General features: G+C 37.9%; 3 protein-coding genes and 1 pseudogene across 8 annotated transcripts; 2 read left to right on the forward strand and 2 right to left on the reverse strand.

Moving 5' to 3' along the window:
- Positions 1-463: 463 nt before the first annotated feature.
- AP3S1 (adaptor related protein complex 3 subunit sigma 1) lies at positions 464-51,516 on the reverse strand. 4 transcript variants are annotated; one of them, XM_081133623.1, is made up of 7 exons: positions 51,307-51,493; positions 31,957-32,048; positions 29,167-29,278; positions 15,938-16,009; positions 10,124-10,231; positions 7,131-7,171; positions 464-1,172 (listed from the first exon to the last, which is right to left on the reverse strand). In XM_081133623.1, exons 1-6 carry the CDS (start codon positions 51,373-51,375, stop codon positions 7,136-7,138), a joined length of 489 nt encoding a protein of 162 aa, XP_080989749.1. In that variant the 5' UTR covers positions 51,376-51,493; the 3' UTR covers positions 464-1,172; positions 7,131-7,135. The 4 variants fall into 4 exon arrangements, with proteins under 4 accessions (XP_080989749.1, XP_080989748.1, XP_080989750.1 ...); XM_081133625.1 differs by lacking the exon at positions 7,131-7,171 and adding an exon at positions 2,586-2,633 and having other exon boundaries at positions 467-1,172; XM_081133622.1 differs by lacking the exon at positions 7,131-7,171 and having other exon boundaries at positions 51,307-51,516.
- A 35-nt stretch (positions 51,517-51,551) lies between these two features.
- ATG12 (autophagy related 12) lies at positions 51,552-63,374 on the forward strand. 2 transcript variants are annotated; one of them, XM_081133626.1, is made up of 4 exons: positions 51,552-52,037; positions 55,160-55,296; positions 61,003-61,065; positions 61,744-63,374. In XM_081133626.1, exons 1-4 carry the CDS (start codon positions 51,875-51,877, stop codon positions 61,801-61,803), a joined length of 423 nt encoding a protein of 140 aa, XP_080989752.1. In that variant the 5' UTR covers positions 51,552-51,874; the 3' UTR covers positions 61,804-63,374. The 2 variants fall into 2 exon arrangements, with proteins under 2 accessions (XP_080989752.1, XP_080989753.1); XM_081133627.1 differs by lacking the exon at positions 61,003-61,065 and having other exon boundaries at positions 51,556-52,037.
- A 2,941-nt stretch (positions 63,375-66,315) lies between these two features.
- On the forward strand, positions 66,316-80,217 carry CDO1 (cysteine dioxygenase type 1). The gene is made up of 5 exons (XM_081133621.1): positions 66,316-67,629; positions 70,575-70,652; positions 72,127-72,281; positions 78,354-78,523; positions 79,482-80,217. The coding sequence occupies exons 1-5, from the start codon at positions 67,460-67,462 to the stop codon at positions 79,509-79,511; spliced, it is 603 nt and encodes a 200-aa protein (XP_080989747.1). The 5' UTR covers positions 66,316-67,459; the 3' UTR covers positions 79,512-80,217.
- Positions 80,218-116,183: 35,966 nt separating this feature from the next.
- LOC308554891 (ras-related protein Rab-9A pseudogene) lies at positions 116,184-116,769 on the reverse strand (annotated as a pseudogene). Its single transcript has one exon. The product of its transcript is annotated as a ras-related protein Rab-9A pseudogene (transcript).
- Between the last annotated feature and the right edge of the window lie 27,410 nt (positions 116,770-144,179).

Raw genomic sequence — 144,179 nt, forward strand, 5'->3', positions numbered from 1 at the left:
GTATTTCACCATGCCATACTCGGTAGCCATATCAGACACGTGAATACCTATGTCATACTTTGCAATTATTTCTTTTTAAGCTCTATTTGTTGTTCTCACAACTTGCCTTTTCACTTTGCTGCTATCACTAACCTTCTTAGGACCCATGGTGACTTACTGTTGTATTTAACAAAAGCAAGAAAACACAAAAATATCCACAGCACCATTTCCTGAGATGTTAACAACTCGAGGTTTAGTGGTAAACTGACTAATACTCTTGAATTCTCTCTTTTGTTTGTCTCCTAAGAGACTCGTGACAGGGTTGTTGAATCAAGAACTGAAGTTTTTGTTCGACAGCCGAGACATCTTTTTATGAACAACTTGGTCAAGAACAGAATTGTTCGAGATCGGAGATGTTCAAGAACCGAGATTTGACTGTATTAAAAACAGAAGTATAAACTAAATAAATCATCATTAACAGCTGTTTAACAGTGATAAAATATACTTTTATTTACTTTGCTGAGTAAGAGGTCGTAAAAATAAAATTATTGCTAAAATAGATATCAGGCAAACAGAAAGGTGCTGTAGAAGTCCAGTTACCTTGGAGTTTATTTAAACTAAGAGGAAAAGGTCATTATGTTTTCATGCAATACATACTTGATTCTTTAAATAACAATTGTGACAAATGACAGAAAGAATTAAGGAATGCTGTACTTGTGATCCATACAAAACACCAATATTTTGGGTTGTACATAATTTAAAGAAATGTTTCAAACACTTTCAAAATACTGTTGTAGCCAATACATAGAGGCATGCCTTAGGTGGGCATAGGAATGCAGTTTAGAAAAGAAAGAAAAATATCACACTGGAACTACTCAATTTCTTCAAAATCACTGAACAAGAAGAACCGCCATACTGATTTTATACAACTTCTATACAGTACCTTGACTTAAATCCAAGAGCAAAAGTTAAGACTCTCCTCTATTTTTGGTAAACAACTGCATGGTAAACTTAGATGACTTTTCCCCCTGGATTTTACCTGGGAGTGGCCTTTTAAATTTTTTTTATTTAAAAGAGGGCAGATTTGGCACTTTTATACTGATGTCACCAATGTTTATATTTCTTGGGATCTCAGGAAGATTCATATTCTTTACAGCTGATACAGCACGGGCTGGAGCTCCCGCTAAGCCAGCCTGTATACAGAAGCAAATAAAAGAAAAAGAAGATGTACAACTCAGGTGTAGCTCATCAAAAAACACTAAAAATGGAGGATAATAGTAAAAGATTTTCATATAACAAGCTTAGAGATCAGATGGTAAGTCTGAATTGATATGGGATGGTTATTTAGAAATACTAATCTATAAAGAGAAAACAATTGACACATTAAAAAATACAGTGAATACATGCAATGATAACAATGTAAAGATTTAAATACAAATTAAACTGTGCTACCTGGATATTACACACAATATTCAAATGAAAAAAGCTAAATCTTCACCTATATTTTGCTGTAACTGACATAAGATATAAGCATGAAGCATAATTTATATTTGTTTTTTTATTAAACATCTCTTACAACAATCATGATATATTTTGGATTTTTTCTTTTAAAATGACATTTATAATCAATATATGCTGTGAAATAAAAACTAAAATTAATAGATCATGCTTGTTTAGTTTCTTTACTTAGGGCTAATGCCTTAAAACATTTTAAAACAAAAAATTTAAAATTATGGTTTTAAATTTTGGAGGGTATTCTAAACTTTTAAAAGGAAGTTCTAGAACATTTTTTTAAAAAGCAGGCTTTTAAAGTAAAGCCTCAATCCAAAGAGAACAGGTCTGCCTAAAAATGAAACTGCAACAAGAGGATCTTTCCAACCTTAGATGCATTAGTAAAGATATAGCAATTAAAAATATTCTGTCATATCAAGTAGATTCAACAATATACGTTTAGTTTACAAAATACAAATTTAAATAGCATAAATGCAAAATATAGTATATATACATATACATATATAATTTAAAATTTATAACTAAAATTTAAAACTACCAGTACCATTAGTGTACAATATTTGGCTTTCATCTTAGTAGGAAAATTTATAATTCTGCAGTAATTTTGAAAGAAAATATGGTTAAAAATAAAAGAAAAATTAATATATATCATTTTTTTCAAGTAGCTACATCAAGTCTTCATATTTTTAAGGTTTATTTTATGTACCAATTAGATTTCATCAGTTTTTATTCAGCCTATATAATAAAGCCAACAAACATATCTCAATTCAGTGGCATACATTGTCTTGCATAAAAGAAGACAAATAACAAAAACAAATCTTCCACTTTGACTAGATTACATATATACAAGGGTTGGCAAAAGTAGGTTTACAGTTGTTCATACGGAAAATAATACAATTAATAAATAATAATACAAGAATAAACTTTCGCTAACTCACAACTGTAAACCTACTTTAGCCCACTCTTGTATAAGAAACAATATTCATGTAATTAAAGACACTAGTTTTAAAGTCCCATTTTGTAATTTTAGGTTTTTTTCTCTCATATAATCCTACCTCTTTTGTTAATTAGAAAAATAATAATAAAGCTGTTACCTGAGAAAAATCTTGACTGATACAAAATAGGCCAGTGTAAACTATTTGCTGAATAAAGGATACAAACATTGTTAAGCAATGAAATAAAAGCCATGGATTATCAAGTCAGAATTGGAAATAATAGAAAAATCAGTAAAATAGGATTAATAATAGATGTAGTCCACACAGGCAATGATAAGGGTGATATGGATGAAATACTCCATACCCAATTAAAGACTTAATAGGGCTCGGACTTCAATTTTTGTAATTTAATAGGGGTTAGCTATTTTTGATGTATAACTAAAAATTTGACCTCTACATTTATACCTACCTGAAGTAATGTGGTTTTTATTGTACCCCACTTCTCTCCAACTTCCCCCCAAAACAAAGATATATATGAGTATTACTTAGGATAGCATAAATCATATTGAAAAGGGTCTTTAAGCTGATCATTTCAAGTTCAATGTCTAGCTACCAAAATTCAGAATGGTTAAGGATCAAAGAATAATTCAGTTCAAATAGCTTCACCATCTTATAGGCTCTCTTCTTTTTACTAGAAGTATGTTGTCTGCCAAGGGAACAAAAATTATTAAAGATATCCTGGAACTAGTATCATTTTTCCAGGTAGAAGAATTTTATAATTTTTTAAATAACAAACCAATTTGCCACTATTTTTACTTTGAAATTTCTATACAGAGTACAAATGATAAGTAGGCTATAGAAAAATATTGATAAGATATTCACATATAAATATTTTAAAAGGCATAAATTATTAAGAGGATTTTGTGAAAAAGAGTAAAGGTAGATATGTGTGTTTTACTAGAAATTATGATTTATATTTATAAACAGTTAAAGTAATTGTTTTCAGTATTAAACTAAATACAATTGTCCAGTAGCCTTCTTTTCCATATACCCTATATCATGAACAGCTACACTGAATTTAAGCAAAGAAAATGAGAATAAAAATGCAGCTTGTTAAATTTCATTAGATTAAATCATTTCTTTGTGACCAAAGATGGCTATTAATGAGAATATATAAAGTGAATAGAGCAACTGATTTAAATAGTATATGTGTGCCAAGTTCTTATTACATAAAACCAAAAGAAGTTTCTAAGTACAACAAATTACAATTCTTCTAAACATAAGCAGCAAGCCATAGACATGCAAAGGATGGTAACTATTCAGAACACGCAAATGAATAAAGAGAATCAAATTATTTCTCAAGCATGTTCAATACTTTTGTGTAGAATGTCATGAATTTAAATGGTACAAAATTTTAAAATTATAATGTGCATGTCAATTAAGTTTTAATTAAAGAAATATTTTAATAAATCGGATTCTACAGAATATAAAATATAAGAAAAAATAAAAGAAGGGCTGTTGATTACTAAGTAGATGCTTAAATGAGCTATCAATGTTTATATATAAAAACTTAGGGGTTAAAAAAAAAAACTTCATGTTACCAGGTAGTCAACACCCAAATTGCTATAAAATTAATTTCATTTTCAGAATTCCATGAAAGTGAAGTCTGAAACATTTTATAAAAGAATAAAATGTAAAAGAAGTAATTTGCCATTAGAAAATCAATTTGCCAACACAGCGGTGTAAAATAATTTTTATCTTAGTTAAGCTTTTTTTCAGTAAGATATATTCAAGGCAACAAGATAACTTTTGCTAACACTCAAATTTATAGAAATTAAGTTTACCCGACTTGTTAGTAGTTTATACACTTTAAAATATAAAAATAAGATATTTCTGACAGTACAACATAGTTCTTAAAGATTTAAGATTACACAGTTGACACAAGCAGAAATAAAAAGAATGAAACCCTACTGGAGAAATAACTTGTTTCCATCTATGCTATTTTACTCGAGCACCACCATGGCAAGGTAAACTGCAGCAACTCCACTAACAAAAACAAATATATGGATCTAAAGCTGTTAAGAGTATGAATTAGATGAAAGAATGAAGTACAGTATATAAAAGAATGGTCATGTTTTCTCTCCCATGAGATTAAATAAATTAATAGAATTAAGAGAAAGAAAACAAAATGAAGTCTGCAAGTATACCAAAATGAGGCCAAACAGATAGAAGACTTATACAGACATACTCTTGGAAATTTCAAGCACTGGAATCACAAAGATAGTAATGGATGGATATGATTTTTTTTATTTTGTTTTTAAATTGCCAGACCCAAAAATAAACAAAATATGTGCAAGCAAAACCAAAAAAGCAGCATTACTAAAATATATTTCAAAAAATCTGAAAGCTCCCTTTTCCTCATGCAGTAGCAATTAACTTTCTTGAAGGGAAAAGGAAAGAATCTAAATATTTATTTCATCTAAGACATAAAATACCAACCTACCATCTTAAAATATTTTTTCAAGCTTGAACTATAGCATTAAAAGATGGTAGTTGGAATAATTTGTATATACTAAAACCTTTACCCACCCTTCCTGCTGGAAGTTGGTATATGCGCTTTCAAAATTTTGACCTAACAGCAAAGTGAAAGAACATCAACATTAATAAACACAGTAGTCAATGGTTTCAGACTCAGAATCATTAATGAAATAATGGCAGATTTTGAAACATGTTTTGAATGAAATAGAAAATGTCAATATTTTCATTTCTGAATGTGAGGTAGAATAACTTTTAATCTTGGAACTTATAATAGGCTTGCTCTTTGCTTTAAAGGCAGTGCTTTAATACTGCAATTATAACAAAGAGATTAGAAATACTGATGATAATCCTCTAGTGAGCAAGAACATAGCATTTTATAAAATTTTTTATCAACATTAGAATATTTACTAATTTTAAAACCTTCCAAACTACTAATCATTTTCTATAATCTTCACTTATGGCTTTAATTTCTAGCACAGGATTTGCCTGTGTGAAATAAATATAGCAGACTAATGCCATTCATGGATTTAATATAACTAGTCTTGACCATTACAAGTGGCCTCAGGGGTCCTCACCATAATTTTGTAGAAGAACAGAATAACTGTGCATGTCAACATGGAGAGGCAGAACCAACTCACAGGCTGACTTTCCACATCTGTTACTTAGGCCCACTTTTCTTATTCTATACTCTTTAAAAATAGATACTTGATTTTAAAAAATAAAAAAAGAAAGCTAATTACTAGTTCTAGGTATAGAAGTTAAGAGACCCAAGTGGTTGATGGTTCTTTGTTAGAAAATAGCAATTTAACATAAATTAAAGACTGAAACATAGAAATTGGCAGTGATTTGGATCAATGGAATGAATGAGACCATTATTTATTTTCTACTGCAGGGATAAAGTTATATGGATCTAGGGACCAAATGTGGTACCCCCAGCTTCATGATAAAGCCCAGGATCTGGGATAAGAAATTATAAAGCCACTTGTCTGTTGCTGTTTCTCAAACACATCCAGAAAGTAATAATTTAGTGGTTAAAACGCTATGCTGAATTCTCAGTGATATTTTCCTAATTAGTAAGGTAGGTAATCTAACTTTTTAAGGTTATAATTTTTTTTCCTCCACAGGGCTCAATAAAGTATTTTCATTTTGAAAATTTTAAATGGGGTCCTATAACCATATTCATTTTTCCTGAAAGAGCTTTGTACAAAAAAGCTGTTGATCATCTCTACATGGAAATGTTTAAAAAGTAATTCACACAGTTAATTTGTGGTGTGAAAAAATGTACAGAAAATGCCAGAGAAAATTTAGTTTTGTAAAGCTAGGAGTTCATTAAAAACATTTCTAATATCTGCCAATATGCTTTGCAAAAATATTCAAGGTTTATAATATTTTACGGAGTCTTATAATGACATGTTTGGATATCAGAAAGTTGCTACAGTGGAAATCCATTTTATTTTTTAAATACATTTAATTCCTTTTTTTAGAGCATTTCATTCAATTTTAATAATTTCTGATTTTGTTTTTTACTGGCTACTTTTAATATGCACCTGTTAGTTAAAACTAGTAAAAGCAATTCTGTTAAGACTTTAAAACTGAAAACCATTCTCGGGGGAAAAAGTACTATTTAACAGTCACTATTCTAAGCCTTCATTGCTTCCCACTTTGTATGCAAAATTGTGAAAGTTCAGCTTTTGGTTTTCAAATTCACAGCTTCCAAAACCTAGCAGGCAATTTTATGTTAGCATCCTAATTTAGACAGATGGGGGGAAAATCTGTGAGAGTTAAAGTAAGATTGGTTCTGCCATATGATGCTCAAAATAAACTCTAAATTTAACATACAAAGTAAATTGTCATTTCTACAAAATGTAATTTGTCAGTTAAATGACAATGTTTAAAAATAAGAACAAAAAACTTAAACTTCCCTTTCACAATGCAGGCAGACAAAACAGAACAAACATGACATCAATGATACACTAGAAAAATACACTAAGTCCAATAAAAGATGAAGAAACTACAAGGAGAAACTAGAATGAAAAATAGGCTACAGGGACTATATGGGTTCATTAACACAAAGAATTTTTGAGTCTGGCCTAAATAATTAATTGCCTTTGACATCATTTTGCTTTCCCTTTTGTTAAAGTACATTTTTCTCAAAGTCAGCAATACCTTGTCTACCTGTCCTGTCTGGGAGATTGAAAGATAAAGGTCTGTAAGAGAGAAGAATGGAAAGAGCTAGAAAGATCAGGATGTTCGGAAAAAAAGAGGACTAACTTTTAAAAAGTAGTGACTAAATTCAGAGCCATTTATTCATCTTAAAAATAACATGAAATACATAAAAACTAACAAGTCTCCCCAACCCCACCCATCCACCTACACCCACGGGAGTCCTTTCATTCCTAGCAGATTTCTGGGTACCTCTTAGACTTTCCCCAAATCCCACCAACTTCCCAGCTTAACCCCTCCTTCCCCAAGATCCCACTGTTACAGCAAACCATTTTTCTATCAAAGCAGGAGAGATGAAAATACATTCAGAGCATATCTTTGCTGCATCTCTTTAAAGATCTGGGTGATCTTTGCTCCTACCTGTCTAGGTATTGGGAATTAAACTGGTTCGCTTTTGACTGTCACTGAAAATACACTACCCATTAACCCAAAATAACAAAATCTTCGATATCTGACAAAGTAAAGTCACCTAGATAGATCCATGTTATATTTTAAAAGCTGTACCTTAATTAAACCCAGGCTGATTTTTAAAAGATAAATGCTATTCTAAATATCACTTAAATTAATTTTAAAAATATGATAACCAGGTCTTGTTATCAATCATGACACTCTGGATTTTAATTAAGCCTTTCTTGGTAAGTTTTTGCTTACATAATAAATTTTAACTAAAATTTAGTAAGATTCAGATTAATAAAAGCATATAGCTTGCTTTCAAGTAATTTTTGGTTATTCTGCAGTCATGTTTGGTAGATATGACCAATTTAAGTAACATGGAAATTGAACCCATGTGAAACATTTTGACATTTCAGTGTGTCTGAAATAAAGCTGGTAGACTTCCAAACATACTTAAAATATATGAAAATTACTGAAAAATTACAAAAAGTCAACATTTTTCAACACAATTTCTTAAAATATGATCAGGACTAAATGGCATCACTTTGACTCTAAATCCTTCTTTATAACTAATTAGCAGACATCACATATACAGAAACACTTGCTAAACATATGTTGTGGTTTACACCCAATCAGATTTAAAATATACTTTCTTGTAAAGGAGAAAAAGAAAAACTAATCTGGTAGCAGATTAACAACTGACTATATGTTAAAAGATGATCAGTGGATGAAAAATGGGAGTATTCACTAATATTCAGAACCATTTCAAATAGCATGTTACAGTATTCTTATAACTTTCTATCAAAAATGTAAATTCTGCATTTTACTGCTCTTTATAGATTAAAAAACTGCTCATTAACAAAATATCACCGAATAATCTAAAAGCAAATATCCATTATGCAATTATTATAGGTCCTTTATGATGTTTGTCAATATTATATACATCACACTGAGGAGAAAAAGAAAAAAAAAGGACACCACCAATGGAAAGGAGTTAAATATCTTTCCAGAGAAAATTCCAGACAAGAAGTCTAAATTTATATCCATTGTTTTGTAACACAAAGTTTAACAGATTATGTAAATTTCAAATGATCATTTTAATACTTTAAAAACTACAGCTTAGAGTTTATAGTAAATCATTTACTATTATAATATATTGCAAACCAACCACACTAAATAATATTCTGAGTTGTTTTCCTTGTCCTAGTTAAATCTAGTTTATATTTTACCCTTTCAAAAACCAATATTTTAAAAATTGGCTATAGAACACACAAAATACAGTTACTTAAAAGAGTCATAATTTTAAACTCTTCACTATTATAAGTCTCTCCATTGGAAAACCAATAGGGATGGAAGATTGAGATAAGAAGAGATTTTTAATAAAACATTGGAAAATGTTTTTATACAAAGCTTCAACTGTTTCTAACCCTCATATTTCAGATATATCCATCATCCTGTGTTTTATTCAATTCTAATGAGCATAGTATTGTATTAAACTGATCCTTTAAAGTGCCAAAAAGATAATAATTCTTCAGAACTCACCTGTTGTAAATTAGTGCTAGCATATTATAATATCTTGCTGCTTTTATAGTAATATTTACTTTATATGAAATGCCTGAACTTGTACTAATAATTATAAAATATATCTTCCTAATCTGAGTTATGACTATAAATACCAAAGGTAAGAGTATCCTCAAACAAGCATGGCACTGAATGAGATATCGAGACTATTATCTATCTAAGCTTTTGCTACAGTAATAAAACAAAATATTGTGAACTTGAGTGGCTCTGCTGTAGTACCTGTTACTAATATTCAGCCTAGTACATGAGGGAAGAGTCATTAAAATTCTCAAGTAGGGTTTTGTATAATGCTAAAATGCTCGTTGGTCCTCATTCACCCAATCTCACCGCACAAAGTTAGCAGTGCAAAACTAACCAAATCTTTCTCTTATAGAATGCAATAAAAGCCATGAATATATGTATCAATGAATAAAACTTATGACTTAGCAAACTGGTCAGTGACCTTTGGGAAGGATCCAGAATTAAAAGATTAAGGCGTTGAATTTCCTTTTTCAATATGTACTCAGACTTACTAAGCACCTATTACACTTAATACTTCCTCATGAGAATTCCATTGCCTTTTCTTTCCTCTTCCAGAAATAGTTTTGTAATGGTGAAACCTATATATCTTTAAACTATAAGTTCTAAAATTTCCTTGATAATTACTGACTGTTTATATAGCAAATATTTATTCCATTTTCAAATAAATAATTCCTTTTTTAAGCAATAAGAATTTGGAATTGTGTTAATTACCCAAGATAGGTATGACCGTGGCTAAAAGAAGGATATACAACTATTTGGTGGACAGTAGTCACAGAACATTTGGCATACTAAAATTTGTATATTCCATTTTTAAAACTGAATAAGCATATCAGCTGTACCTAAAGGGTGATGCTAAAGGACAAACAGTGAAAGATACAAATCATGCATAATTTATGACCATTTTTACTACTTTCATTAACTAGAGCACTTTCCATTCTTACCTCAGATTTCTCCAGTTTATTTTGTGCATCAATTTGTGTAACAATCTCATTCATGTTGGTCTCCAATACCATTCCTCCCATCACCATTTCTGCAAGAATATTGTGAACCTAAAGGACAAAAATAATACACACACATAAAGAAAACTCACTACAAAAACATTTCATAATTCCAGTGGGTTTTCGGTTAAATACTGCTGAGTCTGCTTTATGAGTTGTAAAATAAAATAATTTGAAATGAAGGCTTATTACTCACTTTCATCACTACTGTGAAAGTCTTAGGTAGTTATATGTAACCTCTTTAAGGCTTAGTATAATGGGCTGTAAAACAGAGATAATAATAGTGCCTCCATTATAGATTGCTGGAAAGATTAAATGAGGTCATTCACGGAAGTACCCAAAACAAAATAAATGATCAATAAACATTAGCTACCTTTTATTTTTTTAAATCTTCACCCAAGGATGTTTTTACTGATTTTTTTAGAGAGAGGAAAGGAGAGGGAGAGACAAAGAAACACCAGTCAGTTGCCTCCTGTATATGTCCTTACAGCGGAGCAAACTGGCAGCCTGGGTATGTGCCCTGACCAGGAATCAAACCCGAAACCCTTCGGTGCATGAACAACGCTCCAACCAATTGAACATCACTGGCCAGGGCTAGCTACCATTTTTATCGTATCAAGTTTAATGCTAAAAATATTACCTACAAGAATCTACAAGATTCTTAGCCAATAATTAAGTTGTTTTATGCTCAAGGTACTTAATGAAGCTATGTGGCACTACTATAAGCTCTAGATTGGAAAAAAAAAAATTTTTATTTTTATTGTAGGCACTTTTTAATAATGCTTTTACACCAAAAGTCCTCTCTCTATATATGAAACACTGAAATTTTTTATCAAACACATCTTATGACTAAAAATAGTATCTTCCATTAGGTAGAAAAAATTTAACACAGATGTTTTTCCATAAGGTATTGGGTCAAAAAAACACCAATTCAAAGCTGAATTAAGTTCTACTGAATAGTATACTCTGCTATAATTAAAAAAAAATAATGTGGCATTAAGAACGGAGACCCTGAATTTAGATAGGGTCTAATACTGACTCTACCACTTATTAGTTATATGCCTTTCAGCAGTTACATGACCTCTCTGTTACCTTACCTGTAAATTAGAGATAGAAATAGGATAGGCATCTCATAGGATTATCATAAGAATAATTCATGTAAAGTACTTAGCAGAGTATGTTTAGTTATTATAGGGTAATTTCATTTTTTTAAACAAAAGCCTTTTATGGTTAAATATAAAATTATATTATCTGATTTTCATTCTATTATAAGAGTTCATGCAAATGTATTCATGGTTTTTAAAATATCCCGTCATTATTGACTAATTTTACAAAACAAATTTTGCTTGGGGCGATGGGTGTATGATAGTGTGCAGATGATGTTTGAGTTGTACACTTGAAACATATGGTTTTGCAAATCAATGTCACCCCAATAAATTCAATTAAAAAAAATTTGATTTGTTGTTTTCCTAGCAAACAACACAAAATGAGAAGTGACAATATGCTTGTAATACAACTCATTTACTTTCATATATTCACCTAAAATAAGTTTTTGGCATTGAGAGGATCGATGGGGAGAAAAAAGGGGACATCTGTAATACTTTCAACAATAAAGATAAATTTAAAAAGAGTTCAATGAGATTTTGCCATTTTTTGAATTTTTATAGGGTGCTCAGTTGGTTAGAGCATTGTCCTGTACACCAAAAGGGGGCACGTACAGAAGGCAACCAATCAATGCTTCTCTCTCACACATTGATGGTTCTCTCTCTCTCTCCCCCCTCTTTCCTCTCTCTGAAAAAAATCAATTTTAAAAAAAGTACTTTTTAACAATGTACTTTTGCATTTAAAAAAATCACATAGCTGCCCGGCCGGGCATGGCTCAGCAGTTGAGGGTCGGCCTAGGATCCAGGCGATCAGGGTTCGATTCCCGGTCAGGGCACATGCCCGGGTTGTGGGCTCAATCAATGACTCTCTCATCATTGATGTTTCTATCTCTCTCCCTCTCCTTTCCTCTCTCTGAAATCAATAAAGATATATTAAAAAAAAAAATCACATAGCTTCTTCTGGACATTTCTAAATTTCATTTTTTAAAATCACAATATAGGCAAATGAGTAAAAGTTCAAGCCATACAGATACTTGTTTACAAACAATAAGTGTCCACCACCCTCTGCTTCTGTTATTAGGTCCCTCTATTCAAAGATAATCATAGTTAACTGTATCTTATATAGCCTTCCAGAAAACTTCTTATGCACATACTTATTATATGTGTGTATATGTATATCTAATTTAGACAAATAAGATCACATTATATACATTATATTTCACAATTCTGCAAGAAAATAAAGTGTATTAAAAGTTAGAGGCAGGAGAGAATGAGGATGTGAATTTAAAATAAAAAATACTGGTGATAGATATATGTACAAGAATAATCAATGACAGTTAAAAGCAAAGATCAAAATACAAAACTTATAAAATGGTGAATCTACACTATTAATTATCACACACTTCTTTGGAAATATAGACAGGTTAATTTCCAGTCAAGATGACATAGTAGGTGAACAGGGTACTCGAATCCTCCCACAACCACATAAAAAATACAACTAAACTATAGAATCACCATCATTCAGAATTGCCTGAAATTGAGCTGAATGGAAGTCCTATAACTAGGGAATTAAAGAAGCCACATTGAGACTGGCAGGAGGGGCAAAGACAAGGTACAGGCTGGTCCCACACCCATGTGTGGCAGTTTAAAATTGGGAGGGATATCTTGGCTGCTGAGGTCTCCCTGGTGGAGCAAGGGGTCCCAGTCCCACACCAGACCTCCTAGCCCAGGGCTCCAGTGCCAAGAAGAAAAATCCCCATAACTTCTGGCTGTAGAAAAAAGCAGAAATTGTGACTGAATGAGATGGAGGGCTGCTGGAGTCCCAGCAGTTCCTCTTAAAGGGTCTGAGTATGGACTTAATTTGGACTCACTCTCTCTGACTTCTAGTACTGGGGCAGCTTGACAGGAACCAGGGATATATGGGGAGGAACTGAATTATCTGGAATCAGGGTGTGAGCTGGGGAGGGGCAGCTTTCTGCCAGACAAAAGTGCTGGCAGAGGCCATTGTTCCTTAGATGAGCTGGCAGGTGGGCACCATATCTGAGTCTCCCTCAACCTGACTCATAGTCTGCCCTGCCCTAGTCATTCCCTGAGACCTGGCCTCACCCAACTTTTGGGCCCACCCAAGCTCTTTCTGGTGGCTTTTCCATACAACTGGCATCTCCTGCCTCATGATTCAGACTTTACAAAAATCTCTCAAGCAAGCAGCATCTGGCCTCCATGTACCCACTACCTCTTGCTAAGTGGCCCCAGGCTCAGTACTAGTGGCACCCTGCCTTGGTTCACAGCTAGGCGTCTCCTGGGCATCTCCAAGCCCAACAAAAGTAGCAGCCATCTGCAGATAGCTCTGTAGCTCATGCCAGGTGGTCCCAGGCAGGGCACAGATGGTAGCTGACTTTGTACCTCCCTGGAGACCCCAGAGGCAGTGCACCTGGTGAACAGCTTTAGACCACACCAGATTATACCCTACCACCTTCATTCTAGGGGCAGACTCAGTGAGCATCAAAGTCCCATGGAAACAAGTCCTGTTCCATAGGGTCAACTTCTGCACAGCAGCTTCTCTGCTGTAGCTGCAGCGAGTCCTTGCAGCCGGCTGGCTGGGGGTCAATCCCTCCCAGTAATGTCAACAGTGATCAAGGAACTGTCCAAGAGGACAGTGCACACAGCCCACACAGGGGGGCACCTGGAGCACACATCTGGGGTGACTGGGGAGGCTGTGTCCCTGGGCCCTAGAGGACACTTACTACATAAGGCCACTCTACCAAGTCCAGGAGATGTAGCAGCTCTACCTAATAAACACAAAGATAGGGAAGCAGAAAAATGCAAAGACAAAGAAACAGGTCCCAAAGGAAAGAACAGAAGAAATCTCCAGAAAAAGAACTAAATGAAATGGAAGCAAGCAAACTACCACATACAGAATTCAAAACAATGGTTATAAAGATACTCAAAGAACACAGTGAGAAGTTCAACAGCACGAAAAAGGAACATAGAAACCATAAAAAAACCATAAAAAAGAACCATTCAGAAATGAAAGATACACTAACTAAAATGAAGAATAATTTACAGAGAATCAAAAGTAGAGTAGATGATGCCAAGAATAAAATCTGCAATTTGGAATATAAGAAAGCAAAAAACACCCTATCAGAACAGCAAAATGAGGAAAACTTTTACCCCCTAGTGCAAATGTGAGAACTTTACTCACTGCAACATTTAAAAATAGAACCATCAATTTTTTTTTAAAAATTGCTCTCTCTCTAAATATATATATATATAAAATATAAGCTAATCACCTTTGAGCAGTCATTTTAAAAATAGAGCTTTTTAAAGCATTTTAATCATGTACCAAAAAATAATTTTGACTACTATGAACACTAATGCCTAAAAATAACAGAAGTCCTTGTAAGTATGAAAAAGCATAAGATATAGTAGAGAAAAGCAGCAGAAAGCTAAAAATAGACTCTTAAAAATATCAAGTTTAAGTTCTCTGTCCAAAATGAGTTAATATATGAAAGCAAATCACTTAATAGATGAGAAATATGATCTAGAAAACTGGCTAGTGATAAATGTATCCTTTTGATGTTCATAAATAATAAAATGCATTCCTTGTACTACAGCTTGACTGTGGTAGTGATTACATAACTATACATTTGCCAAAACTTAATTAACTTTATGTATGCAAATTATACCTCAATGAAGCTGATTTTTAAAAACCACATTTTTTGCTAAAATTTTCAGACTATTTTATTCAATGGCTTAATCATTCAAAACAATCTGTTATATTACATAAACTTAATATGGAAAAAAATCTGTATATAGTAAAAGTGGAATCTCTTCCTTCTAAATCCCGTATCACCAATACTCAATAACACTGGTTAGAAAACTCAGTCATTCTCTCTCTCACCTTTAGCTTTCAATAGGCTATCGGAGTTGTGTCAATTCTACTCTTTCTCATCCCTACTCTACTGCCAAAGTTAATTTCTTTCTGGACTACTGCAACAGATTCCTAAATTGATTTCTCTGTCTTTAATCTCCCACTTACCAATCAAACTTCTATAAAGTAAAAAAAACAAAACCTTGACCCAAAAATGTACAAAACAACAATAATGCCAACAAAAACTTATTTAAAAAGATTAAATTGCTTCAGAATGAAATGTAAAATCCATGGCACTAAAGGCACTTCAAAATTAGACCTCTTGATTAATAATAATCCCCCCTCACAAGAAGCCTGTATTTTATATCTGCCTGTAGCGCCATCTCTGCTTTTCTGTCTGTGAAAAAGGATCTACCAATCTTTAAAAATCCAGTTTAAATGTAATTTCCTCCATTCACATAATCCTAGGCAAAGGTAGGTGGTTCGGCTGTGTTCCCATTAACACTGAACATACTGTTACTTGTTAATGCCACTGTCTCTTCCTCTAGATATGAATTCCTCTAAGACAGGGTCTGAACCTTCTTCACTAAGAACAGTGCTTGGCTCATAGCAAAAATAATTTAAAATTGAGTAAGAAAGAAAGGAAGAAAGGGGGAGAGGGAGGGAGGGAAGAAAAGAAAGAAAAATAGTATTATTCACTAAATCTATTTTTACTTTGGCAAATAAAAATTAACACTTTTCTTAGATAAAAACTTAGAAGATTTGACAGTATATAAGTAGTACCTTGTCTACATGGAAAATTAAATCCAGTTCACAGACATTTTCAAAACACTTGTCTAATGTTTCCACAAATACCTAAAGAAAAAGAAAAGAGAAAAAGTTAAAAGCTTTTGAGAACTGTGTAGGTTCATTCAAATCTATTATCTACAAGGCAGACAATCTTAATTGTGAACTAAAACTTTTGTAAATCTATTATATCTTTTTTAAATTAAAAAACAGTATTAAGTGCAAAAGCAATAGTTATAAACTATTCTTCATGTAAACTACTTTTCAATACATTAATATATAAAACAAACTTTGCTGAAAATAAGAACTAGAAATTCTTAGCACCATTAGTTACAAAAGCAATGAAAAATCCTCAAATCAAGCTCCCTATCCTCATGTGAGGAAAAAAGAAAGCTTATTATAATTATTTTATCAGGCCCTGGGTGGTGTGGGTCAGTTGGCTGAGCATTGCTCAGTGCACCAAAAGGTCACTGGTTCAACTCCCAGTCAGGGCACATGCCCAGGTTTTGGGTTCAATCCCCGGTCAGGGGTATGTGTGGGAAGCAACCAATTGATGGTTCTCTCTCCTCCACCCCCCTTCTTTTCGCTCTCAAGTCAATAAAAACGTACATTTTTTTAAAAAAGTATTTTATCAGGATGGATGAGCATAGTCCAAATCTCTATCACATCTAATGTAGCCAGTAATTTCTAATTAGCAAATCAGTATGAAAGATCACTAAAAATTACTTATAGAAAAATAACACACACTTTGGAATCAGACTTATTGGGTTCAAACTCTGGCTTGAATATCTTGTATGACCTTATATGAAAAAGAATTAACTCAGCAGACCTGGGCTGCTCAAGCCCTACACATTCTCCAAAATAGCCTGTTATCAGACTAGCCCTTGGCTAGCTCCTGGGACCTGAGCCCTTAGGAAGTTCTGTCTGACAAGAGTGTTTAATATGCCTGAGGCCTTAGGCCAAGCTGTATCAGTATGAGCAGACAGTTTATGCTACCAATGTGATTTATAGCAAACATCTTTTTCTCTGAGGTTCTGGAACTTAAGTAATCATACCTATGTGACTGACCCCCAATAAAAATCCTGGACACCCAGGCTAGGATGAGCTTCCCTGGTTGGGAACACTTTATACATATCATTATATATCACTTCTGGGAGAATTAAGCACATCTTGTGTAACTCCAGGGGGAAGGGACACTTGGAAGCTTGTACCTGGTTTCCATCCTACTTCTCCTCATGTGTTTTTGATTATTTTACTCTATCCTTTCACAATAAACCCTCACCATGAGCATAGCAACTTCTGAGTCCTATGAATCCTAGCAAATCATTCAGATGGTCTTGGGGACCTCTGATACAAACTAACAAAAAATAATCTCTAAAATTCCACCTATTTGTATTTCTATTTCCACTATCCTTCTCAATAGTAGCTTTCACAGAGTAACCATTCAATTTATCATCCAAAATGGGGGTGGGGTGGTGGCATATTAAGAGTAAAAAAGAGCAGCTATTAATTATTATTATATTATTATTATAGATACAATGTTATCATAATATAATAACAGCTTGGAACCACAGATGTAAACCAGGACTGTTCCAAGTGAAGTGAAATGTATGATCGCCCTATTCATAGGTGATCCAATGGGACAAAGAGCAAATTCTAAAAAGCAAGTTTCTTGCTATAACTGCTCTGTAGTAAAATGTCATAAGTACATGTTCTTAATTTAGGAAAAGAATTCCTAAGATTTAATGCACTCAAATATTAAGTTTGGTTTTAAAAAAATCAAAGAACCTCTTCAAAAAACTTTCCATTACTTTTCTTTAGATTTAGCAAAATTACTTAATATAATTAGAAATCTAGTCCCCCCAAATAGATACACACTGCCAATCTGTTACATGGACAAGGCCAATACAAAACTAATAATCTACAAACTGAAGTAAAAAAAATTAAGAAAATAAATTAATGGGCCTTGGGGTTCTAGCCAGAACAACAACAACAAAATAATAAAGCTGCTATTGCACTATATTTCACAAAGAGAAAGATTTTTTTTTTAAAGCAAAAAAATAGTAGTAAATGGTAAATAGCACCCTCTTGTGTTTCATTTTAAAAATAATATAAAGTTTAAAGTTCAGTTTCAATATAACAGTTATCTACTAAATAGCTACTCATTAATATCTGGCCTCAAAGAATTCAAAGGCTGGTGGAACAAAAATTATTTTTAATTTACTAAAAGAATTGTATTTTAAATTTTCCTGCATTTTAATAATAACTGGTTTTCCAAAAATAAATAGCTATTTAAGTCTCTGTTTCTTCATTGGGGCATAATCATGGTACCTATACCATACAGTATACCATACAGATTTTAGTGATTAAATGAATAAATATAAAAGGCTTAGAAGAGTGTTTCACACACACAAAAAAAGTACTCCATATATGTTAGCTAGTACTATAATACTATACACAATAGTTTCTTCCTGAGTTTGGGGACTTCTATTAAATTTCAGGAGGAACTGATCCTACTGTTTCTAAGCTATATTAAATGAAGTGCATAAATGTTAAACTCACATGTTGTAAGACAGAAAAAGTCTTAAGCCCAAGAATAGTAGGAATAAATTTAAGAATCCTAATAGTATGCTAAGTGATATAAAAAATTATTTTCTTAGCAGCAAGATGTTCTAGAGAGATAATTGGTTTTGCTTAAACCAAGAATCAAAAAATACCACTAAAAATGTACTAATAAAGCTAGGGAAGAGACTGAACTTAAAACCAGATCAATTACCTTTAAAGAAAAATTATGAATGTAGCCTAGGCACACTGTCCAATATATACCATTGAAAAATACTCAGAATCTTTAGGATATGACTGGATTCTGGACTGGATTTGCATTAAACCTGACCTGGATACCAATGTGCCAATGATGACAATCTTAGTAAAAATAGAGACATTTATTGTGCATTTACTACAAACACTTTAAGATATTAAACTTTCAATCTCCTTTTTTAAATCCTCACCCAAAGACATGCTTATTGATTTTAGAGAGAGGGCAAGGAGGGGGGGAGAGAAAGACAGAGAAATATTGATCGGTTGCCTTCTCGTACATGCCCCGACCGGTGATCGAACCTGCAACCTAGGTATGTGACCTGACTGGGAATGGAACAAACCCACAATCTTTCAGTGTACAGGATGATGCTCCAACCAACTTAGCCACACTGGCCAGAGCTAAATTTTCAATTTCAACATGAAGAATAAAGAGTTGATATTACTGATAGTAAACTGATGTTTGCTTTCTGTAGGGAGTATAAAAAAATTTTTTATATAAAAAAAAGTTGATGAAAGGACTACCTGTCTTCTATATTCATGTCATAATGATTCTGAAAGCGATCACATCAATGATTCTTTTTGTGTGATTTACTTCTCTTAGAAAAGATTAGTAATGGTAATAACTAGCACTTATTGAGCATATACTATTATGGCATTGTTATTATTCCAAGTGCTTTAAATAGATTATTTTATTCAACCCTTCACAGTAACCCCATAAGGCAGGTAATTTTATTAACAAATATTTGTAGAAGAGTAATCTAAAGCAAAAAGTTAACTATTAACACAGTCTTTATTAAATTCCAGAAAATCTCATTGAAAAACCCACATTCTTATTTATTAGGAATAATCCTTCCAACAACAGTAAAAAATAGTACTTTATTTTTCATGTAGTAAAAAGTGATTATTTAGAATATTTGGAAAACACAGAAAAGTATAAAGCAAATTTTTAACTTTCCATACTTTTTCCACCCACATTAACATAGTATTGTGCAAACCAAAGACTACTTATACTATAAGAAATTTAATTACATTGTTGCCCCTCCATTAAAGTGATTTAATATGATTTGTGCACTGGATTTAGAAGTCTCAGGAAGAACTAGGGTTTTGAGCTTATAAGGCTAATATATCAAATATTAATTTTATAAATGAAAGTAGCCTCTGATTATTTCTTTTTCTGCACAGAAGCTAACCATAACATTTTAAAAAACATACTGACATAAATTGTTAGAACTATAAGCTTCCAAGCAAAAACTTATTTTAAAAATGATATTTGGCCTTGAAAGATAGTCTACCTATAATTAAACATGGTACACTTGATGTTTTGAGTACTGCTTTAAAAAATATATAATGGCCCTCACTGGTTTGGCTCAGTGATTAGAGTGTCGGCCTGCAGACTGAAGGGTCCCAGGTTTGATTCTAGCCAAGGGCATGTACCTTGATTGCAAGCTCAATTCCCTGTCTGGGTCCGGGCACGTGTGGGAGGAAACCAATCTCTCTCTCTCTCTCTCTTTTTCTCATTGATGTTTCTCTCTCTCTCTAAAAAAGCAATGGAAAATATCCTTGGGTGAGGAAAAATAAAATAAAATAATAAAAAATTAAAATGAATAAAAATCTTACACAGTTTTCCCTTCCAGAATTTCGACTAATAAATACAGAAGACATGATGGAAAAAGTCACCATTTGGCAAATACCACAATAATAATTCTTTCAGGCAAGAATTATCAATAGATTTAAAAATTAGTGACCAAAAACATGATTAGGAGAAGGATTTTTATATTCTCTAAATTATTCCCTATAAAATACTTTTAAGCACAAAGGGAAAATGGAATCTTATAGTAAACCTGACAGGCACCACCTTAAACAAGAAATCAGAATAAATATCACAAGTAATGGAACAAAAATGACATTATGTACCTCCTGATATGATGCATTAAAAAGGAAGTAACATCGCTTCTGTGGTATTCTTGCCCAAAATACATAACCTGATTTAATTATTAAGAAATATCAAACAAATCCAAACTGAGGGATATTCTACCAAATATCTGGCCAGTATTCTTCAAAGAATCAAGGTATGAAAGACATGAATAAAAGATAAAATGAAGAACTACTGTATAGCAAAGGAGACTCGGGAGACATGAAAACTAAATGCAATATGTGACCTGAACTGAACTCTGAATGAAGAAAAGTTATATTAACGGGACAACTGGCAAATTTTGTATAAGGTCTTCAGGTTAGACAATAGTATTGTATCAATGTTAATTTCCTGATTTTAATCATTGTGCTGTGGTAATATGGAAGATGTTAAATTTGAGGAATCTGGGTGAAGATAGGATAGGGAAGAATTATTTGTATTATATTTGCCATTCTTTTTGTAAGTCTGAATTAATTTTTAAAAAAAATTTTAAAAGAACCAAAAAAACTTGAATAACCAAGCTCAAAGGGCACTCTCCTCCTCTAGATCCAATTCCTTCCTGAAAACCTACCACTCTACACTGGGAAATATAAGCTGAATTGTTTCCTCTCTCTCAAACCTACTTTGAAGGGGGAAAATGAATTTTTAAGTTGCTTCCAGCTCCAAAATTCTGACTTGAAGTATCCAAGTTCCAAAATACTTCCTCTACCACTATAAAGTAAATAACAACAATGTCTACTACATTCTAGGCTCTATGCTGACTGCTTCACATACATTAGCTCTAATTCTTACAACAATGCTGGCAAGGTCAGTATGAATATTAGCACCTACATACAAGAAAATTGAGGATGGATAAGGCTAAGTAATTTGCTCAAAATGAAATAACTGTTAGATGACAGAGCCAACAGTCAAACCCATACCATCTGACTCCAAATACCAATTTGACACTATGATGCCTCCCAAGAGGACTGTTGAGATGTCAATAAAACATGTAAATTAGAATAGTAAGTATCACTAAATTTGACATCAGGATTTAACATAAAGAAATAGCAATATAAATAACTGAACAGTAAATTTTATATTTCTAATGACTGAAAATTAGACTTCTCAACAAGAAAATAAGAAAAAAAATCTGAGAAATGCTGAATCAGTCTAGCAGTGTCTAACTCAATTGTTTACAGAAATATTTGTTAGTTTCCCACATATATATAAGAAACAAGTCTTATTGAAAGAGAAAAGTTTTAATAATCTGGTAACATAGTATACAGTGTAGCAAGCAGAATTTTCCTAATATGATTCTTGGCACTCACTCTGGATTACCTGGAAAATAAGCCACCTGGGCCAGGGCTCCCTTTCTCCAGCAGAAGGAACTGCACCAGAACTCATCTTCCCATGGGATCAGGGGTATATCCACACATCCCCTCCCAATAAGGGAGCTACAACCTCCTAAGTGCTAGTCAGCTGAGTTTCCAGATTATTCTTAAAAATAGTTGGTATCTAAACCTATATAGCCTAAATTTTAGGTAGTGAATATGTCACTCCATTCACAAGGGTGCTTTCAAGACTACAGAACAACGATGTGGAGTGGGATGGGGCAAGGCCTCCATTGGCACACATTCTATGTTAGGTAGCACCTACCTCAACACAATTTCCTATGTGATACTAGGAAGATTAGGGGATCTTTCTTCGCCTAAGATTTCTTGACTTACAAGTATCTCTAATTAAGACTACTTCTTATCACAAAACTCAATCACTATGTAGAATTCATCCTAAACCATCACATACATATAGAATAACAAAATTCACAAATTCTTATAAAAGTAAAAAAGATAAAAGGACTTCTTATCCAATTCAATTTGTATACTAATAAAATACTACTTTATATACCTTCCTTAAAAATATGTGCTTTAATGATAATGTTAGCTAAAAACTACTGACTACTGTATGTCAGTCATTTAGCCACGAGCTTCATGTACAGTATCTTTTTTTTTTTAATCCTCACCTGAGGACATATTCATTGATTTTTAGAGAAAAGGGAAGGAGGGAGGGACAGAGAGAGAAACACTGATGTGAGAGAGAAACACCAATAGCTTGCCTCCTACACACGTCCTATCCAGGGTCAGGGAACTAACCCACAACCTAGTTATGTGACCCTGAACGGGAACTGAACCCGCAGCTCGATATATGGGACAACACTACCAACTGAGCCACATCAACCAGGGATACAATATCTCTTTAAATAGCTGCACCTATTGTATGAGTTGGTATTATTATTACTCCCATCTTGCAGATTAAAAAAATTAGGCTCAAAGAGGTTAAACAACTTGTCCAAAGTTATACAGCCAGTACAAAGTACTCATTTTAACCACTACTTGCTTGCTTTTATCCACTGATCTTTCAAACAACCTCATGAGGTCTGCAGGCAGCATATTGAAGAAGGCATACTTTAAGGTAAAATATTCAAGGCCTATAAGGATTAAGTGATACGCTCAATCTCACTCAATTAGCATTAGAAGCCATAAATAAAATAATTTCAAAAAATAAAAACTAATTTAACACTCAGTAATGACAAACTCTATACATGGAGCTTTAGTTTATATGCATATTCTAACAACATGGCCAAAACTTATTTTTCTATATCAAAAGAAAAGTTTAGTTGTTAGTTATCAATTATTTCTTTAAAAAAAATTTTTTTTTTAATATATATATCTTTATTGATTTCAGAGAGAGGAAAGGAGAAAGAGAGAGAGAGATAGAAACATCAATGATGAGAGTCACTGACCGAGCCCACAACCCGGGCATGTGCCCTGACCGGGAATTGAACCCTGATCGCCTGGATCCTAGGTCGTTGCTCAACTGCTGAGCCATGCCTGGCTGGGCTCAATTATTTCTAAACTACAGCTGAACAAGACTGAAGGTGATGCAATTGCTACATGTGGTATAGAAAACAATGATAGAATTTGGAATTATCTACTGAACTTTTATGCTTCCATTATCAGCTTGGCATAATAAATTAATTGAGGACAACATGACTGCTTATAAATAAGTCAAACAACCAACATTAATATTTAATGAACTTCTATTCTCTCTCTGTAAATATTTTAACATTCCCGATGAAGATATGCTACAACAGAAAGGACTCTAAAAAAAAGCTAGCTATCAACTCTGAAATTTGCTTCTAGGGCAGTCAATATCACACTAAAATAGTTCACATCAGAAACAAAAAAAGATCACCTTTTTCCCCCCAACTTATAAATAATTTAAAAAAGGAACAAAAGAAAATAGAAGCTGATAATTCAATTTGGTGAGATAAGGAATTTACTAACAACACCTTATCTCAGATTTTATATAAGATATAAAGTCAAATCTGGGACAATATACATGTTTTAGAAGCATGAAATCTTTGCATAAAAATAGGCTTCTATGATCATTTGAATGGTCATTTTTAATATTCAAAATGCCAGAATAAAGCATATATTTAGTAGTTATATGTTGATGTTTATTAAGTTTTCCCAATCCTTTCTCTAAAGAATATGTAAAACCAAGAGGTTTTTGACCTAAACTCTTTTGGTTTATAATTTTCCACATTTACTTTTTTACATTTCACTTGCTTTTCTTAAAACCAGAGACTGCACAAAGTAAGAAAACCAGTTCTAAATAAGCTCTGAATAGTTGTTGCATGAAAGAAGCAGAAACAATAAGCTACTTCTTCCCATCTTTGTTCACTCAATGTTTTTAAAGTGACTGACTCATGCATAAGCATTCCCTCATGATAATCTTAACTCAATACAATTATTTGTAACAACTGCATTTTTTTACTGTCTTAGAGTTAATTTTTAATGGTATATCATAAACAGAAAGTACAAAAATATTAAGTGTATAGAGAGCTTAACAATTTTCACAAATTAAAAAAAATTAAAAGATTTTTAAAAATTGCTATTACATAGCAAGCACTATATTTTACCTTTCTAGCTAACTCTTTCTAATTAACCTTTGGGTTTTGCTGTCATTTATTTCACAAAGAATGCTAAATATTAGGCATTAAATACATGGACTCATTCAAAATTATCTGCTGAGGACCTACTATGTGCCTGGACCTTTGTACACACTAGGGATAAATAAGTGAACAAAATAAAAAAAAGTCCTGACTCTCATAGAGCTTATATTCTTGTAAGGCTAAATGACAATAAACAAGATAAAGTCAGTCAAATATATGGTATACTCAATGGTACATTAGGTACTAAGGAAAAGAATAATAAAGCAGAAAAGGGGTTAGAAAATATGAAAGAAAAAGGCTAGGGATACGTACTGAGAAGGTAACACCTGGGTCAAGACCTGAAAGAATAATGGAGCTAACTATGGAAATATCAAATGGAAGAACAATCTAGGTAGAAAGATCAACAAGTACAAAGGCTCTGAGGTAGAAGCGTGGCTAGTATGTCTGAGGAACAGCAAAGGAAAGGAATAAAAGACGAAGATAAATAATAGGGTATAGGGAGGGGAGTCAAATTATGTGGGGCTTCATGGGTCATTTCTAAGGAACTTAGCCTTTACTCCAAGTTAGAAGAAAAGCCATTGAGGAATTCAAAATGGAAGAGTGTAAGATGTGACATATTTCAATAATATCACTTTGGCTGTTTTACTGAGATAAGACCAAGAGGAAAAGACAGTGGAAGCACAAAGAGCAGTCAGAAACTACTGTAATAATCTAGGCAAGAGCTGGTGGTGTCTTGGGTCACTGTAGTGGCAATGCAGAGAGTAATAAGTGGTCATATTCTGTATATCTAACAGGATTTGCCAAAGAAGAGGAGATAAGAGAGATAAAAAAACTGAAATAAAGCAACAACAGAAGTAGTATGAAAACCAGGCAAGTAAGATGTCCTAGAAGCCAAGTGGAGAAAATATTTCATGAAGAAGAGAGTGATAAACAATCTTAATCAAATAAAGGAGGACTGATGAGACCCTTTAGATTAGCAACTATAGAGCTGAAAACCTGACTGGAGTGTGCTCAAGACAAAATGGGAAAAGAAAAAACTGAGACATTGTATATAGGCATCTTAAAAGTGTTTTTGCTATAAAAGGAGGGAAAGAAATGAGGCAGTGGCTGGAGAAGGAAGTAGAGACAGGACTTTTTTTTAAGATGGGAGAAAATATAGGCTAGTGGGAATGATCTAAAGGAGGAAAAATGTGAGCAAGTTCAGTTGCACCAACACCAGTACCTAGGCACAGACCGGGGGTGTCCTTGGACTTAGCAGAACATCTGGCCTGTGAGTAGAAACCTCTGTGTCACATATGACATAAGAGCAATTTAAAAATGAGTGATGTTGAGAAAAGCAAGATGATTTTTGTTCAAAAGTGTGTCTGGTGCCATACTGTGGGAAAAGGGAGGCAAGCACAAAACTGGGCCAAATCTCCATGGTCTATTTGGGTGAAAGACAGGTCAGGTCCCTGATTGTCTCTCAACAAGAACAAAGGTTATCACCTGGGGGGAAACTACACTGCTGGGAGTATTTGGAGAATACCAAGTATATCCCTGAAACAAAAAATGACTTTACTGGCGTTAAGAGGAGTGCAGAAAGGGCAGACTTGATAGTTTATCTCAAAATAAGCTACTAATGAGTAATAGTTGGCACTGGCTTATTTATTATGTCTTATGGCTTTTTTAATGTGTACCATATTTAAATTACTCTCATACACCAGAATTCAGATCATGAATGGATGATAAAACATTTCTTTTGGGCAATCCGTATTTAAATAAGATTGGCTTGTGGTTAAATTAATATGATCAGCTTTTTGAACTTCGATGGTAATTTCAGTTCAGCAAGTGCTATCCTTGTTTTCCCCTTCTAAAAATATGATTGGACTTGATTTGTAATGCTCAACTTTTCACAGAGATGGTGAATGCTATCCCAAAACCTGTAGGAGACTGGTTTTATATTTAGATTTATATAACTGGTTGTATTAATATATTTAAATAGTGAGGAAATCCCTTCACTGTTTCTTAGACCAGCAAGACTCACCTGTGTTTCAAGTTGTGCTCATTAGCCTGTTAAAAGGCAAGGGCTGAAGACAGGCTGGCAGTGTCCATTTTATCTTTTTGGTCCTACCTATGCCAATTTAATTAAAATTCTTTGTATCTAAACTGTTGTCCTTTACTTAATAAAAGGAATTTTAGTGTGGTTTATGTATAATATCAAATAAAGAATATTTAACACTTCACATTTTATAGATGATCTATAGGGTCTAATGTATTATAAAATTCATCGTAACAAGATAGAGTAGCAAACTTTGCTTGTGAATTCTTTAAGTCAGACTAAATTCTAATTCAGGATTGTCTTGAACAGCTATTCAAAAACAACTGTAGAATTACTGTATATATGTGTGTTTGGTAATGGTGCTTTTGCCAACTCAATAGAAGGATCAAAGTAGAGGAGAACAGATCATCAACACAAAATTGTAAATTACGTGATCATAAGGCTTAAGATAATTAAAAACAAAATCACAGATCAAAAAATAAATAAAAGAAAGGAAAAATAACCCAAAAGAGGGAGAACTGCTACAGCAATGAGGAGAAAATTAGTATGTAAGTGGGTGAATTGGCCTTAGCTAGCTAGTAGTATAGTGAGTTCATCTCTCACAGAACAGAGAGTAGAGTAAATCGACACAGATGTAGAGTCTGAAGAAGCTCTCCTCTGATTGCTTGAATTTTTTCAGTGAACTAGGAAGCAAGATACTAGAAGTGCTAGAGATTTAAGGAGAGAAGAGAATGTATTAGTAGTTGCCTAGAGTATGGAACAGTGAACAGGCCAGGGAACTACAATCTGATTACTGGGTAGCATTAAGGACTCACAGAGGTTAGGGATCATGGATTTAAAGTGAAGCCAGTAAGTATGGTTATGGGTTTTTTTCTCCTTTAAGTATGTTCAGATGCATAGGTATATGGAAGGAATTGAGTACTATATACAAGGCTATGATTATCATGACTAACCATAGAATTTAAGCTGGGTAAGGAAAGTAAGACACCAGGAAGATCAAGGACAGTGAAGAAAAAAAAAAGATTTAAAAGACTTAAGATCCCAATAGGTTCAAAGAATTATTGGAGTAATAGAAACTGTGATATGAAAGATAAGAGGTAGCAGAGGGTGTAAACTGTGAAACTGAAATGGTGGAGGAACTGAAGTTTGGATAAAGATAATATCAAGAAATGAGTAGTGAGGTAGGGCAGAGGGCAAAATTCATTGGAGAAGAGGAATTCCACACTTGAAGACACCAGTGTACTGAAAGAATTATCCACGTGAACACTGAAATCATAAGCAGTACTGAAATGAAGGCAGTGAATAATTCTTCATGAGTCTTCCATTTCTGTACATAATGTGAGCACATTTATTGACTGCCTTTATTGTGGACTATCTTTTCAAGCAAGCTTGTCTAGCAAACAGCCTTGGAAAACAGAGAGTGTCTCCCTCCAAAACAAAGGGTAGGTTTACCCTGAGAAAACATTCTCTAAACATTCTCTTTCTCTACTTCAAGGGCAGATATGCTTAGCATCCATTATAAAAGATTCCAGTTCCCTAAGACTGGGGTTCCTCTGCTATAACTGAACCTACTGTGTATGCAGGTATCACATGGCCCTTTTCAAGTCACACTTTGGAAACTGGGACTTGAGGACCCAATGTAAGCAAATGCTATTACTTTGGCTACTGCTTTTGCTGTTAGTAATAAAGTCCTTTGTTTCTGGCCCTGAAATATCTCATCTTCTGCACCCACGAAAGTGTGGTAGTTAACTTGTTACCGTGCAAGTAGGGTAAATCTCAGACCCTTGAAAGTTTTTCATAGAATCTCCAATGAATGGAAGGTGGCAATGAAAGATTACTGCAACAGGGTGGGTAGAAGGTGGTATAGTTTGATAACATGAGATAAAGTCTGGAGGTATTTTAGAAGAGATATTTATATCTGGAAAAAGCAATGAGAAGCAAGGAGAACACCTCTAAGGCTCAACAGTAAAAAGAAAGCATGAGAGAATACTGCTACCATTGGAGAGGGTTGCAGGTAATGTCATCAAGGAAACCAGATTTAACTTAGAGCAAAAAGGTGAAAGTAATATTGCAGAAGAGGTTGAAGATAAAGAGGAATTTGCTGATGACTGACCTTGAGCTCCAGGGACATTATGAAAGATTCTCAGGAGACAGAGAGGAGTGGGTTTTGGGGTCAAATCTGGATACACATGGTAAAAGACCCATGAGTCTTGGGCTTCTTGTGGTGACTTACATGAACAAGAAAAAGGACCGTGATGAAATTAGTTGTGATTAGTCTTAATCAGATTAAGTTTGTCTACAGTTTTTACATCCCTCCTCCCTCTTTTACCCACCCAATCTCTACTATGAAACACTTCATTTCTTACCAAACAAAATATCATTTTAGAAAATTTATAACATATAACTTTTAAAAATGTAAATGCCAAAATTGTTATTTAAGATAGAGGCAGATGTTAACTTACTTGAATTAGATCTAAAATGCCAAGTTCACTTTCTGAAGAATCCACACAAAAGACAAAATATAACGTTGCATAATGTCTATAAATCAGTTTGTTGTCAGATCCTCCAATTAATCTAAATGACAAAACAAAACAATTGGAACATTATAAGAACAAAATGAAAAACATTTTCATTAGCTCAAGCAAACTGACAATTTGCTTAAAAACGTTTTATAAAATGAAATGTAACATTTAATGGTATAGCAGTCAAGTGAACTTGTATCAGAGACTAAATAAAGATGGTTTTCTTCAAAAATGTCAACTAAAAGTTGTTTGTGCTTCAATGTAATTCATTCATTCATTAAGCTATCTACTGAGTACCTACTATATGTGTCAGGCACTGATAACGGGTAAGAAGCAATAAACAAACAAAATAAATAATAAAAAATTATCAGAGTGGAAAGCACTACATAGAGAATCAAAATAGGATGATACCATATTGATGGATTTGTTACTTCAGATTAGATATTAAGAGTGACATTTAGGCTGAGATCTAATGATAATGAGCCAGCCATGACAAAATTTAGAGAAGAGCATTTCAGGCAGAGGTAACAACTAATAAAAAGGCCATTTCATCAAGAACAAAGTATGGATGTTCAGGGGAGAGAAAGATGGCCTATAGACAAAGAAAGGTTAGTAAGCAGTGAGGTCAGAAAGGGGTCAGAAATCAGATCATAGGACATTTGTATGTGCTTACTAAATTTAACTCCATAGGTCACAGTAAGTCGCACAGCTTAAGATATTAGAAAATGAGTAAAAAAAAAAAAATACATTTCTTCTTAAGTTTGGACAGATTCCCCAACAAGATCTCCAAAAACACATTTTGTTTTGGAATATAAATGCTAAAAAAACAAACAAACAACTGAGCTAAGAGGTACTCAATTCTTTCATCAACTTTTTATTTATATTGATTAAAATTACAGCATTTTAAAAATAATCTTTCTAAACATCTTATATTTTTCTAAATACAGTTTAGCTATCATATTTAAGCTTACAACAATTAGTTTGTTCACCTTCTCAAGACCCTCTAACACTAACATAAAATCAAGACTAAATGTAATTCAGGCTAACTGAACACTCAAACAAGGGGAAATGGCACATATTACTCAATAACAATAACACTGAATTTATAAGCTCTGTAGAAATATTTCTCTAATTTTTTTTTTTTACTATGCTAGATATGTTTCTAAAGAGATTCAATTTAAAAATTTGTATATGCACTTTAAAGACTCTGACATTATTTTTATAGGTTATGATTGCAATTGTTCCTTGAAAAAGACAAAAAGAGCACAAGCAGCAGGCTTCGCTTCATCAGAAAGCAACAATTTAGCAGTTATCCTAAACTTTTGTTTGGCTGTGTTTTAAAAGAAGAAGACCAAACTTTTGAGTTTCAAAATGGCTATTAATGTTATTTAAAAAAATCAAAGATGTTATATTAATATGGGAAGTATCTATTTGCCCTTAAAAATATAATTTCATCTTTAAACTACAGTACAATACTGATAAATACTGATACAAATTCTAGTATGGAAGGCAATACACCATATAAAACCACAGAATTTTAGAAATCCTCTTAGTTCAAATACCTCATTTTACAAAGGTAAAAACTGAGGTACAAGATTTTAAGTTGTCTGACCAAGAAAACCAGCATGTTAGTGACAAAACCAGATGTGTAGCTTCATCTCTGACGCAATATTTGCTTTTTACTTTTTATAAGGTTGGAAAAGAATAATCACAAGTCAAGCCATAATTTCTACTTGATGCATATTCTTTATAATATGCATCATATATCTTAAAATACAAAAGTGTAGGTTTTTCTAACCTGTGATTATTCATAATCGGGCGCAGTTAAAGTTCAGTTTTTTGAATTGTCAATGAGGAAATATCTTATTAAGAAATTAATTATATAAACATGAGGGAGTATTTATAAAACTATTTGAGAGCAAATTATTTTCATGAAACTCATTAATATAAAAGTATTTATAGCCCAGCAGTTGAGTATCAATCTATGATCCAAGAGACTGAAGTTGGATTCCCGGTCAGGGCACATGCCTGGGTTGCAGGCTCGATCCCCAGGGCAGGACATGCAGGAGGCAGCTGATCAATGACTCATCATTGAGGTTTCTATCTCTCTCTCCCTCTCCCTTCCTCTACCTGTGAAATCAATAAAGATATTTTAAAAATAAATAAATAAAAGTATTTATAATAGTTGGCAAGTTAATTATAAGTAATTTTGCTTATAATTTTGCTTGTAATGACTACAGGAATAACCTGCAGTCATTACAAAGAATGAGGTTGGTCTAGATGTGTTTATATGCAAAGATTTTCAAAATACTAAGTGAAAACAAGCAACATGCAAACTAGCATACACACTTTGATCCCATAGGTAAAATATCTTAGGATCATGCTTTTATATGCTAGTCAACACAAAATTAATTTTCTAGAAGGATACACAAGAAACTGGGAAAAAGGACTAAAACTGGGAGAGAGACTCTTGATTTACATTTTATACGTCCGTGTAATGTTTGAATTTTCGCTATATGAATATATTGCCTTTATATAAAATACTTTTATAAAATTCTTAAAAAGGAAAAACAAGATTGCATATCTGTAAAAAATTCTTTAAGTTAGAATTATGGCTAACACAGGTGGCAATTAATTCATCTGATTCAATTTTACCATAAGCAGATTAAACAGTATATATTTTAATCATATAGTCAAAGATGAGTATTGTCTATGAAATGCTTTACTTACAATCCTCCTTCTAAGAAATTACAAACATTTTCATCTCTCTTAGATACCAAATGGAATGTCTCCCTGATGATTTGCTGTTGGGTATCTTCACTCTGAGAAAGAATAATTCATATATGTTAGGATTGAATTTACAGGTTTAACAGCATTTTAAAATTTTAAAAATAGGCTTCTGGTCAAGATGGTGGAATAGGTAAATACTGAGCTCACCTCCTCCCATGACTACATCAAAATTACAACTAAACTGCAGGACAACTATCATTGAGAACCTCCTGAAGACTAGCTGAACAGAAGAAGTCCTATAACTAAGGATATACCAAAGAAGCCATGTAGAGACATGTAGGAGGCGTGGAGATACTAAACAGGCTGGTCCCACACCCACATGTGGTGGATAAAAATCAAGAGGGGTATCTTGGCTGCTTAGGTGCCCCTGAGGAATGAGGGGTCCTAGCCCCACATCAGGCTCCCCAGACCAGGATTCCAGGGCTGGGAAGAGAAGTCCCCATAACTTCTGGCTGTGAAAACCAGAGGGGATTGTGACTGAATGAGATGGAGGGTTGCTAGAGTCCCAGACTTACTTGCTGACAAATTCACTTACTCTGGGGAGGCAGCTTGGAAGGTTCCAGGGACATATGGGGAGGAACTGAATTGTCTGGCTTCAGGATGAGGGCTGGAGGGGCAGCTTTAGCCCAGAGGCCATTGCTCTTTTGTTGATCTCCACACCCCACCACCAACCCAGCCTACACTCACAGGTGGGTGCTGTATCTGAGCTTCCATCCACCTAGTTAACACAATTTGCCCAACCCTGGTGATTCTCTGAGACCCTACCTCACCCAACTTGCAGGCCCACCCAATGGCTTTTACATACAAACAGCCTATCTTGGTTCATGCTTCCGGTTTTCCCCAAATCTTTTAAATGTTCACAAACCCCAAACAAGCAGCATCTCGCCTTGTTTTGCCCCATTCCTCTTGCTAAGCAGCCCCAAGTTTTGCACTAGTGGTAGCCAGCCTCAGTTACCTTAGCCTCTCCCAGGCACCTCCAAGCCCGATACAAGTGGCAACCATCTGTAGATTACTTTGTAGCTCATACCAAGTAACCCAGAGAGGGCAAAGGCAGCAGTTGACCTTGGCCAGCACTAGAATTCCTCCCAACCACCTCCACAAATGACACACTGAAAGTGCAGACTTGGCAGGCACCAGAACCCACTAAAGCAAATCCTGCTCTGTAGGGTAAACCCCTGCACAACAGCTCCTCCACTGTAGTCACAGATGGTCCTCACAACCAATCAGCCTGAGGGTCAATCTCTCCCACTGAAGTGCCAACAGCATCAAGGCTCAACTACAATAGGACGGCATGCACAACCCACACAAGGGTCGAACCTGGAGCACCTGGCTCAGGTGACCAGGGAGACTGCACCACTGCCCCCCCCAAGACATTTAGTCCCTAAGGCCACTCTACCAAGACCAGGAGACACAGCAACTCTACCTAATACATAGAAGCAAACACAAGGAGACAAAGAAACACATCCCAAATGAAAGAACAGAATAAAACTCCAGAAAAAGAACTAAACAAAATGGAGACAAGCAATCTACACGATGCAGAGTTCAAAACACTGGTTATTAAGTATATTCAATGATCTCAGTGAGAACTGTAGCAAAGATACAGGAAACATAAAAATGTAGAAACATAAAAAACAACCAGTCAGAAATGAACAATACAATAACCAAAATGAAGAATACATTAGAGGAAATCAACAGTAGATTAGATGAAACAAAGGATTGAATCAGCGATTTGGGAGATAAGAAAGCAGAAAATACCTAATCAGAACAGAAAAAGAAAAAAAAAAGAATCCAAAAAAAGAGTATAGTTTCTGGGGCCTCTGGGACAACCTCAGGCGTACTACCATTCACATCCTGGTAGGAGTACCAGGAGGAGAGAGAGAGCAAGGGATTGAAAGCCTATCTGAAGAAACAATGATTGAAAACTTCCCCAACCCGGTGAAGGAAATAAGACATATAAGCCCAGGAAGCAGAGTCCTAAACAAGGTGAACCCAAAGAGGCCCAAACCAAGACATATCATAATTAAAATGCCAAAGGTTAAAGACAAAGAGAGACTCTAAACAGCAGCCACAGAAAGACAGTTACCTACAAGGACCTCCCATAAGACTGTCAGTTGATTTCTCAACAGAAACATTTCAGACCAGAAGGGATAGGTATGATGTATTCAAAGTGATGAAAAGCAAGGGCTTACAACCAATATTACTCTACCCAGAAAAGCTATTATTTAGTATCAGAGGACAGATAGAAAGCTTCCCAAAGAAAAAGTTGATGGAATTCATTGCCATCAAACTAGAATTACTAGAAATGTTAAAGGGACTTCTTTAAAAAGAAAAAAAAAAGATCAAAATCCTGAATAATAAAAATGTCAACAACTACAGATCCACCAACAATTACTTTAAATGTAAATGGATTAAATGCTCCAATTAAAAGACATAGGGTGGCTGAATGGATAAGTAACCAAGGCCCTTACATATGCTGCCTACAAGAGACTCGCTTCAGAAGGGAAGATAGACAGAGACTGTAAATAGAGATGAAAAAATAAATTTCCTGAAAATGGAAATAAAAAACAAAACAGCTGGGGTAGCAATACTCCAGACAAAATAGACTTTAAAACAAAGGCTATAACAAGAGATAAAGACCCAGCAATTTCACTTCTGGGTATTTATCCAAAGAAACCCAAAACACTAATTCAAAAGGACAGAAGAATCCATATGTTCACTGCAGCATTATTTACAATAGCCAAGATATGGAAGCAGCTTCAGTGTCTATTAATAGATGAATGGATAAAAAAGAAGTGGCATATATATATGATGAAATATTAATCAGCCATAAAAAAGAATGAAACCTTGCCATCTGAAACAACATGGGTGGACCTAGAGAATATTATGCTAAGTAAAATAAGTGATATTTGTCACAGAAAGACAAATATCATATGATTTCACTTATGTCTGAAGTTTAAAAAACAAAATAAATGAACAAACAAAACATAAACAAATTCATAGATACAGAGAACATTTTGATGATTTCCAGATGGGAGGGTGTTATGGGAATGGGTAAAAAAGGGGAAGGGATTCTGAACTACAAATTGGTAGTTACAAAACAGTCAGTAAAAAACACATCCAAGGGTGAGGATTAAAAAAATAATAATAATAAATAATATTGTAATAACTATGTATGATGTCAGATGTGTACTAGATTTATTGGGATGATCACTTTGTAAATTATAGAAATGTGTAATTACTATGTTGTACACCTGAAACTAATACAATAGTGTATGTCAATTGTAATCGAAAAATAAATTATTAATAAAAAAAGAATTTTAAAAATAAAAGATAGTGATATCTGTTGGGAAATTCATCTGAGAGTTCCCTGGAGAACATATCATATCTTACAGATATAAAACCCAACATTTTCTTATGAAAAAAACAAAAACCAATGCTTTACAGTTTACCGCTACAATATAACTAGCTTATTTCTAAGTTTCAAGACCAATAAGAAAAATATTAGACAAAGTAATTAGACATTAGTAAAAGGGACACTAGATATTAACCAGTCCAAGTCCATTGTTTTACAAATGAGTAAACTGAAACAGAGAAGTAGTTATAAATAATTCAAATAGCTAATCTATATTTTAATGGAACAAAATCTGGAGCTTCTAATTAAGCTTAACTAAATGCAAATTGAGGTAAGAGATCATCCATCTTACTCATCTTTATATGTTATCAGAAAATGGATTCTTGTATGTGCCCTGACCGGGGATCGAACCTGAAACCTTGGCATACTGGGGTGATGTTCTGATCAACTGAGCTACCCAGCCAGGGTGCAATATACAGATCATGTATCATAGAAATATACACTTGAAACCTATATGATCCTATTAACCAATGTTGCCTCCTCAAAAATGTAATTTAACGAAAAAGAAAATGGAAACCAGAATGATGAATAAACTATGAAAGATGTTCATGTTCTCACAGGAACAAAAGGAAAAGGGGGAAAAATTCCTTGCTAATTATTTTTTTAAATATGTTTTTACTGATTTCTGAGAGGAAGGGAAAGGGAGAGATAGAAACATCAATGATGAGAGCCATTCATCGGCTGCCTCCTGCACACCCCCTACTGGGAATCGAGCCCACAACTGGGGCTTGTGCCCTGAACAGGAATCTGACAGGGAATCAAACCATGACCTCCTGGTTCATAGGTCGATGCTTAACCACTGAGTCATGCTAGCCAGGCTCCCCTGCTAATTAAAACTACAATCACAACATTAAGTACCCATACTATCAATGAAGACATATAAATATGTCTAATAATATCAAGTGTTGTCAAGAATGTGTAACAACAAATAACTTATACAATACTAGAAGAACTGTAAATTGGTGCAACCATTTCTGAAAACAGACCAGCATTACCAGTAAAGCTGGACATGCGAGCACCCTAGGACAATGCTGTTCAACTCCTAGTTATGCCCTAGAGAAATTATAAAAGATATAAGACTGCTTGTGGCAGCACTGTTTGTAACAGCAAGAAAACTACAATGTAAATGTTCAACAATTCTAGAATGCATAAGTAAACTGTGCATTCTATTCTGTGGTTTATTCGTGTGTGGAATATTACACAGCAATGAAAATTAATGTCTACAACAGATATAGTGCCAATGATGATCTTAGAAATGTTGGGTTTTTTTAAATTAAGTCACAGAAGACTATAAACACTATGATTCTATTTTTAAGTTCAGAAACATGCAAGACTAAACAATAAATTGTTTAAGGACAAAAAATGTGACAAAACAAAAATAAAATATGATTTTAAAAATTCAAAATGGTGGTTATAGAGAGGAAAAGGATGAAATACAAGAGAGATACAAAAAGACTTCAAAGGTATTGGTAATTTTACTTAAAAAGGGGTGGTGAACACAAAGTAGTTGGGGCATTATTTATCATATCTTACAGATATTTAATATATAATATTCTTTTGTACCTATTCAATATTTCATTTAAAAACTGAAAAAAAAGAGGGAGGGAGGGGGAAAGGCACTGTATAAGACAGTTGCCCTTTTCCGTCCTAATGTCTACTTTACTGTCACCTCCTTCTAGTCTTCATCCAGAGCTAAATAGCGTCCCCTGGATGACCTTACCTACTCTTGTGGCTTCAACCATGTTAGTATCTCCTTAATCTAATTCTCCCATATCTCTAGTGCCTAAAAGAAGACTACCTTTTTTCCTGAGTTGGGATAGGTATTTCTAGCTTTCAAATATACATCTCCACTTGTAGCCCATAAAGTTTTATTAAAATCCACATGTTGAAAACTAAAAACAACACATTTTTTCTAAAACCTGTTTTTCTTACTATATTCTAATCTCAGTTAATAACATCACCATTCACCAGCCTCTTAGGCCAAAAATCTTGATGGTTCCTTTTCTTTCACTTCCCATGTCCATTCAGTCATCAAGTCCTGTTAATTCTATTTCAGAAACAGTAAAGCTGGATTCAAAGACATTATCTCAGATTCTTATTCTTATTCAGAATACTGTAACAACCACTCAAATGTTTACTCTGTCACTTGTCTAACTCCATCCCACATGTCACCAGAATTACTTCCTAAAAAACAGTATTTGTTACCTTTCTTGAAGTCCTTCACACCCTCCAAAATCTAAACCAGACCTACATCTCAAATTTCACATCTATTTCTTCTCCCCTATGCAATCTGCTTCAACCATACTGAACTCATTTACTCCCTTCATATTTTCCTACTTCCTCACTCCATTCTATAAAAACATCCCTTTAAGACTTAGCTCAAATATGATAAGTGAAAGTGTTCTTTCACTTTCTCCCCCAAAATTAGTTCCTTCTCCTTCATTGCTTCCTTGACACTGTTTCTATTCCTGTTATACACTTATAAAAAACTACGCAAATTTCCTTTGTAGATATCTGAATTCTACCAGACTCTGAGCTCCTCCAGATATTCTTTGAATCTAAAATTCTCGACAAGTGACTGGCCTATAAAAGTGTACTGAATTAATGAATTTGTAATCTAAAAGATGGGATCAATATGCCTTTATCTTATCAAATATCTAGGTTATCTTCCACACACACAAAGAAGCAATGAGGGAAAAACAATCTGATGTAGTAATTAAAAGTGTGAGCTCTATTCTAGTTAAGATGGTAGATTAAACATATCTCTACTTTTGTTGCCTTCTCATCCAGCTAAAACAACAACAAAGGGTTGGTTTTCTTCTTCTTTTTTTAGGTCATAAACCCACAAGAATGAGAGGAAAGTAGAAAAGGAAGACAGGAGTAACAAAATTTGGAAAGTGGTTGAATAAGTGGTAAAGTATTAAGTTAACCTCAGAAAATGCAATCCTAAATCGATGACCAGGAAACCCAAGAACTAACCCAATTTGTATTATAAAATACCCAAAGGCTTGGGTGCTTTTACTGGAAGTAAAAATGAAGAAAGGAGTGTAAAATAAGGAGGGTTGTTTAAGAAGCAGAAAGACCACTAAATTCCCTCCACCTCACCAAGAAAAGTCTGTAAACTTATTCCCAGGAGTAGAAAAAAAACAGAGGGTCTTTGGAGAACAAGGGGTAGTATGGTAGGCAAAATAATGGCAAACCAAAGATGATAATATCCTAATCCCTAGAACCTGTGAATATATATCTCTGTAGATGTAATTAAATTAATGACCGTGAGATGGGAAGATTACCCCGTATTATCTAAGTGGGCCTAATCTAATCATACGGCTCCTTAAAATCAAGGAATCCTTCCTGTGCTGTGGTCAGAAGGAGATGTGACTACGGAACAAGTAAGAGAAATGCTATGCAACTGGCTATGAGGTGGAGAAAGGTGGCCATAAATCAAGGAATGTGGGCAGCCTCTAGGAGCTGGAAAAGGCAAGGAACTGGATTCTCTCCTAGAGTCTCCAGAAAAAGATGCTGCTCCTTTAATACCTTGATTTTAGTCGGGTAAAATCCATGTCACACTTCTAACTCACGAAGCTGTGATTAATAAGTTTGTGTTGTTTTAAGCTACTAAGTTTATGGTCTTTTGTTAGAGCAGTAGTAAAAACCAAATACAGGGACCACACTGAAAACGTGAGGGGGGTGCGGGGAGTAAAAAAAATGTGCACATATCAGATACTGAGATCCCTGACCCTTCTCTTCAGTTTCCAGAATTCCCTATAGCCAAGCCTTCCTTCACCCTTCAGGCAGGAACCTAAAACAAACTTCTCCTGGGAATTCTACTTAGATCTAGAGATAATGACATTAAATTTTCCAACTCTGGCAGAAACTATTTGTTATTTGTTCACCAAAATCGAACTGCTTTACTTATCAGATACACAATTCATCAATATTTTCCATTCTCCCTTGAATTTACGGGAGGCTATACAAACTCATTTCTGGCCAATGGCATGTGGTCCGTGGCTGCAGTGGTATGCCAGAGCTGGCACAACTGAAAGCCAATTGTGCATTCAGTGCCATCACTTTGGTAGTCTGAAATTGGCTATGATGGGAATACTTACAACATGTAGCAAACACTACAAATTAGAGCTTTGACTCCCAGGAGAGCCAGTTGTTAAAAATATATGTACCATCTAAGCCTCACCCATAAAAATTCCTGCACAATCTTTCATGTTAGCTAGATGCAGAAGTTTCTTTGATCCCTTCTCAAGAATGACAAACAAATGCCTACATAGAAGGTTCTAGTTGATCAGGACCACCAATACTGGATTTTATGTGAGTGAGAAACTTTTATTGTGTTAAACCACTATGATTTGAGGGATTGTTGTTACATCAATCACGATGCTTACACTAGCTAAATTGCCTGATCATCTCACGTAAAGTTTATATAGACAACATCTAATCATGAATTCAAAGCTTCCAATTAGCTTTTAGTATCCTAGCCTTATACAGGAGCAGTCGACCAAGGATACTGGACATCTAACATAAAAGCTAAAGACAAAATAAAGCAACTCAGAAGAAACAAACCAAGTAGGGAGAAGAAAACTTTAAAATATATACCATTAATATCAGAGAAGAAAGATAATGCAACTATGAAAAAGAAAGGCATACTAGAAAACAGTAACATTCAGAAACTAAAAAGGAGCTCACGAAAATTAAAAATATAAGGAGAAATTTTAACACTCATAGGAAAGACTGAAAATTCTGAGGAAAAATCCAGAAAATAGAGTCGAAGGGCAAAAAGATAGAAAACAGAAGAGAAAGGATAAGAAAAGTAGAACAGTCCAGAGGAATGATGAATAAAAGATTCAAAAGGGAACACAGAAAACTAAGAAATTTTTCAAGCAAGGCGGACAAGAGTATTCATAATAAAAGGGCCCATCAAGTACCCAGCACAATTAATGAAAACTGACTCATAGCAAGGGTCTGTGAAACTTTAGAAATTGCAAACTCAAGTCTACATACTTTCTGGACAGTAAAAACAGATCAGATGGAAAGAATAAGTAATCAGAATTGTTACAGGCTTTTTCACAGCAATACTGGAAACTAAACGGTATGGAGCAATGCCATAAAACTGAGGATCAAAATGCAGGCTGATCAGATTTCCTAAAACTATATAGTTTCATAACTGAAGTCAAAAGAGATACATTTCAGTTAGTCACAATTCCTAGGTTACATCAGTCTAAAGACAACTAGAGCTATAAAAGGCATTATATTTTTTAATGCATTAATGAAAAATAAATTTTAAAAATTCAGTAACCCATTAATAAAACTTTCTCTTTTCCTATATTCCTTTCCTGTCCTTATCATGTCGTAAAAGGCAACTTCAAAACCAAAACTTCCCTCTTAATCTAACAGTAAATATGTCATTATCCCCATCCCTCCCTCCCACGTACACTCAGAGGAGAATTTTTTGTTAAAATGCAGTCATTAACTCAGCTAGATGTTAGAATATCAAGGATTACCAAGATAAAAAGAAACAGATCCTTTCTCAAAGCTTAACACAAGAAATAAAATATGAATATAACTAAACTTTTATTTAATGTTCTATATATGTTGCCTTTTTTATATTCCAAAATAGAAATAGATGTCTTAATAATCAAAATTAGAGGGCAATCCCTGACATATGCATAGTACAAATAATATATAATAAAAAGTAAAGGGGAACAATGACTTTTAGCAGCCAAGATTATCATCTTCAATGAAAAGTGACATTTAGGAAAGTCCACAAACAATAGGTAAAATTCAGAAATGGAATAGACAGTGTAAAGTTGCATAACATTTGAGGCAGAAAGAAAATTTTGAGCAAAAGAATGAAATCAGGAAAACAAGGATCATATGGGAAATAATTAGTTCTTTGTGCATTAAAAGGAAGAGAAGTCTGATGACTAAGCTTCAAAGCACTCCAAAATTAGGAATCAGGAAATATCCACGAGTGTGATTTTTTTGCCAGGCCTCTTCCAAGTAGAAAGTCTGGCTAGAGACTTCATATATTTGGGGAAGCCTTACTTCAGCTTGAGTGCATAAGGAACAAGCAATCAGAATGGGGCTACCCTTATTAGCATTTGCCCAGATAGTTCATTAAATTTTTTTAAATAACCCTCTGCTATTTCCCCTCACAGTGTATAAAAATGTATTTAAAATGCTTACGATAACAAAGAAGGCTCTCAATAAATGGCAGCTATTAACATTCTAAAACTACCATCTACCATACTAAGGTGTTTCCCAGTTTCAGAGCAAAGACCCGATTATTTTATTTAAATAAAAATAGTGAGAAAGTGATAGACTGACTTTGAAATACTTAAAGAGAGACTCTGAACCATGGTAGCAAATGAAAAGTTCTGAAAACTCAAAAACAAGGTAAAATTTAGGTAAAAAAGTTGAAGTAAGGTTCCAAGACAATTAAATGGGAGAAAGAATAGTCTTTTCAACAAATGGTGCTGGGAAAACTGGATATCCACGTGCAGAAGAATGAAGTTAGATCCCTACCTCGTACTATACATAAATTAACTCAAAATAGATCATAGACTTAAATGTAGAACTAAAACTAATAGTTATTAATATTTAAGACCTTGGATTAGACAAAGCTTTCTTAGATATAACACCAAAAGCACAAGCAAAGAAAAAATAGATAAACTGGGTGATATCAAAATTTAAAACCTTTGTGCTTCAAATGATAGTGACTCAAACAGGAAAGTGAAAACAACCCACAAAATGGGGGAAAATATTTGCAAATCATGCATCTCATAAGGGATTTACATCCAGAATATATAAAGAGCTCTTACAACTCAATAATAAAAAAATAAAAAAACACAACTTAAAAATGGGCAGAGGATTTGAATACATTTTTCTGCGAAGATGATATGCAAATAGCCAATAAGCACTTGAAAAGATGCTTATGATCATCTGTAATTAAGAAAATGCAAATCAGCCTAGCCAGCCTGATTCAGTGGTTGAGCATGGACCCATGAAGCAGGAAATCATGATTTGATTTCCGATGTGATTCCCAGTCAGGGCACATGCCCAGGTTTCGGTCTGGAACCGCAGTAGGGGGAGTGCAGGATGCAGAGTCAATGACTCTCATCATAGATGTTTCTCTCTCCCTCTTCCTTCCTCTCTCTGAAATAAATAAAAACATTTTTTAAAAATGCAAATCAAATTCACAATGACATTTTACTTGACATTCACTAGGATAGAAAGGATACAAAAGACAGACAATAACAAGTTAATGAGAATACGGCTCTCAAACATTGCAGAAAGGAATGTAAAATAGTAGTCGCTTTGGAAAATAGTCTGGCAGTTCTTCAAACAATTAAACATAGTGTTACCATATCACCTAGCAATTGCCCTCCTAGAAATACACCCAAGAGAAATAAAAACAAATGTTCACACAAAAATTTCATATGAGTTCACATGAATGTCATAGCAAAATTATTCATAATAGCCAAAAAGTAGAAACAAACCAGATATCCACCAACTGATAGAGGGATACACAGAATGTGGTTTATCTATAAAATTAAGTATTGGTGCATGCTACAACATAGGCGAATCCTGAAAGTATCATGCTGCATGAAAGAAGCCAGTCACAAAAGACTACATATTTCACGATTACATTTATATGAAATGTCCAGAATAGGCAAATCTATAGACATAAAAATTAGATTAGTGGTTGCCAGCAGCTGGGGGTAGGGGATCAATTATTAATGAGTACTAGGTTTCATTTGGTTTGAGGCAAATGTCCTAAACTTATATTATGGTAGTGGTTGCACAACGGTGAATACAATAAAAACCACTGAATTATATACTTTCAGTAGCTAAATTTTATAGTATGTTAACTATATCTTAATAAAGGTTTTTTATAGTTAGGTAATTCTTTATAAAACAAAACAAAACTGGGGCACATTTTATAGCTACTCTCTTTCCTAAAATAGTCTCCTTATAGATATATCCTCAGAAAGAATATTGGAGGATATTGTATTTTGTAGTAAGAAGGAAGTTCATTCCCAAACAACACTCACATAATTTAAACATTGGAGTCACTGAGAATAAAAATTTAAAAGGGAATTCAGTCTGGGAAAAGAGTAGCTGAGAATAATCCCTGGAATGTTCTATGGTTCCCTTAGCTACATACTCTTCCAAATTTTCAACTGGAGAAGATGAAAAGTTCTGGAGATGGATGATGGTGATGTTTCACACAATGTGAATTCACTTATTGCCACAGAACTGTACACTTAAAATGGTAAATTTTGTTACATTTATTTTACTACTATAAAAATTATTTTAAACAATCACACTAAGATATATTAGTGATAGGAAATGGCAAGATATATGTGTGGTGGGATGACTAGCAATCTTTCCCACTCAGATAGCACACAGGAATAAAAATAATCAATGAGTCTGGCACACTGACAAAGAGCCCTTTCCTCCTGGGCAACAAAGAGAACAATGACTGGCAGCTAGTGATTCTTGTAATTACATCAGATTTCAACCAAGGCAGGAAAGATGTAAATACTTCTCATTAATAGAGGTGGTCTAGCGGGCTTCACATAAACTTTGCATCCCTCTTATGAAGGCTGTGAGATGTCTGAGAGAAAGAAATGCTTTTCTCCTCCAGTTGTATTACTTCACAGGTATTTTAAGAAATGGAACCAATTTGATCATTGGTCTCATTAGTATAGAGGCTGCAGAGAATTGGAGCACTCAGTTTTACCTTTATTCATACTTTTCCAGAGCCTACGATAACTGGGTGGTAAAGAAAATAATTAAGAAGACAGTATCAGTACCTTTCCTGCAGAGACCAGAAGCATTATTTAATTGTGCAAAACACAAGCAGGATTCAAGGAGAACCATTTCTTCTTGTAGAGAGAATGCTGGGGACAATGTCATGAGACTGAAAGGTTTGAAGGGGCTGCAAAATTTGGCACATAGGCCGGATCTGTCCCTGTCTTTCTCTGACCATGTCATCTCTTGCCACTCTTCCCTGTAATCACTCAGCTTGCCTTCTTGCTATTCCTCAACATATCAAGTTTTGTCTCATTTGAGGGATCATGCACCTCTTTATATACATTCTTTCCTCAGGTGTTTTCATACATTCCCTTACCTCATTGAGTTCCCTTTTCAAATGTCAGGTCCACAAAGAAGCTCTCCCTGATGACCTTATCTAATATATAATATAGCCTCTCCCTCATCACGCTTTATCTTGTTACACTGTTTCATTTTTCTTCATAGACTAATCACAATCTTACATAATTTGTTTATTGTCTATCTTCTATCACTAGAATGTAAACTCACAAGACAATATTTTACTCAGCACAGTATTACCAGTGCTTAAAACAGGGCCATACAAACACAAATAAATATTTGTTGAAAAAATATGGGCAGAGAAAAGAGAGTGTAATGCTCAAGTCAGGTAATATGCAAAAAGGCTCTTCTCTTTTCAAGGAACTATCTATAAGTGCCTCCCCTGGGAGTCTTAAGAACTTAACACCTGTTAGCTAGAATGATGGCCTTTGTTCTTCCTATACTACAATATCCTTTCTGAGAGTTGCCAGATCCTTCAGTAAAGAAAGTTGTTCATCTATACTACAGTTCAAAGGACTTGATAAGGGGAAGGCTGAAAGGGCAGAACAGGCGAGAAACGTGAGAGTTTTATATAACGATATGCTTGAAGGAGACTGGCTCCTCTAGCTAGTCTACAACTGAGAATCACCTTGGATTACTGGCAGCAGTTACGAGATCCATAACCCACAAATACAAAGATTACTCCAAGTGCTAAAGACAAGAATAAATTGACTTTCCAACAAAAATTAGCACACATTTCCCTTCAGGATCAGAAAAGGAAACGGTTCTGATACACTCAGTTTACTTATATGAGTTCAATTTTGTAAAAAAGAAAGATATACACAGAGAAAAAGCATAAGCAAATTATTAAAGTGCTATTAATATATATTAATGTATTTTTAAACATTCTAACAATAGAGTAGCCAGACATTAACAAATTTGGTTATCGTAAAGCCACAAATGTTCAATAAATCCACCAACAGCTTTGATGAATTCCTTTTGTGTTACTAATGTCTAAAAAGTGTATACTCTTCATTAGGACATTCTGAAAGGAAATATAAGGACTGAAGGAAATATAACTAAATGTTGTTAACTATCTGTGGAAATGAAATCAAGAATAACCTTAGTGATCTTAATACTTAAATCTTTTCCACACACACACACACAAAACATCTGAAATGTATATCTGAAACCTACATAATTATATTAACGAATAAATTCAAAAAAATTAAAATAATAATTTAACAATCAACAACTTTGCTAAAGAAACAAATATAACCACCCTAAACAAGGCCTTCCTCTGATTGGAAAGTAAGTGACCTATAACTCTGCCCAATTTATAACCCTTCCCCTAAAGCTAAGAATCATGGTAATTTTGAATATTTTATTTTCTCCTTTAATTTTCAACAAGTTTAATCTTAATCTTTTTAAAAGCAAGTCTTCAAGTATACTACCTACAAAAGCTGTGATTATGTTAAAATGGATATTTTCAATGATCCTTTGATATAAGAATACCTCAAACTAAGATCTTTTGTGTGACATATTCAGAACCACATATTTCAAGAACCATTCCTGACATTAACAATCTCATAAGCAATCTAAAATTACAGAGAAGAAAAAATTAATATCTATTCAAAAGAAATAACGAGCTAATACAAAGGGAATAGTGGGTAACGGTGGATGTGTGTTTGCCTGTCTAGCATCCACTCCTCTCTTCCACCTTCTCTACAGAATACTAGTTTCATTCATGTCTCCATCCTCACCCTCGGCTCCAAGGGTAGGTCCTGATTGGTGTAAGCTATTGTGGGTAGGACCAGCCAGACTGAAGGGAAAGATACATTCTAGGGCTGCAGGAACAGATCACTCCTTATGGATTGAATTCATTACCCCTGATTTCAAGGAGGAAGTCAGCTTTGGATATCAACTTTGTGAAGAGCAAGGCAGAGTAAGAAATTGGATCAGTGATGAAGTCAGTGATTTGCTGAATCAAATAATTTTGGAACCTGTCTACTACTTTGTGCCTCCTATTATGTATACTAACAGTTCTTTTTAAACAAAATTTGAGTCAGGGGACATAAAACCCAGATTATGTATCCAAAAGTATCCTAACTGATGTGAAAAGAGACCAAATCACTTGGAATTTTCTTTTTTTTTTAATGTATCTTTATTGATTTCAGAGAGAGGAAAGGAGAGGGAGAGAGAGATAGAAACATCAATGATGAGAGAGTCATTGATCAGCTGCCTCCTGCACACCCCCGACTGGGGACCGAGCCCAAAACCTGGGCGTGTGCCCTGACCAGGAATCGAACCCCGATTGCCTGGATCCTAGGTTGATGCTCAACTGCTGAGCCAAGCCCAGCCAGGCTGAAATTATCTTCTTAATAAAACAGTTCAAATACTATGTGTTAATATGTGTTAACACCTTAATTAATACTTAGAACTGCTGACAATTCTATCTTGATCATAAAAATAAGCTTAACTATCCCATCTGCCACATTGTCTTAACAGTCACTAAGAAAAACATCAGTAAACATGGATGCATCTTTCTTAAGGACTTTTTAAAAGGAAAAAAAAGTTATACATATTTTCAATACTTTATATCTGCTATGTACACAAATTCAAGAAAGAAACGTATCTTAGAATTCCTTCTATGACCTGCATTTGGTTGACAAACAACTTAATAATCAGATACAGTTTATAAGAAAATTGAGGCAACTCATGTATGTAATAGTTTGAAAACTTTTCTGTTTGCACTTGTGTGTATGTGTGTGAAAGCTTGCCCACAGGTATATATATACAATCTTTTTTGTTTTAAAGCTTACCTGAGGATATGTTTTTGTTAATTTGGGAGAGAGAGGAAGAGAGACAGAGACAGAAAGAAACATTCGAGAGAAACATCAATCTGCTGCCTCCCGCATATGCGCCCCAAAGGGGTGGGGGATAGAACCCACAACCTTTTGGTATACAGAATGATGCTCCAACCAACTGAGTCATCCAGCCAGGGCTACACATACAATGTTTTAAAGATGTGGAAACTAAGATAATTCATATAAGAGAAAAACATCTTTTACTTTATTAAAGTGATTCATCAAAGGATATACCATCATTCATTAATAATACAGGAATCATAACCAAGAGGGGTTTTTTTGTTTGATAGCTATGTAAAAATATATCTGGTTTAAGAAATATTACTCCATTAGTCATTTATAGTAATACACAATGATTGCCAGGCAAATATTAAAAACTAAAGTTTACTGCTGCCAAGTCACGGTGGCTTAGCATCAATTTAAAGAGACAAAATAAAAACACACACATTTGAACTTGTATAGTCATAGCACAAGGATATAGAAGGCAAAACCAAAAAAGAATGTATTCTAAGTCCACCCTTGAATTCTTAATGTCTGACTCTAGCAGAATGAACCAAAAACTTGAGTTTAGCCAGATACATATGTGACTTCATGTGTCTCACAGATAATAGCAGCTTGGAGGTACAATCAAATCTAAAAATTTATTATAGCAGGAAATGGATATCTGTACTATTAAAGGGTAAAGATGAACATATAAATTGTTAAATGAGAGGAAAAATGAGGAGTGAAAATCCAATGCAGTAGCGGAAGCTGGTTGGCAAATGTGTAAGCACTTTTCATACTGCTAAGGGTTAAACCATTATTACTGGACTCAAACCTCAGTATTCTACCAGGATATGAAACTGTTAAGTCACCACACCCCTAAATATTGCTTAATAAATTAAACTCAAAACTGTCAATCTTATTGGATATATACTTCTTAGAGATTTCTTTCAACCTAAACCAGAAAAATTGAAGTAACAGCTATTCCATCATTAGTTTTGTCCTAAAGGCATAGATTCTTAAAACCTCTCATCAATGAAGGACTAAATTTTAAGAATTGAAAGGAAATACAGGAGGTCACTTTTAATCCAAACTCTATCCCAAGCTAGTTAGCGAAGATTTATTGAGAGCTCTCTATATTCAAGACTCAATATTGATTGCCGGGGGGTGACACAGATAAGTCTAAAACCTGATACCTTCCCTCAAGGAATCTATAGAATGCCCCAAGGGAATTATAGGCTGTGAAATAGAATATTATACTGTAATAAAGATAAATGTAAAATCCTAAAAACCAAGAGGAGTCTTTCAGCAAGATAAAAGGCTTCAGAGAATGGTTAAGTGATGTCTGAGTTAGGCCTGGAACAAGGAGTCGAACGAATCTAAACATTTGCCAATGGAAGGAAAGGAAATTTCAAGCAGTGAGAATAGAATAAACTCTGATGCCCTATACAAACACATCCCATTTCCAACTACTCTTCCCTTACATATTCTGCTCTTGCCATGCCAATTTTCTTGGTGTTCCTTAACATTTAGGGCAGGTTCTTCAGTCATTGCCTTCTCAGGGCCATTGTATCTTCAACTCCCTCTGCTTGGAATGATCTTCCCCCAGATATCTGCAAGGCATGCTTTCTTACCTCCTTCAAATCTTTGCTCAAATGTCACCTTCTCAGTGAGAACTTACTTGCCTATCCTATTGTAAATTATCGTCTCTGAACTCCGTCACCCTTCCCTGCTTTATTTTTACCACAGCACTTATACCTACCTGACACACTATATATATTTTACTTCTTATTAGTTTTGTGACCCCTCCCCCCCGCACCAAAAGAAGTTATATTTGTTCATCTACAGATTTTAAAACACTGCCTGCACCTGGTAGGCATGAAATAAATATTTGTTGATAAACTGAAATAAATGAGTGAAAAGGATTTCTGTCTTCAAATAGGTTATGGTCAAGTGAAGGAAGCAAATATATAAACAAATAAATTACATTATTTCTGAATGACAAAAATACAATTGGCAAAACCCAATTTATAAAAGACTAATACACAAAAACAGTTTCTGGCATCCCTACTTCTTCATGGCTAGTGACCACTAGATTCTTTATACAACTCTTAGCCCCCTGCCCCCAGTAACACTGTCACTTATGCAGTGGCCAAAAATGGCACCAGAGCTGCCACTGCCACCAGAACTGCCTCTTCCCACATCAACCTTTACCGATACCTACTGAATAAAGGTAAACCATACTCAGTTTCCATTGTTAGACAAGAGAATGATGTATTCCTGGATTTCCAGATTAAATTCATTTTTCAGTAGATGGTTAAATTCTAAACTGCAAGACGGTTACACTGATAACTATGGATTAGGCAAGAAACCTATTTTTAACATTGCTTAATTATTAAGTATAGACATGAAAAAACAAATTTTTGAATTATCTTTCATTACTGGAACATACTGAGAATGGATGGCACAAGAAAACGGTGAAGAGAAAGTTCCTTCAATAAGGGCTAGTTCTATATTTTAGGCAAATAGGTAACACTGCAAAGTTAAAGGCATTTTTTTTCACATCCAGGGCAACTAGAATTTTATCCTGGATTTAGGAATGATGTAGAATTCTTAAACAAAGCATTACCATTTAAATTACATTCTACTCAAGCCAAACAGTAGTGGAAAATATTCTTTATCGCTAAAAAAAGCAAAACTATTTAAGGAAATGAGGAATAAGCTCAAGGTTTCTCACTTCAACTAACACTTCCACAGACTACATTATCGTTTTAGGTAAAGTGACATTTTCACATTTAATTTTAAAAGGCAGGAATGATTTCTATCTGGGATTAATCTGCATAAAAGTGTTAGCCTTGGCACAATTTATTTAATTGAAAGCTCATTTCTGGCTATAAGCAGAATGCCCCAATACTACGCAATATTTATATCTCTACATAAATCCTACCAACTTTAAGTGTTTTACCTAATGGCAAATTTTGCCCTCAGATAGGCACAGAACTCTCCCTCAATCATTACTAAATTATCTATCTTCACTATCTTAAGATCGCCAGCATTTTTAAACAATACACTGCTAAACGAGTTTTACAAATATTACTCTTCTTCATAAGCAGGAGAAAAACTATAAACTAGGGCAAATTCCCTTACGTAGAAAAATGCCAAATCAGCAGCTAAGATCATAACTTTCAAGTATAGAATCACAGTTCTGGCCGGTCAACTACAAATGTCGCCAGTTACTGCAGGAGTAAATAATGTACAGCCACTAAGCGAAAAGCCCGAAAAAAAACATTAGTTCCTCACTTATCTTTTTCTTTAATAAGGAGGCATGAAAGCCAAACCCGGGAGTCGATCACTTAACACAACATACAGGAGAGACTGTACAAAGCGTGCGGTTATCAAAGCGCAGGAAGCTCAAGTTCCTGCGCGATGAGAGGATTACAGTGAAAAACAGTCGCCCATCTGTCCGTAGCAGAAGAGAAAGAAGTCCACCAGGAAAGGCTGGCAGTCAGGGAGGTGGGGCTGCGAGACCAGCGAGCTCGGCGCGGTCTTCCTCAGCGGCGAACACAGAAGTCGCGGGTGTCGGGAAGGCAAGAGCGCCGGTGGGCTCGCGGGCGCAGGTGGGCTGCAGCTGCCCGCCGGCGAGGGGCCCGCACAGGGAAGTCTCCAGGGCCTCGCCCGCGCAGCTGGGAAACCACCCAGGCAACAGACGGGCTGAGGAGCCACCTAGAGAGAGCCACGTCGGACGATGGGAGCGCGGCGGGAGGTGGGCACCTGGCTCACGCCCACAGGGCGGCTGACAGCCGGGGAGCTCGAGGCTGCCGGGGCGTGAGAAGGGCCGCGGCGTGCCTGAGGGAGTCGCCCTAAGGGCGCTGCCGGCCGCCAACGACTCCCCCTCGCCCATATCGGCGGCGGCGGGATACTCACATAAGGCTGGTAGAACTTGGAGAGCCGCGGCTTCCCGTGGTTGTTGAAGATGAGGATCGCCTTGATCATGGCTGAGCCGCGCGGACCGGGTGGGCGCTGGGGGCCAGGGCGGGGGCGGGCGCGCGAGCCTCGCCTCGGGATCTCGCTGGCGATCCTTCCCAACCCGCCCCCTCCCGCACGCGCGCGCGCCCCCGAGTCACGGGGCGGGGCCTGGGCGGGGCCTGGGCGGCCCCTGGGCGGGGCCTGGGCGGGGCTGACGCGGAGGGAAGCGGAAACACTCCAGGCCTCAGCCCGCTTGTCAGAGGGGCACCTGCGCACTCTGGGTCCTATGCGACGTAGCCCGCCGCCCCCTACCAGAGGTTCGCTGCAGTGGGAAAGCAGTAGTCATGGTATTAACGGTCAGGGGTCTGCGACAAGTTCGACGTAGAGGGCCAGCCGGCAACTCCAACTCTCACTGTTGTGTTGGTCCCCTTAGTCGCGCGCCTGCTTAGCGACTCTCCCCGGCGCAAAGCCCGCCTACTGCACACGCTAAGCCCCCCACTTCCGCTCCCGCCTCCAACCGAACAAGATGGCTGAGGAGCCGGAGTCCGTGCTGCAGCTCCCACCTTCAGGTGCGGCTGACGGCGAAGGACCTACGGACGTCTCCCCAGGAACAGCCACCCCGGAGCCCCCTTCTTCCGCCGCAGTCTCGCCGGGAACAGAGGAACCTGCCGGCGACACCAAGAAAAAAAGTAAGTTGAAGGGTAGTTTCTTTCTGGGCACAGGCGGGAAGATGTAGATTGCTTCCCATTAGGGATGGCGGGCGACAAAGAAGCAGAATTTAGAGGAGGGCTCGTGCCAGACGTGGTTTTTGAGTAGTCAGGAGAGAGGAAGTGTGCTCAGCTTTGAAGACCTTTGAATTGAGTGCCTCTCAAGAAAGCCGTTCGTGGACGCGCCGTGGCGGTGCGGCGCTTGGCCGCCGCGGTGCTGATGACTGCGCTGGCTCCTTGCGCTTGGCCTGACCTCGAGCTCTCACAGTGGGAGCGGAGTGGGGTCTCGGTAGCTCCAGGTGCTTAACACGGTAGCTCATTATTTGAGTAATGATTTAAGATTTTGGGGATGGTGGGTGGCAAGTCTGGATTAGAAGCCACGCCTTCCGACTAGTTAGTTCGTAGTTATTTTAATACCAATTGCGTGTGAATCTACTCCTTGAACCAAAAACCTGAAATTCTACCCAAAATGAAGAATGTTAAGGGAAAGCTAAAGGCATAAGGTATCGCCTTAAAAAACATTTTGGAACCTTTGTGAATCATTTCATTGCTTGAGCTAGCTGTCATCAACCCTATATTGCTTGAGAATTAAGTTTGCCGTTGTAAAATACAGAAATTCCTGAATTTACTTGTCCTGGAGCGCTCTATGTAGAGCTGCTTATGGGAAAAGCGGCACATCAACACCTGTAATTCACAGAGGTTGACCCTGGGTCTCAGACAGGTTTTCTCAGTCCAGAGCCTTAGTCTAGGTCTTGGCATGTTTTCTGCTCAGTGATCTCACAGCCTCTCCTTCTGCCATTGAAGGTAATTGTCTCTCCCAGCACTGTCCCCCTTTAAAGTTAGACTGCCTCTACATTTGGGGGAAATCTATTCAGTCATTTCCACATGATGCACTACTAGAGAAACAAACCTTTGATTATTTTTATAGATAACCACTAGAATCTTTCTTCAGAAGAATTCCATGAGTTTTACAGATTTCCAGTCCTTTTTTTCTAACGTTTTACTGTAAGCAGGAACAGAGTTTCAAAGGGCTTGTTTTAAGCTCTAACAGTCTCAGTCAAAAGCGGACTCCTCGACCCTGAAGATAGCTTTGTAGAACCATGGGATATGGCCTGAGTTTATATGACATGTTTTCTTTGGTCTGAAATATATTTTTTTAAACCATGATTTAAAAATTCTGGCTCCCATGAGCATTTGAGTTTTCCTTTCTGATATAAAACTTAAATTTCTAGCTATTGAATTTCTACCCTGAAATTGTGATCCTTGTTTGAGGACCTCTTCTGATGAAAGAAGGTTAGCTATTTCATATGCTCCACTTCTGGTTTAATCTACAGAAGAACAAAGATTATTAAAGCAAACCAAGGTTGTTGGTCCCGGCCTCCCATTAGAACACCTGAGGGAGCTTTGGAACTTACGTATGCCAAGACCATACTTCCAAAATTCTGATTTAATTGATGTGGACAACTGTATTCTTGTAAATTAAATGTTCCCCCAGTTGATTCTAATGCACAGCTAGGGTTGAGAACTGTAGGCAAATCATCTTTAGAATTTAAAAAAAAAAGGTAGTTATAATTTAAATAAATGTGTCCTTTAGTTCCTTGCCCTTCCAATTTTTTTTTTCCTGCAGTAGTACAACTCGTAATATTTTCTGCCTTCTCTTTCTTGAAATGCTCAGTTGCAAATGAGCTGTTGATAGCCTCAGGAGATTGAGGGAGCATGGAAGGTGAGTTATTTAAAATTCCCTCACTTATCTTCCAATTCATTCATGTTCCCTAGATAACTGAAGCTAGAGTTATTAAGTGGAGGAAGGAAGGTGAACTTTTGCAGGAAGAATACTGTGTGCGTTATATGTTCTAGGTGCCTTCATTCCAAGGGTAAACTTGAATAAATTGATCTCTTGACTCCATTGGGTCTCAATATTTAATACCAAAGAATGGGAAAGAGGGATGTAATAGACTAGAATTAACTTTAGGGGGCAGCAACACACTATTTTGCTTTCAGTGTTGCCTTTGATTATAATAAGATAGATGTCTTTTTTTTTCCTTTTTATTGACTTTATTGGGATGACTGACATTGCTTAATAAAATTATATAGGTTTCTGGTATACAGTTCTATATTACAGCCCCCTCCCCCTTTTTATTTAAGCACAGTAACTTCAGGAGACAGATTCATAGTTTGAGTATATATTTTGGATTATTGAAACCTTTAATTTCTCTAACTGAAACTTTTTGGCCTTTGGTTATATTTTGAGTTACGAGCTAAACGCATGTTCTAAATGCTTTACATGTATTAACTCATTTAATCCTCAAAACAACCTTATGAGGTAGGTGCTATTATCCTCATTTTACAAAAGGGGGAACTGTGGCACAGAGAGATTAAAGAGCTTACCCAGATACATATATATAGCAAGTGGCAGAGCCAGGATTTTGAACCTGGAGAGTTTAAAGAGTGTGTTCTTTACTGAATTATATAAATTCTATAATAGACTATAACATCCTTTATTTAACCACTCCCCTCTAAATATCCTTGTTGGATATTTAGGTTTACCATTTTTCCCCCCTATAAAAATGAGTGTTTCAACAAAGGTGAAATTCTTCTAAGTGAATCTTTTTACATCTCATATTTTATTAGACTAGATTCCTAGAACTATTATTATTAGTATTATTGAGTCAAAGCATATCTCTAAGTATTTGGTAATGTATTACCATACTGTTCTCCAGAAAGGGTGTAACATTTTGTATTCCCAACAGTACAATCATCTTCAGTATTATTATTCTAATATTTACTAATTTGGTAGGTGTAAAAGGCCATGACATTTTATGTTTTTAATTTGTTTATTGACCGTTTATATTTCTTTCTTTTTTTAATTGTTAAAATGAAATTTAAAGATTCATTTTATGGGGAGACCTTACTGGGACTGTAGAGTCGAGGAAAAAAACCAAAAAGAATCTTACTACCTAACATTTGTACATCTTAGACATACCTCTAGTATCCTCAGTGTATAAACTATGTGTAGATTAAAGGTTTAAGTTTTCTAAAATCTTATATATCACATTCACTTTAGAGGTTTTAGTGTAATTGTCAATTTGTTTTTCCTTTTACAGTTGATATCCTGCTAAAGGCTGTGGGAGACACCCCTATAATGAAAACGAAGAAGTGGGCTGTTGAGCGAACCCGAACCATCCAAGGACTGATTGACTTCATCAAAAAGTTCCTTAAACTTGTGGCTTCAGAACAGTTGGTATGAAACCAATGCTGAATTTTTCTCTACAATAATTCACAATAGCTACTAGGCAACATTGAGTAACTGTTGTATATAGAAATATATATGAAGTCACATATGTTACTTCAGTAATATTCTTTTATTTTTTTGTTGGAATTTCTGTACTTTATTGAAAGAGTCTCTGGGGAACCCTGAAATGAATGAATTTTAGATTTACTTTTACAATGTGAACTGATAAATTTTTTTAACCTACTGTATTGGTGATTTTCCTCAAAAAGTCACTGAATGTCCATGCAAGAAGATTATCATAGAACATATGAAAACTTTTAGGTTTTAGAACTTGTTTTGATATCAGTGTTGCTTCCTTCCTGTTCTTGAGGTAAGCAATATATCTTTGCCGTATGTTATGGAAGAACTAAGATATTCTTATTTCATATTGTAGTACATGTTAAGCACTTCATGGTTACAGTTGTAAAGATTAATATTTTAAATGCCAATGGTTTTTAACTTGGTATTCAACCATAGAAATTTGGAATGCTGTATGTTAATTAATAGACACCTTTATCTGCAGATCACATCTTGGCCAATATTAATACTAATATAGGAATTTGGCTGTAAGTGGCTCTCACAAAATGAACATAGGTACAAGAGTAAGTATAAGATAGATCAATCACTAGAAATAATTTGAGGTAAAAATAGCATAGACCCTGTGATTCCTCCAAAGGAAGAATTGGGAATACTTGAGTTTTACAGTTGATCAATCAGAGTGAGAAAAGTATCTGTTTTATGAGTATCATATAGAATTTAATTAAATGTCAGAGATGGGCAAGAAGATTATAGTGTCATCCACAGTCATATGGTAGCTAAAACCTCAGGAGCAGAGGATCTTGCCTAGAGTCCAAATCTAAATGGAAAAATCAGGGAAATAAGGACATACACTTGAAAGGAATGAGAAAAGGCTTTATCTCTTTGGGAACAGTTAGAGAGGTAGGAAGCCAGAGGAGTACCAAGTAATTAAGAAAAGATGAAACTATGCTGTATTTTATGTTAATGTTAGAGTCCTGACATTTTGTATTGCCTGTATCCAGTAATCTGAAAGGACTTGATTAATATGCACATGTATTAGGTTGAACCATGTAAAATTATCATTAATCAGTCATTTTAAACTATAAAAACAGCAACTTCATATGGTTCAACATTAAACCTCTGTAGTGGATCTGATTGTCCCTTTCCATTTAAGCAATAGGAAATCGCTTTTCTAGATTAAACTAGAGCTTACGTCTTCTAGCTTTCATCTAGCTGTACCCCACATTATTTTAGCAAGAATTTGGGGAAGATAGTGGTGTCAGAAGGCAGAGTTAAATCTCTAAATTCCCACATACACATAGTCAATTAGTTGGCAAAACTAAATACCCATGATCAGTATTTTACAAAACTAGATGACAAAATATCATCATGAACCTTAAAATGGAAGTTTGTGGGGACAAACCACCAAAAACCACAGGATCTGCATAGTATCAGCAAATGTGTTCAAAGAAGCAAGCAAGCAACTGGATTGACATCTGACAACACTGAGAAAGGGAGAACCTGGAAGTGGTTAACAGGTCTTCACTGGGAAGTGCAGTGGGCAATTTAAGAGTAGTAGCTGAAATTGAAAGGGTTTTATTTTCTCCAATAAAAAGATTACCATGTATTACCAAATGATTACCATGTGTCTTCACTAAGGAGACCTGAAGAGGCTGGGGCAGTCTTCCCCCTGAGAGCTCTCAAAACAGATTCAGTAAGGCTCCTTCCCTTCCAGGACAAGACCCATGCTGAAGAGGAGCTTCTTCTAGAAGTGCAACAAAGTTGAGCAGAGTAGGAACATGAGGGAGGAAGGAAAGAGAAGCTGGATCAAAGTGGAGGGGAATGGAACCTGGAGTCTCAGAAAACAGGCTTCTGTATTGTTGGACACTGTACCAAAAAACAACAAAAGAGGGAGTTCTGTGGAGCTTGAAGAACTACACTAACTTCAATCTGAAAGTTGAAGAAAACTAAATTCATAAAAAAGCAACAGAAAAGGGTCAAGGTCAAATCCCATACAATGTTATTGAAAAGAAAAAAGAAAAATAATAACATCACTAAAAACAGTAAAAGCCATGCCAGAAAAGTGTGCCTACAAGACAAGTCAATAACTATAACTATGTCAAAACAAGCTAAAAGACATTAATGAAATTATATAAAACATGAAAGAACAACATAAATCAGCATTAGTAAAACTCGAAGTAACATCTCAGGAAAAGAATTATAAATACAAATTATTTCAGAAATGGGCATTAAACTAGAAGGAATAAGAACAAATAAACAACAGATAGTGCCTTAAAAAAATAGAAGTCAAAACAATTTTTTAATCAAGAAATGAAAAGTAAAAGAGATTTGAGAAAAAGTGACAAATAATTGAAAATGAACAAAGGAGAGTGAAGATATGGATAACAGGAATCCCTGAAGAAGAAAATCAAAGCAAAAGAACAAAACAAATACTTAAAACTATAATTCAAAGGAAATTATTGCCCAGCCAGGCGTGGCTCAGTGGCTGAGCATCGACCTAGGATCTAGGAGAACGCGTTTCGATTCCCGGTCAGGGCATGTGCCTGGGTTGCGGGCTCCATCCCTAGGCAGGGACATGCAGGAGGCAGCCGATCAATGACTCTCATCTTTCTCCCTCTCCCTTCCTCTCTGAAATCAATAAAGATATATTCTAAAAAAACACAAAAACAAAGGAAATTACTTTAAAAAGATTTGAAGCTACGCATTAAAAAATAGACTGAGTACCTAAGAATATCAACCCTGACTAACAAGCATCAAGACGCAGTCTGGTAAAATTATTGAACTTTAAATTTTTTTAAAAGCCTTTGGACACCTAGGGAAAGAAAGAGGACATGACTTAGGAAGAAAATTAGGTTATCATCAAACTTTGATAGCGAAGATACAAAGGAAGAAACTGTGAAATAAGGATTTTATATTCAACAAACTGACTTTTAATCAGTGCACAAACTTAACAATGTGCAAGACTCAGGGAATGTTATTCCCATGAACCCTTCCTGCTGAATATACTAGAGAAAGAGCTTTATAACAACCAAAATATCTAAAGAGACATAAACATATAGACTGGTGATTTAAAAACATAATCATTATTCTTTAAAACTAAAATAATTTTATCTTCCCAAGTTGTAGCATTTAGCAAAAGATTGCACTTTGAAATTTTTACTTCTGTGGAATTTTAAACTAGCTAAATTGGCTTTTTTAAAAAAATTAAAGTCACTTTTAGTTCCTGACTCCTGTTATAAACCACATTGATTTCCTGTAGTTCTGCTACATTTACTCTAGTGTCCCCTAAACACTAAAACTTACTTTTGCCCACAAAGTCTTAATTATTATTTTCACCTAGTTAAATCCTATTTATTATCTCTTAGAGGAGGCTTTCCTTGATGTTTTTGCTAGGCTAAACTAATGCCACATCTCTGTGTACTACACACCTTATCAGATACACTTTCTTACCTGTATTCTTATCTGTATGTGTCTGCCTCTCCAGTAGACTGAAAACTCATTAATGGGAGATATATCAATCTTCATAGTTCCACACCTTGGGGAATCCCTGCCACATAATAGACAGTGAATGTTTGCTGAAATAAAAAACTGTCATCTGGAGCCCTTCTCATTTAAAATGTACCAGAAGAGTAAAATCTGTGTTCACTCTTAGTTAAACTGCCAGGACCTAGAGACAAATTCTTATATCTGTATTACAGAAATAGACATTTAAATGCACACTGATCTCTGTTAACTTTCTAAAATTTTTATGTTAGAACATTACTCAGTCTTAATCATTAATTGATATTAACTCATGAACTACTTTTAAATAATTTAATTAAAACTAATGCCTATTGAATATATATACCAGGCACTGATACTATCTCATTTTATCTCTCTCAGCTGCCCCAAGGAGTATAAGTACTATTATTTTCCATATTTGTTGAAAGAAACCAGCTGAGAAAAATTATTCATATTTATAGCCAGAAATCAAGCCTAGATCTGTCTCAATAGAGCCTCTGTTCTTAATTACCACACTGTATTACATAAGGGAGAAATGTAGGCAATATTTGTTTTATCGTTGGTAACCCAAGTAGTGTCTGACAGCCAACTATTTATTCTGATATTGTTTTAAAGACTACGTTAAGCCCAGCAAATTGTAGTATTAGAATTGGACTACAGACTAAGGAAAATTGATATGTTACCTGCAAATAATGTTTTGTTTTCTAAAAGGAAAATTATCAAAAGCTACTTTGACACTGACCTTTTGTTTCAGTATCTCCAGGAATTTTTTATATACAAGTTTCTCCCACTATCCTAAAGGAGAGCATTCCTGTGCAACCTTTTCTAAGCCAAAATGGCATAAAGTAAAGAAGCAATTACCATTAATTTATATGGAAAAATTTTGAGCATACCCTGATCCCCCAAAATAACCTACCAAATTATACTAAATACACTTAATTATATCTAGTTTTATGCTAAGCATAACACCCTTATGAGCCCTCTTAGGCTTTGTGATATCTTAGGTCACATCTTGCTGACGGATACACAAAGTAAATTGAGATAAAGCACAGATGCTCACAGACACACTCCTAAGCTATGGTGGCTTGATGCTGAGATGCTGAGTATAGTTCCCAGGGAAGAAGCTTGGCAGGGCTGATCTCACCGTTTCTATGACTCACTGCAAAACATGCTGAACGTTACTTTTTCTTTCTTCATAAAAGCGAAAATTCTCTTAGGGTTTCTTCATTTAGTTAAAACTGGTACTTATGTAGGTCTTTCATAACATGAATTTTGGAAAAGCAGAGGATACCTGTACTAGAATAAAAACAGACTAAACTGAAACATTGAATAATGAATCCTTTAAAGAACAAGGTTATAAGGACATTAGGTTTCAATTATGTTACAATCTTATTTGGCTACAAGTGACTTTACAGTAGTAGCACTCAGCCTGGAGTTCAGTACCTTTAAGAGTTTTCAGTGCTGATAAAGGTAAAAAAAAAATTCCAACCATGTAAGTCATTTACCCAGGAAAAATGCACAGGCTATCTCAAATATTAGGTTTCCTGATTTTAGGCTGTATGTATGAGATTTTGTTAGGAAAAATTCTGTCTTTAATTAAAATGAGTAGTTGGGAAAATTCATACTTTTAATAATTTCTTAAACCTTCAAAATCTATTTGTAAAAACAATATTTAACGTTTCTCACTGCTTGGCTGATGTCGCTCAGCAGTTGAGCATCAACCTATGATCTAGGAGATCGAGGTTCGAGTCTGCTCAGGGCACATGCCCAGGTTTTGGGCTTGATCCCCAGCAGGGGTCCTGCAGGAGGGAGCCAATCAATGACTCTCACCATTGATGTTTCTCTCTCTCTTCCCCTCTCTGAAATCAATAAAAATATACTTAAAAAATAAGAATTTCTTAGAACCACTGCTCTAGGAGCAAAGAAATCTGTTTTTACTCCTCCAGGAAGGATGTAATCTTCATAAAGATCTTATTAGTTGACTAATTTATGAGAATTAGGAGGAGGAGTTTAGGGAAGCTTTCTTCAATTCTGAAGACAAAGAATTTGAAATAGCTGGCTGATTGGACCCCAGAAAAATGCAAATTAATCAGGATACCATTAAAAATGAATCGCCTTTTTTTTTCTTTTTTGCAGTTTATTTATGTGAATCAGTCCTTTGCCCCTTCCCCTGACCAGGAAGTTGGAACCCTCTATGAGGTAAACCATAACTGCTTTGTGTTCTTAATGGAAGATGCACGTCTGTGAATAGTACGATTAATTCACAACATTATTTTAAGAAATGCTTTTCTTAATTGCCTCTCAGGAAAAAAGAGATTACTTTCTTATTTTCTGTTATATCTCTAACATAAATTATACAGTGATTAAGTAATTAAGGAATGAATAATACGAACAGAAGATGACTTTGAAGTATGCCCAGAAAGTAAGGTCGTTTTTTTTTTACCTAATTCACTTCTTCTACATTGTTTATATAATCAGTAATCCAGATTTTCCTCCAAGAAATTTAAAAGAAGACTACATAAGGATGACTTCATTCAACATTCTTACAGTTTCATGGCAAAAATTATTATAGTTTACACAGTAGCACCACTAGTAGTAGAAAACAGTGTATACATTACACTGAGAGATGTAGCAAAGGGACAAGATTAAAATATGTAAGCCCATCCATGCCTGTGATGTTTGAAGGACAGGTTTTATTAAACATTATGATTACTGATAAGTGTCCAATAGCAACTTGCATCTCTTGAAAGATACAGCTTTATAGATAATTAACGTGTACATGTATGAGGATATTTATGATACATATAACATTTTTTTCTTAGTTTCATCAAAGAATAACAAAATTAAATTTATTGCTTTTTTTTTTCCTTTTTGTAGTGTTTTGGCAGTGATGGTAAACTGGTCCTACATTACTGCAAATCTCAGGCTTGGGGATGAACTACAGAGAAAAAGGTCTTGATAACTAAAATGAATCTTCACTAAGGAAACAGCTCTGAAAAGTTTGATACTTGTGGCAAGAGACTTGTGGATGTGATCTCAGCATGTTATCTGCTATGACCCATGTTTATGCATTTAAAAAATCCATAGAGTAAATATACTCACAAAAATGTGATTTGCATTAATACAGAAATCATAAATGATTGACATTAGTGTATACTCAGTACTACAACTATTGTTCCAGATATGCCTCCAAGATCCTGAAAAGACTAAGATTGTACAGAGTGTCTTTATTATCATTTCTCAAAATGACTGAAATTGTTTACTTGTAAAATTAGCACTCTGCTGATTGTTCTTCCACTGTAAAAGTCAGTTTAGTTTAGTAAAGGAACTTTTTTGAGCTTATTCTGGGAAGTTCAATTTGTTTAGTATGGGGTATGCCTTTACTCATTTGCACTTACACCTACAGTATTATCGTGTGAAACAAAATTTCATTGACCTGCTGGCTTTATACCTTACATGGCCCAGTAGAGGGCAGCACAGCTGGCAGAGAGAAAGAAAGAAAGAAAGAAAGAGAGAAAGAGAGAAAGAGAGAAAGAGAGAAAGAGAAAGAAAGAGAGAAAGAGAGAAAGAGAGAGAGAGACAGAGAGAGAGACAGAGAGAGAGAGAGTTTGGTTTTACATCTTTGCCAGATTATAATTGAGGGAAAAGCTGTTCTGCTCATTTCTAACAAACATCTAGCCAAGAGAGCATATATATTGACACACTGGAAGACTGGTTTAGATTTAGTTATTTTGGACAAATGCATCATACTGCTCTTTCAGTCCTATCGTTCGTTTGATAATTCTGGAGTCCCAATGGTTATAGCTGCTATTGTGGTGATACTCTGTCTCTTATTTTTACAGTATCAAAAGCACTCAAGTAAATGTGGCAACATCTTTGAGTTTCTTATAATGTATTTTTCAACTTGAAAACACTCAAAGAAAAACTGAAAAAGAGCCTTAGTTTTTACATGTATTTCATGCCCTGACTAAAAGTACCTTTTTCCTAATGCCATTCGATTGGTAATTGCTTAAAGTGAGATTTAGCTTTTTTCCTTCATTCTGTATTATATTTGTAATGCAGCATTAAAAGAAAACATTCCAGTAAATTGAATGGAGTGTCCAAACAGGATCTAAAGTGTGTACAAGAATTCTAAGTGTTTATTTTTGAAGGTAATGGGCATAGTATGATTTCATCAGGGAACTTTGAACTATATGAATGTCCGTTAAATCCTAGAATATACTTTATGGTTAATGATCTGCTATACATTAGCATTAGGGGGTGCTAAGGAACAATTCAGTTTAGGGTGATGAAATTGCTGTTCAGTTCTTATTTTCTGTCCAAGAATGAATTCTTAAGTTCTCTTATACCAGTGGTCTTGTATAATAAATTGATAGTTAGTAGTTAGCACTGGAATAATACAGGTTGAATTGTGAAAATTTATCATGTAAGACTAGGTAAGAAATTTGTATATATGTTGAAAGCTGGAAAGTGTATTTTCAAGTTAAATATATTGGATATGGAAAAGATCTGTTCTCTGGCTTTGTCCATTTATAGTTTACTGAAGGATGTGAATATATTTATACGCATATATATTTAACAAAAGCAAAAATGTGCTTACCTTATATTTACCACTAAGGTTTTAGGTGATGGAATATTTACTACCTCAATAATCAAAGCTACTTGAGTTTTGAATTTGTGACAATTTAATTGTTCCTTTTTGATCTAAAGAACTTAGTTGATCTAAGTAAATCTAAGGTAAGCTAAATATGTATATACTTTAGTTTTTTTCCTAGTAACCTTGAAGAATATAGTATAGGGCTTTACACTATTAAAAACCATATTTACACTATTATCTCTTACTCCTTACCCAAAGAATTAATCATTCTATGCTAACTCTGCAACCTTCACTTGTAAGCCTTAATCCCTCAAGTTATTAGGTAACGGGAACTTTATACACAATTCACAGATAGTTTTGCAGATGTCTGGTTTAAACTGTTAACTGTAATAGAACTTGGGGGGGGAAAACTGAACCCTTAGATTATATTTTGTTTTCCACGTTTATGAGAAAATTGATGTCAGTAATGTCATGCTTTATCTTATTATGCAAAGATGACCCACAACATACACAGTGTGTGTAATTATTAGAATATTGTGCTTCCTTCTTTGAAAGTACTCCAAGAACTTCATGAGTTCCTCATATTTAGGGTATAAGGTAAGCCAAGAATATTTATCTGTAATCAAAATAAGATTGGAATCTTTTTTTAGTTATTTATCTTTATTGTTGAAAGTATTACAGATGTCCCTTTTTTCCCCCCCATTGTCACCCTCCGCCCCACTCCCGCCTCCTCCCCAGGGCTTCACCGCATTGTTGTCTGTCCTATTTCCTGGAATTGTGTTTTTATAGAAGTTTTAACCCTGAAGAGACCTTAAATATCATCTACTCTAACCAGGTTAGAAAATGAAAGAAGTGTACACCATTCCTTCGTTTATATAGCATTAGTCAACCCTTTTAGTTGTGTGTAACCTAAGTGGAGAAGTGCGATGTTCAAGGGGTATGAAGATTGCCTTTCATGCAGCTTCTTCATTTTTCAAGGATTGTAATATACTGGGTAAGCTTCTGGCATCAGGAAAGAGAGCTACAGACTACATAATGGAAGAAAAAGTACTCAGAAAGCAGTACAGCAGGTTTCATCTTACAAGTGCTGTTTCCCTACAACATTATTCAACCCACACTGGATTACTCACTGTCTCCTGAACGTGCCTTGTTTTTCTGTTTCTTACATCTGCTCATATAATTCAGTTGTGGAAGTACACTGACCTTCACCCCTTCAAATCCTGTCTGCCTAATTCATATTTGTAACTCTTCTTTAAAGCTTGTCTAAATCAGTGAAGGGGAGATACTCTCTCCCTCATAACAATTACAGTGAACTACCACTATTACAGCACTGCTGCACACCCTATAAACACTGTGTCCAACACCCTTTTATGGTTGTAATGTCCTTAAAAATAGGACTTTTTTGTTTTTTCATTTGGTACCCACACACATAATACTTAGTACTTTTCCTTACACATAACTAATCAGTAATTCATTCTATATTGAGTGAATGAAATTAAGTGTGGCTTTCAAAGTATAATTTAACTTTGAAAAACAACAATAAAGGAAATTTGTGTAGTCTCCCCCTTACCCATGACCTCCACTGGATTCTTAAAACCCTGAATAGTACTGAACCTATAGATACTATGTTTTTTCCTATACATACATACTTATGATAAAGTTTCCCATACATAGGTACCTATGCATACATATAAATTAGAAATCGTAAGATTTAACAATAATAGAACAATTATAACAATATGCTGTAATAAAAGTTATGTGAATGGTGTCTCTCAAAAGTACACTGTTCTCACCCTTGTGATGACTGAGGTGATACAATGCCTGCATGATGAGATGGCCTCCCGTATCAGCAAAAGCTTAAGACCTTACAAGGTGCTCTGTGTTCAGTCCCCACTTGCACACCCTCCCATCCATGTTCATCTGTAGTCTTCAAAAACTAAGTTTTCTCCCATTCTAGGGCTTTTGCACTTACTGTTTCCTCTACTTGGAAACTTCCCCCGGAAAACTACATGTCTCACTGTCATCCTTTAATATCACATCAAGAGTGTTCCCCTGAACTCCCTCTAAAATAACCCACCACCCTCAAGTCTCCTCCCCCTACTTTAGTTTTCCTCCACTGTAAATTGTATACAGCCTCTGTGTCCCCTTCACCATGTATACTGTGCCCCCCCCCCAATTAAAACATAAGCCCTCTAAGGGCAGAGAGTTTTGTGAGCAGGGCCTGGCATGTAGTACGTGATTTTTAAATTGTGTTGAATGGATAGGTAGATGTATATTTCCAGACCTCTAATTCTGGTTCCCTTCTCTGGATATCCGCCCCATGTCAGTGTCTAAAAATGTTTAAATGATTGCCCTGAGCAATGCAGAGTGCAGTAAAACTACCACCTCTCTGGATCTAGGTATTCCACTTATGTTACTAGAGCCTCTACTTGCTACATATCACAAAAGGTTGGCTTCTGGTGTGCTTTCCACCCAAAGACCTTTCTGAACAATGGTGATTTTGAGCTGTCATTTGTTCTTCCTAAGAACATTGTTAGCACAAGTAAATTTATACATTATATATACACATACAAACAGGTGGGCAAAAATAGGTTAAATTACCAGCCATAATTACCTAAAAGATAAATCATAAGTAAGGATACAAAATAAGAATACAAACTATACGAATCTGTTTCAAGTACTCACAACTGTAAACCTATTTTTGCCCACTCTCGTATACAGAAAGACTAGTTTTCCAGGAGTATAGACTTTAATAACCTTGAATCCAAATTATTCCCTGGATCCATTAATGAGAAAGAAGGAATCTACGCTTGCATTTCTTCTGTACCTCACATTTTTCTTATTTTCATATTTAATTTGCCTTGTTCTCAAAGCATGCTAAGTGCTGTGCACAACACACAAATGCACTTCCTTCTGTGGATTACCAGTAGACTCCTTCAAGCACACGCCTAGAAATAAAGGATTTAAATAGCAGAATTAGAACCCTTTACTGCATTGGGAGGAAAAACACAAAAACCACACAGCATTTCCTTTCACCATGAATTGAAACATCAGGTCTTTGCACTGAATAATTTTTAGGTAATGTTTGATTTCAAAATCAGAGATGCCGGACCAGTCTCCTTTGTCAAAATGCTTTCAGTACAGTACACAACGCACAGGTGACGTGTGATAGAACTGTACACCTGAAAGCAATGTCACGCCAATAAATTCAGTAAAGGGTTTTTTTGTTTGTTTTAATTTTTAAAGGAAGACTTAGACTTATTTTCAGCTAGCCTGGAGCATATTATGTACAGTTTCGGTCGACCAAAACGGATCTCCATCTTGGGAGTGGAATCCCTCAGCCTTCGCAAGCTCTTCACAATTCCTCCGCTCTTTGAAGGGAAGGGCCCCCGTCTTCCTCAGCATGCACCCCCAGTCGCCGCCTCCCGGCCCCCGCGGTCTACTTCCCAGGGTCTCGAACCTCTGCAGCCAAAAGCAGCCACGGGGAACGGCGGCGGAGGGGCGCGGGGAGACGGGTGGGGATGAGCGGCCAAAACGCGCCCCGTTAAGGCGGGGGGAGACCGCGCAGCCGCCGCGAGTGCGGGGTTAGGGAGGGACGGGCTCCCGCGGGGCTGACGCCAAGTGCGTGAGCCTCGGCCGCACGTTCCCGCCGCCACCTTCCTCAGGTCGCACCCGCCTCTCCCCACCCTCCCGGGGCCATTGGTACATTCCCGCTGACTCGGAGAGCTTAAAAAGCGCCCGCGAGGCTAAGCCCCGCAGCTTTGGTCCTGGTCTGCGAGCGCCGCGCGTTCTCCGCGATCCCCGGTCCTTCGCGCCCTGGTGGGGGTGCCTCTTGATAGCTTGGCCAGGGGTCCTTTGAACTGGCTCTCAAGCATCGGGGGGCTTTGTGTGTAGCTGTCTAGCTGGCAGCTGGGGTCCCTCGTCCCCGGTCCTAGGCTCGCTCAGCCCCTTCGCCGAAGCCCAGCCGTGAGAGGCGCGCCGCCCCCTCTGCGAAGGATGGAGCAGACCGAGGTGCTCAAGCCGCGGACGCTCGCCGACCTCATCCGCATCCTGCACCAGCTCTTCGCCCGCGACGAGATCAACGTGGAGGAGGTGCAGGCCGTCATGGAAGCCTACGAGAGCGACCCCGCCGAGTGGGCCAAGTACGCCAAGTACGACCAGTACAGGTGAGCGCGCCGCCCGCCCGCCGCGCGTCCGGCGCGGGGCTCGCGGTCCTCACGGTCCTCGCGGCCCTGCGGCGCCGGCTCGGGGTCCGCGGGGGGCGGGGGTCTTGCCCCAGGAGGGGCAGGGGGGCCTGGCGCCCCCGCTGCCGGCCTCCGGGGGCCTTCGTGGCCCCGGGCGCTGCGCCGCCTCCTCCGCGGGCGGGAGGGGGACCCCGCGAGGCTCGCCGTCCGGAGGGGAGGCCGCCGCGCGCCTCCGGTTTTCTAGTCGCTCAAGTGTCAGCCTCTCAGCTTCCAAACCGCCACCGCTCCTGCTGCTCGGGCCTCGGGCGCAGCGCCCGGGGAAGCCGCCTGGCGGGACCGGCGCGGAGGGTGCCGCCCGGGGCGAGCTACAGCGGCCACGGGGACGGGGGGACGGCGGGGGGACCGCTCCCCCGCGCTGGCTCGTCACCTCGCCCTCTGCCGCCCGCCGCCAGGCACCTGCCAGCGGGCGGCTTTTGAGTCCCGGAGTTGTCCACTGCGCTTCTTAAGTTCGTGCTCCGTCTCGCAAGCCAGCTTAGCTTCCCGGGCTGCGGTTTTACTGAAACCCGCGGTCGGGCTCGCTAATGAAAGCCCCGTGCGCGCCGCGCCCCCGCCGCAGCGGGCTCGCGCTCGGCCGGGATCCTGGGCGTCTGGAGCGTGACCCCGAGACCGCTGCTCCCCAGCCGCGCCGCGGGGAGATGCCTGGGAGGCCTGGCCCTTGGTGGCGCCGGCTCGGCGATTAACTACAAATGCATCTGTACCAGTCCTCGCGGGCGGAGGGGAAATTTAATCGCTGCGAAGAGGGAGAGGTTCTTTTCCGAGGGGCAGCCAGCGCTTCAGTTAGTTGAAAGAGAAGAACCCTAAGGAGTGTGTGTTAGTCATTTCACTAAACATACTTAGGGGGTTTGGAAAAGTGATGTCGGCAAGGGCTGTTTCAGCTGTATTTTAGGATTTGAAATTAAAAAGTGAAGCCTACCTAGGATCCCATTGTCCACTTGCGAGTGGCTCCAGGACATTCGTTTGGTTCCTATCAACTCAGTTCATGGTCAGGTCCTTCTGTGGCTGCCAACAAAGTTACCAGAGTCTAGTTTATTTTTTGTTTTTTAACTTTATAAAAAAAAAATACGTTTTTCTTTATTTCAGAGAGAGGAAGGGAGAGGGAGAGAGAGAAAAACATAAGTGATGAGAGAGTCATTGATCGGCTGCCTCCTGCAGGCCCCCTACCGAGTTTCCAACCAGCAACCCAGGCATGTCCCCCCACTGGAACCCAGCCTATCTCCAGGTTCATGGGTCAACGCTCAACTGCTGTGCCACGCCGGCGGCCCGAGTCTAGTTTTTAATATTGCCATTAGCTCCAGGTAATTGAGGGCTTGTTATGAGCCATATGCCATTCCAGTCACTTTACACATGTATTAACTCTACCTAGAGATTGGTACCATTCTTAGCCCTATTTTACAGGTGAGAAATGGTAAGCAATAAAAAGTTTGGATTACCTGCACACGGTCATATTTCTGCCAAGAAGTGGCACCAGGATTCAAATTAGCATTACTGTTTCAGAGCCCACACTCTAAACCACAATCAAACTGTTTGCAGACATATGGTATATAATAGTTTTCTTCTGCCTAGACATATTACTGATCAAGTGAAATTAATTAACCAGGGTAGGCTGTAAGTGCTCTTAATCTTTAGAACAGGGGCATTTCCAGGAGCCTTGAATGTATCTTGATTGACAAGCTCTAAGCCATTTGAAATGAAACCACTTGGATTGATCTGTTCCACAGGTATCTGAGATACAGCTCACTAACATAATGAGTGCCGTCCTGGGAGGGTATTTGGGGAAGGAGAGAGGGAGAAAGAAGAGAGCAGAAATCAATTTGATAGTATTTTTTGCATATAATAAGTGTCCAAGCACTGTGAGGGATTCTAATCTCTGACCTTGGGAAGGCCATTGCAGAAGAACCAAGCCAGAATGTGTTCCAATGTGGGCTAGACAGTGAATTCTCAGGAAGAAGCACCAGAGAAGCAAGAGGGATGACCCTCTTGGAGGGAGAAGTAGGATCCTGGTACTGAATTTACTGTGAATTAAAGGCCAGTGCACAGCCCCTTGCTAGGTCATAAAGGTCTACAAAGTGAGGATGACTGACACCTAAAGAGCATTTACTAATCACCTCCCTCAGTGATCCTGCTCTGCCAGCACCTGGCCCTGAGCTGGGGGAGAAGGGGGAAGGAAGAGGCATGTAGGACATAAGTGAGCAGATATGAACCATATGAACAAACACTAACCCAGAAATGGGGTAAAGATTGTTTTCCTTAAAAGTGACAGTCTAGCCCTGACCCGTGTGCCTGAGTGGTTAGAGTGTTGGCCCATGCTCCAAAGGGTCTCGGGTTCAATTTCCTAATGTAGTGTTCTAATACCTCCCACCCACCCTATTTGAGGAGGACTTTGCATTAGGGGTAACTTTAGAATGTGGTTTGGGCTATAGTAAAACTAAGGAGAATTCTAGAACAGCTATTTAATAAAACCTTGTTTCTCAAGTTCAGGGTTAGCTACCTGAGGGAAAAGACAAAACAATAGCAACATTCTTGCCTAGAGTACTAATGCACTTTGCAAAAACCTTCTGTGAGGAATTTTTTTCAGTTTGAGGCAGTCACATGGAGAATAAAGGAATTTGGTTTTTTTCCTGTTAACTTTTTTCATGCCGTTAATTAAAACTGAGCAGCTGTAAATGTGGTGATTCAAAATATAAAAATGTCCAAAATGAAGTGGGAAAAGTATTTTTCATTTGTTCTGGATTTCTAGTTAGAGAACCACACAGTTGCTTAGAGGTAGAAATAGTAACATCTGTAAATGAATGATACTTTATGACACTTATTTTTCCCAGCGCTTGTTTCATCACCTAAATTCAAACCTCTGAATACCTTCTTTTCAGGTATACCCGAAATCTTGTGGATCAAGGAAATGGAAAATTTAATCTAATGATTCTATGTTGGGGTGAAGGACATGGCAGGTAATACAACTATTCATTCACAGATATTTATTAGTGTTTATTCCAGCCTATGCAATGTACAGTGCCAGGCTGTACTAACAAATCTTGAGAGCACTAACAAATCTCATTTTATAATTACTTGTCCCCTAATCCCAACAACAACAACAAATCACAAGGGAATTGGCATGAAGGGTTTAGGCATACACTGTACATATCAAAACCAGCCTCCAAAATGAGTAATAAATCAAATAGGTGGTAACTAGTGTAACTTATTTCTTTCTCCAAACTTTTATGGGATTGTGCTAAAACTTGACCTTTGTGGTATTTTGAAGTGTAAACAATTGTGGGACCAAAGACCTAAGCATCCAGATTTGGAGCTAGAAAGAAATTCACAAATTTAGAAAATTTATTTCTACTTTAAGTTTATGGTTTATGTTCTTTATATAGAGGGTAAGGCAACTAATACTAATTCTTTGAAACTTGTTTCCTTAATTATCCTTGGTTTAAACATTTGCTAACATTGTTACCAATTGAGTATTATCTCTTTAAACAGATCCTTCTCAGTCTTTTGAGAATGGTGAAAAAATAATCTAGACCTTTTTATGGGAAAAATGAAACATGAATTTACAAGACTTTAGAAAATTAGGTTTATAGAATACATTTATTTACTCATTTGGAGTACATATCACTCTCAATATTTTTTTCAAAGCAGATTATACATAAAGAGTAAGACTAGGCTCTGTGGATTTAGGAAACAAGTTCTTCCTGTGGTGCATATGTATATGTTTTAATGAACCCTACAGCTAAGCCTACTTAATAAACTTAAATGCTATTTACTCTAAGATTATATGAATAAATTCTTTCCCCAAATCAAATTTACTTTATTTTTTCCACAAATATTGGGATGTAATCACAGGTAGAATACTCTAAATCTACAAAATGTTAACATTATAGATACATTACAGTATAACTTTAGGGTGATGGTAATAGATACACATATCTTTTGTCCCCCAAAGGAAAGATAAAAAAGAGAGAAAGCCTGGGAAAATTTGTTAAGTGTCATCTTCTCAGTGTGACTCAGTGATTATAGATGATTGCTTTTGTCCTTCCTTAAAATTCCCCAGTGTAGTTCTACAGTCAAGTTTTAGCCCAGCTTAACTGAGTTATTTAAAGCTATATCTTGGAGAAGATAAATGGTTGCTGCTTTTGTGTTTCTCTTATGAAAGTAGTATTACAACAAGGTTTAAAAAATTAACTGTTCTTTAGTGGAGGTAGGCATGAAAACTGTACGCCTTATATGCATTGATATGGAAGATATTTTATTTATCTTGAACAAATTATAAATTGATGGCGTTTCAAAATCCAGCTGAAATGGATTTTATCCTGGGAGATGTCCTATTGACAGTGTGCAGCTGTAAGCTCTGGACTGACTGTGACTGCAGATCTGGATACTGGACCATCTACTGAGTTCAGTTTTCATTTTGTGTGTATATAGCAGTATCCATGACCACACCAACTCCCACTGCTTTCTGAAGATGCTGCAGGGAAATCTAAAGGAGACATTATTTGCCTGGCCTGACAAAAAGTCCAATGAGATGATCAAGAAGTCTGAAAGAATCTTGAGGGAAAACCAGTGTGCCTACATCAATGGTAACATCCAATTCCTTTTTCTAAGGGCAAGTGGGAAAAACCTTTTAATTCTCATCTGAAAGATTGGTTACTTACATATGTGCAGTAGAACTTGAATCATAGTCATGATTTCAAATATTTGGGAAAGGGCCTGAAAGCAGTGGGTTTTGCTTTTTAAAGTTTTGCATCTGGACTAGAATCACTTATTAGAAACACATGTGTGTAGATTAGTCCTGACTGAAAAGTCATTTACCTGCCAAGTCTTAGGACAGTTAGAATCAAATATGAATTTACATATGTAGAGTCTTTTAATAAAGGAGTGATGCCAAGGTGGAAATACTAGATTTTGCATTAGAAACTGTAACTAAATGGCCATGGCCGGGTAGTTCAGTTGTTCGGTTGGTTAGAACATTGTCCCAGACGCCAAGGTTGAGGATTCAGTCTCCAGTCAGGGCACATACAAGAATCAACCAATGAATGCACAACTAAGTGGAACAACAAATTGATGTCTCTCTCTCCCTCCCCTCCCCCTCCCTCTCCCATCCTCTCCTCTACCCCTCTCCCTCCCCCCCCCAAATCAATCAATCAATAAAAATTTTTAAAAAAAGAAAATGTAGCCCAGCTGGGCGTGGCTCAGCGGTTGACCATCGACCTAGGATCCAGGAGATGGAGGTTCAATTCCTGGTCAGGGCACATGCCCGGGTGCGGGCTCAATTCCCAGCCTTGGGCTAGCAGGAGGCAGCTGATCAATGACAACTCTCTCATCATTGATGTTTCAACTCTCTCTCTCCCTCTCCCTTCCTCTCTCTGAAATCAATAAAAATATATTTAAAAGAAAGAAAGAAAATGTAAAGAAATGGTCTGGAAGTAATTACAAATGCTAGCTAGTTCCTGTTTTTCTGAAATATAACATACTTAAGAGTATTCTCAAGGGAAACTTCACAAAGCACATTATTTAAGCAGTGATTTATAGATCTCTCACCAAGAATTCATTCTTTCCCCTAAATGTGATATAGAAAAGCCAAATGCTTTTTAGGAGAGGCAGTGATTAACATCTGTATTCTTAAAGGGGCTAGTAAATTTCCAGAAAGCTTGTTAAGCTTATATGAGATCATTTATTCCCATTTGCAGATGAGATTCCAACACACAGGAAGATTAAATAACTTGTCCAACCCAATCAACTTTTAAGTAGCAGCCAAGATTTGATTCCAAAGGCTGTACTCTGATTGGATGCTATCCTACTTACATACAATAAATTATTACAGAGAGCCCAGCTGGTATGGCTCAGTGGTTGAGTGTTGACCCATGAACCAAGAGGTCACCGGTCTGATTCCTGGTCAGGGCACATGCCCTGGTTTAGGGCTCGATCCCCAGTAGGGAGCCTGGGGAGGCAGCCGACCAAGGTTTCTCTCTCATTGATGTTTCTGTCTCTCTATACCTCTCCCTTTCTCCCTCTAAAAAAAAAAAAAAATCAATAAAAACATATTTAAAAAAAATAATACAGAGATTTTTCTGGCAAAGCAGGATCTTCTTTATTTTTAAAAAACATATCTTTATTGATTTCATAGAGAAGAAAGGAGGGGGAGAGAGAGAGAAACATCAATGATGAGAGAGTCATTGATCGGCTGCCTAGCCCCCAACCTGGGCATGTGCCCTGACCGGGAATTGAACCCTGATCTCCTGGATCCTAAGTCGATCAACTGCTGAGCCATGCCCAGCTGGGCAGGATCTTCTTTAATAACAAGTATCGACCTTGATACTTGGCTTAAATTTGTTCATTAGTTTCACAATGCACTTAGAAAGGTCAGACTATACAGTAGTTCCTGTTACATGCAGGGGATATGTTCCAAGACCCCCAGTGGATACCTGAAACTGTGGTTAGTACTGACCCCTATATATACTATGTTTTTTTCCTGTACATACATACCTATGGTAAAGTTTAATTTATAAATAAGGCACAGTAAGAGGGTAAAATTAATGATTAATGATAAAGTAGAACAATTTTAACAATATACTGCAATAAAAGTTATGGAAATGTGGTCTCTCTTTCAAAATATCTGATAACAGATAGCTACTAAGTGACTAAAGGGCAGGGAGCCTATACAGCAGGTTGGACAAAGGGATAATTCACGCCTGGGTGGGATGGAACAGGAGATTTTATTATGCTACTCAGAAAAGCACACAATTTAAAACTTATGAATTGTCTATTTTTGGAGTTTTCCATTTAGTATATTCAGACCATGGTTGACCGAAGGTAACTGAAACTACAGAAATTGAAATTGCAGATAAAGGCAAACTGCTGTATGGGAAGTTTTTCTCCCCATTCACGTAACACAAGGTGTTAGTGTCTTATGTAGCAGGAAAACTCTTATTTGAGGGTTGCTGTATTTATGAGGCACACCAGATTTTCGAGAACAAGTTTATTGTCCATGTAATTCACAATAAAGCAAAAAGCCTTTCAGAATAGTTACTTTCAACTAGTCACAGTCTTTGTGAAACTAGATTAGATCTTAAAGAATGGGTAAAGAGTCTACAATGCAAAGAGCATAGGAACCAAGCAGATAAGGTAAATGAGTGGTGCAGGCTGGGGGTAAGGCTGTGGGGAACTGGTGTGTGCAAGCCAGGGGGCACCAATGGGCACCCAGCTCCCGTGAGATCATCCAGGTTTCTTTTTCCATAGAAGTGGGAAATTCTGATTTTTATGGAAAATTTTGCCAGTTGGAAGATATTGGGTGGAATAAGCTAAATATTTCTGTAGACTAATTACCCATATGATCAAAAGTCACAAATTTACAACCTTTGATTTTTACAGATGCAGGAGAAGTGCAGATAGATACTGATCAGCGGGAAGGATGTTTTAAGTACCAGGGAGAGCATGAGCGAAGGCACAGTCAGTACAAAAACTAAAAACTAGTCAGGAATGGTCTGCCTAGAGGGAAGAGGGAAGAATGGGTTTGGACAGGAGTAGTGGGAGAGTAAAGTAAGATCAGGTCCTGGGCCTCCAAGACCAGCTTAAAGTAAGAGCTTGCTTTGGTCAGCAGAATTTTATTTGGGAATATCCTGATCAATTTTGTAGCAGTGTGCAACATAGGGTGGAGGAAAGGGAGAGAATTGGGTCAAGGAGACCAAGTTACCTATTGTAATAGGCAAAAGGTGGACATGGCCAGGATCAAACTGGTGTCCATAAGTATCACCAAGTTCAGAATTACTGTGACAGAGGGTATACCATGGGGATAAAGGAAAGAGGCAAGGACCAATAATAATAATAATAAATAATAATAATAATGTTGGGATTATTAACAATTGGGATCAGACATGGGCCTCAGGAGCTTCTCTAAAGCACAGGTTACTAGTTTTTGCGGGGCCTTAGCTTACAGAATTATCCAACATGAATTGGGTGGTGTATGTATTTGCAACTGGAGAAACAAATAATTTGTGTAAGGGCAGTCAGTTCTTAAGAATGTCGAACTTTTGTTCAAAATTGTGCTTAAGCCAGTATCTTGTGAAAACAGTAAGCTATAGGATTAAAGAATTTTCAGATCTGAGAATCAGGCCTCATTTTTAGAAGTGAGGAAAACTGAGGATTCAGGAAGTTGTGAGTTGTTTGAAGGTAGTCTAGCTGGGAGAAGAATTAAGTCCTCTGCCTCTAGGCTTTGCTCTGTATCATACAAGCTCGTGGAACTAGATCATAAAGCATGAGGCCAAATTAGGCGCCTTCATTAACTACACTAATTACACTGAATTCCTCCCTTGGTTAATCCTCACACTCTCTCCTAACTATAAATTTCTTCTCAGCATATATTTTTTAAATCATGTATTTTCATTATTTCTTTATTTTAACCTTCTTTGAGATATCTCCTCCAGGGCCTTTTGACCAGCTTCATTGTGGATTGGTTGATCTCAAGGCCAGGGCTCCACTGTCATCCTGGGATCCCCTCACATCATCCAGACTTTCCCTTTGCCATTTTCTTTTGCTACTCTCCGTGTTTCCTGATCTCATGTCTGCTTCATTCTTGGTCCAGGCCCTTGTTTTAGTGGAGCATATCCTCCAGTGGCTCTATAAGAAAGTGTTCATGGAAAGAAATTTTTTGAGACCTCATATATCTAAAAATCTCTGTAGTCAACTCTTGCAACATGATTGATAATTTAGCTGGATATGGAATTATGACTTGACAGTCATTCTCTCAGAATGATGAAGGTAATGCCTTGTCTTTTGGTTTTTGGTCTTTTTATTATTATTATTGATTTGAGAGAGAGTAACATCAATTTGTTGTTCCATACTTATTTATGCATTCACTAGTTGATTCTTATTTGTGCCCTGACCCGGGGATTGAACCAGCTACCTTGGAATATTGGGACAACTCTCTGAGATACCCCGCCAAGGCTTTCAGTCTTCTTGTTGAAAGCCTGCTGTTGTTCTGATTCTTGAATCTTTCTATGAAGCGTATTTTTCTTTTCTAGCAACTTTTGAGATCTCTTTCATTATATTTTCTCTGACCCCAGTATTATAGTGAGGTAGCGTTTCATGACTCTCATTCATTGTGCTGAGTACTCAGTGGGTTCTTTCAATCTGGAAATTCACGTCCTTCCATTCAAGAAAATATTATTCAGTTATTTCTTTGACTTTTTTTTTTCTCTGTTTCTGAAATTCCTATTGCTCAGATATTAAACCTCCTCTTGATTTCTTTTATCTTTCTTTTCTATTTTCTATCTTTGTTCTTTTGTTCGTTTGTTCCTTTGAGTCTTCTTCAGCTTCCTCAGTTTTTCTTCCAACCTTTCTATTCAGGTTTTTGTTTCTAAAAGCCCTTCTTTCTCTGGTCCTTTTATAGTATTTTCTCTTATCTCTCTGAGGATATTAATGATAAGTTTGTTTGTTTTTTAAGTCTTCTCCAGAATTATGTCTGTTTCTAGTTGCTTTTTTTCAGGTTGCTCTGACCTCTGGTGACCTTAGCTGTGTGCTAATATTTATAAACCAGGGACAAAAAATGTCAATTGGTAGCTCTAAACACTGGGCTTCGTTCTAGGATAATCTGGCAAAGCTTTTTCCTTGAGAAACAACCGATGGCAGTATGCTTGGGGCTTTGTTCTTGAGCCAATCAGATCCCCTGAGAAACTACTTCCCATCTCCTGCCTGGAGAAAAAAATTCCTCTCTGGCAGCATTCTGGCAGCTAGGCAGTGAAGAAAGTGGGCTCTTCCCATTCAATATGTATATTTTCACTTCAGTCACCTGTTTTTCACCTGTCCTGAGTTCATCTATTATATTCTTTCTAGAGACTAGATCTCAGACTTCTACCAGGGGGAAGGAGAGGGAGAAATGGTGAAAGGGATCTAAGACTCTACTGAAATAGGCTTTTAACCAGTTCTTATACTTTTAGCCCCACTTTCATCCCCATTTCCAGAAACACCCATGCTGCCAATTTCTGAACTGTTGGGGTGGGGAGGGGTTCACAATATAAATCAATTTATTTCTTGGCTTTCTCCATGTGTGGATGAATATTTAGCTTTCTTCTGCAAAGCTATTCATCTGTCATTAACCCTGAACCACTCGAGTTTGAAATGGACAGGTCCACATATACACAGATTTTTTTCAATAAATATCTGTAATGTTTTCAATCCAAGGTTGGAAGTCCAAGGATTCAGAGTGCTGACTGTATGCATTAATATATGCTGTTTTATACAGGGGGCCAGGGGACTCCAGCATCCTCAGATTTTTGTATCAACAGGGGGTCCTGGAACCAATTATTAAGTTTTTGAGGAGTCAAACGTTATTGTGGATTTTTGACTGCAGGGGGTAGAAGTTGGCACCCTTAATGTCCATGTTGTTCAAGTCACCAGTACATTCAAGCTTTTAAATTTTTTCTATTTTCTTTGTATGTTGATGCCTCTTTTATTCTTTTACTGAAGTTATAGGGGGTGTTCAGGAAAGAACAGAGTACATATGGCTTACTATCTTTAATAAGAAGTTCATTTCTAACTAATTTTTGTTAATTCCATATGTACCCAATTGACTTATGATCTTAGGTGATTAACAAAACTTTTACCTACAGCTATCATCTAAAATCCTTCATCTATTCTTCTTGTATGTTGTTTAGATTCCATTGGCTTACACCGAGTGGAAAATATTAGCCATACAGAACCTGCCGTGAGCCTTCACTTGTACAGTCCACCTTTTGATTCATGCCATGCCTTTGATCAAAGAACAGGATATAAAAACAAAGTCACCATGACGTTCTATAGCAAATTTGGAATCAGGACTCCATTTGTAAGTATAATTTCTCTCTCCTAGATTTAACTGCTTCATGAGTTAGCAACATTGCAGTGTATGCATTGCTTTTTTTGTTCTAGATATTATTTGAATATTTTGTTTTAAGTATTCTTTTTAAAAAAATGTATCTTTATTGTTGAAAGTATCACAGATGTCCCCTTGTTTTAAGTATTCTTGAATTGAAGTTTAGATGAAACTTAACTTAGAGGAAAGGCTTCTTATATTCTAATTCTTTAACGTTGGAGACTATATTTTCAATTTATAAATAAACTTAAATTAGATGCAAAGAATTATTGAAGTTCAAAATGTGTGCTCATTTCTAAAGAAAATGTTTTTCATTTATTAGAGAAATAAGAGTGAAATCTATTTGATACAGCTTCTGCTATGACTTAATATTCATAGGTCTAATTTGCTGGGACGACATAAATAACTTGTAGAGTTAACCTTGGCAAAGTCTGAGACCCCGTTCCAGTGATACAGATAAAGAAACGTGCCTGTTTTGATTGCAAAATTGCTTTTTCTTTGAATAGTGATGCTATTCAAGACCACAAATAAAGGACAGTAGACTATAATAACACGTTCCCCCTTAAGGAACAAGTGTTTCCACCTAAAAATAATAAGACAATCAATGGTAATATGGTATGACAACCTTCTATACCTCTGGTGAAATAAATCGGCCATTTAGGGGAATGTGAAGACTGAAAACAATTCTCGTGAATCTTATGAAAGTCCAGCCTTTGAGAGAAGCCAGGGCAGAATTTTCTCAAGTGATTGCCCTGCTTTGTTTTCTACATTTTTATCCCCTAGAGCTACTCTTATGATAGGAACAAAACAGCAGGGCTCTATTGCCATAGTTGAGTTTTCATACACTGATAAGAAAGCAAGACTACTTAGAATGAGCTGAAATGTCTGGCATGAAGATTCTTACACAGCTTTCTTTGTTTCCTTCTTACAGGCAACTTCAGGATCCCTGGAGAACAACTGAGGAGCACCAGACCCTCTGAGGGCTGGGGGAAATCTCGCCTTGGACACGAAGGCCTCCCATCATTTGCTGTTCAGTCATACACTTTACAAAGCCAATACTTAGATCTCCTGTAAGGCAGATGCTAATTATAAGGCATTAAGTAAGCAAATAGTGCCCTGAGCTCCTACAGAAGAAAAATCCCACTAAAGAAAAAAAAGGCTTGTGATTTTAAAGGCCAAATCAAGCCATCTCCTGGTTTTATTCTCTAAATCCATTGGAACCGGACCAGGAATGTCAGTGAAGGTTTTTATAGCTTTTGGAAACAGTTTGGTCTCTGGACTGTAATTAGCAATAAGTAAAAACAAGAAACTACAGACATCAAATGCCTGCCTTGTGACTTAGATGACTAAATGTAGATGTCTTTAGTATACTTTGTATGTTCTTAATATTTGAAGAGGATTTTTTGAATCTGTGGATTTTATTTTTTCAATCATACTTTAAAAATTCCTGTTCTATAAATAATAGGGTGTTGTAGATAGAGAAACTTGAGGTACTTTGACATTTGGTAATGAAATGAAGTGGTAAGGATTTAGAAAAGTACATGTACCCAAACCTCCAATAAACCAAAAATAGAAACTCATGTCTGGTGTGTCCAGTGGTCATAGTCAAATTCTTTGTACTACTCTGAAATTCCCAAATAATTTTAATAAAACTGGATTTGAACACAGTTTGAAGCTGTCTTTCTGTTTGATTTCATAAAATTTATGGTTTCTTAGATTTGGGTAGACTACCATATTATTTTATGGTGTAAGACTGAGAGGACCAGAAAAAATGCATTCAAAAGTAGCTTTAAATGTGTTCACCAGCTGGCTGGAGATACTAACCTGAGGGGCTAAATGTAGACATACCAATTTTGCCTAAAAATTGTGTGCAGGTCTATACAGGCACACCTCTTTTTATTGCACTTCACAGACGGTGCATTTTTTACAAATTGAATGCAAGACCCTCCACCAGCAAAAAGATTACAACTCACTTTATAGCTGTTGTCTGGAACCAAACTTGCAATATCTTCGAGGTATGCCTGTCTATGTTTAAATGTGAATTGTTTTCCAACATTTAAAAACGGATTTCAGAGAAGATGTGGGTTTCTGCTTTTTGAAAATTTGAAGTATCTCACAACAATGGGCCTGCATTGCATTTTCATTGGCATCAGTCAGCTATGTCAGGTCTGTCCCTTAGATGGGGCTACCCCTCCAATCTGTGACAGCCCCCAACTTGCGTATTTCCCTTACGTATGTTACCAGCAAAGCCCATGTGCATTTGAGTTTGCTGCCCCTACTTTGGGCAATTTTCTTAGGGTTATCTGTCATAATCTTTTGAAGCCCTTTGAAGATAGTTCTGCATAGATCATTGGTTGCATTTATACCCTCAGAGTTATTTACGTCTTTACCTCTTTGCTTTCTCTCAACTTTGAGAAGGATGTTAACATTTATTGAGTGCTTACTACATACTAGGTATAGTTATGAGTTGTTTAGATGTACTAGGAACAATTTTGTTATTAAAACAAACCTTGTGAATTAGGTACTGTAGTGGTTTATTACTGCTACTGTAACATCACAAACTTAGCGGCTTAAAGCAGCACAAATTTTATTTACCTACAGTTCCATAGGTCAAAAGTTGAACAGTTTTACAGTGCTAAAATCAGGACATCAGCATGGCTGTTTCTTTTTTTTTTTTTTTAAATATATCTTTATTGATTTCAGAGAGAGGAAGGGAGAGAGAGAGGAGAGAGAAAGAGAAACATCAATGATGAGAGAGTCATTAATTGGCTGCCTCCTGCACACCCCCAACTGGGGATTGAGCCCGCTATCCAGGCATGTGCCCTGACCGGGAATCCAACTGCAATCTCCTAGATCCTAGGTCGATGCTCAACCCCTGAGCCATGCCTAGCCAGGCATGACTGTGATTCTTTCTGTAAGTTCTGGGTAGCATCTATCTTACTGGGTTTTTCTTCTAGAGGCTGCTGTGGCTTGGTACCCCTTTCCTCCACCTTCAGGGCCAGCAATGACAGACTTAGTTCTTCTATATCTTAGCTCCCTGAACTATTGTCTCCTTCTCTTGTACTTTGAAGGACTCGAGTGATTAGGCAACAGCTCCAACTCTAGGTTATACCCTTAATCCTATCTGTAAAGTCTCTTTTGCCGTGTAAGCTAACATATTCATAGGTTCTGGGGATTAGGATGGGGACCACTGTGAGGCCATTCTGCCTGCCAGTTTACCTTCTTGCTCCCAATGAACCATGCCTACCCCATATGCAAGTAGGTTCACCCCATCCCAAGATCTCCAAAGACTCATCCCATCACAACGTCAACTGAAATTTCAAAAATCTTATCTAGATATATCTTATCTAAATTCAGTATGGGTTAAGCTTCATTATAATTCATTCTGGGACACAATTATTCACAGTATTTAAACCTGTTAAGCATAGTTTAGAAACTTGCCAAAAGTTATCCAGCCAAGAAATTATATAACTAAGATTTGATTCCAAGCCACCTTCCGTTAAAACTCATTCCCTCTCTCTCTTTTTAAAAATTTTTTATATGTTTTTATTGATTTCAGAGAGAGAAATGGAGAGGGAGCAAGAGATAAAAACAAAACTCACTCTCTTTATATTCAAGCTTTTCAGGGTAAGAGAATCCTAGGCCACATCCAATTTTTGTTTCCTATTTTTAAACAATAAAATTATGGTATATTTATGTTTTATGTGTGTGGTATATATTTAAATATTTAATGTATTGTACTTTTAACACACACAAATGTGATAATACCCTATGTGTAACAAGTAATGGCCAAATCTGAATTTGAGGACCCCTGTGCATGTGAGGCTCAACCTAAACGGGTGCTCTGGTGGTCCTGGCTGTCCTGGCCATTCAGCCCACCCCGACCTCTGTGGTCGGCCCTGTTCTCTCCTGCCCATGACAATGTTCATGGAGCAGCAGGCATGCTTGAGCAAGCAGGCGTGCTCAAGGAGCTCAGGGCGTGCTGGGGTTGATGAGCACTCGCTGCAAGGCAGTGGAGCCATCAAGGGCTCAAAGGGATTATGTAGGAGGGAGAAGGAACATTGAGGGCTGGAAGCATGCTGGTTGTTAAAGGTGAGTGGGATGTAAAAGAAGAGGGTAAGAGCCTGAGTCTAGAGGAGAAATGAGCCCTGTGTGTGAGGAAGCAGTGAAGGGCTGATGGTGAACCCTTAGCACTCAGTACCCCCCATCTTACCTACAGCTCCAGCTTCAGCACTTGCTGTTCCCTCTGCCCGGCATGCCCTTCTCCAAGCTCTTTCCATGGCTGGCTCTTCTTGCCCTTTAGATATCAGCTCAAATGCCATCTCCCCAGAAAGGGATTCCCCAAGCACCCCCTCTGAACTTAAAATCTCCAGGCACTCTCCATGCAATTTCACTGACACTATGGTTATCTAAAAACTGTCATTTCTTTTTTCACTTATTTATCATTACACTCTACTAATAGGATGCAAGCCCCATGGGGTAGAGACAGTATTTCATTTACAGCTGTATCCTGAGCTCTTAGACCATATTTGACACAAGGGGGTACTGAATAAATATTTATGATGTGAATGGAAAACCCCTCAATTTCCTTTCATAAGAGTTCTATTAACAAACCCTTGATGCTATGACCTCTTCTATGTGCCACCAAATTGTGTGCCATGTTATTTTTATTAACTACAGAAATTCTAAGAATCCTTTTTTTTAAGCCACAGACTTATTTCTTCTGTGGCTCATGTCAGAGGTTTATCTTTTGGTGTGTGTTCGTTAATCATAGACTAGTTGAGGAATAAAGGGCTTTTTGTGTATTTAATGGGAAGGAGCAGTATTAATTACCCCATTTAGCAATGGTGCTTAGCCTTTTTCTTTTTTCTGACTCACAGACCACTTTGAAAATCTCTGAATGCCAAAGAACTTCTCTCCAGCAAGGCCAGCACACAACAGATATGTGTACAATTTCAGAAAAGATTTCAGGACCCTCTAAAGTCCCCTAGGGGCCCCAGTTAAAGAACTCTGTCACATGTGAGTCAAGATGTATGGGAAGGAATTGGTGGCTATTTCACTTCATTTTCTGAAATAAGAGGGCACTAGCAAGCTGGGTGACTAGTTAATGTTTTAAAAGTTACAACAGGGTTTCTAGGAAACACCAGAGACCAGTGCTACTCTGTCCAAGGCATGTCCACACATTTCACAAGATCGGTTTTCTCTCTTTCTAAAAACATTTAATATTTCAGAAAAAATAAGTGTTTCATAATGGTATTTATCTAATTAGTAGATGCTTTCATTAAAAAGTGTATGTGGGATAGTGAAATAAGCCAGATACAGAGGACAAATATTACATAATTCCACTTACCTAGAATAGGCCAATTCATAGAGACAGAAAGTAGATTAGAGGTTACTAGGGGCTGGGGCTGGGGCTGGGGCAGGTGGTGGTGGGGAGTTACTGCTTAATGGGTACAGAGTGTGTTTTGGAGATGATGAGAATAATTTGGGTGTAGATAGTGGTGATGAGTCCAAAGCACTGTGAATGAATTTGATAGCACTAAATTGTACATTTATGAATGGTTCAAGTGATAAATATGTGTATTTTCCCACCATAGAAAAAGTTATTTCTAAAAATGTAAAAAGATGCATATGGAAGAAAATGTACATGTGGGGTGTGTGTATGTATGTGTTAGGATAGGTAAGACCTACTGTCATAGAAAATGCAAATGACATGAAAGACACACGGTGAAAAGTTTCCTTTCCATTCCTCTCCTCAGGCTCTCAGTTTCCTTCTCGAGAGGTAACCTCCATTACCAGTTTCTTGTGTTTCCTCATTTATTATTCCCATTGTTTACACACAGGGTAGCATCCTAAAGACCATGTGGTGCAATTAAAAGGAGACCTTTCCATATCAGAATACAAACATTCTTTTGTGCTGTTGGCTACATGGTGTTCCATTGTATGAACATACCATGGTTCAACTCACTAGTCATCTATCGACAGACTTTGATGTGATTTCCAACCTTTGCCGATTGCAAACAATTATGCAATGAATAGCCATGTACATAATGTCATTTCACAAATATCAGTTGGTTATTTATTTATTATGAAACAACCAAGATAACTAAGCCCTGGGAAATGAGGTCATGGGAGAAGGTGATGGCAAGCTGCCCTGGCTGAAGAGAACCCCATCTCTGCAGAATCTATCACCTCATGTCATCGCTATTCAATTCAGCCACTTCCACCCTGCCCAGTGGTCAAGTGTGTTCATGTGAACCCTCCAGCGCTGTCAGAAGCTTAACACTCACAGAGGTTACTTACCGCTAGCAAGAAAGCCCAGGGAAAGCCCAGGTGTTTGTGAGAAAACTAATGATGTAGTCATGGTCAATTTACAGTTCTGCCCGTGCTCAGTAGGAAAGTTGATGCCTTCCTGTCATTTGTTTTTCTTTGTAACTTTGAACTTTTTGAGTGGTTGAAGATGTGGCACATAGCTTCATGTGCTATTTGAAAACATGCCTCACAGGTTGCTTAATGAGGGGTATTTTGTTTATTTTTTGAGTAATTCACAGAGAGACATAAAGAAGCTATGAGACACTGAGATCCACTGAATATGTTTCTGAGCACTGACTTAAACCTGTATCAGTCTAAGAGAAATCCATATACAAGCTCAAGGAAATGGTCATCTGCTTAAAATATTTATATCTATATACTATAGTGATATGTATAATGTTTACCTAAAAGCACAACCAGAAAAATTCCTTGAACATGAGGGGTAGAAATATTATAGAACTAGAAGGTAATCTAATGCAACTGAAGGTTGATTAGCCTTCAATGCCAAGAGCCCTTCTAGGTATGTTATAGCAAGAAGTGTCATTACAGCAATAGATCACTGTGATGTACCTTTCAGCAAAAGCTGTATGATTATCATGAGTTTGGGCAGGATTCATCTAAATGATAAATATAAAATAATCATATTATGGAATCATGAAGATGAAATGTACTTGAGTGAGCATTTAACGGAACAAAACTGAGGCAGGTGAGGTTAAGGTAAACCAGCATACCTGAGCAATATTGTGCTAGTGCAGGTTCATACAGCCCCATGGGAGCTTCTATTTAGGAATTTTGCAAGCTGACTGGTAAGTTAAAATTGGCCATAGTGGGAGTACTTACACTGTGGAAATCTGTCAATGCTACAAATCAGGGTAATTCTCTTCCCCCAGGGAGCCTGTTGTCAAACATTTGCCAGCATACCATTTTATCTAAGGCTATTCAACCAATTCAAAATAATGACAAGATGTGCCTATTTAAATATACACTTTTATCTTTCAATTTTTATTGGACTCCTAAATCTTTAAATCACTTTTGCATATATAGATACATGTTATTGTCACCTGAGAGAAATCCTTTAAGGTAAGACAGGGGTATTATTTCTCCCAGCCTCATTTCAGAAATGAGGACATTTAGGCACATGTAGATGAAATATTTTACCCAAGGACACACAAGTAGGTAATGGAAAAACCCAAATCGATGTTGGTTTTGCCCAGGACACATTGTACCTTTGGCAAAAGAGAAAAACTATTAAGCAGGGACAAAAAGTCAACAATGTGGCCAACGCAATGGTGACTCTATGGCTTTTCTGTCTGAAATCTATCATTTGGTTCCTGACTTCATATTTTTTTAAAAAACACAATAACTTATGAGGTACTTAGGCTGATTGGGATAGTGAAGAGTCTTATTTTTCCATAGAGAATCCAACTGATTATTATAGCAGAGCTTGGGACTGGCCTGTGCTTTTATTTCTACCTAGGGCACAGGTTATAAACTCAGGGACTACGTTCGTAGTTATACCCCAGTGCACCAGACCAATATGTTTCAATTAGGACTCACTCAATTGCAAGTGACAAAATGTGACCCAAACTAACTTGACAAAAACAAGTTCATATAACTATAAAGTTCAGGGGCTACTCAGGCAAGTGTGTATTGAGGGGCTCAAACAACTTTTTAGGACTCTTTCTCTCCACCTTTCTTGACACAAAAGTCTACCCTTGTGGTGTTAAGGGAACTCCCAATATCCCCAAGCTTACAACTTCAGCTTCAATTTTGGCACGATAAGGGGCTATTTCTTCACAGTCTTTTCGTAGCGATACGGGCTCTGATTGTATCACATGCCCTCCCCTGATGCTCTCACTACGGCCAACAGGGTATGATCTCTGCCCTGGCCCAAGTCATGTGTTTGCCTCTGGAGTCAGGAGTGGAAGCAGTCCTCCAAATCAAATGGATGGGTATGGGGGCGGGGAGTAGGGTCACCAGGCAAAATCAGAATTCTCTTATGAGAAGGGAGAGGGGCAGCCTAGATGCTAGGCAGACAAAATCAATAGATTTCTACTACATAGGAACTGAATAGCTCGGTAGATATTTGTTAAATTAATGAATGAAGGAATGAATCAAAGGTCATAGAAGCAAAATCACCATCACCTTTTTACTCCTGATAACACTATTCAAGAGTAGATTTTTTCCTCTTACTGGTGAAACTTATAAAACACTCTCTCACTCCAAAAACAGAGGGCTTTACAGGTAGACTCATGAGTGTGCCCCAAGGAAACCTCCATCAGTTCTAATCTATGTCAAAATTCTTCCACTAGAATTACAGCTCTGTAATAGGAGGTAAGTGAGAGCTTTTCCCATTATTCCAGAATCTTTCTAAATCATAAGGTTGAAAATAATAGGTGTCAAATACTCCCATATTCTAAAGAGAACAGAGTCACTAAGAGGTTGGAGTAAGGATTTCCCTACGCGGTTTATTAGGACCTGGCAGACCTATTGTCCTTATAACAACCCTATCCCATCACCTCTCCCCAGCCTGTATAAAGTATGGCTAAGGAACTGGAGTTTGCATTGCCGTTGTGAGTTACTCAAATCTCTCTCCTGATGTTCATTCCTAAATCTATATGACTACATTAAGCCTGTTAGAACCACATTCCAGTGACTGCTATGACCATAACTCCTATGTGTCCTGCCCCCATCACCTCCTGTGTGTCCTGCTCCCCCCCCCCCCCCCAGTTTAACCCCCCAATCTCTCCCAGCTGAGCCAGATTTTCCATTCAGATTTTAGGCCTCCCGGTGCTTTGGCCAAATAACACTTTCCTGCTTCACTGGCTTTGTTCTCCTGTCTCTTGCCTAAAATATACTCTGCCCAAGTCCCTTGCTTTCTGAGGGTAATAGCAACTCCTCTCCCGGGCCCAACTCAAATATAAATTCTTTCAGTAGTTTCCCCACTGGGAGGGAATCTCTTCATTTTTGGGCTGTCATAGAATTTAACTTTCTTATAGCACTTGCCACATTCTGCTCTAGGTTACAGAAATTTGTGTTTGATCTACCATCATAAAACAGATGCTTCAGGAGCTGGACAGCCCCTAAGACAGAACCCATTCAATGGGCCACAGCTAATTCTTGTTGCATTGAGTTGTAGCAAGACATTTTTTTTTTTTTTTTAAGAATACTAATTTGTGTCTTTTTTGTTGTTACTTTAGAGAAACCAGAACAAATACTGGCCATTAAAATTTTTTAAAAAATATGTTTTTACTGATTCTAGAGAGAGAGGGAGGGAAAGGGAGAGAGAGAAACATCGATGTGAGAGAGAAATGTCTATTGGTTGCCTCCTGTATGCACTCTGACAGTGGAGTGGACTGAGCCCACAACCTGGGCATGTGCCAAGACAGGGAATTGAACTGGCGACCTTTCCGTGCACGGGCCAACTCTCAACCAATTGAGCTGTACTGGCTAGGCTTGAAAACTTTTTTTTATTATATTTCCCTTTCTGATTTCAGGGGCTAAAGAAGTGGCTTCAGGACAACCCCTCTTATCCCTCTCCCTCCTTTATTGTTCCCTCCCACCCCCCGCCCCTCGAAAGCTTAAACTGAAGAGACTTTAGAGGGTGTTCAGGGATTGCGGGGGGGGGGGGGTAGCAGACTCCCAGCCTTTGTGGATGGTAGCTGAATGAAAAAGAACATGGAAGTATTTTGAAAAGAGGGAACCTGTGGTACACCTAGGAAGGCAGGGCTCTGAGAACTGATGCCTCCAGCTTTGGCACAAAGTAGAATCTTTCCAAGGACCACTCAGATTTAAGCAATAAGCTTATCAGTGACTACAAGGTGAACTGAAGCCTAGAGGGCTTTACTTTCTCAGCATCTCATAAGCTTCTTGGATTCTTGTATAATCCTGAGAGGGGGAAGGGATTCCCTCCAGGAAAAACTAAAATTGAATTTCCCACAAGCCTGGTAGAATATTGGCCAAGAGTTGGAATTAATCAGGTTCACAGGGAAATAAAATAACTTCCAGTCTTGGATAAGATCCTGGCTGTTGTGAACTGAATATTGATTCAAAGGTATTTTCTTTCCAGCTTAGTTCCGATTCATAGACTTGCACTCCACTGAACCACAGGGCAAGAATCTGCTGGGAGCAGCTGGGTTTCTAACTCAAAAAAGGTTCAAATCATGAACAAGAGTACAGACAAATAGTATAAGAGCAGAGGATGATGTCATCCAGGAATCAGCTGAGCCCCTGCAGACTATGGAGTTGAGAGACGCACTTTGTCTTCCCTCCTGAAAATGTGCTCTTCTGCATTATGGCAGCTTATCAGATAGTCATTCTTGGTCCCTGGCAGGCAACAGACACTTACCAGAGGTTCAAGTTTTACATCATCATCAACAAATACAGTAGTTAAATACTTCCTATAAACATGTGTTGAACATAGAAGCCTTCAAATCTTTGCCAGGTAGGAGATGAATAAGTGTTATGGGGTAGCTTGGTATTTTTAAAAACTTTGATGACATTAAAAAATTGGGAAAAATAATATGATGTAAATATTGCAGGCAATTTGTATTGCAAAAAAACTGTTTTTGGAAACTATTTTCAGACTGTCTTTGAATAACATAAGTAATAATCAAGGGGCCCTTTTGCTTTTGGGAAAACTGGGATGTTATCTTTATTTCTATATAGATGTTGAGATAAATAAGCTAAATGCTCTAGGTGATCATGTGAAATGAATTTATATCTCGGCAGACTTTGTTGTTACTTTGTCATAAATGGATCTTTTCTCTGTATAGACCTTGTGCATGGGCAAGCTGGGGCCCATAGGAGACTAGCTGCAGAGATATATAGAGAAACAAGACAGCCTCACAGTCACCTCACTCTGCAGAAGAAATGCTGGGAAGTAACTGGTCCGGCTTGAAACGACCGTGTATGCATTCCTCTCTCGGTGTTGCTCAAGACAGAATATGCCAACCTTCTGGTAATGCTGTTGGACTGTTTTCTGTCGTGAGTGTCCTGCTGGAGCCAGAGGGCCAGATCACCTGAGGAGACAGAGATGGGGGATGGCACGGGGCAGGCCCTTCCTGAAGGGAGTGGATGTTTCCTCTCGATCATTCTGAGACAAGGCAGATTCTGCCCCAGGGAAAGACAAGGTGGGCCACAGACTAGAAGGGGGTGAAAATTTCCTTCTTCTTCCCCAGCAGAAGGGTGTAAAATGTAGAGCGAGTCTGAGCATTTCTGTCGGGGAATAGGGCTGCTTCCTCCAGATGGAGGCAGGAGGCAGCCCTTTAAGGGACCTCAGTGCAGTTTGGAGTCTCAGAAAAGCCACATGGAGCAGTACTATGAGGCTCTGTACTATGTATAGTCCATTTCATTGTGCCCAAATCCTCAGTGATGTCTTGTTCATTTCAACTTAGTCGTTGCGGGGCTGTGAGCAATCAAGGGAAGGTTTGGGTTGGACCTGCAAAGGACTGTAGAATCTTCTCCCTGAGGCCAGAGTTGGGAATGTAGTGATGGGACCAAGGACCAGTAATCTCCAAGAATCATTGGCAGCAGCACTAGGCTAGGCAGCAAAGAAGAGCAAAGGGGACTTGTTGCACACACATAAGACAGCATCCTGCATGTTCTCAAAAAAACCTAGGAGTTTCTTTGCAAGGACTAGGGTCCAAAATCATACTAGTGGGGTTTGGAAGCTTCATCATGAGGATATTTAATAGAAATGTGATGATCTAAGGTTACAGTTGTAAGCTGATGACAAATTGTTTGAACTTATTATTTGGGCAGCATCTTCAGGTGAGATGGCAGGTTACTAGGCCAGGCAACTCTCATTCTGTGACCCCAAGACCCACCTTTCCCGTGGGACTCTTCCACTCTACTTCCTGCTGCCATCACTCAGCCTGGCCCCAGGAAATGCTGCTCCCTCTTCAACATTTTGGTCTAATCAAGGATAAAGCTATGCTCCTTAAATCTCTTGAGTGTAGTGTTATCTCAATACTAAAAAAAAAGTTAACTCATACTAAAATAAATACATTTTATATTTTACCTCAAAAAAGATCTGTAAGCAAATATTGAATTCGAATTAAACATAAACAGGCTGAATTGTTTTAGGCTATATGTTTGTAATCTTTTGTAATAAAATATTGGCAAAATTACATTATTAAAAACATTATAGACAATACAAAGTTTTTCAATATGCAGATCCAGATCCTATAACAACTTCACTCCAGTGCTAGAGCAATTTCACTGACATGTCCTCTGAATTCCTTTTTCTATACTCTAGCCTGTCTCCATGGGCCAAGTGCCATCATATTCCCTCCCTATCACACATCCAAGTGGGTTTGCTAATATTTTACCCCGCAGTTATACATAGTCACTCACCAAGGCATTAGCCCAGGTGGATGACTTCAGGACTCCTCCTCAACCCTCTTTGCATCACACACCTTCCTCCAGGGGAAAGATTCTTGCTACAAGGCAGGGAACAGTCTCTAAAACTGTAATTATTTTTTCAAATAGTTTTTCAATTCCTTGGTCTCTTTCTTCCCCTTCTGGTACCCCAATAATACGAATGTTGGGCCTCTTGAAGTTGTCCTAGAGGCTCCTTATACTGTCTTCATATTTTTGGATTCTTTTTTCTTTTTGCTCTTCTGGTTGAGTGTGTTTTGTTTCCTCATGTTCCAAATTGCTGATTTGATTCTCAGCGTCCTCTACTCTACTGTTGGTTCCATGTAAGTTATTCTTCATTTCAGTTCCTGTAGCCTTCATTTCAAATTGGTACTTTATTATGTTATCGATTTTCTCAGTTATTTCCCTAATAGTCTGCTTAAATATCCTTATAATCAAAATTCTGAACTCTGTATCTGTTAGCTTGCTTGGATCTATTTCATTTAGTTCCTCTTCTAGAGATTTCTTCTATTGTTTCCTTTGTGACATGTTTCTTTGCCTCCACATTTTGGCTGCTTCCAGGTGTTTATTTCTATGTATTAGGTAGAACTGCTATGTCTCCTGGAATTTGTAGAGTGGCTTTGTTTCATAGGTGTCCTGTAGGGTCCAGTGGCTCAGCCTCCCCAGTCACCTGAGCTGGGCCTTCTAGGTTCCCCCCTGTGTGGGCTGTGTGCACTGTCCTGTTGTAGTTGAGCCTTGGTTGCTGTTGGCGTCCCTGGGAGGAAATGACCCCCAGGCCAATCAGCTGTGAGGACCAGCTGCAACTACAGCCAAAGAGCTGCTGTGCTGGAGACACCCCTATGGAGCAGGATTTACTTCAGTGGGGCTTTGATGTTCACCAAGTGCGCCTCTTGAGTGTGGATGTGGTAGGTTGTAATCCAGCGTGGTCGAGCCTGACCACCAGGTGCACTGCCTCTGGGGCCTCCTGGGAGGTGCAAAGTCAGCTTGTGCCAGTGCCTTGTCCAGGGCCACCCAGCCTGAGCTACACAGCAAACCGTAGTTGGCTGCCACTTGTGCTGGGCTTGGAGGTGCCCAGGAGAGGCCAAGGTCTGAGTCAATGCAGCTGCTGCTAGTTCCAGGCCTGGGGCCACTTATCAAGCTCTATGGGGCCTGCTGCTGCTTGTTTGAGAGATTTTAGGAAAGTCCTAAGCATGAGGCTCGAGAGGCCGCTTGCATAGAAAAGCCCCTGGAAATGGCCTGGATGAGCTGCAGGTGGGGAGGGGCGGGGCCTCCGGGAATCACGGGGCGGGGCCAAAGGCGTGAGTCAGGTGCTGGCGATTCAAACATGGCGCCTGCCTGCCGGCTGTGTGCGGGGAGGACTCGCCAAAGGAGCCATGGCCTCCGCCAGCCCTTCTGCCTGGGAGGAAGTCACCCCTCCAGCTCTCACCCGGATTTCAGGCAGGTTAGTTCCTCCCCGAGTGTCCCAGGTCCTTTCAGGCTGCTGCCCGGCGCTGGGCTCAGAGGGAGCGGCCGAGTGAGTCCGTGCCGGGCCCTTTAGAGGAGCTGCTGGGGCTCCCGCAGCCTCCGCGACCCTCAGGGACAGTCCCCGCTGGTTTCACAGCCCAGAGTGTGGGGACGTCTCTTCCTGGCCCTGGAGCCCTGGGCTGGGGGCCTGCTGTGGGGCTGGGACCCCTCGCTCCTCCAGGAAACCCCCACCGCCGAGATGCCTCCCTGGTTTCAACCATGGCACTGGCTGTGGGTCCGCATTTCCGTGATTCAGCCCCGATTCACCCGCGTCTCCACCCCTCCTCCTGGTCTTGGTGCTTCTTCAGCTCCCTGGTTGTGGGGCTTCTCTTCAGCCAGATCTCAGGAGGCTCTGAGTGATGGTGGTTCTGGATTTTAGTTGTAATTTTGATGTGGTTGCGGGAGGCGGCGGGTGCAGCTGTTACCTACGCACCATCTTGTTTCTCTCCATCTATGATATTTTAAGATCAATGCAATTAATCTTCTTTGAGCCTGATTTATTCATTCTTTACCCTACCAGATATTGACAGGAATTTGTAGTTGTCCCAACTGGGAGACAATACTTTGCTTTTAATTTAAAGATTTCACTTTTAGTTTGGGAAGGTCAAACCCAACTTCAATTTTTTTAAACTTCAAAATCCAAAATGGTTGGAAATTTAGAACTCTTTTAGTTTACAATTTTCACATATTTTTTCAAAATAGTCATAAAAACGATCTCTTTTTGCTTTCTTTACCCTCTCTCCACTTCACTAAAATGCAAATAAACTGATGAATAAATTTACCTAAGGATATTTCAAAGATTCACATGAACAGAGTTCCAAGAAGCCCATCCAGTCTACCTCCAGGCAGCGGGTGAAATCCCAACGAAGTCTCAACGCACAAGGGTAGCTTTGGAATTGCAGACCGAATCCGTATACGGAAGACCTAAAACGGGCCAGGGCATGAAAACCAAAGCCCCTGGCTGACCAGCTGAGCCCAGCTGGCCCCTGGGCGCCAGAGTTCCTGCGCAGGCTGGGGTAATCCCAAGAAGCAATAAACACAATAACAAAAGTAAAAACTGCCATGGCACAGCTACTTATGCCAGACACTGCACTGCCTATCACATATTATGTCACCCCATTTCCCAACACCCTTGTGAGGGTGTATTTTTATCCCTGTTTTACACATAAAGATCTCCAAGGCTATCAAAGGCTCAGAGCAAGGCTGCCAGCCGGCAGGCTGCTGACTGGGCCCAAGCTGTCTGGCTGCACAGCCTGTGCTCGAGCGCTGCCGCTCTGCCTCTCCAGCCCGCTTTGCTCACGCCTGAGCCGACCGGAGAAGCATCCTGGCTTCAGGCTGAGTTGTTCAGAAGCTCAGAGCCAACAAACGGAGCCCTCCGGCATCAAACCAAGACTCCAAATTCCCCTGGCACATGGCCCCTATTTTAGAATTTCTTACTTTTCCTTTCCACTGGAGGTTATTTCCTAATTTCTTCTATTTATATTAAAATAGATATTTTATATTACTATATAAAAAGAAGATACTAAGGGCTGCTATTGCCCTTCTACTCAACCTCGTGATGTTTTTGCTTCCTCTCTAAGTGAAAGCTTTAGGATGCAATTACTTTTTTTATCTCCCACTCTCTCCTAGTTCCTATTTTTTGAGATATTTTGGTACTTTTAGTTCTAAACTATTATTAATTTTTCTTTTGCCAGATATGTCCTCAAATCCTTCAATTGTTGAGGCTTTTTATTTGACAGATTACAAATTCCCAATCTTTCTACCACTACTTATTTAGATTAAAAAATGTGTGTTTCAGGGTTTATTGCTCATCACTCTTCCACCTTCTCTTAAACTTCCCTTATTTAAAAAAAAAAAATTTTTTTAAATTTTTCAATTACAGTTGGCATTCACTATTTTCATAAATTTTTGTTTCTTCAGCTTCCTTTAGCTTGAAATGCTCCTTCTTAGTATTTTCCTCAGCGGGGATACATGCGGATGTACAATCTAAACCATCACATACCCATCAATTGGCTTCTTTCTATTCTGGGAGGGGAATGGCCTCTTGGCTGAGAGCAGGCTTTTTAGATCGCATGCCGTTCTTTCAATGCCCTGTAAGTGTTATTCCACTGTCTCCTGCAGTTTGGTAGTAGTCTAATACCAATCTGATATTTGTCTTTGGTCCGGAAGCAGGGAGGAGTTCTCTTTATCCTAGTAATTCAGAAAATTTACCCGGATATATCTAGAAGTAGACATATTACTTATTTTTCTAATCTGGCCTGGAACTCAGTAAGCCTTTTCAGGGTGATGACTTCAGTCTTTATTGAAACCAAAACCTTTGTCCTTTGATTTGAGATACTTCTTCCCCTTGACTATCACACCATTAATTGGATTCTCAAGTTCATCTTTCCTCTCTTTCCATTTTTTTACTAAATTACTGAGCTTCAAAAAAATTCTCTTTAGGCCCAGAAAGTCCTCTTTATGCTGTAATAAGATGTCCTTGAGTGAGTGCTTATTTATTTATTGTTTGTTTATTCTTAAATTTATTTGTCTTCTGTCTCCTCTAGCAATTACGACTGTAGACGCTAACCCAATTCTGGGTGTTTTGGTTGCTAGTTATTCTTTTTTGGCCGCTGGGTTGCCTAAGACCATTTCTTTGTCCACTCTTGGCTTTGTCTGCTCCTGAGGTTTTAGTCAGACTATGGAGGTGTGTTAAGCAAAGTGATACCATGAGTGATACTGCAGATGCAGAGGTCTCTGCTGTGATGGGCCTGTGATGAACAAGCAGGTAAAATGTGACCCCAGTCTTCTCCCCAGGAAAGGCTGTGTTCCTCAGGGAAAGAGAGGAGAATGTGTCCCTGTTCAGCTGGGTGCCGCCAGGTGTCCAGCACTTTCTCCTGGGCCACATGGAAGCAGATGGGCATAGTCTGTCCTCTCAGGTATCTGTAGATCTCATCAAGTCAAGCTCTCCTCAAGATCCAATCTTCATCCCAGGATTCTTCCTCCACATTTCTCAGAATTTGGTTTGATTTTCAACAAAGGTCCCAAGACTATTCCATAGGGAAATGATAGTCTCTTCAACAAATGCTGCTGGATAACTGGATAGACACATGCAAAAGAATGAAATTGAATGCTTACCTTACACAATATATAAACACTAACTCAAAATGGACCAAAGATCTAAATATAAGAGCTGAAACTATAAAATTCATAGAAGAAAACACAGGGGTAAATCTTTAGTTCCTTGGGTTTGGCAATGGATTGTTAGATATTGACACCAAAAGCACATGCAGCATATGAAAAAATACATAAATTGGATTTAACCAAAATTAATATCTTTTATGCCTCTAAGGACACTATCAAGAAAGTGAAAAGACAACACACAGAATGGGATAAAATATTTGCAAATCATGTATTTGATGAGGGACGTAAATCTAAGATATATAGGGGTGGGTGGAAGTAGGTTAAAATTTGTATGTGAAACATAGTTTATTCTTGTATTATTTATTAATTATTGTATTATTTATTTGTATTATAACTGTAAATCTACTTTTGCCCACCCCTGTATAAATCACTCTTATAACTCAGTAATAAAAAAGACAACACAATTTTTAAAAATGAATGATCTGAATAGATATTTCTCCAAAAAATATAAATGACCAAAAACCATGAAAAGATGCTGGACACCAATAGTCATCTAGGAAATACAAATTAAAGCCACAATGAGATATCACTTTACACCCACTAGGATGGCTTGTATCAAAAAGTCAGATAATAAGTGCTGATGAGGGTGTGGAGAAATCAGAATCCTGGTAGGAATGTAAAATGGAGCAGCCACTTTCGAAAGCAGTCTGGGACTTCATTTCTGTTTTGTTTGTTTATTTATTTTGTTTTTCGATTCCACATGTAAGTCAAATCATATGGCATTTGTCTTTCTGTGTCTAACTTATCTCACTTAGCATAATGTCCTCTAGGTGCAACCACATTGTTGCAGAACAAGATTTTATTCTTTTTTATGGCTCAATAATATTCCATCATATATATGTACTGCCTCTTCTTTATCCAATCACCTATCAATGGGCACATAGGCTGCTTCTGTATCTTGGCTACTGTAAATGATGCTGCGACAAACATAGAGATGCATCTATCTTTTCAAATTAGTGTTTTGAATTTCTTCAGATATATACCCAGGAGTGGAATTGCTGGGTCATATGGTAGTTCTATTTTTAATTTGATCAATAACTTTAAAAAGTGTTGTCCACTGACATAAAGGAGAATTGTCCATTTTATTTTATTTTTCTTCATCAGTACACACGATTCCACTTTTACTGGAAGAATATTTAATAACTTCCAGTAAAAGAATCAAATTATTCAAAGGATAATATTGATTTCAAAACATAGTTATAACAAGTATTGTAATAATTGTCTACTTCAAGTTGAAATTTCTTTTCTATTCAAAAGTACAATTGCCCTTTTTAAGAACAGCCTTAATAATGAAAGGAATAAATTCTTCATCAATTTTTTCTTTAATGAATTCAACAAGTTCCTAGAAACATTGAAGTACTTCAAAAACATTGCATGTTCTTCTTTTAATTTGTATAATTCTTTGGTAAGGCAATTTAAAACTATGCACAAGAAATAAGTAGCCTTCACTTAATAAATTATTAGAGCTCAATAGAAATTTTGGGGTCATTTCCTTCATAATTAAAGTTTGAGTTCAAACTTTAAGTGATAAACTGAGGATTCTGTCAAAAGTGTTTGTAAAAGAGAGGCAGTAGATTTTTGAGAGAATTGAATGATGCCAACAAAATCACAAAAAATTTTTAATAACTCAGTACAAACAGTATAACTATTAGCGAGTATAAATGCTGATGTAGGAGAACAATTTATAGCAATGTCCTGACAGTGTCAACAGAAAGAACATCACATGCTATTTGGGCAGCATTATAAAGAATATGGGCAGGACAGCCAACACTTTTTATGGAACGATGCTTGCTTTGCTTCAACTTTGAATAAACTTTTTCAGCATCTTTACGTAAACATCTGCATGGTCAAACTAAAAAGCAACACAATATATTTCATTAACTCCTAGCTCAAAAAGAGTGTTCTTGCTAAAATTTGCTAATGTTTTTGAAATCTCATCTCAAAGGAATTTTACTCACAATGGCCTTTCAAGCAAGCCTTTTACACACACACACAAAACAAATTACACAAACAAAAGGCAAATTTTTTTTTCTGATTGTGAGTATCTGCATCTGTGTCTGTGTTGCAAAACAGTGAAGAGGCATTTAGATCTTTGATAACTTGCAGTGGTAAATGCAGCTATTACACTTTTTATTACTGCTGTAAATTTGTCCTGGTACTTGAATATTTGCTTGCAGTTTTGGAATCATAAAATACTCCTGGTAGCAGTACATTTAAACAGTCACTTGTGCTGAAAGACTGATGATGGTACACACTGTGGAAAGCCATTACAACTTCTGCTGTGATGATTTTAATCTTCGTCTGAATTTCTCTTAATCAAAAAAATTGTTATTGTATCATTTCATATGATACTTGTTGACGAAATCATATTCTCTTATGCTCAGTTGTGACTATATGCTAATTTATATCTGACAATTTTTATATTGAAGGAACAATTGCCTATTACACAAAGAGTTTCAAAAGGACTTTTTTCTCATTTAATAAGTGTCCATTGGTCAGAAATCCATCACAAAACCTAATTTTGTGTTTTGGCTTTTGGGGTTTCAAATATACACAAGTAAAAAATTTATTTACTATTATTGTAAATCACAGCAAAATTGAAAACATTGAATTTGATGATTTTATGGCCATGTCAGAGCCACTGGTTGCTCACAAATCTGAACTCATAGCAAACTGTAAACAGGGGTTGAAGGGTTGCGAGGTTGCCAACTAACAATAAATTCAGCTCAGTATCTGATGCAAAAAAGGGAAACTTTCTATTTGCCTGCAAGGAAGAGCAGTACTTCTAAGACAGTTTCCATGAGAAAACCATAGTTGATCTTATATAAGGTTTTGAGAAACTTGATATTCAGGGACTGGTGGACTTTCAGAAGCAGGAGTGTATAAAGATTGAGGGACTTTCAGCTGGGTTAGTGTGGTCACTGCAGGAAGGCTGCTATTGACCAGCTGACCATGACCTCTAAGAGCATGTCTACCAGATACTTGTTGATTGGGGCTGTCACAGACTGCTGACTCTCAGGACCAGAGGTTTATCATTGATTGGCTTTCAAAAGCCTGGAGTGAGGCTGCTGACTGGCTGGTTTCTAGAAGCAGGGCCACAGGAGTGAGGCTATAGCTGTTTGGCTTATTTTCAGAGCATGTGTATTAATACAAAGTTATCTTGAATTAACAATGCTTACTTGTTCACAATTTGGGAATTTGGCCAAACAATAGTTATTTCCTTTCTTGAATATGAAAAATAAATACTTTCAATTCTGTTCCCACTTTTGGTCTCCTCTCAGCCAAATCTGCAAAAGAGACAATGAGAGATTGTCTAGATGTTTGTTTGTGGGGGTATGGTTTTCAGCTGGTATTGCCATTTAAGTAATTTAAGCACCAATCACTGTGACAGAAAAATAGCTCTAAAGAAAGAGTTTTTATAATTTCTTTAAAAAGGCTGAATACAGGGTATTTAAGGTGTCCTGACAATGTAAACACAGGACACAGGACAACATAATTAAGTACAGGGTGTGTCCTATATAACGGGATGCCAGGCAACCCTACTTAAATACAATATTCTAGCTATAACAAGCATTAAAAACATTTTACATAACAGTAAAAAAATTTGCTTTCTAAAATTTTTAAGTGTTTTTAAAGAGCTTTCGTACAACTTGCGTTTCTTTAAAAACATCAAATTAAATTGAGCTCATGCCTTTTTTTCCCTTTCTCTTTTCATCTCCCCAAACTATACGAAGATATTTAAGATTTATCCTGTTAAAGGAGGTGCTTAGTTTTTCTTTTGTTGATGATGGTAATAACTTCCCACTAAAAATTTCTTTAAATAGGTCTGAGTTTGCCTTAATGCTTTTGCTTTTGCTTACCTCTTTCTTTATTCAAAGCTATGACTCCACCTTCTCTCTATGAGGTCAACAAATATCACCAGGAAAGTCGTTAATGGCTGGTGTTGCCTTTTTAAAACAGCAAATTGAGAATTTCATATTTCTTTATAAGTCTCTTAAAATGATTTATGCAGATCACAAAGAAAAAGCTTTTTTTTTCAATCCTCACCTGAGGATATTTTTTTCAGAGAGTGGAAGGGAGAAGGAGAGAGAGAAGCATCAATGTGAGAGAGACAAATCAATTGGTTGCCTCCTGCACGAGCCAGTGCCCTGACCAGGGCCAGAAATTGAGCCTGCAACTGAGATACATACCCTTGGCAGGAATCGAGCCCGGGACCCTTCAGTCCATGGGCAGACTCTAACCACTGAGCCAAACCAGCCAGGGCAAAGAAAAAGCATTTTTAAAGGGGTTTCAAGAAATCTTTCATAGATCTCTTAGTAAAAATGAAATCATAATAACAACACTGATATAAATGTTTTATTTTATGCTATATGTAAATTCCCTAGAATAAAAATAGTTGTTTAAAGGAAATCTATTATAAGTAACTTTGTGAACCCTAACTGTATTTCCAGGAACCTGCAAGCCCATTCAACAGATGCAATGGGGCAGAGAAGGAGGCCACAGTTATTAATTAGGGAATCCTGTGCAGAGCATCTGAACGGGTCAGCCCCTCCCCTTTTTCTTATCACACAGAGCAGTGGCAGTAACTCTTCTTGATAACCACAATAAACACCCAGCAGCATAGTAGTGCCCCACATAGCTGTTAACTTGTGAGAGGGATAGGAGGGCTCTCATGGAGAAGACACCTATTAGAATATCTCCTCCCAGCCACATATCCTGCCCCACCCCACAATCTCTGGAGGCAAGTTCTAGTAAATAGAAGCCAAATCTACAAACCTGTGTAAACAGAGCCACAGATACAAAGATAAACATACACCTAAGAGTCACTACTTGAGGAATACTGTGAAAGAAGGGCACCAACCTCAACAAAAAAACCCCAACACTTGAAAAAACAGAGTAACTACAACAAATAGAAAAGACTCCAAAATAGTTATAATTAATATTCTTGTATGATAAAGAGAAATATATACACATATATACATATGTGACAATATAGAGAGAACCCTAAATATTCCACCACAAAAATTATAAGAACTGATAAATGAATTAAGTTAAGTAGCAGGCCTCAAACTTAATATTCAGAAATCAGTTTTTATACACTAATAATAAACTATCAAAAAGAGAAATTAAAAAAACAATCCCATTTACAGTTGCATCAAAAAACATAAAATACTTAGGAATAAACTCAACCAAGGAAATAAAAGACCTGCATTTGGGAAATTATAAGACATTGAAGAAAAATATGGAAAAAGATACAAATAAATGGAAGCATATACCACATTTATGGATAGGAAGAATTAGCATTGTTAAAATGTCCACACTACCCAATAGATTCAACACAATTCCTATCAAAATACCAATGGCATTTTTCACAGAACTAGAAACATAATCCTCAAATTTATTTGGAACCACAAAAGACTCAAAATAGCCACAGCAATCTTGAGGAAGAACAAAGTTGGAAGTATCACGCAACCTGTTATCAGACTATACTACAAGGCTATAGTAATCAAAACAGCATGGTATTGGCATTAAAATTGACACATAAATCAATAGAGAGCCCAGAAATAAACCCACGCCTTTATGTTCAATTAATATATGACAAAGGAGGCAAGAACATACAATGGGGTAAAGACATTCTATTCAATAAATGATGCTGGGAGAATTGGTCAGATACATGCAATAAAAATTAAACTAGACCACCTTCTTACAAAATATACAAGAATAAAAATGGATTAAAGACTTATATGTAAGACTTAAAACCATAAAAATCTTAGGAGAAAATATAGGCAGTAAACTCTCTGACATATTTTTATATGTAATATAATGTTATTAATATTTTAGTAATATTTTTTATTCCTAGTAATATTTTTTCTGATGTATCTCCTTGGGCAAGGGAAACAAAAGAAAAAAATAAATAAATGTGACCACGTCAAACTAAAAAGGTTTTACACAGCAAAGAAAACTGTCAACAAAATGAAAAGACATCCTATTCAATGAGAGAAGATATTTGCCAATGATACATCCATAAGGGGTTAATATCCAAAATTTATAAAGAGCTCATACAACTCAACACCAAAAAAACCCAATTTGCCCTGGCGGGTTTGCTCAGTGGTTAGAGCATCAGCCCACAGACTGAAGGGTCCCAGGTTCGATTCTGATCAAGGTCGCATACCTCTGTTGCAGACTTGATCCCTGGCCTTGGTTTGCATGTGCAGGAGGCAACCAATCCATGTGTCTCTCTCACATCGATGTTTCTCTTTCTCTCTCTCCCTTCCACTCTCTGAAAAACAATGAAAGAAATATCCTCAGTTAAAGATTAAACAAACAAACAAATAAAACAATCCAATTAAAAAAGAGGCAGAGGACCTGAACAGACACTTCTCCAAAGAGGACATATAGATGGCCAATAGACAAATGAAAAGATGCTCAATGTCACTAATTATCAGAGAGATGCAAATTAAAACCACCAGGAGATATCATCTCCCACCTGTCAGAATGGCTGCCACCAGTGAATCAACAAACAACAAGTATTGGTGAGAACATGGAGAGAAGGGAACCCTTGTGCACTGTTGGTGGGATTGCAAGTTAGTGTAGCCACTATGGAAAACAGTATGGAGGTTCCTCAAAAAATTAAAAATAGAACCACCTATGATCTAGCAACAATTCCACTTCTGGATGTATATTTGAAGAAACCCAAAACACTAATCTGAAAATACATATATTCATATGTTAATTGTAGCATTATTTACAATACCCAAACTCTGGAAGTAGCCCAAGTGCCCATCAATAGATAAGGGGATAGAGAAGAGGTGGTACATATGTAAAAGGGAATATTACTCAGCCATAAAAAAGAATGAAATGTTACCATTTTAGACGACATGAATGGACCTAGAGGGTATTATGCTAAGTAAAATAAGTAATATAGAGAAAAACAATTACCATATGATTTAACTTATATCTGGACTCTAAAAATAAAATAAACAAACAACAACAAAAACCCAGAAACAAACTCACAGATACAGAGAACAAAGGGTTGTCAGATGGGAGTGGGGTTGGGGGCTGGGTGAAAAAGGTGAAGGGATTAAGAAGTACAAATTGGTAGCTACAGAATAGTCATGGGGATGTAAAAGACAGCATAGGGAATATAGTTAGTAATATTGTAATAACTATGTATAGTGCCAAGAGGGTACTAGGTTTATCAGAGGGATCACTTTGCAAATTATATAATTGTCTAACTACTATGATGTACACCTGAAACAAATACAAAATAATATTAAATGTAATTGAAAAATAAAATTAAAGAGAAAATAATATAGATTATTATGAAAAATCCCAAATTCTTAGAGATTAAAAATATCAGCATAGAGGGAGAATTTTTTTCAATCTGTTGAGATTTTGCTTCCTGGCAATTGTCATCAGTTTGGCTCAAATAAACTCATAAAAAAATAAATGAGCATAGAAAAATTAAAAGCTCAGTAAATAAGCTTACTAGGAGAATGGACATGATTAAAGATTAAATATTAGAGGATCTAGATGAAGAATTTGCTTATAACGTAGCATAGTCCAGAAGTTCTGATGTCCACCTCAGAGGAGAGACAGTAGGAGAGGGATGGAGGCTCTAAAACATCAAGTCTTTAAAATAAGATTTAAGTACAGAGTTTATTAAAATAAAATAACAATAAAATAAGTTTTTAGAAGATATTAATAAATATTAACACATTTTTCTGTACTTATTCATAGACTTCATTGTAACACAACATATTTTTCTTCTCAGTTAAATAGACAAGCAAGTCAACCAGGTTTATGTGGGGGTAACATATCCTTTTTATTATTTGTTTTATTCTCACCCGAGGACACTTTTTCCATTGCTTTTCAGAGAGAGTGGTAAAGAGAGAGAGAGGGAGAGAGAGAGAGATCAGTTGGTTGCTTCCCACACGCCTGAAGTACCTGCCCTTCGCCGGGATCGAACCCCACACAGTTCAGTCCGAGGGCCGACACTCTAACCACAGAGGAAACCGGCCAGGGCCATATCTCTATCTCTTAAAAAAGCACTTTGGATATGTATGAGCGATTGTGTCAAAGTGTGCCTCTAGACTTGCTGACAGACATTGAAGTCTAAATGTACGTGGGGAATGCTCTATCTGACGGGGGAGACGCACAGGTCAGGTGAAATGAGAGGTGTGCGCTGTGTGAGAGCAGATTCAGGAGCCCTGAGTGCTTACACTGAAACTTATTTCCTATGCTTTTCCCTTTTATATTGATTATCTGCACCCTGTACTACTATTTGATGAATTCTTTATATTCTTCTCTTTTCTAATGTTTGTGTGTTTTTCTGTCCCCTTTGTTCAGATTTCTCTTGCCCACCTTCATTACTGAAGCATTTCATTTCCGTCTTCCAGTCTACTAGTCCTTCCCTCTAACGTTTCATTCTCATTTGTTCTAGTTTCTCACTGTTCTTACCAATGGGTCAGTCATCTTATGTTTGGATACATAACTCTTAGATCTCTAATTAGGTAAAACCATTAGAACATACAGTTTTGTAAACATTTTAATATATTGAATTTAATTTCCTATAGGTGATGAATTTCACATTATGTGCATCAGAAACTCAAAGCTTAATTTAAAAAAGATTAAGAAAATAAATGATCAGAAATGTTCTAATCCTTATACATATTATAAACCATCACATCCCAGTGACAAGATTTATAAGGTAACAGGAATAGTTTTCATATTATTGGTGATACAGTCATATTTATTGTATAAAGTGGTCATATAAGACTAGGCCCAGCTGTTCCTTGGAGAAAAATAGCTTAAGTTTTAGTTTGGTTTTTTTTTGCTTTTCAATAGGCAAGCAAATGAGGGAGAGGGAAGGGAAAAAGCCTAAAAGAATCCAACTCTGAAACAGGAAAAAATATAGAAATAAGGTATGGGACTTAACTATATAAAGATTATGAGTGTATTATATATAGTTTAATAACATTAACTTTTAAAATATAGTGTTTCTTTATAGAAAACAGTAGAAATGGTAGAAAAATGGAAAATTTTGAATAGACTAGTATCTATAGGAAAATAGAAAAAAATAGCCAAATATTTTCCCATGAAAGTGTCACCAAGCCACATTACTCTGTGGGCAAATTACCCCAAACATTCAAGGAACAGATAATTCAGGCTATGTTGGCAGGAACATGGAGTAAGATGTATTCCCTTATCCTTTTGGTAAGAGTTCATATTGATTCAGGCTTTGTTTTTTGTTTTTGTTTTTGTTTTTGTTTTCTCATTTAGGGCAATTTGGCTGAAACTATTAACATGGTTGAGAAATGAGAAATAGGGTATAAAGGAGATGAAGAAATGGACTGACTCACAAATTTCTGTTCTGAACAACTGGGTAAACAATAGTGCCAGTGACAGAAATGGGAGAGCCAATGAGGTAAATATAATGATTTTTCCAGAATCTAGCAATCAAGCTTTATGACTATTTGATGAATGAATAAAATAGTGCATTTAATTGCACTATTAAAGTACAGTACAATAACATTTTGAGAAAGAGACCACATTCCTATAACTTTTATTATAGTATATAGTTATAATTATTTTATTTTATTGTTGTTAATCTTTTACTATGCATAATTTATAAGTTAAACTTTATCATAGGTAGGTATGTATAGGAAAAAATGTGGTATTTATAAGGTTTGGTATTATCTGTGGTTTTAGGCATTCACTGGGGAACTTAGAATGTATCCACAATGGATACGGGGGGACTACTGTAGTTAAATAGAGCAGACAGGAAAATTCCGCTTGCTTTCTGCTACCAAGAATGCATATTCTTGGTGCAATAACCGCAGAATGAGCCCAGGCACATTATAAGGAAAGGGTCTCCCTTTTCTTGGTTCTTCCCTCTGTTTTAAGTCAGATATTTCCTTCCACTTGAAATTACCCACACTTTTTTTTTCTCTAGTACAATTTTTCTCAAACAATCCACCATGAATTATTATTACCTGGGGGTGGAGAAACTAGAGCCAGGACTTGTTAAAAAGTGCACATTCTTAAATCCTAGCTGAAACTTAGTGCATTGACAACTTTGGGGATGGAAGCCCAGAATTAGCCTCCTAAATGATTCTTAAGCACATGCACTAAAAGTTGGGGACCACTGCTATAGGAACATGGAAATACATACATTTTTAGAATAAAAACTCAAAGCGTAGCTTGATTTAATTTTCTTGTTGTTTTTTTGAATATAAATTTATGGCTCTTGAAAGTAGTAGTGTTCAAAGTTCTCAAGATCTTTTCATGGAGTCCACAGATCAAATTACTTTTTTTATAATACTGAGATGTCATTTGACTTTTTTATACTCATTCTCTCATGAATGTGCAGTGGAGTTTTCCAGCGGTTAAATGATGAGCGATAGCATAACAAACTGAATGCAGAAGCAGATAGGAGGACCTAGCTTTCTTCTATTATGCTAGACAATAAAAAGAGTCTCAAAAATGTAAAACAATGCCACTCTTCTCATTATATATATTCTGTTTTGAAAAATATAGTTATTTTTCATAAAAATGATATTTATGTTAATACATAATGGATCTTTTATTGTTATTTTTAAATGGATTAATTATTAATATATTTTTGAAATTACTTAGTTTTAATTCCCAATATCAAGAAATATAATTCACATATCAATAGATATAATTCACATAAACAAGAACTGTTTCGGGTGTTTAATAATTTGTAAGACAGTAAAGTTGTCCTGAGCCTCAAAGTTTAAGAACTGTTGTCCCAAATGAGTTTTTCCTCTATAAAAGAATCCTAGAGGATCGCAATGAAAACTCTTTCCTCACCCTTGATCCACTGTGCATTCTGAATCTTTGTGATTTATGACCAACCAGCTGCTTGACCGGGTGAACAAATATACTGTTGGGACCCTGGTGAAGCCCTTTGTCTACTCAAGAGTAAACAGTGATAGTTTCCATGAAGTCTGAGTAAAATGGACTAGAAAAACAAGTTCTCAGGATTTCATTCAAATAGCCAAGTTTAATCAACAGTGAAAGAAGAACAGATGGAACGTTATTAAAATAAAGAAGTCTTAGGCATGCATGCTATGACACAGTAAAAACAGCGCTGTCCTTGAAGCAAGCGTTCTTAGGGCTTAGATTTCCATTTCTTGCTCTCTATTTGATCTTGGACAAATCAAACTTCTCTGGGTCTCAGTTTTCTCATCTGGGGTTTATATTAAAATCTAATATTTATTCATTCTTTCTTTTTTCTTTTATTCAACAAATATTAAACATCTCTGTGTCAGACACATTATATACTGAAGATATAGAGGTAAATGATCTAATGTCTGACTCTGAGGTATTCACAGACTATGAGGAAGATAAATATATTTAAATTATTTAAGTTATTCTGGCTAAAATATCTCCCCACATCACAATTTTTTATCTCTTTCCCTGCTAAGTTTCCTTCATAGCAGTTATCATCACATAATGTATTATATATTTAGGTATTTATTTTGGGGGGGATGGACTTATATCTACCTCCTCACTAAACTATAAGTTCCAGGAGGACAGGGACTTTATCTTGTTGGCTAATGTTTTTCCTGGCACATGACTGACATTCAGCAACAATTTTTTGAATGAATGAAATCAAAAGGAGAGGAGCCAAATACACATATTGGGGGGAAGAGAAAAAAAGAAAGATAATGCATAGGAGAACAAATCAATATATTTATTGAGAAAAGAAAAATGAGTTGAAGTTAGGTGAAGTATTGAAGAGACAGAAAGAATATTCCAGAAAGAGGGAAGAGCATGTACAAAGATTTAAAAATGTGAAATAACACTGTTAAATACAGAAAGCTGAAAAGTGTGATTTGTAGGGCAGGGGAAAGGTGTAAGAGATGAGCAGCTCTAAGATTCTATGGATATATGAAGGAATGAGTAACTTTGTGCTGCAAGAGGTCAGAACTAGATGTGCTTCTGTGGTATGCAGATTGTTCTGAGCAAAGGGCAACTTGAGCTGTGGGCTCAGGAGAAACCTCTGGCCCTCCCTTGACTAAGGAATTGTCCATGATGGGAGAGTATCAGAAATATCCTCCTTGACTTGTCTGCAGGACAGGACAAACTTCTATTTACTAACATCAGCTCTTCTTATCCTACTGTAATGACCCTTGAAGCCACCAAGGCACCTTACCTCATCTCTAGTTCAGAATGTCTTAAATACCCACGTTCCCTCTCTCTGATCCTCTCATGCATATGGGGGCCCTGACTCTCTCAAGTATGCAATTCCCATACATATGTATGTATTGAACTTGGTATTTTCTTTAGTTAATCTGTCTCATGTCTATCTGATTATTAGACCAGCAGAAAGATTCTTGAGGGTAAAGGAAAGTTACTCCTTCTCTTACAGCACCACACTCTCACTTTACTACGTAAGCAAGGACTCCTCTGTGAATTGTACGATGTACATTAGGAACGTTTGTAGGTATTGAAAGGTAAAAACTCTATTGTTTTCTTTCTCTACACATACACTACTCTCAATACTTTCTTCTGGCCACAAAATGTGTGGGGGTTCTCACACTGACCAATTCTCCAACACTAGCCTGTGTCCTACAATTTAACTCAGTTCTGACACTATCTACCTGGAGTTGGCCTCAGATTCCACAGGTTAAAGGGATCAATCCCAGAAGACTTCTCCCCTCACTTCAGACATCAATTGCAAGTACATTTTGTTACCTGAGCCTCTAAACTATTGGCTATAAGTTAGAGGTTCCTACAGCCCCCTCCTCAGTTTTGATAATCTGCTAGAGTGACTCACAGAACTCAGGGAAATGGTTTACACATTAGGTTAGCAGTTTATTATGAAAGGGTACAACTCAGAAACAGCCAAATGTAAAGGATTCACAAGGTGGACGTGGAAAGGGGCACAGAGCTTCTGTGCCCTCTCCAGGCTCGCCATCCTCCCAGCACCTCCAGGTGGTCATCAACCCAGAAGCTCAGTGTACTCTGAGCTCCATACTGGAGGGATTTTTATGGAGGCTTCATCCCAAAGGCATGCTTGATTAAATCATTGCCCTTTGGTGATTCCACCTCCAGCCCTAGTTCCTTCCCAGGAAGTTGGAGGGTGGGGCTGAGTTCAAACCCTCTCAACTCAGGTTGGTCTCCCTGGCAACCAATCTCCACCTAGGAGCTTTCCAAAAGTCCCTTTAACATAAACTCAGGTGTGGTTGAAGGGCTCTTTATGAATAACAAAAGACACTTCTTTCATTTCTGGAGCTATTTCAGGAACCAGGCCAAAGGAGCAGAAGATGCTCACATTTCTCTTACCACTTAGGAAATTACAGTGTTTTTAGGAGCTGTGTATGGGGGAGGAAGACCTAATTCATATGTTATTATAAATCACAATATCATAGCAATTGTCTAACAATGTTGATGACATTTTTATGATTGTGGTTAATGCATACTGAGTTCTTACTAAGCGAAGAGCAGCATCAGTCAATTTTGACTGAGAACTGAAAGGCAAAAAAGCTTTATTTGGGGTCTTTTTAGAAATTGCAAGTCCAGGAGACACATATTTTGGTAGAAACCCAACTGTATTCCAAGGGGGAAAGAAAGGGACCAAGTTTACAAAGACAGACAAGGGGGGCTTCCAAAGGAATTACACAAGTTGCTTTGAAAGAGCTGTATTTGGTGCTGGCAAGCAGACTTACACTATAATATACATGATTAATTGCTTATGTCTTTTGCTAGGTAAAAATTTATTTTTTGATAGCTCAGTTATGCAGAGCCAGTTCCAGGAACTATCAGGATATAGTTATTTGGTTTAATCCAGTTCAAAAGTTCAATTTCATATGAAGGGGGGTGAGTTAGCTAGGGGCTTCCCAGAGGCCTCCCAGCTCCATTTTACATTGCTCTCTTAACAATACCAACTCCATTGATCTGCTGTTTTTTTCCATAGCACTTAACAGATATTGTCTCATCTTCAAATAACCTCATGAGTTAGAGACTATTATTGATTTCCATTTTATAGATAAGGACATTGGTGCTCAGAGGGATTATGTGACTTTCCCAAAGTAAGTGACAAAGTATTTTAACAAGATCCCCAGGAGATTGGTATGTACATTAAAGTTTGAGATGCACTGATCTACAGAATCCCTAGTGTCATCTGTGTTCCAAAATACATTGTGGAGAAAAAAGGAGCTGCATACTAAATTTGACAAGCTCAGGGGAGGCCTGTGTGGTGGCCTTACAAATTTAGAGTTCTAAGTAACCACATAGGATGGTCTGAAATGAAAACTTTTCTAACTAAAAGTGAGTCATGGCAGGTAGTCATGTCATAGGCCAATATTTTCCCTGACAAAGGTCAATCTTTACCTTAACTGAGTCTGTAGTCTTTTTGCATCTAGGACCACATACCTTTGGAATGTCAGGGTAATTTTCTTTATTCAGACCCCTCAGGGCACAGTCACTGCACCAGAGAAGGAGACCATTTGTTATTGTTACCTGTGTTAATTAACTGTTAACTATCCTATACCCAACTATGTGAAAGAAGTATATGCCTATTCGGTTTACTTTTTATCCAATTCCAGAGATTTCCTCGCTTTGCTTTCTTCTCCACCCCTAATCTATCACCAATGGACTCAATCCATTGAGATTTTGCTTCCTAGCAATTGTCATTAGTTTGACTCCCATTAGGAACACCAGCTTCTTTTTACTTTCCCTTCACCATCCTCATTGCGTGGTTTTAGTCCTTCTGATGACCAAACTGGGACTGCTAGTAAGAATTCAGTCTTTTCTGATAAAGCCATTGTAGTCAGGCTTCTATTACATGCAGCTAAATACAGTCCCAAAGCAAGCCACTAATACACATTCACATCACAGCAGGCCAACATTTTCATTCCTTCTGCAGGCGTGTGTTTCCCTGATTGATAAAGTTTAACCACTTACCGTACAGCTTTTAAAAGTAATTATTAAAAGGCTTGTTTACAATAATATTTAATCACAACTATTGGATCATATACCCAGAAATAATGATTAAATCTATGTTAATTTTTTCCCTTTGTTTTTAACTAAGTCGAGCAGGTGATTTCTATAAGCAGCCAAAATTAGTATTGATAGAGTGCTTACCCAAACAGTACTTTGCTTTCAAAAATGAAATAACTGAGATAGAGCCTTATGATAGAAACACTTTGTAAAATCTCAGATGTCAGGCAATTCTCTCATTTTTGATACTCCTCAAATTTTATTTAGACGCTTATAGCATCAGGATGAATCTGTGTATCCAGCATTTTGAATCTATGTACAGAGTCAATAGTAAGCAGTCTGGTCTGAGAGGGCTTCTCTCCTTCTAGACAGTGTGATTTCTCTGGGGTCAGGAATTAAAGGTAGAGTAAGGAATGGAAAGACACTCTTGGAGTTGGGATAAGAATCCCAATGCAGAGGCAGTTTTCTAGAGAAGCAGAAGAATTCATTTTAAGGGGACAACAGCCCTACAGAATGTGCTTTGGGGAACGATGGAGAAGAACTGCATCCACATTGTGGCATAAAAAGAAATGGACAGAGAACTACCAGGAGAATGGGAGCTTCCTCCCAGAAACTGGGTTTGAGGCTTCCAGAGCCATAGGGGAAGTGGGACTAAATCCTCCGATGTCTCAGGGTCAAAGTACTGGGTAGTACTTTGACCCTGAGACATCGGAGGATTTTGGAGGGACTGGGCTTGCATCTGTAAAATCCCGTAGCACACGTGTCTGGCATATGGTCAATATCCACTGTAGGCCTGTCGAATGTGAATATGTTCATTTGGTCTATGTCCAAGGTAAGTGTAAGTACTTAAGTGTAAGTACAAAAGCTTATTGAGAATATAAATATAAATCAAAACAACAGTTCTGTCAAGCCAAATCATTGGAATTTAAGATTCAGAATGAACAACCACAGAGAGAGCATCTGCTTTGCGTTGTGCTGTGCTAGGTACTTTTACATACATTTTCACCTATGCCTTGCCACTGTCCTTCCCATAGAGATGTACTTTGCTCATCTGGCCAAATTAGAAGCCCCACTGCTGTTCCTTCTGAGGACCTCTGCTGGCCAGGATGCTCCACCCCTGTGGAGGAGCCCAAGGAGTGACCAGGTGGCTCTGAGCACGTGTTCCACTGTCCTTACACCCACAAGTCCTTACACCCACAAGGCTCCTGGGTAAGAATGATTTTTTTTTTCTTATCTGTGTAGTGCTTTGTGTTCCTACCCAAGAGCTATATTTATGCCTAACCATTTAATGCCCTCCATTAAGTGTGTATCTCTCCACTTGAGAGAGCTACAGCATATCCATCCCCCCTGATTTGACATCTCATTTAAGGGAATGAGTGGGAGGAAGCCATGAAACAGAGAAACTGAGGTAAAGAGGGACTAATCCCGAATTATAGTTGGATGTTGTTGTTGTTTTTCCAGTTACAGTTGACATATATTAGCTTCAAATGTCATAGTGATTAGACATTTATATAATTTACAAAGTGATCACTCCAATCTAGTGCCCCTCTGACATCATAGCAGCTGTTATAGTTTTAATTTTTTTAATGTACCAGACCAATGTTTCTCAAATTTGAGAACTATATTAACCTTTTCAAGAGAAAAAAATAATTCTCATGAAGTCCCAAGAATATGTCCACTACTTCAGTGGGAGAAACACTACTTTAAAAAATACAAGTCTTATTTTATAAATAAAATGTTTTCAGATGTGAATTATCACTGCAAATGAATTATCTATTATAAGTAAGATGATTTTTATACCCTCTTTAAAATGAAAACTCAACATTTAAAATTCCTCACAAACTTCCAAGCCTCTAAGAATGTAGCAAGTCCCTCTCACCCTCTGCCCAATTCAAGAAAACCTATACCAGCCACAATTTTATTTCTATAAAAAACAATTCCCAATCACATATGGAGTCTTTCCAGGCCCTGACAATGTAAAGCACCACCCTATTTCTTTTGGTGTGAATTTAAGGGTGAAAAATCCCAGCATAATGCTTTCAACTTGTTCCTATAAAAATATAGTTAATCTGCATTCCATTTGTCTGGGTTTGCTGGGTGTGTGGATGGCTGATGTCATAGCCACAGGCAAGGAGTTCAACTTTGTTTTTCATAAGCTTTTAAGCCCCACTTGCTTTCTCAAGTGCCAGGCACTTTCTGGGTTGGGTTCTTTGACCTGGAGATGCCCATTCCAACCAGTTACTGGTGTTGCAAGGGCTTTAAAGCCTTAGAAGAGCTTTGTCCTCTGAGGCTGCTGGCTGCCCAGACATCTAAATCATGCTATTGCGATGACATCTGGTTGTTTGCCATATGGTGTCTCAAGGGGTCTGGCATTATTTTCTGTAAGAATTCAGCAGAATCATGTTACAGTGTCCAGGGTCTTAGAATGGCACTTGACAGGAGAAACCACTACTGGGTGACCTTAAGTACCTTATGGAAATAGGACAAACCATGGGAGGACTTGGATTAACCCATTAAAGGGCAAAGCAAAGAGAAGGTTGGCTGGGACTCCCAACAAAAACTTTGCAAATCAAAAAACTCATCAAAGGACTGTTCTAAAATGTTGGAAATTTCAGGGTGATTTTATTTATTTATTTGTTTATTTAATCTTTACCCGAGGCTATTTTTTCCATTGCTTTTCAGAGAGAGTGGAAGGGAGAGAGAGAGAGAGAAACATCCATGTGAGAGAGACGCATTGATTGGTTGCCTCCAGCATGTGCCCCAACAGGGGCCAGCAGATCAAGCCTGTAACCAAGGCACATGCCCTTGGCAGGAATCCAACCCAGGACCCTTCAGTCCAAGGGCCAACGCTCTAACCACTGAGCTAACCAGCAAAGGCAGGGTGATATTTATTAATAGTTCCATTTGGTGCCTATATAAATTCTTGCTTCAAAAATACTGACCACTAAGAATCTCATAGAAAATTTTGATGTCGTTCAGTGGTAGGACAACAAGTGACTTTTTCCTGCTTCTATATATTATTTTCTATAATTTCCAAATGAGCTATAATGATGTAAGGGTAGGGATTTAGATTCAGATAGATGGCTCCACCATTTAATACCTATTTGCCCTTGGGTAAGTACTAATCTCACTCTACTTCAATTTCCTTCTAGAAAATGGGGGGAATAATATTAATAATATCTGCCTTCATGAGGCTCTTGTGAGGATTAAATGAGACCATTCAAGTAAAGAGCTTACAGTGCCTGACACATAGTAACTATCCCCAAATTTTAGCTATTATTTTTGTTACTATTATACTTTGTTAAGTCTAAGATTCACTTTTTCTCTCTCTCTAATTTTGAACTTCTTTTTAATGTTTCTTACACTAGATGGTAGACATGGCTTAATAGAGAGCCTATCTTTCTATCTTGGTAATACATGGAACAGAAATGCAATCTTAAACCAATGGTATTACTTTGTGTTGGCTGAACAGTTATTTCCCACTCTTATACGTCCTGTGGAGGATGTGAAGAGATAGCATTTAGCCCTGATGCTTCCGGCCTCTCTCTACCCTTCCAGTATCCTCCCATTTAGAGGAGTGGCTCCCCAACTGAAGAGTAAGGCAGCAGCTGGGCTGCAGAGCCTCACCCATTCCTTGCCTGGTCTTGGGACTGCAGTATGGAGGGGGTGAGTTGAAGCCAGGGGGGTGTTGGGGCACTTGCAGCAAACCTGAAGAAATAGATAAGAACTGGAATAAATTTGGGTATCACGATGGCAGTCTTAGATGGAGCTTTAGGTGGGGCCAGGTCACCCAGAGTTTTGACTGTGGGGGTTTGATGCAGTCAGTCTGAACAGCTGTCCAATTATCTTTTAATTACTGCAGCCTGGGCCAGAGTCTCTTTCCCTCAGGCCATGCAGGATTTTGAATTTGCTGATTACTGCTGCTTATGAGGCTCTCTGTTCACAGGCCAGTGTCTGTCTTTTATGAAGGAGGACCCAGCAAATGTATGGGGTTCATGGTTGGTGTTAGCAGACAGCCGTGAGGGGGCTGGCAAGCAAGCAGACATTGGCCTTGCTGTCCTCAACAAAGGTACTGTCCCCAAGTGGTGGCTTTGCTGTGCAGGCTGCAGCTTGTCTTTGGATTACACAGGCAAGCATGCTCTGGCCTCCTGGGCTTCTTGCAATACCAGTGGGCCTCAGAGGGATTAGTAGCTGCAGGAGCTGAGGGAATCATCGAGTTGTAGGGAAAAGAGGACATACTTTTAAAGCAGCACACTTTTACGGCTTTTATAATGCAATGCAGCTGAGGGGCGTGTGCGTGTGTGTGTCTGTGTGTGTTACAGAGGGTTTTAGTTATGAGTGCCAGACCTTGGTAGGAAGCACTAGCTGATCTACATCCAGGACGAAGGAGGGAACTGTGAAGCAGCTAACCCTGGATCCATAGGGCTAGTGCACAGAGTCAAGAATTACTCCCCACCGTGTGATACTCACATGGCTCAGATTAGATGGCTGGCTTCTTAGGATCAGTGAACTAGCAGCAAGAGGTAGTAAAAACAGCTTCTATGGGAAAAAACAGAAAAGATACATAAGAATGTGAATGCTATGCAACTAACTGGGGCCTACATTCAATTCAATATTGGGGTGCTAGTGAGGGAAAATGTGTGCTCCTATGGAAAACTTATAACTAGGTCACATCTATACTAGCACACACCCTTCATAGTTACCTGATTCTGATTCTATGGAAGCTATTTCACAACTCTGTAAGTTGAAAATAACTAATAGCAATGCAAAATAATTATTCTTAATAGACATGGAAATGACTCCTTCTGTGGAGCGACAACCTTTACACTGCTATCTTATGCAAAAGCCAGTTTTGTATCTATTAGCACATACATTTCAACATTCCTTACTCCCTAAAAATTTGTGCTTCTTTACTTTTCCTTTGAGCCAGTTGCCTGGTTCTTCCATTTAATCAATTAGTTAAATAAAATCTTGAATATTCAAGTGTTTTGTTGTAATTATAAATAAAGTCTTGGTCATCTCATTTATTAGCTCTGTAACTTACATATTTAAGTTAAATGTTATGAGACAACCATTACAATTTATAAATGTAAGGCGCCACTATTGAGTAAAGAGATTCTTCCATGAGTGGATGTGTTCCTTCTCTCACCTACTAATGAAGCAGCAGTATGGTTAGTGCAATTTTATGAGTAGATGATCCATTGTTGCAAACACTAATTCTCCTCTCCACCTTGTGTATATGTGCAAGTTGGTTAAAAGGCTCAGGCAGCCTCTGTAATGATCAACAGCAAGATAAGCTAAACTTGGGCTTTTGATGCAGATGACTGTGTCTGTCTGAATCAGGTGGTCTGACCTATCCTCAGTAGCATGTACTCTTCCAATTGCTTCCTCAAAGGCCACTGTGACATCCTTGGCATCTTTGGCATTTGTTTCAAAGTAAAGTAGTCACCATTGTCCCTGCAGCAGGTTTGGGGTTCTTCTGCAGACACTTGCTGATCACTTACATCACTCTTATTATCCAAAATCACAAAAGGAAAGCTTTCAGACTCTTTTACATCTGCATAATACAAAAATTCTTTCTTCCAGTTACTCAAGTTCTGGAAGCTTTGAGAATCATTGACACTAAAAGCAGGCAACAGTCAGAACTTCTGTAAAATGGTGTCCTCAGTCTTCTGAATCCCTCTTGACTGGCTGTGTCACAAATCTGCATGACCATCTAACTCCAAATATTTATTTAAAAATTCCACACCTATTGTGTGGAAGAGCTGGGTATCAAACTTAGTCACATAACTGCTTATTGGAGAACTCTTCCCAACTCCACCATCTCCAAGGAGAATTATTTTAAAAAGTGATGATTTTCCTGCCATTATTAATCTCAAGATCTTTGGCCTCAGAACCTTTAGTTGTTCAGTTCAAGCAACATCATTATCCCTAGGGCTCTTGGGAAGATTTACTGAGACACGGGCGGGGGGTGGAGGGGGCAACGGTTCACCATTGTGTCACACTCATTATAGGAGTGCAGGAAGTTTCTCTCAGTCACACAGAGGATGTCTGGGAATTCCCAGCTAGCCTTTCCAGGTACAATGAGGAAAGCAAGAGGGTTAGGGACTGGACAGGCTGGACAAAGTGGCAGTACTGCCCAGGTCCAAACCCCAGTTGTTCCCACCCAGCGCCCAGGAAACAGCATCAAGGAACAATATCTTAAATGCCCTTCTCTGAGAGGAGACAGTATGCATAAGTGGATTTCTCTCTCAACCTAGAAAATTCATAGTCCTAAAAAAGTCTCTTTCCAAGAGCAATTTCCAATTGATTCAAAGTTCACAGGTCATACCTCTGGGCAACTGGCATAACTCTGGCAAATTAATACAGTTCAAACCAAGGAGGTATCTTCCTTTTCTCAATGCTGCTGAGTCTCTGCAGTGGTCTTTGCCACCTTGTTTTGGTTTAGGCTAATTCTGGGAATATAATTTTGTTCTGGGTTAACTGCCCTAGGGACTAAGGATTGAGTCATTTTCTAAATTTGGTAGCTGTGGGGCCAGTGCTATGATAATCTTATATGTCCTACTAATAATTATCCCTGGATATCTTCAAGGGTGGTTTGTGAAAGAGTTGCCATTAAGAAATACCACTGCTTGTGAACTACATTAATTATGGTATGAGGCAACCTAAGCTATAGCTGCAGAAAGAATCACAACTTTACCCAAGATAGAGAATTCCTATATAAAAACTGAACAAGATAAGAAATTGGGAGGGGTACATTTTGAACATTAATGTCTTTATGCTTTAATACTGAGAGGTAGGGGAAATTGATTCTGGACTTTTCACTTTGGGCCACATGCTTTAGATTCACTTGGTAAGCAGAATTCCATTTACAGGCCTCAGTTCTTCTTTGAGAACTGTTAGCGGAAGATAGTTTATATTCATATTTCTATGTTGAACATTTTCTGTTGGACTATCTTAATGTTGTTATTTGCCATCATTGTAAACTTCTTTTTTTAAAATCATTTTTTATTTTCAATTATAGTTGACATACATTATTATATTACTTTCAGGTGTACACTCCAGTGATTAGATATTGCATAACTTAATAAGTGATCATCTCAGTAAATCTCACACTATCTGACACCATACATTGTTATTAGAATATTATTGATTATATTCCCTATGCTATACTTTATATCCTCAAGATTATTCTGTAACAACCAATTTGTACTTCTTAATCCCTTCACCTTTTTTGCCCATCCACCCAACACCCCCTCTCATCTGACAACTGTCAAAACATTCTCTGTATCTATGAGTCTGTTTCTTCTCTGATTATTCATGTTTTGTTTTTAGATTCAATGGTTGATAGACATGTATTTATTGTGATTTTATTGTTCATATTTTTTATCTTCTTCTTCTTAAAAAAGACCCTTTAACATTTCATATAATACTTATTTGGTGATGATGAACTCCTTTAGCTTTTACTTGTATGGGAAGCTCTTTGTCCTTTGATTCTAAATGGTAGCTTTATGGGGTAGAGTAATCTTGGTTGTAGGTCCTTGCTTTTCATCACTTTGAATATTTCTTGCCAATCCCTTCTGGCCTGCAAAGTTTCTTTTGAGAAATCAACTGACAGTCTTATGGGAGCTCCCTTGTAGGTAACTAACTGCCTTTCCCTTGCTGCTTTTAAGATTCTCAATTTGTCTTCAAACTTTTGCATTTTAATTATGATGTGTCTTGGCAAGGGCCTCTTTGGGTTCCTCTTGTTTGGGACTCTCTGTGCTTCCTGGACTTGTAAGTCTATTTCCTTCACCAGGTTAGGGAAGTTTTCTGTCATTATTTTTTCAAATAAGTTTTCAGTTTCTTGCACTGTCTCTTCACCTTCTGGTATCCCCAAGATGCAAATGTTGGTATGCTTGAAGTTGTCCCAGAGGTTCCTTACACTATCCTTATTTTTTTGGAGTCTTTTTTCTTTTTGCTGTTCTGGTTGGGTGCTTTTGCTTCCTTATCTTCTAAACCACTGATTTGATTCTCAGCTTCACTTACTCTACTGTTGATTCCCTGTAAATTATTTTTTATTTCAGTTTGTGTAGCCTTCATTTCTGACTGATTATTTTTCTTTATGTTGTTGAGGTTCTCACTAAGTTCATTGAGTTTGCTTATAACCAGTGTTTTGAACTCTGCATCGTGTAGATTGCTTGTCTCCATTTTGTTTAGTTCTTTTTCTGGAGTTTTGTTCTGTTCTTTCATTTTGGCCGTTTCTTTTCTCCTCATTTTGGCAGCCTCCTTGTGTTTGTTTTTATGTATTCAGCAGAGCTGCTATGTCTCCCAGGCTTGGGAGACTGGTCTAATATAGTATGTGTCCTGTATGATTCAGTGGCACAACTTCCCCTATCACCCATGCTGGGTACTCGAGGTGTGCCTCCCATGTGAACTGTACACTCTCCTGTGGTAGTTGAGCCTTGATTGCTGTTGGCACATCAATGGGAGGGATTTATTCAGACTGATCAGCTGTAAGGACTAGCTGTGATCACTGACCACCGATCTCTGGCCACCATGGAGGATCAGCTGTGCAGGAGCCCACCCAAGAGTAGGACTTACTTTAGCAGGGCTCTGGTGCCCACTGAGTCTGCCCCTTGAATGTCTCCCTTGAGGAGGTGGTTATATGGTGGTGCTTCGACATGGTCTGAAGCTATCCACTGGGTATGCTGGCTCTGGGGGCCTCCAGGGAGGTAGAGGCTACAAGGTGATCTGCAGATGGCTGCTTCACGTGCTGAACTTGGAGGTGCCCAGGTGAGGCCAAGCTATGAACAAAGGCTGGGGCTGCTAGCACAGGGCCAGGGACCACTTAGCAAGAGGTATGGGGCATGCTGGGGCCAGATGCTGCTTGTTGGAGAGGTTTTAGGAAAATCTGAAGCATGAGCCAAGACAAGCCATTCGTATTGAAAAGCCACTGGAAACAGCCTGGGTAGACTCAGACGTTGGGTGGGACAGAGCCTCAGGGAATCACCAAAGTGGGTCAAACTATGTGAGTCAGGTTGGTGGAGTCTCAGATACGGTGCTGGTCTGCTAACTCTGGGGCAGGGAGCACTTATCAAAGGAACAGTGGCTTCTGCCAACACTTCCATCTGGGAGAAAGCTGAGCCTCAGCTCTCACCCTGATGCCAAACAATTTAGTTCTTTCCCTATGTCCCTGGTGTCTTTCAAACTGCTGCTCCCATGCCGGAGCTCAGAGAGAGTGAGTCCGCATAAGTCCGTGTGTGGGCGCTTTAAAAGGAACTGCCTGGGACTCCAGCAGCCTCAGTCTTCCTCAGCCTCAATCCCTGCTGGTTTTTACAGTCAAAAGTTATGGGGACTTCTCTTTCTGGCACTGGAACCCTGGGCTGGGGGCCTGGTGTGGGCTGATACCCCTTGCTCCTCAGGGAGGACCTCCACAGCCAAGATATCCTCCCTGACTTTTATCTTCCACACTGGGTGTGGTGCCTGTCTGGTCCATGTCTCCGTCCCTCCTACTAGTCTCAGTGTGGCTTCTTCTTTAATTCTGTAGTTGTAGGACTTCCATTCGGCTTGATTTCAGGTGGTTCTGAATGATGGCTGTTCTGTATAAACTACTAAACATTGTAATTTTTTTTTTACTCATCACTCAAGGATATTTTTTTCCATTGCTTTTCAGAGAGAGTGGAAGGGAGAGAGAGAGAGAGAGAGAGAAACATCAATGTGAGAGATGCATCAATTGGTTGCCTCTCGCACACACCTGACTGGGACCAAGGATCAAGCCTGCAACTGAGATATGTGCCCTTGACTGAAATTGAGCCCAAGACCCTTCAGTCCTCAGGTTGACTGTCTAACCACTGAGCCAAACTGTCTAGTTGTAATTTTGGTGTGGTTGTGGGAGGAGGCAAGTACCACATTTACCTATGCTGCAATCTTAGCTGGAAGTCCATCACTGTGAATTTCTAACAAACTATGTTGGACAATGAGGCTGCTCAGGACTTGTGATGAGAAATAGAATAGTAAAATTATGTAACTGGGTAGATAGAGGCCTTGGCCTTAATTTACCTAATGTATTGTTCTGGTGCATTTATGAGCTTTTTGGAGGAAAAATCAAAACTGCTCACCAGTGGTTCCAGGATGCTATTCAATGAGGAAGACAGTGGTATTAGGAAGCATTCATGATGGGGGGTCATGGGACTGCTAATATTTCCCCCCAAGGAAGTGACTGCACCTCAGGATTAATGGTTAATAGAACAGAAAACTAAAGAATGTGTTTGAGAAACACCCCTGATGTTTCCTTCCATGTGAAGGACATTCTTTAGATAACACTTTTTCCATTCCCTTATCAGACCATGAGTTTAGAAGGAAGAAGTGGGCTGGAGAGCATAGACTCTTCATTTTCCCTGCCTTCCTAGAGTGAGCTGCCCAGAAGAGAGCATGGCCTTCCTCCCCGACAAGCAGAGATGGCCCTGCCCAGTGCTGTTGGGAAAGGATCTGTCTAATTCTGGTTCCAACATTAGGAAGCTTGTGTACATATACAAGCCCCCTTCTCTAGTCCTAGTTTATTAGTAATAAAGGGGATATTTGGATCTCACATCACATGTCTTTTTAAATCTTATTTCAAAACTCAAGGGGATGACAGTTCATTTGTGAACTGTCATCAAATCCCAATAGTGTGCATTCCTATTTTTAATGGTAAATGTATTGTATTTAAAATTATCTCTTAATTATTCAAAATAATTAAGCTATTATGTGTCACATTCTAAATCAAGTCTCTTATTTCTAAAACCAATCCCAGAACCAGTGTGTGTTCATACATATATACACACATACACCATACACTCATTTTCAATATTTGAATGAGAGCTATTTACCTAAGGAGATATTTTTACAAGAGAGACCACAGCTGTGTAGAAAAATAAACGTTGTCTAAGGTCCCAGGATAGTGATTTAAGCAAAATTTATCTGCATTATAACAATGTTGTTAGAGTTTCAATCTCCAAAAGACATTATTTACCAAATAACTTCCCCTATAGTGAGGTGCAAGACACTGAACATGTATAAATAATCACCCAAATGAATGTATAAAAAAATTCAGTTACAGATTTAGAACACTTTAAATTGTATTTCAGGCCCTGTTATCACTATGATTTTTGTTTCTTTCAGCTATTTGCTCTACTTTTATCATCCTACTTACTTAAAGAATATGCATTATACACACATGCATGCATATGTACATACATATACCTATATGCATGCATATACACCCACATACACATACATACATATACTACATATGCATACATATGTGTTTATATCTTTTATTTTTTACAATTAATACTAATTTTACCTTTATATCAAGTAGTTGTAGATATATTTCTTTTATCATCAGAAAAAAGTTTATGAATAAAATCTTCAAGTGTTGCTTATGTGAAAAACAGTAGCATGGGATAAGATCCATTTAACAATGTACATAAAAGTCTCAGCTATTCAGATTCCCAAATGAGTCTGATCCATGTGTCTCAGGTTCCACCAGACTGTGCCACCCTGAAGGTAGCGCATGATTTCATTGGCTCTGAGTTCTACCCACTATTATGGGCTTTTTAGCCCTCTCCAAATCCCTGGGGTGTCTCATGGGTAATTTGCACACAGTGCTTTCAGCTACCACCTAATGAATGTTTGTTAGTACTCCACTCTCTAGGGCTCTTCACAGATCTGCAGATGTTAGTACTCCACTTTCTAAGGCTCTTCACAGACCTGCAGATAGGGCAGCAACGGAGAAGAGGGCAAGAAGAGATGGAGGAAGTTGTCCAGAGAGCAATAAGAACCACAGAGAGCAATAATGATTCCCACTTATTTCTGAGAAATGACACCTTCTCTTGGAAGTGCTGCCTTTTCCTTAGGGTGCGTTCTTCTCAAGAAGCCCTGTAGTCCTTTCCATAGGCCTTCTTGTCATGATCATATAGCTCTGAGTCCTAGGTCAGGCCTAGCTGGGGTTCAAGCTAAGGCCACCATTGCATTTACTAATTGGCTGAATTTCAAATAGTTAAATTTTTATTCACTGAAAAACAAAATTTCAAAAGATTTTGGATAGAAATGCAGTTCATTCTTTACTAATATCTTAAACAATATATAATCTGAACTTGAGTCAAACCTTCCTAAATGACTCCAGGTCAACATTATGCACATGACTGTGGGCGTTGTTCTGTAATATAGCTATTTCATACTGTTGAGGTGTGTAACTGTTTGCCCTCACTCCTAAATTTCTATACTTTGGGTATCTATGTCTTCTATTTGTGGTTGTAGTATCTCCATTGCCCTCTTTGATCAGTTGTCATGTCTTATAGTCAACATCTTTTATGAATTAGAAACTAGAAAAGAAATCTTGACAAACTAGGTGTAAAATAAGAGTAAGTGAGCTCTCCTGAGAACTATTGGAGTCTTTCCAGAAACACAATGCGTGATCTGAGTGACTTTGGGGAGTCTTCATTTTGGGGTCTTCATTTTGGCTGCTCTGATGCCTTTGTGATTCGGCTCTTGGGTTACAGCTGAATCTCTGATCTGTGACTTAATATCCTGGTTTTTCCATCACAGTCCTGATGCACTGTGAGAATTATATTAATACTGTCCTCTTTTATTCTCAGAGGTATTCTAGATAGGATAATAGATTAAATAGTTACCTTAAAGATGAGTAATAGCATGATTAAACACTGTAGTAATTTCTTCTCCAAATGATCTATACATCAGGATTATACTCAGGTTCACAAATTTTTTTAAAGAAAACATAAAAATAGGTATATAGTAGAGTTCCATTCTAAATATTTCTAGATTTGTCTGTCCAACAGACTGAGATGGGAGGAAGAAATCTAATATTATGTACCTATTGTTTACTTTGCTCTATGGTAGACATATTCACATTTACCAAACTTGTTTAATCCTTAAGATGTAATTTCCTTTTACATAAAAAGAGTTTCTAAGAATTAGCAAATCTTAGGGATGACATAAGGGGAAAAAAAGATAAATTTTATACCACAGATGGCCTTATGTCAGATTCTTTCATCCCATTGTATGTTGGTATCATAAAGCCAACTGGAGTACTTCTTCCTGCTAACATTATAGCATTGCTTTCATGCTTGATTAAGGGGCAGAGGTAAGGTAGGAAAAAAAGGCTACTTTTAATTCTGAAATATTTAGAAAGCCTTGGTTTGGAGGAAGTACTGAATACTATATCATAGCTTTAGTTAGCTATAAACTCTACCTGAAGAATTACTTCTCTGGTTTCTAAGGTTTTCAATCATAAAATGAGTCATGTTGTTTCGAAGGTTCCAAAGTCCCCAACTGGTCTGTCTTCTCACAACTTTTCAGAGTGTTTTTATGTTTGTTTTATATACAATACACAGGGATTTGGCTATACCCAGAGGAAGGAATAGGGAGAAATGTGTCTACTCTATCTTCCAGTCATAATCTTTTAACCCTTTTAATGTACCCTCAGTGTCCAAATATTGTGAAATAACTGATCTCCAGAAAGAGAGAACTTTGAAATAACTGATCACCTTCTATAACCAAGGTGGACATGCGGATTCTTGTGTCAGCTGGTTCCATCAACTATTCACATATATTTGAGTTGTCATTTGTGACTGGGGATGTTGAGGAGCAAATTTACATTGGCTAACTTACCCTGGTCTAATTTGCTTTTACAAATTGCATCTGCCAGATTACTTTTGGCCTAATTTCTTTCTTTTCCCAAGACACATGTAACTCTTCAGGCTAAATCCCTAGTCTTTAACCTCCTGAGTATATATTAACTTTTATCCTAATTGGTAAAATAATTTCGGAAGTTTGCTTTGGGTTTAGAAGTGAGACTGCTTCACCTAATCTTAGCTCTCATTTCAAATATGAGCTCTATTAACAGAGTTTACCTGTGAGGTGTGGTTGCGGGGTAAATTTCAGGGTATTATGAGTTCCTTTTCCGGAGATCATAAGCCTTGCTGTCAGTGATACGGGTCCTGAAGTAAGGTAACTCCAGGTTGAAGACCTAGAATATGTGCCTGGATGAGGTCTCCAGAGTGATGGCTTTGGCAAAGGAGATTGAAGAAGACCCAGGTGATGAGGGTGCTAGTAGGTGACAAGGAAAGGGCAGAAAAGATGTGTTATAAAGGATAAGAGAGGAGAGTAGTGTGGTCAAAGCACCAAAAGCTAGAGAAAGGAGGCAACCAAAGATGGCATATTTCTGAAAGTTAGTCAACATGACTGACTTTGTCTAACATGGTAGAGAAACCAGATATTTTGCCCTGTATTATGATATTCTGATGAACTATGACTACAAACTCTGATGTCTACAGGGACCAGGGTGATGACATGATTATAAAAAATATTTACCTTTCTTCTTAGCTTTACTAGAATTAAATCAATACATCTAGCATAATTATAATCAACAAAACCTTCTGATGGCTTCCCATCTCACCCAGTAAATGACATACACCTTTCAATAGTCTGCAAGACCTCGCACCATCTCTATCCTATAATCTCTCTGATTTTATATCTTATGTAACCTGCTCTAAACCAGATTAACTTTTTTTAATTGATTTTGAGAGAGAGAGAGAGAGAGAGAGAGAGATCGATTTGTTGTTTCACTTATTTATGCATTCCTTGGTTACTTCCTATATGTGCCCTGACCAGGGATTAAACTCACAACCTTGGCATATCAGGACAACACTCTAACTGATTGAGCTACCCAGCCAGGACCTAAATAAGATTAACTTTTTATTGAGGATACTAGGCAATCTCCCCTGAGTCTTCCTTTGGGCTGTTGCTTCTGGCTAGAATGCTTTTTCCCTGGGAGATATATACAGGGTTGGGAAAAAGTAGGTTTACAGTTGTTAAGTGGGCAAAACACAGAGTTTATTCTTGTATTGTTATTTATTAATTATTGTATTATTTTCCATAGGAACAACTGTAAACCTATTTGTTCCATCTTGTATATATCTTAAGTGTATATATGTGTGTGTGTGTGCGCATATGTGTGTGTGTGTGTGTATGTGTGTGTGTGTGTGTGTATGTATGTATGTATGTATTTACTTTCTCACCCTTTCAGGTGATTGGCCCAAAACAAAACATACCTGCAAGCCAGATTCAGCCTATGGCCAGGCAGTTTTTCATAGTTCCTGAGATTCTGTTTTTCTCCTTGGAAACAGTGTGGCTCTTTGGCTAGATTGGCCCTTTGAGATTTGATGCCAGATTTTGTATATTCACCATAGTGAGATTGTAGAGGTAATGATAAGAGGCCATAAAATTTATGGACTTGGTAGTGCTCCTCTGCCCAGGGATCCCCTGTAAGGGGTTGATCCTTCCACAGAAAGCTTAGGTTCTTGGGGTGGCGAGAGGATATACTGGCACATCTTCTCTGATGGACTGGAACTGGAAGTCCAGTTGTCGTAAGTCTACTTAGGGTGCTTGCTTAGGGTACTTCTGTCTGGTTCCCCACCACTCCACCAAGCAAGCAGACTTGGAGTCAGACAGGCTGTGTCTTTTCTGTGTGGGTGGTCCAGCCCGGCTTTTAGCTGCTCCAGGCAGCCTCCTGACAGGGCCTTGCAGTGATAGTTCCAGGAAGGAAGGAATACAGGGATCCTTTGTTCTCTTTGACCGGAGATGGAAGGAAAACTGGAGGAGTGGTTTGGACATTAAACTTTGTTTATTTTTTTATCTTTTCTTTCTATCAAAGGTAGAGGAAGGGCAAAAGAGGTCACTACTTGCTCTAGAAAGTAGCAGTGTACTTTGTGGTAGTTGCAAAAGGGACAGTCAATAGAAGAAGGTCAATTTGGGCAAAGATAACGGATGGTGGCCTTGTGAGACCTTTAGTCCTTTGGCTGAGATACTAGCGGGCATCCACCAACAGTAGTGCAGGGATCTTTGAGAACCATGTGAGGAGGGATGCCCTTAGACATGCTGGCAGGGGATGTCACCACAGGGAACAGCAAATGGGAGACTAATGTGGTAGCCAAGAAGGCTGGTTTCAGGGTGCATTTGGAACACCCCCTGCAGCAACTCGAACTACTTTAGGGTAAATTTGAAGGCACTGGGCTTCTGTGGAGCTGGTACAGACAGAGCCAGAGGAATATTGTTTTTTCATCAGTACTATGCCTCTATCTTTAAAATGGAAAAAACTGTATTTTTTATTATGATAATAGTAATACATGCTTATAAAAATTTCAGAAAATTCAGAAAAGTTTGAAGAATATAAAAGTCATTTGAGCTTCTGCTATGCACAGAGCGCCACTGTTAATTTTTGAATAATAGCTTCCTAGATTTTTAAACATCCAGGAAGCCAGGGGATATTTTATAGACACACATGTTATTATATATACACACATATTCATGTACATGTACATATATTTTATATAATATTTACATACATATACATATATAGTGATAAAGATAAAATCTTATTCTATTACCTTTCTCTTGGGGCCAGAGTTGGCTGGCACCAAAGCTTCCAGAATCAGGCAGGATAAAGTCTGAAATGCTATTAAGATAGGAGTCTAAGTAATCATACCACACTCCTTAAACCTTTAATAAATTCAGCAAAATCTCACAGAAGGCTTACAGGGAATGCATTTATTGGGAAAGGACTAAGTGTTGCATCTGAGTTTTATGAGGTGAAACAAGATCAGTGCACAAGGGTAGAGAAGGACAGAGGCAGATGGACATGAAGAAGTAAACCTCAAGGGAGGGTGCTGAACTCTCAAAGGCCTTGCAGTTGGTGTTAATCTTACCCAGGTCTTGCCAGATCCAAAGCCAATTCAACCATAATATTAATAAGTATTAGTACATATTTATATGTGTATATAAATACATATATACATATATAGCTGTGTAATTTTAAAAGAAATTATAAACATTGTGTTGTATAATGTCTTCTTTTAAAAAAAGAAATTGTTATGCAAGTTGCTATGTCATGTGATTTTTTTTACTTAAAAGCATATTTTAAATAACTTTCTGTGTCAACAAAAACATATCCATTTGAAAATGAAAAATTATGAGACCTACATTGTTAGTCTACTCTAGGCTTAAATATATATATTTCACTTTCTGTCCCTTCCAAACAATAGAGAAGTTTTTTCTTTTGTACCAACTATTAAAGACAATATGTTGGCATAACACCTTTTAATGACAGTGTTTCTGCTCTCTCTAGTGGGTAAGAATTGCTCCTAAGCACCTTGGATTTGATTTTAGACCAGGAACTATACTGGAATCTTCATTAACCTGGACATCTGGGTCTGACATGTGATGGGGAGTCTTCTTTGCTTGGATTTCAAGACTTTTGTTCTTAGTAATGTCAGCCACAAGACTCCAGGGAAAAGGAGAGCCTTCCATCTAAACACTTTTTATTAACTTGTTTTATTCTGCCATACACTGTAATTACTTACCCAGAAGCTAGGTACTGAACAAATCATTTTAGAAAATGTGAACTCATGATTATACCCTACTTTATATTACAGTTATTTGTGTCTTTAGCTTCCTTACTAAATTATATACTCCTTCAGGGCAGAGCCTTTGTCATATACATATTTGTCTCCTCCTGGAGTACCTAGTGCAGATCTGGGGACACAGAAAGACAGCGTCCTTAACACAGGCTTTTGCTTTAGACAGAATAGGCAGAAAACTGACTCGATCACCAATTAACTACATAACTGTAGGCAAGTTGCTTAACCTCTTAGTTACTACCCCTAGAACTACTAGGGGTAGTTACCCCTAGTTACTACTCTGCAAAATGGGGACCATTTTCTGTGTCTTCTCTTTTCCCAGTCCTTCTTCCTTTGTTCCTTTAACCCCTTCTGAGCACCTGCTCAATGCCGGATACCAGGCTATATCAGATAAAACAGTAAACAATGGAGGAATTATCTTTGCTCTCCCGGGACCATTTTAAGATTAAGCAGGATGACCAGCCTGAGTGTGGTGATGAAGTGCTGTGTGACACAGGCAGGGAGAAGGGAGACGAAAAAGATTGGATAGATGTTGTTCAGCAAATGAGTGCTAATAGAGGGAGGCAAAGGGAACGGGACCCTTTTAAAATGTATGATTGATTACTAATGAAAGAGAAAGAGGAAAACAAAGAAAGGAGGTAAGAAAGAAAGGGAAAGAAAATAGGGGATGTAGATGCAGAAATGAAAACCGAAAGACAACGGAGAAAAGAGGGAGACGAAGAAAGGCAGGGTTTACGTTAGTGCCTTCACTGAGTTACATCAAGGAATCATCAGAACATAAAAGTGTCACTAAATTGCAGCTGAAAATATGGTCAGCAATTCTCCCAGCACTCTCACCTTAGTCTTCGCTGCATCCTAAGAGCCACCTTTCCTGTCCTGGCTTAGAGTCTAGTGACGGAACGTGAAGGGACGGGAGAAAAAAGAAAAAGAAAGAATGACTCAGAGGCCGAGAGCCTGTGTAACTGGAGTAACCATCACCCCATTCACAGAAAGCAAACAGGCATAGAAATGAGTTAGGTCTCGAGTTTGGTTTAAAACTGAAATTTCAGGAGTGAGAAGCTTGTCCAGGTGGAGATAACTACTTGCTGGTTGGCCGCTGGAATGTAGATGGAGGGCAAGGCCCCTTTGTAAATACCCATTTGAACAGTGCCCAGCCAAGCCATGAAATTGGATAGTTCCTGAGGGAAGGACAGAGACAAGGATAAGCCGAAGAGTAAACACTGCACTGGGGTGGGAAGGGGGCTGCTTCGTGTGGCCAGGGGAGAAAGAGCTGCGACGAAAGGAAACAAGCTGCCTGCGGAGGAAGAGCCAAAGGAGTGTGGGGTGCGAGCCCCGGACGCAGAGGCCGCACAGGGAACGGCGCGGTCATGGGGCAGTAACTGTTCGGGCCCAGGCGGGCCCTGGAAATATTGGGGGCACCACTCCGTGAAGGACATGACTTTTCTGACGACTATGCCACACTTCAGAAACGAACACAGAATACCGTTCAATGTAAACTGTAATTGAAGGATTGTAAAAAGTGTGGTGTCAGCTAACCCAAGAGAAGAACATTTCAAACAAGGGTGGTAGGCGCCCCGGGGTGAGAAATGGTACCCTGGACGGATTAAAGATGATCAGGACAAAGGCAAGAGCCATGGGAGTCGCGGGGAGATCAGTGGTGGCGTTTAGGAGCCGTTCCAGTGGGTGAAACAGATGGACATCAGCCGGCGAGGGATGAACGAAGCACCGTGGGCAAGTGAAGGTGCTGACTCTGGGGTCCTCCAGCATGGGTGTCGCCTGGGTGCTCGTCACATATGTAGAGTCTCCGACGCTTTCTGAACCGGCCTGCGTGCTAGCGCTGTCCCCGGGGTGACACACACAGTAATGTTTGAGAAGCTGCCGAGCACCCGGTCAGGGCGCTCGGCAGGGAAAGCCAGCTGACAGCAGGGTCTTGAGGTGAGAGCACAGCATAGAGAAGGGACTTTCGGAGTCGGGGAGATGTGTACAGGTTTATAGTCAGAAAGAAAGGGCTGGGAGGGGGGGATGTGCGAACGGGAGAGAGTTGAGAAAGGAAGTGGGTGCAACCAGGAGCCAGAGGAGAGGAGCTTCTCCCTCTGCAGGAAGGAAAGAGGGTGCAGGGAGCGGAGAGGGAGATGCAAGGAATGGTGGTTGTCCTCTTGTGGGGTGCACAGCCTCCAGGACGGTGGCTGGCTTGGATCATCTGTATTTGGACCATCTTAAAATACTGCTGCACCTTAGTAACGCTTCGTGGAAGGAAAACGGGTGAGCAGGGTGAACCACAGCAAAAGCAGAATTATCCATCGCCGTGGCTGCAGTTTCTGGGGCGCTGGATGGAGACTCTTACCCAAAGTTGTTTTCTCAATCTGTGTTGTTGTTAAGTGGCTTTATTTTCAAATAACATTTCATGTGTGGTTTTCTTAAAGTGAAAGGTCACACTAACATTAAGTTTTCCTGAAATAATATGAATTTAGTATTCAAGCTATGTGCATGGCCGAGTGTTATCTGCAAATTTATTTTACAGGTAAAACAAAAAAGGATGAGATGGGATACAGGCTAAGAAAGAACTCTGAAGACTTTTAATGGAAAAATTAAAGTAGGGTTTCTTTGGTATTTCTTTTTGCTAGATCCAGGTCCACTACATAATTAAAGTGTATATGTAGTCAGGACACCACAAGAAAACATTTGCAAAGCGCCTCTATTGATGCGATGGATGTAACGAGAGGTATGAGAGTTAGAACAATCTTCTTGCTGCTGCTTCATGTTTGATTTCCAAATGAAAACTCACAAAAACTTTTCATTGTAAAATGATTGATGTCTTTTGAAAAATTTCCTCAAGAGAAGCATGTGTTATAAGAACTTGTAAAGGAGACAAAGTCTTACTTCCCTTGGCCTTATTTTCTCATGCCCTGAAAATCAGAAGCAATCTTTTGAATTAGAGCTTTTTAAAGAAGGTTTAAAATGTGTTTCTTATACCTTTCCTTGGGCCCATATTTTGATGCAGGGAGGCAGGCGAAAGTGTGGGACACATTACAGTTTTGGGAACTGTGTGGTGAGCACAGGGAGGAGAACCTACTAAAAGTGAGGGAAATGTACAGAAAAGAGAGATTTTGCTCACCAAAGAGAAATTTCTCCTTTTTCACAAATTCTCTTGGGGTCATCCTAAAAACTCTCCTTTAGTTCATGTAAATTTAGTATTCACATATGTGAACGGCCCAGTAATTATTTGCAAATTGTTTTAAAAAGAGTTCTGATTTTTTAATCCATGGTTTTCATTTTTACTAACATGAAAGTTAAATTTTCCAATATCCCACTTGAAGTTAAAATTGAAATTATGCTCCCCCTTCCCTTCTTTTTCTTTTAAAAGTGATTGTGAAATAAAGCAGACATGGTGCACTCTGTACTCTAGGCAAAGTTTGAGGCTTTTTAATCCAGTGCAAATATAGTGAGTTGATTGAAATGTATCCAGAATCTTTCACTGTTCGTCAAACATTTGATGCCATGTCTACACTCCCGGCTATTTTCATTTTACAACAAAATTGCATTCATGCAATTTCACAGTTGAGATTTTAACAGAAGCTGAAGTTGAGAAATCTTAACTCATTCTCACCTACTCAACTCATTCTCACCTCTCTTATAACTTAGGCAGATAGTTACAGAAATAAAAATCCACTTAAGCATGGAGAGTATAAGTGATAGTTGCCATAGCCATGCCCCTTTGCCTTTTCAGGCTGTATTGGGAATGGCTGTCACACAGAAGTCTCTGCCTGTGCTATCTGACATCACAAATCTGTTCCTCAGGGTAGTTTCTACAAACAGATGGGCATGTCACCCAAATGGAAAATTCCTGTCCTTGATATGTGCCAGCAGGTAGGTGGGGTTTCAAGGCTGTGACTGCTCGTTGTATTGAAACTCTGGGGAGACAGGAAATCATGTCTTTCACACCCTAGTATTTTGTTTTGTTTCGTTTTGCTCCAAGAAAAGACAAGTTGAAAGTTAGAACATGTGTAGACTAAGATAGCAAGCAGTGTTTTAACAAAGTTCTGCTAATGCCAGTCACTGTGCCAGAGAACAACCCAATGATATCTGTCTCCCTTAGCTTCTAGCAACTAGGTAAACATCACTCATCTCTGGAGTCCAGAGTCCAAGACTTCCTCGCCTCACTGGTAAAGTGACTTCACTGTGGTGTGGTGAGAAGAGCATCTCATCGCCATAGACCCTAAGCCTCTGAGTTACCTCTTGGAGGACGGGTGGAAGCATTTGAGGTCTCTCTTAAGGCTTCTAGCCAAAGTTTGCAAAATCAAGTTTACAAACAGCAGACAAACAGGTGACATATTGAGCAAGGCAGGCAGGTGGAAAATTGGAGAACCAGAGAACTCTTGCCCAATGTAAAGGCCCTGAGTTGGTTTAAAGTGGCCAGCCCCACTCAGCAACATGTAGTTGTTGTCATACGGGACTGTGGCTCCGTGTTGCCAGATCTTTGGACTTGTCAAGTGAAGCCATGTGTGTGTGTGTGTGTGTGTGTGTGTGTGTGTGTGAAATCTATTCATGATAAATATTGGCAACAAATTTATAAAATATTTTGAACACTTTATTAAGTGTTCAGAAACATTTCACCCCCTTCAAGTCTTTGCTCAAATGCTGTCTTCTCAGTAAGGATTTCCCTGAACACCCTGCTTTAAATGACACCCTCCTTCCTACCCTGGCACGTCCTTGTTCCTCTTCTCTGCGTCACCTCTATCCACAGCACTTATTGCTGCCCCATGCTGAGGACAGAAACTCTTATTAGATAGCTCCTCTTCTGGATGTCCGGCATCAAGAACAGTGTTTGACTCACAGAAGTTACTTGAGAATATTAGCAAATAAATGACGGTCTGATGCACAGAGACAGGACTAGGGTAAGGCGAGTGAGGCACCTAGGGTGCAAAATTTAAAGAGGCACTGAGCTTGCATGACCACGAGAGTGAGTGCCTCCTTAAATTTTGTTTCCTTACCCTAGTCACTGCCATGCTGATGCCACTGTAGTGACGTCTCTGATATAATTCTGTGGGTGGGGTGAGGGAGAGGGAAAGGGATTAGTGTGTTTAAAAATTAACATGCTACCCTCCCTCAGCCTTACACCAGGGATTTTGCTGTAAAGTGCCCTGGCATAGTCTAGTGTACATGAAAAAGGACAGATCCCTCCCCAGGAAGACTCTGTTTTCTTACTGGGCCTATGAATTGGGCTGACAGCACTGGTTATTGTTGCCTGGAATCTGATGGTCTCCCTTTGTGATGACTCATGAGATTTAAACGGCATGTGGAGACGTTATGAGCAAGAGCTCAAGTGCACAACAGAGCCAGAATCAAATGCTAAAAGCCTGGTGTGACTTGAATGTGGGAACATGACCCAAAGAGTCTTGTTGTGGAGGCATCAGAGGCTCCCCACGTTTACCAGGAGTCCTGATTGAGGGTCTGAAAAAAATTAACATGCTACTGTTATAAACATTTACGACTCCAGCAAATCTCTAATCAGCCCATCAACAGCATGGGTGGTCCTGACCAAGGGGGATGCAATGGCCTTGTGTTAGAGAGCAAATCTTATGGGGATTGGGAATTTGAGTTCATGCTCTCCTCTGCATTTTTACAGGGTGCCATTTACTGAAAGCCACTGAAATGTAAAAAAAAGAAAAAGAAAAAAGAATGTCTATGGAAGAGGTATTATAATCCACTTTCAAATTCAAGTCAAAACAAAACTTTGAATGAAAAGAATAAGTAGAATTTTCAGGTACTGTAACAAGGGCCAGCCAACATTTTTCAGACATAGCTTTACTGGCTTGGGAGGAATGTCATTCTGCGCTCAGACCTACCAAAGGGACAATGAGCCATGATATGCAGGGTTAATGGAATGGCCAATGTTAATGATTTTAAGTAGGAAATCTGTCTGAGGCTCTGAGATATGATAGGTATCAGGCACCAAAGAGGGTAATGAGGTAGATCAAAATGCAAATTGTTAAAGGAACTGTGGGAGAACTGGTTTCTCAAGCTGAGTTGCAGTGGGAGGGACCTATCAAGGGAAAATCAGCTTTAAGTATCTGCCATGCCAGATAGTGCCAAGCCCTTTAGAATGACACTAGTCAAGGAATAACTTTCTGTTCTCCTTTTCCCACTTCCTTCCAACCACAGGAGCCTAAGGGCTTTGCTTAGCAGGTTGAGAGAGAGAGAGAGAGAGAGAGAGAAAGGCACCATCACTCCTCCTTAAAGCCTGTCCTATCCAGGAGAGGGAAAAGATTTAACACTAAATCAAAGAAAGAGTTCTGCATATCATATGGCATTGGGCGTTCTCATGTTGAATAGAGACTGTTTTGTGACGTAAAGTGACCCAGGATGGTCTATTTTCTAAGAATGAGCAGAAAAGTCATGGAACATGCTGGATTTTATTCAGGGGAACAGGAAACTAAACCATTTTTTTAAATTTATTTTTTACCTTTATTTTTCAATTACAGTTAATATACACTATTATATTGGTTTCAGGTGTACAACGTAGTGATTAGACATTTATATAACTTACAACATGATCACCCCAATAAATCTAGTACCCATCTGACACCATACACGGTTATTACAATATTATTGACTATATTCCCTATGCTGTACTTTACATCCCTGTGACTGTTTTTATAACTGAAAATTATACTCCTTAATACCTTTCACTTTTTTCACCCATCCTGCCACCTCACCCCCTCCCATCAGGCAACTATCAATATGATTTCTGTATTGATGGGTTTGGAAACTAAATAAGTTTTAAAAAGACAGAGGGAGACAAAGCTCAAGTTTCCTTTCAATCACATCTCATGAATGTGCTTATTCAGTGTACTAATTACTGAGAGCTAAAGCAGGCTCTGCATTAATCCTATGGCCAGTCTCTGCAATTATTGTAAAATTATCTAGAAAACTTCCTCTTCTGAAGAATAACTAGTAATAATAGTTTAATAAGAGTGAGGAGAAAAGGTGATCAAGTATAGTGCTAGGTGCATTTGTATGACTGTGTAATAACTGGGAGTTAAAGAAGTTTCTTAATTCAGGCTGTTTCTTAGTTCAACCATTTATTTCTCACAGTTCTGGAGGCTGGGAAGTCCCAGATGAAGGCAGTGCAGATCTGATGTCTGGTGAGGGCATTCTTTTTGGTTTGCAGATGACTATCTGTTAATTGTATCCTCACATGGCAGAAAGGAAAGAGAAGACGCAGGCTCTTTCCTGCCTTTCTTAAAAGGACACTAATCCCATCCTAGGGCTCCACTCTCATGATCTAATTACCCCCCAAAGGCCCCATCTCCAGATACTATTACACTGGGGATTAAGGTTTCAACACATGAATTTTGGGGGGACACAGACATTCAGTTTACAGTAAGATGTAAAGGAGCTCAGAGTAGAGGTTTTGGGAGGAAGAATGGGACCAGCTAGTCCTGGTGAGCTGGATAGTGAGGTCTGACCCCTTTTTGAGAATTGCCCTTCACTAGTTACAAAAGATGAGATTCTCCCTTGTAAAACAGAGCCTGCCACTCTTAGTTCATACCTTTTAATCCAGATGTTGTAAAATGAGGTACTGAAACACAATTAACAAATTCTAATAAGTGAATAACTTGTAAGGCATTGCTGATTAAGGCAAGAAAGTGGAAGGAGTGCAATCTTGGAAGACAGAGGCAGGTCTGTCACTTATGGCTTTGTACATTTCAGTTTCTTCATCTGTAAAAAGAAAAAAAAGCATATTAATACCACTTTTAGGATTGTTGGGTGGATTAAATGAGAACATATATATGTATAAATAAAGTGTCTCATAAAATTTTGGACCACAGCCAACATTCAACATTATTATTGAAATAAATGCTGGAAGATACATCATCTACATTAGAAAAAAAATACTTGTATCATTACATTTTTGTCTCTGTTGTCATCATGTTATGTAATGACAGGCTTATGAACATTTTGTGGAAGACTGATGTTGGAACAAATATATTTATTTAGTGTAATTTGCTCTCCTAACATGAATAATACAAGGAAGCACGTGACAGAAGACCTGTATAACAGTTGAGGAAAGACCTCCACATATACCCTTCTAGAAAATTACCTCTTTTCAATTTTATTTCACACCCTAAAAAAATATATTTGGTGAATTCAACAGAAACTTCGATATTTCTTAAGAAGATTAAAAGAGGTGCTCTAAAGTGAATAATGTTTTTCCTAGCTTCTCTGTCTTTAAAAGGGAAAAGGCAAATTTACTTTAGGGTAGTGGAGAGCCACCTTAATGCAGCTAAAGTAACTACTAATGCAAGAGCTTTGTGACTTTCTTTTGTCTTGTGCCATCTTGACAAAAATATATGTAGGACCTGACAAACCACATTGGTCTGATTTCCCAAAGACCCAGAGGTTGATGGGTGACTTAAAAAGAAAACAAGAAGAAGAATGTCTGTAGTTTTCACAAGTTTCAACAAGATATAGCTTAAGTTGCGGCTAATATAAAATAGGTATCATGAGTGTATGTGCTAATATGTTTAGCAGGATCACACGCTATCAACAGATAAGAATGGATGATCAGATTCCAGCCTTTTCTTAAACAGGAAAAAGTTGTGATCTTGATCTTGGTGACATAAATTATTACATAGGTAGATACTTGAAGGCTGCCATTAGACTGTTCATGTGTGTATCACATCTGTACTTAAGTCCCTGATTTTCACTCTGCCATCCCTTTGTATATCTGGACTCCTTTGGTGACTGCTCTCCCTCCTCAATTAAATGCTGCTGCGCTTGTGAGCTTACAGCATGGGGATCCTGTAAGAATGGGAGAGCAGGATGTACAACTTCGGAATTTTACTTTCTACACAAATTGTATCTTGATCGTAGTGGTAGTTTCGTGTGTGTGTGTGTGTGTGTGTGTATGTGTGTATTATTTATATTTATATTGTCAAACTTAATGAACTTTACACTTGAAAAATGTGTACTAAATTATAATTATATCTCAATTTAATTATACCACAATAAAATGATTAAAAGCAATTATGCTCCAATCATATTATTAAAAAGTAGTAACTGACATGTAAGGACCCCCTAAAACAAAGAAAAAACCCTTCAGTGGCTTCCCTTTGCCTATAAGGTTACATTCACACTGCTAAAGAAGATATTTAAAGCTCCCTGCTATATGGTCCCAAGCCACCTTCGGCAAAGATTTGTAACCTATTTTGTATCATGGAAACTTTTGGTGGTCTGGTGAAAACTTCTGACTCCTTCTCAAAGAAATGTGTTTAAATGCAGAAAATAAAACACATAAGAGTACAAAGGAAACCAATTATATGGACATTATATTAAAATATTATAAAATTTGTGATATTGTAGGATATGTACTTCTTTCTTAACTCATTAAGTAACAAGAGCTAGAATTAAGTCTCATAACTACCATATTTTCAAAGTATCAATGAGTAGAAATAGTAGTTTAGGATATCTGCAATAACTATATTGTGGAATGAAATGATCTGTGAGTTGTATTGGTGACAGTCACACATACTGCTAATACTATTGTGATTTATTTTGCTCACATTTGAAATGGGAGGAAGTGCTAAATTTCAGTTCGAGGTTAGTGAAAATAAAGGTACATTTTTTCCCAATCGGAGTCACCTTCCCTCCACACACACGCTCCCTGCCTACCCTAATTCCTGGGTGAGAACCCTGCCTATTTCCTAGTCCCCAGCGCCCCAAGCACCCTCAGCTTCAGGGCAGGGGCCACCCATCCTAAGCCCGCATGTCACGGCTCCGACTCCGCGCTGAGCCGGTAAATCAGACAGAGGAGGACAATGACAGACACAAAGCCCATGTCTTCCATCTTTGTGGGTTTTGTGTGTGTGTTTTTTTACAAGAAACAAACAATAATTTACAGCTTAATAAAGATTAGCCCAGAGTTGGCCAGTGCAGCCACTGTTCAATCAACCAGAATGAACTGTCAGTTCCCCTCCTGCCCTCCTCCACATCTCCAGGGTTTCGCTTATGGAGAAAGTGCGTCCTCTCTAATCTCTGTTAATCAAAATACAGCTTGTTCAGGAGCTGGCATTTCCTGCTTCCCCTCCCTACAAGTCCTCTGACCCCTCTCTCTGCTGCCAGAACACTTGGTTCAAATCTTTTTCTGTGTTGTTGTTTTTTTTCTTTAAAAACACAGATCCCATTTTGTCTTGTTTTGTGTTTATAAGGTACATGTTTCATCTTCTCTAATCCATCATGAGCACTTCGAGAGCAGGCTGCCACCACATTTCTCTTTGCATGTCTCAAAAATACCTGCTCTCTGGTGTACACGGGCCAAGGGGACGCAGCGGAGTCAGGCTGACTGTTGCCCGGCCTCTGCCTCCTGCCCCTCTCTGCCTCATGTCTTTGTCTCTGTTACTAATGGGTTGATTCTTCAACCACTAGAAATAAAGCCTTGACATATCTTTTTCTTTCATGCAACTACTAATAATGTAGCCACAAACCTCACAGCCAGAAAAGTAATTGATGCCATCTAAAGTCCTCCTCCAAGAATGAATAGTCATTCATTCGATCATTCCTGCAACCTCTCGTTCTTAAAAACCAGGCGAGAGCTTACATATGAAATACATCAGGTTGGGGTGTGCAGAATAGACACACTGTGGTAGGTGTCTGTGAGACTGTTCCTGAGTAGCCTAGAGACAGGGACATTAATGCCTCTTCATGAAGGGCATTCATTCCTCTTCATACGTGGGGGCGTTGCCCAAGTAGCATTCCGTTAATGTCGCAGTCAGCAGTGCCCAAGGCCCCACCAAATACCCATGGCTGTGAGCTCCAGGAAGTTACATTTAAAGACGAAAAAACAACAGCAAAATTTTATTTTGCATCCTAGCTTTCAAAATCCTTTGCAGTGTGACCTTGAGTAAGTTACAGAAGATCTCTGAACCTCAGTTTCGTTATCTGTAAAATATAGATGGTAATAACATCTACCCCCTTGATGTTTAAGTTAATACATGTACAGCACTTAGCACTATGCCTGGCACATGGTAAGTGCTTCGTGAATGTCACAAGTGTTAGCTAAAATAAAATTCCTCCCAAATATCTATTTCTGATTAAGGAGCTGTTATGAGCTAGGCACTGGGTTAGGCATCAGAGATATAAAGCTGAACAAAACATAGCTTTTTCCTCAAGGAGCTCATAACTTAATGTAATGTTTTTCAACCTATAGACGGAAGATTCCTTGGGAAGCCTTTTTCTGAGAATCTATTTGTTCTTGAGACTGAATAAATAATCTGTCTCAAACAAATATGCTTTATTTCAAAAACATATGTAGTTTCTTTGGGATTAATAAATGCCAAAATCATTTAGAAGGACTCCCTATTTCATATTTTTTGTCATTACATATCACCTCAACCAATATTAAGGGAATAAATGTGATCATGTGGTGGTCCCCAACATTTTTTTGGAGGATATTAAAAGTAGCTTTCTAATGATCAAATTGTTGGAGTGGATAGTATAGTCTGATAGAAACTCAAATAATCGTGTGTGCTTTGGCACTCGGGAAATTGTGCCCCTGAAGAGTGGTAGTCAGTACCAAGATGCTGCAGGGTGGAGGCTGATGCCCGGGGGAATATTTAATCAGAAGTTTCCAGGTGCTCCCAGAAAGGTTGGGAATTCTTCACTAAGAAGAAAGAGGTAGAGGGAAATTCCCAAAATTTTAAAAAATATGTTTTTATTGATTTTAGAGAGAGGAAGGGAGAAAGAGAGAAAATCATTGATCAGCTGCCTCCTACATGGCCCCTACTGGGATCAGCCCCCAGCCCTGACCAGGGATGGAACCAGTGGCCTCTTGGTGCAAGGGATGACACTCAATCCACTGAGCCACACCAGCTGGGTGGGAAGTTCCCAAATTGATCCAACAGAAAGGACTTCTGCTCAGGAGCAAACTCAGATGCTCTTTCTCTGATCTCACTGAAGAGGGAGATGGTCTCCTAGATTCACAAGATCAGAGGGGGCCAATCTGTGGTTGCTACTGCTGGACACCTGTGTCCTTGTGGGTGTGGCTACTGATGGAGGTCCTGCCAAAGAGACAAGGCTGCAGAGAAACATTTGAGTCCCTTGTCCCTGCTGCTGTTCTAGCGCTATAGAAATTATGAAACTGTTCATCCTCATATGGTCAGTTGCTAACAAGCAGATATAAGTTCTTAGAACACTTCTTTTTCCCCCCAACTTTTTTTAAGTTTATTTTTTATTGTTGACAGTATTACAGATGTCCCCTATTTTCTCCCTATTTCCTTCCTTCACCCCCCTGCCCCTCCCAGGCCTTTACCCCCCTATTGTCTGTGTCCATGGGCTATGCATATAAATTCTTTGGTTAAGAGAACACCTCTTTTTATAATAGATGGCAGTATGTGTGGGCGGAGAGGGAGAGCATGAGTGAGTTGGATTTGGTTTCTGTCACAGTTTTAATTTTCTGTCTTGGCAGTGCTCCTAGATAAAGTCTTTAAAAGACAGCAATGACTTTTCTGGCAAAACTACTGGGGACTATTGCCAACATTAAGAAACTCATACTAGGCAGAGATTGGATATGAGAGAAACTCCTACCGTTTTTTTTTAAAGTCCCATGCCTTAAAAAAGCTATCATGCAATGTTCTTTTAGAGAGAAGATCATTAATATTTACTTTGTGGGCCAGAACAGAAGGCCAGTATACTTGGCCACAGACAATCCTGGTGATCCTTTGTCGTTTTATCATTCTCAAGCCACTTAGTGATCCCCATGGAAAACATAAATCACCTTGTTTTATGTTCTGTTTTGCTATGTTTGATTTTTGTTTTTCTTGTCTATGAACTAATGTCTTTGGTTACTCCCAGGAAAATCATAATTTGGCACCAAGTTTATTGGCTGGCAGATTGCAGACACTTCATACAAGCTTACTGACTAAGGAAATGATTTTATATAGACCAGTCAAACCCCAGGCTTCTCTTAGTCACATTTCCCATACCCGAGGTATTTTCTTTTAAATATTTACCTTCTTTTACTCAAAAAGCTGTGAGGGCCTGATGAACAAGTGGCGGTGTTTAGTAGTTAAGAGCATAAGCTTTGTAGTCAAACACACCTGCACATGCTCTCTGGCTTTGTAACTAACTAGACAGGTGAGCGTGAACAACAAACTTTTGCATCTCAGTTTCTTCTTTATTAAAATGTACTGAATAAGACCTACCTTATAAATTGCTAGAGGAATTAAATTAAGTAAAGTAGATTTTCCCAAATTTCAATCATTTGCAACTTGCCTACACAATTTTTTTCCATATTTAATATCACCTGTGCTATTATTCACTCAATGTTTTCTTTAACTCAGTTTTTAATACTGATTCATTTTAAAAGGTAAATAGACACTTTTATCACATCTCTGGTTCTAAAATTTAAGTAGAAGAATAAATATAATGGAGCCTAAACGAAGTTACTAAGTTCCAGTTGAATGTTTCTGCCTGCTAACGTCTCTGACTTAAGGTCTGCTCTCTTTGTTAAAAAGAAAGATTACTGATGGGTGTTGAAGATCTATTAGCCCCAACTTGACCATTTCTTTTGAGTTCCACAAAGGACACTGAGGTCAAATCCTAGGCCCAATAATGGGTTTTCAAATTAAGAAATCTGTAATACTCTCAACAACAACAAAAAGAAAGAAAAAAAGAAAGAAAGAAAGAAAGAAAGAAAGAAAGAAAGAAAGAAAGAAAGAAAGAAAGAAAGAAAAAAAGAAAGAAAGAAAGAAAGAGAAAGAAAGAAAAGAAAGAAGAAAGAAAGAAGAAAAGAAAAGAAAAGAAAAGAAAGAAAAGGAAAAGGAAAGGAAAGGAAAGGAAAGGAAAGGAAAGGAAAGGAAAGGAAAGGAAAGGAAAGGAAAGGAAAGGAAAGGAAAGGAAAGGAAAGGAAAGGAAAGGAAAGGAAAGGAAAGGAAAGGAAAGAAGGGAAGGGAAGGGAAGGGAAGGGAAGGGAAGGGAAGGGAAGGGAAGGGAAGGGAAGGGAAGGGAAGGGAAGGGAAGGGAAGGGAAGGGAAGGAAAGGAAAGGAAAGGAAAGGAAAGGAAAGGAAAGGAAAGGAAAGGAAAGGAAAGGAAAGGAAAGGAAATCACACCTGGCCTCAGGGGAGGCTGGGATCCCTCTCCATCTACTGAGCTCCCAGCCAGGTGTGGTGTTTCGCAAGTGATGGGAGAAACAAGAGAGGAAGATCCTTTTGAAAACGCCTGTCCTGGTTTTTACCTCCTTAGACCCTGTTATGGGCTGAATAACCCCCAGTACTTCAGAATGTGACTGTTCTTGGAGATATGGTCTTTAAAGAGATAATTAAGTTAAAATTAGGTCATTAGGGTGGGTCCTAATATGACTTGTGTTTTATAAGAAGAGAATATTGAGAGGCAAACACGCACTGAAGGAAAACCATGTGAAGACACAGGGAGAACATGGTCATCTACAAGTCAAGGAGAGAGGCCTCAGAAGAAACCGATCCTGCCAACATCTTGATCTTGGATTTCTAGCCTCCAGAAGTGTGAGACAATGAATTTATATTGTTTAAGCCACCCAGTGTGCGGTACTTTGTTTTAGCAACCCTAGCAAACAATATTGTCAATACTTCCCATCTGAATGAAGGGGATAGAGCTGAATAGTTCATCACTCATCAACAATGACACACAGTGTCACACACAGATCAGTGTGTTTGAGAGAGCCAGGAATGTCTGATTTTATACATATGTTTTCTCATTTATCATTCTCTCAATCTGGCTACTTAAATTTTTCAGTGGGGAAAAAAAGGTCTAGAAAAGACTTTGTTATTTTCTCCTTTTAACTTTTATTTTTTTAAATTCTCACCTGAGGACATTTTTTCCTTTGCTTTTCAGAGAGAGTAGAAGGGAGAGAGAAAGAGATAAAGAAACACCCATGTGAAAGAGACACATCAATAGGTTGCCTCCCACACATGCCCCAACTGGGCCTGGGGATGGAGCCTGCAACCAAGGTAGGTGCCCTTGGCAGAAATTGAACCTGGGACCCTTCAGCCCACAGGCTGATGCTCTAACCACTGAGCCAAACCAGCTAGGGCTATTTTGTTAGTTTAAAGGACAAATTTTAATGAAGTTTTGTATAATCTTGAAGAGTTAGATTACCTTAAATGTCAGAGTTGTTTCTTAGTCTGCTCAAGCCCCAGAGAACCTTATTTTCCCTCTTTTGAACTTTTCTTCCTCACTCTTATTCCTCAAACACAAAAATAGTGTTTCAACTTTGTTGAAGCAATGTCTTGTCCCTAAGTTCTGAGGTGACACTTACCTGTTTACCATTTTTGTGTCCTTTCCCCTCTCCCTCCTTTTTACCATCGCTGTGTCCACTGAGGGCCCTAACCCGAGGCTCTGACCATCATCTTCCCCACCACTTCTGTGCATTGCTGACCGTCCTTGGCATGCACGGCCCTCTACTAAAGTGCAAGTTAACCTTTAAGTCCATTAAGCTCACGCTGTTCATGCTGGACCCAAAGCATGCAGCACAACCAGAATCTCAGCCCTACCTAGGACTAGGGAAATTCTCTTTCTGATTGTGTATATCTTGTTCCAAGAATTATGACTGCTCCTAATTAATGTGTAATATATTTGTCATTGTACATTCTGTTTCTTGAGAAAAGCTTTCCTAGCCCTGTGAGTTTGAAGTTCAAATATGACTTCTTTGAATATCATCTACAATCACAAACATTGGCCAGTTAGGCCAGCAGTTAAGGAGGTTAAGTGCCTCTTGGCTAACCACTTGGTTAGTTACAACAGAAAGATGTTTGGGTATTTTATGGAAGGATAAGAAGGGTGG

The sequence above is a fragment of the Miniopterus schreibersii genome (genome assembly GCF_964146895.1).
Source record: "Miniopterus schreibersii genome assembly, chromosome: 3".
NCBI classification, from domain to species: Eukaryota; Metazoa; Chordata; class Mammalia; order Chiroptera; family Miniopteridae; genus Miniopterus; species Miniopterus schreibersii.

Excerpts from the sequence above, each read along its gene's own strand:
- AP3S1 (XM_081133625.1), bottom strand. The coding sequence starts at position 51,375 with ATGATCAAGGCGATCCTCATCTTCAACAACCACGGGAAGCCGCGGCTC. Across the intron at positions 29,279-31,956 it reads AATTTCTTAGAAGGAGGATT|ATTAATTGGAGGATCTGACA; the intron begins GTAAGTAAAGCA and ends TTTGTCATTTAG. Across the intron at positions 16,010-29,166 it reads GCATTTTAGATCTAATTCAA|GTATTTGTGGAAACATTAGA; the intron begins GTAAGTTAACAT and ends CTTTTTCTTTAG.
- ATG12 (XM_081133626.1), top strand. The coding sequence starts at position 51,875 with ATGGCTGAGGAGCCGGAGTCCGTGCTGCAGCTCCCACCTTCAGGTGCG. Across the intron at positions 52,038-55,159 it reads CGGCGACACCAAGAAAAAAA|TTGATATCCTGCTAAAGGCT; the intron begins GTAAGTTGAAGG and ends TTCCTTTTACAG. Across the intron at positions 55,297-61,002 it reads TTGTGGCTTCAGAACAGTTG|TTTATTTATGTGAATCAGTC; the intron begins GTATGAAACCAA and ends TCTTTTTTGCAG.
- CDO1 (XM_081133621.1), top strand. The coding sequence starts at position 67,460 with ATGGAGCAGACCGAGGTGCTCAAGCCGCGGACGCTCGCCGACCTCATC. Across the intron at positions 67,630-70,574 it reads GCCAAGTACGACCAGTACAG|GTATACCCGAAATCTTGTGG; the intron begins GTGAGCGCGCCG and ends CCTTCTTTTCAG. Across the intron at positions 72,282-78,353 it reads CCAGTGTGCCTACATCAATG|ATTCCATTGGCTTACACCGA; the intron begins GTAACATCCAAT and ends TATGTTGTTTAG.